At 42.6% G+C, this 144,179-nt stretch overlaps 1 protein-coding gene across 2 annotated transcripts; it reads right to left on the bottom strand.

Annotated features, from left to right (window-relative positions):
- Window positions 1-57,364: 57,364 nt before the first annotated feature.
- Window positions 57,365-125,963, bottom strand: LOC132402099 (uncharacterized). 2 transcript variants are annotated; one of them, XM_059984678.1, is made up of 6 exons: window positions 124,521-125,963; window positions 109,071-109,136; window positions 106,639-106,786; window positions 102,827-102,932; window positions 71,436-74,539; window positions 57,365-62,808 (listed from the first exon to the last, which is right to left on the bottom strand). In XM_059984678.1, exons 5-6 carry the CDS (start codon window positions 72,750-72,752, stop codon window positions 62,794-62,796), a joined length of 1,332 nt encoding a protein of 443 aa, XP_059840661.1. In that variant the 5' UTR covers window positions 72,753-74,539; window positions 102,827-102,932; window positions 106,639-106,786; window positions 109,071-109,136; window positions 124,521-125,963; the 3' UTR covers window positions 57,365-62,793. The 2 variants fall into 2 exon arrangements, with proteins under 2 accessions (XP_059840661.1, XP_059840660.1); XM_059984677.1 differs by lacking the exon at window positions 57,365-62,808 and having other exon boundaries at window positions 70,913-74,539.
- Between the last annotated feature and the right edge of the window lie 18,216 nt (window positions 125,964-144,179).

Here is a 144,179-nt window from a genome sequence, read left to right as displayed (position 1 = left end):
CCGCTTCTCGATAATCGTTAAAAAATCTTCTTTTTCCCTCCTCCAAAAAAATTATCAGCATTGCTGGGTGTCGCATTATGAATTTATAACCCTTTTCCCATAAGACATTTTTCGCTGGGTTAAATTCCTTCTTTCTCTTCAAAAGGTTATAACTTATATCAGGATAAAAAAGAACTGCCGTCCCTGCTATCATCAATGGCCCGTTTTTCTTTTTGGCACATTGGGCAGCCGCCTTCAGGATCTTTTCTTTATCTTGGTATCTTAAGCATCTTATCAAAATTGATCGTGGATTTTGATCAGCTTGAGATCTTGGCCTTAAGGCTCTATGAGCCCTTTCGATCTCAATTAGAGTATCTTCTTCTATTTCCAATTTTTCAGGGATCCATTTTTGTAAAAAAATTATTGGATCTTCTCCTTCTAATCTTCTTTAAGTCCAACAATTTTAATATTGTTTCGTACACTAAAATTTTCAAGCTTATCAATTTTTTCCATAAATTGTTTTCTTTCTGATGTCCAGGCAGTAGTATCATCTTCCATTTTATTCATTCTTTCAACCATGTCTATAATTCCAAATCTATAATTCTCTTTTCCATTTTATCCTATCTTTTTGTCATTTTATCAAACATCATCTCCATATTTGTCATTTTTCTTTTGATTACTTTTAATGTGTTTAATTTTTCTAATTTACGCATTATTTGCCTCAAGGTCTTTTCCATATTTCCAGAAAGACTTTTGCCTCTATCTTCGTCTGATTTTTCCAGAGAATCTGACTCTCTCTCAGATTCACTTTCACTTTCGGTTTCAGTTGTAACTGGGATTTGTAGTTCTGGTTGCTCCCGTTTGCGCATGCTCCTTCCTTCACGCTTGCGCAGTACTCGTTGAAATGGTCGATGTTTCCGCAATTTCCTGTTCTGTATCACCGGCGGTATCATGTACCTGAGCCCACGGTTCTTTGGCAGAAGTGGGCCTTGATTCTGTTCCAACTTGAGTTGCCTTCACAGTAGTAGTTTTCTTCATCTTCTGTTTCTGAGGCATAACTTTAAACAATCCGGAGTAGTTTATAAGTAACTTTTAGAAAGTTTTAACTAACTTTTCTTCATTTAGACATTAATTTATTGATTTTTTACGGGAGAGCTGGGTTCCAGCATCTCGATCCTACATCATCACGTGACGTCCCCCGGACTTTGCTATTCTGAATTCAGCCTTTGCCTCTCTTCTCGCCAAATCTGGTAAGTTTGGTGTCGAGAAGTATTTGTCATCAGCCCTTTCATTCTTGATTTCATCGCGGAGTTGCAAGGGTAAATTGTCTTCCTCGGATGGATGTGATGCAATCGGGCCTCTCTGAGACTCCTCATGAAGTGGGGCGTTATCATATAAGTATGGAGAGGAAGAACGAATCTTCCAGTCTATTTGAGATTGGACATAGTCACTTGTGCGTTCCAATCTGGTCTTTTCTGAAGTAGATTTTACGTCAACCAGATCTTGCATTTATTCAGCATCTTCTATGAACTCTGCTTCCACCTTGGCAGCTTCTGCTTCTCGTTCCAGCGTCAGCACTTCTAACTCTGCCGCTATCCTTGCCCTTTCCAACTGCTTTTCGGCTTCTCTGGCAGCCACTTCCTTCTGGTTTTCGGCTTCTCTGGCAGCCTTTTTCATCTGGGTTTCAGCTTCTCTTGCAGCCGCTTCCATTTTCAATTTTGCTTCTCGTTTGGCGTAGCGCACTCACACCTTGGCGGATTCTGCCTTAGCTCTTGTGTGGGCAGCCTTACTTGATGCTGCCCTACTGCCCCGTCGCTGGATGGCAATGACTTGATGTTGGATCGAGTTGTCATTGTAACAATTGGAACACCTGATAATGCCGCCTTTTCACTGTAGTGTTCTCACTCGGGTGTAATGGTACGCCGAACTAAACACTGAGGTAAACAGTTGTTAATGAAGACAGGGTCGCAGTAAGATTCACCTTTTACTGTTCACTCTTCCACATTAACGTATGGTGAAAGCTGTTGATAAAACAATACAAAATTTGTACAGCATTTGTTTCCTTCTTGATATTACATTTACATCGTAAATACTTGCAAGAGTAAAACTACAACATCTACATTACATTAAAGTGCAGCATACAGTCAGAATCTACCTACGCCATTGACTGCTTTAAATACACTTCAACACAAACTATCCGCAACTCTTTAACTAACGAAAACATAAACCTTATTGACCGTCGTTACTTTTAACAGGATCGGCGTTGACATTTTAATTCAACATATCAATTATCTTATGACTTACGGCGTTGCTCTCACTATTTTCCTAGTGCGTAGAAAGACAACCATTCTTGCGCTGGACTCGCACATATGTGGCCCCCTCCTTCCCGTTTCTCCAAACCGGTATTTTCCCACAGGACGTGGCGAAACCGGATGTGACGTCATCACATGCTGCGATATATCACAGACAATGAATTTACTTTAAACAATCCTAACTTTAACTAAAATGCTAACAAACAAATTACTAAGCGAAAATATTATAAACTAACTAACTGCCATAAAGGCAACACAGGTATTATGGCCAGAACATATTCTGGCAGACTTGGCCAAAAGTGTGGGGATCATCTTGGGACTAATGAAACCAAAGATAAAGATAGGAGTCCACATTTACTCCTTGAATCCTTGAGCTGGGAAACACTGGTGAGATAAGGACAAGGGGAACAACAGTTGAATGCTTTGTAATATCATGTGGAATGTAACATCCATTGTGAATCTGTAAATAGACAGAGCATTAGGTGCACAACACATCTGAGAATTGAAGTATCTGATAACATTGTAAAATGGTGGGAAACTGGTTTATTATTGTTACGTATTGAAGTATAGTGAAAAGCTTTGTGCTACGTTCCTTCCACATAGACCATTTCAATACATCAGTACATTGGGGTAGTACAAGGGAAAAATAGTAACAGAAAACAAAATACAGTGTAACGCTTAAGAAAAAGTGAAGTGTAGGTAGACAATAGGGTGTAAGACTATTACAAGGTAAATTGTGAGGCAAGTCATGAATGTTACAAGAGGAGGCCTCTGACTTGAATTTATACATAGAATTAAGGATGGTCGGAGAAAAGCAATCCTTTGCTTAACCTTACCAAAAGTGGTCATAGTCACATGTTATGGGCTGTCACACAATATCATTACAAACAAAATGCATAAAGCGCAACATATTCATTCTTGGAGAAACTATCCTAGCGGATCTCAAACACGAGAAAATCTGCAGATGCTGGAAATCCAAAGCAACACAGACAAAATGCTGGAGGAACTCACCAGCCTCTATGGAAAATAGAAGAGTCTTGGCTCAAAACGTCAATAGTTTACTCTTTTTCTGCCTGGCCAGCTGAGTTCCTCCAGCATTTTGTCTGTGTTCAAGCACATCTCCCTTGCATTTCTGCTTGTATTAAAGCTAATGCTGGATATTTAAAGTTTGAATAAAAGCTCACTGCATTTATTACTCTGGTTTTGGTGGCCTTTCATTGACAAGTCCCATGCTTGCATAGAACAGAGAACATGGGACAGTACAGCACAGGAACAGCCCCGCCAGCACATGACATGCCAAATTATTTAAGGTAATGATGCTTAATTGCTCTAATTTCTTCTGCCTGTTTGATACTGTGTGCATCTATTTTTTGCATGTTCACATGCCTATCGAAGAGCCTCTTAAACTGTTCCTTCACCACCCCTGGCAGAGTATTCCAGAGATCCATCCCTCCTCTCTGTGGGGAAAAAAATTGCCTGGCTCATCTCCTTTAAAGTTTCACTCTCTCACCTTAACTGCATGCCCTCTATCATTAGGCTCTTGCCCCCGGGAAAAAAATACACCAGATACCTAATCTATCTTGCCTCTCATAAATTTATAAACTTTTATTTAGTACCTCCACCCTCTGCCCCAGCCAAAGAAAACACCCTTGGATATCCCAGCTCTCCTCATAGCATCCACTCTCTAATCCAGGCAGCATCATATACAGTAAACCTTTTCCAAAGCCTTTCCTTTGCTGAAAACCTTTTGGTTTGGAATCATCTCCTACTCCTTTTGTTCCTTTACCTATTATTTTTTCTTTTTTAAAGACATTTATAAAGAACTTGACTGAGCTTTGGGCCAAGTATCTAAACCACTTCCTGCACAGTTTTGTCTAAAATGAGATTCTAATACATAGAGACGTAAGACAAGAATTAGATTAACTTGTCAGTAGCATGTGGGTGTCTCTTGCTTCTGGTGCAGAATTGCCAAGAGCAACACCAACTGTAGGCTCTTGAAGAAACAATGAAGATTTTATCAACATGTTTTCTAGCTTTGCTGAAAGACAGTGAAGCAGTTGAATTCTTGATGTTGACATTTGTAAGAGTCACAATTATTTTACTAGTTCATGCCCTTTGCTCTGATGCCAACTCTGATAACATGATCCCTCATTCATCAAAGTGCTTCAGTAAACTGAGGGGCAGGTTAACTTTAAGTAACTCTTCAATTTGTTAGTTTTTTTAAAAGTTGAGATGTTCAGAGAAAACAACTTAATAATCAGGTATTGGATTATGTGTTTCAAGAAAAACACCCAGTATTCTTAGGTAATTAAAAAATGCTGGAAGAGTGGAATCTTAGGTATATAAAAGACCAACTGGGCTGGAAATTTTGTCATGTGCTAGAATGATTTTAAATTCAAAGTTCAAAGTAAATTTATTATCAAAGTACAGTACTGTGCAAAATTCTTAGGCATGTACCTGTATATATAACAAGGGTGTCTAAGTCTTTTGGCAAAGAGGTTCACTCCTAGATGAGCTTGATGCCTTTTATGCTTCTTTTAGGGAGTACTCTGGAGCTATCCAAGTCTGGCAGATATTAATTCAAGCAAGAACTAGTCCTCAGCAAGCAGTAAATTGAAGTTATAATACTGTGCAAAAGTCTTAGGCACCCTAGCTATATGTATGTGATTAAGACTTTTGCACAGTACTATACGTATATACCACCACATATCACCTTTAGTTTCATTGTCTTGCGGGCCTTCACAATAGTTTCAATGAACGATTACACACAACGATAGACAAACATTGTGCAAATACAAAAATAAATAATAAATAAATAATATTGAGAACATGAGTGCAGAGTCATCGAAAGTGAGTCCATAGTTTGTAGAATCAGTTCGGTGTTGGGGTGATTGTAGTTGTCCACTCTGGTTCAGGAACCTGATGTTTGAAGGGTAATAACTGCACTTGAGCCTGATCATGTGGGATTTAAGGCTTCTGTACCTTTTTCCCGACGGCAACAGTGAGAAGACACTGATGATGGATGCTGCTTTTCTCCGACAGCACTCCATGTAGTTGTACACAACGTTGGGGAAGACTTTACCTGTGATGGACGTGACCATATCCACTACTTGTTCTAGGCTTTTCCGTTCAAGTGTAATGTTGTTTCCACACCAGAGGGTGATGCAACCAGTTAGGATGTTCTTCACAGAGTACCTATAAAAACTGTCAAAGTTTGCAAACTTCTAAGAAATTAGAGGTGCTACCATGCTTTCTTTGAAATGGCACTTACGTGTTGGACCCAAGACAGCCCCTCTGAAATTATAACACCAAAAAATTGAAAGTTACTGACCTTCCCTACCTCTGTTCCACTGATGAGAACAGGCTCATAGATCTCTGGTTTCCTCCCCCTGTTGCCAATAATCAGCTCTTTGATTTTTCTGAAGTTGAGAGAGAAGATTGTTATTTTAGGATCACTTAGCCAGCCAGGTTTTCAATCTCCCTCCTATATGCTGATTTATCACTACCTTTGATTTGATCAATAACAGTGGTGTCATCATAAGACGATAAGACATAAGAGCAGAGTTAGGCCACTTGGCCTCCACCATTTCATCATGGCTGATTCAATTTTCCTCAGCCCCAGTCTCCTGCCTTCTCCTCGTATCCCTTCATGCTCTGACCAATCAAGAATCTATCAATCTCTGGCTTAAATATGCTTACAGACTTGATCACAACTGCCTGAGGCAAAGAATTCCACAGATGCACCACTATCTGGCTAAAGAAATTCCTAATCATCTATGTTCTAAAAGGACACCCCTCTATTCTGAGGCTATGTTCTCTGGTCTTAGACTCTTCCAGCACAGGAAACATCCGCTCCTCATCCACTCCATCAAGGCCTTTCACCATTAGATAGGTTTCAGTGAGGTCACCCCTCATTCTTTTAAGTTCCAGTGAGAAGAGCCCAGAATCATCAAATGCTCCTCATATGATAAGCCTTTCAATCCTGGAATCATTTTCCTGAACTTCCTTCGAATCCTCTCTAATATCAGCAAATCCTTTCTTAGATAAGGAGTCCAAGGCTGCAAAAAAACACTCCATGTGAGGTCTCAGCAGTGCCTTATGAAGCCTTAACATTACATCTTTGCTTTTATATTCTAGTCCTCTTGATATGAATGCTAACATCAGACTCAACCTACAAATTGACCTTAAGGGAATCCTGCACAAGGACTCCCAAGACCCTTTGCACTTCAGTTTTTTTTTGCATCTTCTCTCCATTTAGAAAATAGTCAACCCTTTTATTTCTTCTACCGAAGTGCATGACCATACACTTCCCGACACTATATTCCATCTGCCACTTAATCGCCCATTCTCCTAATCTGTCTGTCCATCTGTATCCTCTTTACTTCCTCAAAACTACCTCCCCCTCTACCTATCTTCAGATCGTCCGCAAGCTTTGCAACAAAACCATCCATTTCATCATCCAAATTATTAACATGTAACATAAAAAGAATTGGTCAACACAGGCACCTGTGGAACACCACTAGTCATGGGCAGCCAACCAGAAAAGGGTCCCTTTGTTCCCACTCTTTGCTCCCTGCCAGTGAGCCATTGCTTTATCCATTCTAGAATCTTTCCTGTAAACCAATGGGCTCGTGGCTTGTTAAGCAGCTTCAAGCAATCCTGACTGAAGTCCCCAGCAAGAATGTGAAACAACAATCTCTCATTTCCCTTCAATCTTGCTCTTGGGGTACTCCAGTGACTGTACATTAGTTAACAATATGCTAGGGAGAGGAAGCACTTTTAAGACTTTCATGCAGTTTTAAAACATGTTTTATTTGAAAACCAATCATTTCAACAGCTCCAGTATATTCCAGAAAAATCATCATCATGGGGTAGATTGTGCTAATGCATGAAGGATGCTTCAGGCACAGTAATGTGCCAATCAGTGTTTATCTCATTGTCACTGAAGCAATATGCCAGCAGGAATGTGGACTTCAGAAAGGATGTACAGCAGCTCCAAATGCACAGGGTGATTTCCACTGCAGTGTGAGGATGCATTCCTTCTTTGGATGGTGTAAGGGAATCTTTGCAATTGGCTTTGATTCCTTATATCTCCAGCATAGGCTCAGAAATAATAACTTGTCCCTGCCACCAGCTGGTATAACTGACTGGTATCAACCCTGTTTCCCAAACATCTCCTGGCCAGATTTGCCCCTGAATGGCCTCATTACTTCCCCCACGGCTGCAAGATTCTACTTCTTTCATTTATGGCATGTGGGATTTTGGCGCATAATTATGCAAATGCATTGCACACTGGGCATTCTAAAATTGCTCCCCACTTTGCCAAGCCCGAAGCGGGCACTGGCAGATCATTACATGTTTTAACTCACACGAATAGAAAATTGTGAGTGAAAATCAGTGATGCTGGGAGATAAAGAGAAAAAGCAGCTGCCCCATGTTTTGCACACGTATGTACGACTGGTTAACTTTCCCCTTTAATTCCTGGCACGGTGTAATGTAAACAAGTCCAGATTCTTTATTCCATTACACATCCAGCAAAATGTTAGAAGATGTATGGCATCTTGCAGAGTAAATGCTTTTGCAGTGGTCAGGGTTATTACCTGAGTAGTTTTTCGTATCTATTGTTACAAAGAGCTCTTGAGTATGAGGCAGTAAAACTAAATGGATGGTAAAATGATGCTCTCTTCAACTTTAATATAATTAGCTTTACATTAAATAGGAGAAAATTTCTCTGGGTGACAAACATGAGCATGCTCAGTATTGAAGCTCAATCCATAAATGGGAGCAGTGGGGAGAGGATGTGATTCATCTTTCACTTTGGTGAATGTCTTGGAGCTGCTCACGATAGGTCAGAATCATAATCGAGTTTATTCACTGATAAATGTTGTGAAATCTGTTGTACTGCAAAAGCAGTATAGTGCAATACTTAAAATACAATAAGTAACTGTAAGAAATACAAAAACATTGATAAGTTGTGCAAAAATGGAGCTAAGTGGTGAGGTAGAGTTCATGGGTTCATGGACCAGTCAGAAATCTGATGGCAGAGGGGAAGAAGCTGTCATAAAAAGTTGAGTGTGTGTGTTAAAGCTTGTTAAAACATGGGTTATTACTTTCAATTTTACCAAAGTAAAAATGGCTGAAGTCCCTTAGCATTTAGTGCAAGAATGTTAATTAGGTGCATCACAGGACTGAACGACTACAGACCTGTCGCACTGACATCTGTGGTCATGAAATCCTTTGAACGCTTGGTGTTGAACCACCTGAAGACCCTCACCAGCAGCCTGCTGGATCCCCTGCAGTTTGCCTACCGGGCAAATAGGTCAGTAGACGATGCAGTCAACCTGGGACTACACTATATCCTGCAACATCTGGATCGTCCTGGGACCTATGCTTGGATGCTGTTTGTGGATTTCAGTTCGGCGTTTAACACCATCGTCCCTCATACCCTCTGCTCCAAATTGTCTCACCTCACTGTGCCACCTGACCTCTGCGAATGGATTTACAGCTTCCTGACCAACAGAAGTCAGCAGGTAAGGATGGGACAGGTCACCTCGGATACTCGAATCACCAACACCGGCGCCCCCAGGGGTGTGTCCTCTCTCCACTGCTGTTCTCCCTCTACACCAATAACTGCACCTCCTCCAACCCCTATGTGAAGCTTTTGAAGTTTGCAGATGACACCACCGTCATCGGAATCATCCAGAACAGTGATGAGTCTGCATATCGACAGCAGGTGGACCAACTGGCGCTCTGGTGCAGTCGGAACAATCTGGAGCTGAACACGCTCAAGACAAAGGAGATGATAGTGGATTTCAGGAGACATCCTCCCATTATGTCCCCCCTCACAGTCCTCAGCAGCCCTGTGTCCACCGTGGAGAACTTCAGGTTCCTGGGAACCACCATCTCTCAGGATCTGAAGTGGGAGCAGAACATCAGCTCCATCCTGAAGAAGGCCCAGCAGCGGATGTACTTCCTGCGGCTCTTGAGGCAATATGGTCTGCCTCAGGAATTGCTGCTGCAGTTCTATACTGCAGTCATTGAGTCTGTCCTGTGCACCTCCATCACTGTGTGGTTTGGAGCCGCCACCAAACAGGATAGAACCAGACTACAGCGCACAGTGAGGACTGCCGAGCGCATCATTGGATCCTCCCTGCCCTCTATTGCGAACCTGTACTCTTCTAGGTTGAAGAAGAGGGCGGGGAACATCATAAAGGATTCCTTCCATCCTGCGCACGGACTGTTTGAACTGCTTCCGTCTGGTAGGCGCTTCAGATCCCTCTAGACTAAGACTAATAGGCACTGGAGAAGTTTTTTCTCTACTGCGGTCACTTTGCTGAACAGTTAACTGCCGGTTATCTGTCGGCTAACTATTACTTGGATTGCACTACTTGTATGTATAATCTATATTTTCATTTATATTTATCATTATTATTGTTATGAGCAGAGAGGTAACATCTGCCGGAAGTAAATTCCTTGTATGTGTACAGGTACTTGGTGATTAAAGTCTGATTCTGATTCTGAAAAATAAAACTCACAAAAATTAGTGAAGATTAGTGGGATACCAATATTTACAAGAAGATATCTACAAGAAACACAATAGTAGCTCTGTATTTATTCTTGTGCAGAATGAGCTCCTGGCAGCTTCGATCTCTCTCTCTTTCTCTCACATACGAGGAAAATGAGCTCCCTTTACTACCCTTAATTACCAATAAAGTTAACTTAAGACTACAAATAAATTAGAATATGATACACCCCACAATGTAATTACAATCATATTACAAAATAGAAGTATCAACTTTAAATGCAGTAAACAAAAACATATACTAATTTACATATCACCATTACTAAAGAAATGGAATATTCCCCCGTGTACGGTGGGAAAGGCACCATAAAGCTGACCCAAGCATAACCTTGGTTTAGGACCCAGCGGATGCCATGGAACTGCCAGGAGATGACAACGTGAAACAGCAGAATGCTCAACACGATCGTACACTTACAGTGAAGTACAAATAAAGAATGAAGTTAAACTTAACTTCGGTGTCTGACTGCATGTTTGTAGCAATGCGGTGGTGGGGGGAACAGGGGGTTCATTTTGAGAAACTACCAGGGAAGACATTGAAGTGCATACTCTCACCACGATGACAGCAGTGACATAGCAATGTTTGTGTGTGAGTGCAGGGAGTGCGTTTACTGACTGCTCTCTGTCACAGGACTCCTTCAGGGTAGTAATGAGAAAAGGGCATGTCCTGAGTGGTGATTGTCCTTAATGATGGATGCTGCCTTCTTGAAGCATCACCTTTTGAATATATCCTTGATCGTGGGGAGGCTAGTATCCATGATGGCTGGCTGAATTTACAATGCCCAGCATGTTTTAACGGATCCTATGCATTGGTGCCTCCACACCAGACAGCGCTGTATCCAGTCAGAATGTTCTCCATGGTACAGCTGTAGAACTTTGGTTGACTACCATACCTCCTCAAACATCAAATGAACATAGCCGCTGGTGTTCTTTCCTTGTAATTGCATCAATGTATTGGTCCCAGGTTGTGATAGCACCCCTTGTCTTGGTTCTCCTCAACCTGTGTTACCTTTCCTCCTGATGTGATTTACCCTGAAGTAACACAATATAAAATGAATACAGAGCCTCAAAAGTACTGTAAGTCTTGAATGCTACTTTAAACTTACTGATCTTATTGATGTTTCAAAAAGCTAAAGCTTGAGAGTGGATTTAGCCACTGCTCTGTTTTGGCTGATCTAAGTACTTGTTATATTGGATATGCAAAGCAGATTTACTTATCCAAATAGAATTACTAACTCAATTAGGGCCCCAAAACAAATAGTTTTGCTCATCAGGTTAAAAGCCGCACTCTCTAATTTTAGAAAGAAAATCAATTTTGTACTTGTACAGGCCGCACCGGATTTTAAGCCGCAGGTGTCCCACGTTGTAATATGAGATATTTACACAGAAAGATATTACACGTGAGGATTTTTTAACTTTTAATTAAATCTGTATGGTAACATAAACAAATACATATTGCAAATGCTTTTTTTCGAACAGTGCCTGTAACACAGCTACTTTTAAATATACATACGTATCGGTAACACACAAATTACATTGCGTATACTTTTTTACTGAACAGTGCATGAACAACATTCCAATATCTCCTAATGACTGGTAAAAAAATATATATACTGCAGCCTACCAGGAAAAGTTATTGATCGCCTTTAACTTAAAAGCTGCATCATATGCTTTTCTTCGAGTGTTTTCCATGTTGATGAGGGTGAGTACAAATGACTGATTTACAATAATTTAATTGTGAAAGTGCGCTTGATTTATCGTACAATTTCATTGGACCTCTGTGAACTACTCATCAATTTTATTGGTCTTGCTATGATCCCAGCCCCCTCCTTTGTGAGAATCGCAAGAGCACCCGTCGAGGGGGGGGCATGGTCAGTAGACCCAGTAGGAGAGAGAGAGAGAGAAACGTGCCGAATTGCACGTCCCCACCTGGGATACAGAATAAGACGACAGCGACTATTGTCTCATGGAGACCACGTGAAAAGCCCTCGGGCAAGGTGGGCTGGTTGAGAGAGAGATTGCATCATCCCAACCTGACTGACTCCTGCGACCCCGTGAGGAAGTATAAAGGAGAGTCTCAGGGGGACAGCCCCCTCAGACGCACCAAGAAGACACGAGAGTGTTCCCGCAGCAGCGGGAAGCCATTCTGAAGGAAGCCACTTGTGTTAGATTTCAGGATTGGAATTTGTGGCTGGAATCACAGAAAACCACTTTTAACTAACATCGGGGCGAGGAAACCAACGCTCCCCCGATTTCACGGAAGATTCATCAAGACTCGGCAAGTTCTTTCTCTTCTCCCCAATCTCTTTCTCTCGGTCGCCCCACGTGAAACCCAGCGATTTTCAAAGGGCTGAGGCCTGCAGACTTTGAGTGACTTTTATATTTCCAACGGACAATCTATTAACCCCTAGACAACAGCAGAGTTCACTTCTTAATGATGATTATTACTAAACCCACGCTTTAGATTGAGTGTTGACGATGTGCGTTATCTGAATGTATGTATTAACCCTACTTTTGTGTCCCTTTATAAATAAAACGTTTGAAAATAGTGACATCAGACTTCAACGGACCTCTCTATCTTTGCTGGTAAGTTCTCCAGTTACGGGATTCATAACAGTCTACTGTTACGAGGCTAAATGTTTTTGGCGGCATGAAAAAAAAAACATGCAATAGCCGCACCATAGTATAGGCCGCAGTGTTGCTGCAGTGTTCAAAGCGTGGGAAAAAAGTAGTGGCTTATAGTCCGGAATTTACGGTATTTAAATAATGGATTCAACTTCACAAACTGCCAAGGTAGGGTTCAAATTCATATCTCCAAATTATTAATTGAGGCTCTCATTTCCAATCCAGCAACAAAGGTGTCTTTCGGCATCATGTGGGGCTCTAAATGACAGAATTATCTGGAGTTGTCTCAGTTCTTCAGATTTTCTTTAACACAGCGATTCCCAATCTGGGGTCCACCATCCCATTCCTTAATAGTATTGGTCCATGGCATAACATAATGAACTTGAATGAATTCTGGATTACATTAAAGTTGCTGCCAAAACCAAGTTGAAAATCCAGAGTCTGTCAGCTTCATTGACACATTTTACATATCTGTTGAATGAGGCAGTATAGCAACAAGTAAGAAAGAAAATAACTGAAATATAAACAGAGTTGCGTATGAAGGAACAGAGTGAGGATGGGAAGGTAAACAGGATTAAGATTGCTTTTGATATTCGGTATGGACATGTTGTGCTAAAGTGTCTATTTCTGTGCTACACCACTCAAGGCCTACAACAGTGTGGTTTGCTCTTACCTGCACATCGTATTTGCTCAGTAAGCCTTTCCATGCAAAGTGGAAAAAATAAATTCTGTCCTCATCAACAAAGTCTAGGCCCCATTAATTTAAAGAACAATTTAACTTGCATTATTAATCCTTGCTATGGTTAATTTTTTCTGTCATGTTAGCCAATTGCTGTGCAACAGTTCAAGTTGGAGTTTCCAGGAAGTCTAAGGAAACGTGGGAGGGACAACAGTTCCTCATTCTTGTAGTATCTACACTGGTGGTGAATCATTTAGTTTCTTATAAACAGGAACACAGTCTATGAAATGGCTGTGGAAATTAACTTAAAAATAAGAACTACTGTCAGTTCAAAGGCATAACACTATGAGTGGACTACTCCACTGGCATGCAATGATTATGTAGGACACAATGTATACAGGGAATTCCATGGCATCTCCATTCACAAAAGCGTTCATTTGAACTGTTAATTCCACACAATATCTTCAATGAAATACACAACAGTTGGCTGAACCCTACCAACCCATAATGATAGGCAGGCATTAAGAGGCCTGCAGTGACAGTTAATAACTATCCAGGCTCCATAGTGGTAAACGTCTCTACATATGCATTTGTGAAATGTGTGAAAAGAAAGAATGCTGTCATTTATACAATAGCTATATCCTGTTCTTGCTGTGGCTAGAATTTTTGGTAACAGAGCCTTTGTGGTCACTGAGAAAAAAAAGCTGTAAAGCTTAAACTGACGCTTGTCTTCGGATGTAAAAAAAGACCTCAGTAGAGTTTGTGAAATGTGTGCAGGATAGTTTTTTGCAACAATACATAGAAGTACCGACCAGAGATGGGGCAGTGTTGGATCTCCTGTTAGGGAATGTGATAGGTCAGCTGACAGACGTATGTGTTGGGGAGCACTTTGGGTCCAGTGATCACAATAGCATTAGCTTCAATATAATTATGGAGAAGGACAGGACTGGACATAGAGTTGAGATTTTTGATTGGAGAAAGGCTAACTTTGAGGGGATGTGAAGGGATTTAGAGAGAGTGGATTGGGTCAAGTTGTTTTATGGGAAGGATGTAATAGAGAAATGGAGGTCATTTAAGGGTGAAATTATGAGGGTACAGAATCTTTATGTTCCTGTTAGGGTGAAAGGAAAGGTTAAAGGTTTGAGAGCACCATGGTTTTCAAGGGATATTAGAAATTTGGTTCAGAAAAAGAGGGATGTCTACAATAGATATAGGCAGCATGGAGTAAAGGAATTGCTCAAGGAATATAAAGAATGTAAAAGGAATCTTAAGAAAGAGATTAGAAAAGCTAAAAGAAGATATGAGGTTGGTTTGGCAAATACGGTGAAAGTAAATCCGAAAGGTTTCTACAGTTATATTAAAAGCAAGAGGATAGTGAGGGATAAAATTGGCCCCTTAGAGAATCAGAGTGGTCAGCTATGTGTGGAACCGAAGGAGATGGGAGAGATTTTGAATGATTTCTTCTCTTCGGTATTCACTAAGGAGAAGGATATTGAATTGTCTAAGGTGTGGGAAACAAGTAAGGAAGTTATGGAACCTATGACAGGTGGAGGTACTGGCGCTTTTAAGAAATTTAAAAGTGGATAAATCTCCGGATCCTGACAGGATATTCCCCAGGACCTTGAGGGAAGTTTGTGTAGAAATAGCAGGAGCTCTGACGGAGATCTTTAATATGTCATTAGAAACGGGGATTGTGCTGGAGGATTGGCGTATTGCTCATGTGGTTCCATTGTTTAAAAAGGGTTCTAGAAGGAAGCCTAGCAATTATAGACCTGTCAGTTTGACATCAGTTGTGGGTAAATTAATGGAAAGTATTCTTAGAGATAGTATTTATAATTATCTGGATAGACGGGATCTGATTAGAAGTAGCCAGCATGGATTTGTGCATGGAAGGTCATGTTTGACAAACCTTATTGAATTTTTTGAAGAAGTTATGAGGAATGTTGACGAGGGTAAGGCAGTGGATGTAGTCTATATGGACTTCAGCAAAGCCTTTGACAAAGTTCCACATGGAAGGTTAGTTAAGAAGGTTCAGTCGTTAGGTATTAATGCTGGAGTAATAAAATGGATTCAACAGTGGCTAGATGGGAGATGCCAGAGAGTAGTGGTGGATAATTGTTTATCGGGATGGAGGCCGGTGACTAGCGGGGTGCCTCAGGGATCTGTTTTGGGCCCAATGTTGTTTGTAATATACATAAATGATCTGGATGATGGGGTGGTAAATTGGATTAGTAAGTATGCCGATGATACTAAGGTAGGAGGTGTTGTGGATAATGAGGTGGATTTTCAAAGCTTGCAGAGAGATTTATGACGGTTAGAAGAATGGGCTGAACGTTGGCAGATGGAGTTTAATGCTGAGAAGTGTGAGGTTCTACATTTTGGCAGAAATAATCCAAATAGAACATACAGAGTAAATGGTAGGGCATTGAGGAATGCAGAGGAACAGAGGGATCTAGGGATAACTGTGCATAGTTCCCTGAAAGTGGAGTCTCATGTAGATAGGGTGGTGAAGAGGGCTTTTGGAACGCTGGCCTTTATAAATCAAAGCATTGAGTACAGAAGTTGGGATGTAATGCTAAAGTTGTACAAGGCATTGGTAAGGCCAAATTTGGAATATTGTGTGCAGTTCTGGTCACGGAATTATAGGAAAGATATCAATAAATTAGAGAGAGTGCAGAGACGATTTACCTGGGTTTCAGCAATTAAGTTACAGAGAAAGGTTGAACAAGTTAGGTCTCTATTCATTGGAGCGTAGAAGGTTGAGGGGGGATTTGATCGAGGTATTTAAAATTTTGAGAGGGATAGATAGAGTTGACGTGAACAGGCTGTTTCCATTGAGAGTAGGGGAGATTCAAACTAGAGGACATGATTTGAGAGTTAGGGGGCAGAAGTTTAAGGGAAACACGAGGGGGTATTTCTTTACTCAAAGAGTGATAGCTGTGTGGAATGAGCTTCCTGTAGAAGTAGTAGAGGCCAGTTCAGTTGTGTCATTTAAGGTAAAATTGGATAGGTATATGGACAGGAAAGGAGTGGAGGGTTATGGGCTGAGTGCGGGTAGGTGGGACTAGGTGAGATTAAGGGTTCAGCACGGACTAGGAGGGCCAAGATGGCCTGTTTCCGTGCTGTGATTGTTATATGGTTATATGTTATATAGTGAATGCAAAGAGCTTCAGATGTGACAGAAGTAGTGGTAATCTAGGTGGCTGTGCACAGCACATTAATTAATTGCACATGTGCCCTAATTGTTTAAAACTGGGCCAAGGACTTTTTGACAAAGTCCTTGAATCGGTTTAGAACAGCAGCAGTTCCCTGACACAGCATGCACACAGGTACAAGGAATACGAGGATCTAGGATTGCAGTGGAAGCAAGTTGTTATTGCTCTTATTGTTATCATCTGCACGCACTGTACATGCAGATAACAGCAGCCCTGTGCCCTCTGCTTATGACACAAACCTATCTGTCATCCTTAAGGCAGCAAAAGTTAATTTATTCATGTATTCATGGAAAAAATTAGTCTGAATGTTTTCTTTTTCCAATCTCAACCCCTCTGGTACTAGCCTCTGCAGTGGCTTCTGCCATTTTGATGATGGGTTATCCCTAGCAATTCAATGGAACATAGGCCGCATGCTGACCCAAAGATCACCATTAATGTTGGTTGGCCAGCTCTGCATTTTCACTGGCAGATTCCCAGCTCAGCTCCATTTCAAATCCCAAGAGGTGAAGTGCAGTTGGCTTGTGCAGTCAGAGTAAGAAGGTAGCAGTGCTGATGACACACTATGACATGCTTTCCCAGTCATGGCTTTACTTGATTAAAACAGCAAATTGGGGGAGAAAGTGGGCATTGAAAATGTTCAAACAACACACACAAAATGCTGGAATGCAGCAGGCCAGGCAGCACCTATAGAAAAGAGTACAGTCAACGTTTCGGGCCGAGATCCTTGAAATTGTTCACTTATTCCGAATTCCAGGTTCCTTTCTTTCTCAGTAATAACAGTTTGTTGTTTATATTTCATTTCAGTTGGCTTTCCACTAGCAGGATCAGTCAAAAACCTCAAATTTCCAACTCAGCAACTGGCTTGCACAAATTAGAAGAGTACTTTAATTTCTTGAGGCTACTTTTTCCCAGTTAAGATTTTGAGAAGATTTTGTGAGAATACTTAGTAAGATGCATATCTTCATTGCACTATTCTTCTTCTGTTATTTGGGCTTTTCCTACATGGAATTCTGAACTTAAAAAGGCTGAGGCTGCATTAAATTCAGGCATTTGAAGAGAATTGTTCCACTCCTGAAAACAAACTAGTCATCAGAAAGAAAACCACATTTGTTTTGTTTCCAAGGATGGTAATGTGAAGACATACACTTACCCAATATGTTATAGTAGGGATAGTATCGCCCTCTGCTGTCCCTGTGCATAATGGCAATTTAATTATTATTGAATAATTATTTATATCGAAGTGCGGATAAGGATTATTTTCTAAATGACAAACTGCCTCCATCCCAGACGGCTACGGAGGCATTTAGTGGAGAGATGGGTAAATGTGCAAAAGATTAGAGAATTGAAGACCATGTGATGTTGGCTCAGAAGAGGAGGCTTGGGGTACACAACAGCAGTGATTAACTTGAATGGTGGAACAGACTTAAGGAGCTAAGTAACCTACTTGTGCTGCTATTTTCTTGTGTACTTTCAAGGTAAAATCTCATTGGCACAAGCAACAGGAATTGCAGCTTTCTCTTTGATCTAGCACTGTGTTCATATATAAGCACTTCCCCAATGTCCTGAATTAAACAGTTTCTCAGCTCTCTTCCCCTTTCCTGGCTAATACAGTATATTAACTGTAATGCTGTGTATTTTTGTATCAGTACTATGTACAGATGTTTGACTCAGTGTAAATGCTACTAATTCCTCTGTTACTTCTCAGATGATCAAATACAACGTTGGCAGTTTACTGCAAAATTATTTCAAGTGCAAGCTGTTTCAGTGGGTTACAAGTTCTCAGTGGGGTACATTTTAGATGCTGAAATTAAAAACTATCAGAGCTCCCAGCTAGTTCAAAGTTGGCATGGGTAAACAAAATATCAGAGTGTTTCACTACTTCTGAAAACCGGACGAAATACAGATATAACGAATAAGATTATTATGTGACAGTATAGCTGGAAGGGGGGGAAACCAACACTACCAACCCCACCCCACCCCACACTAACAGTTCATATATTTAGCACTCTCACTCTCGTTCTTTCTCTCACTTTCCTCACAACCATACAGTTTTTGCAGCTTGTGTATGCATAGGCCATGGTATGTAGTTACACTTTTTTAGCTAATGTCTGAAATGCAGACACAAACTCTACCTTATTTCGTATTGCTTGTACAGCCACCCCCTTTATGCAGGTTACAGTCAGCCATTCCGACTGCTCTACACCATAAACCTGAAAACAACCCAGGCACTTTGTGTTTGCTGGTTCATGCTGGTGCACGTGTGTGTTAACACAATGCTGGCGGAACTCAGCAGGTCCGGCGGCTTGTATGGAAGGAGCTGAACAGTCAGTGTTTTGGGCCATCAAGTCACATCAGTGTGTTTTAACTGCTTGTTACTGAACTGCCTGTCCTGACATGCAAGTCAGCTCAGGCGGCATGGACGGATAAGATCTACAGTGAGATCCAGCTGCCTGGAAGGTGGTACTGCAATGTGAAAGGCATGACAAGGCACAGAAGATGTTTTGGTCGTCCATTGCAATGAAGGAAGACTGCAATTTGTGAGGCTTATTCAGACCACTGGACCCAGACTTCTGAGGTTGAGAGAGTGGATCCCCGCCAGTGCAATGCTTTTCCACTTTAAAAACTCCCCCCACACAGGTTTCCTCTCATTGCCAGGCACAACAGACAACCACCAGTGAACTGCCTCTATTGGCCAAAGAGCAATAGATGATCTTGTTGTGATCTATGGGACTTGAAGTTCAAAGTACAGTTATTATCAAAGTACATTTATATCACCACATACACTGCCTACAAAAAGTATTCAACACCCTTGGAAGTTGTCATGTTCTATTGTTTTACAACATTGAATCACAGAGGCTTTTTTTGGGCTTTTTTGGCCTTTTTGACGCTGATCAACAGAAAAAGACTCTTTCATGTCAAAGTGAAAACAGATCTCTACAAAGTGATCTAAATTAATTACAAATATAAAACACAATTAATTGCATAAATATTGACCCCCTTCAAGTCAGTATTTAGTAAATGAACCTTTGGTAGCAATTACAGCCTTGAGCCCATGTGGATAGGTCTCTACCCGCTTTGCACATCTGGACACTGCAATGTTTCCTCATTCTTCTTTACAAAACTGCTCAAGCTCTGTCAGATTGTATGGGGATCGTGCATGAACAGTCCTTTTCAATTAATAAAACATAATAACTTCTGGGAGGGGTGTTGAGGAATATACGTTATAGGCACTGTACTACCTTGAGATTCATTTTCATGAAAGCATATACATGAAAATAAAAAAATACAATATATCTCTTCCTGCTTTGCACATCTGGACACTACAATTCTTCCTCATTCTTGTTTACAAAACTGCTCGAGTTCTGTCAGATTGCATGGGGATCATGCACCAACAGTCCTTTGCAAGTCCAGCCTCAAATTCTCAATTGGATTACAGTCTGGACTCTGAATTGGCCACTCCAGAGCATTAACTTAGTTGTTTTTAAGCCATCCTATGTAGCTTTGGCTTTATGTTTAGGATCAATGTCTTGCTGGAAAACTAATCTTCTCCCAGGTCGTAGTTCCCTTGCAGACTGCATTAGTTTTTCCCTGTGTTTTGCTGCATTCATTTTACCCTCTCCTTTTACAAATCTTCCAGAGTCTGCTGCAGTGAAACATCCCCATAGCATGATGTGGCCACCACAATGCTTCATGGTAGGGATGGAGTATTTTTGATGATATGTGATGTTTAGCTTACACCAAATGTAGTGTTTAGTCTGATGGCCAAAAAGCTCAATTTTGGTTTCATCAGATCATAGAGCCTTCTTCCAGCTGACTTCAGAGTCTCCCATATGCCTTCCGGCAAACTCTAGCTGAGATTTACAAAAAAGCTGGATGAACTCAGCAGGTTGAGCAGCATCCGTTGAAAGAAGCAGTCAACGTTTCGGGTTGAGACCCTTCGACGACCCGAAACATTGACTGCTTCTTTCATCGGATGCTGCCCGACCTGCTGAGTTCATCCAGCTTTTTTGTAAGTCTTCATTTGACCCCAGCATCCGCAGTGTACTTTGTGTTCTAGCTGAGATTTCATGTGTGGTTTTTTTTCATCAGTGGCTTTCTCTTTGTCACACTCCCATAGAGCTGCGACTGTTGAAGCACCCAGGCAACTGTTGTTGCACAGGCAGTCTCTCCCATCTCTACCACTGAAGATTGAGATGTCCAGAGTCACGGTCACTCAGTTTTTGAGGACAGCCTGCTCTAGGCAGATTTACAGCTGTGCCATATTCTTTCCATTTCTTGATTATTGATTTAACTATATTCCAAGGGATAGTCAGTGACTTGGAAATGTTCTTGCATCCATCTCCTTACTTGTATTTTTCAATAACCTTTTCAAAGAGTTGTCTTCATGGTGTAGTTTTTGCCAGGTTACTGACTCACCAGCAGTTGGACCTTCCAGATACAGCTGTATTTTTACTACAATCAATTGAAACATCTTGACTGCACATGGTGATCTCCATTTAACTAATTATGTGACTTCTAAAACTAGTGCTTTTTTGGTGTGTCATGTTAAAGAGAGTGAATACTAGTGCAATCAACTATTTTGTGTTTTATATTTAAAATTAATTTAGATCACTTTGTAGAGCTCTGTTATCACTTTGACACAAAAAAGTCTTTTTTCTGTTGATCAGTATCAAAAAAAAGCCAAATTAAGCCCACTGTGATTCAATGTTGTAAAACAATAAAACATAATAACTTCTGGGAGTCAGGGGTTGAGGAATGTTTATTATAAGTACTGTACTACCTTGAGATTCATTTTTGTGAAGGCATATACACGAAAATAAAAAAAATACAATAGTATTCATGAAATGCATGTACATAACAAGTACTGACAAACACCAATGTCAAAAGAAGACAAATCATGCAAATAATAAAAATGTAAGCAAATAATACTGAGAAAATGAGTTGTGAGTCCTTCAAAGTGACTCTATAGGTAGAGAGGTCAGTTCAGCATTGGGGTGAGTGAAGTTATCCACACTAGTGCAGGAGCCTGATGACTGTATAATCAACAGATTATTTTCCTCAGTAGGGTCATCTAGAACTAGCAGCATATGCTCAGAATAAATATCACCCACTTTGTTTTGGGGTGAGGGTGAATTTCTTCATTTGGAGGATCGTGACTCTTTGGAATCCTCTATTCTAGAGAGATCTGGAAACAGAGACAGTGAGTATATTTAAGGTAGAGACTGTCAGATGTTAACAGGAACTTCAAGGGGTATGCAGGGACATATGAAGATGGTGATGAGATCACACTTGGATCAGCCTTGAACTTACTGAATGGTGGGATCACGGGATCAGTTTCACGGAATCATCTGGCCAATTCTTGCTCCAGTGATAAGATTCAATGAAACAGATGTTCTTTGGTTTCTGAATTCACCTTGACATCAATGTTATTATTGCTTGGAACTTGTTTTGATTTGTTTGGATAAAAAACACAAAATGCTGGCAGAACTCAGCAGGCCAGACAGCATCTATGGGAGGAGGTAATAATGTCGTTTCAGGCCGAAACCCTTCATCAGGAGTGAAGTAACATGAGATGACGAGGGGGGGATAAGAAGTTGGGGGAGGGATGAAGTAGAGAGCTGGGAAGTGATAGGCTAGAGGGAAATGGGCTGGGGGAAGGTGGAGAAATATGGGAAATCAACGAGAAAGAAAGGTAGGGCTGGGGGGAAAAAAGAGAGAGAAAGAGAACCAGACTAAAATAATAGATAGGGATGGGGGTAGAGGTGGGGGACAGGGGTATCAACAGAGGTCAGTAAGTTGGATGTTCATGCCGGCAGGAAGGAGGCTACCTAGGCGGGAGGTAAGGTATTGCTCCATTGACCTGCGTATGGCCTCATCTTGACGGTAGAGGAGGCCACGGACAGACATGTTGGAGTGGGAGTGGTCTGTGGAATTGAAATGTGTGGCCACAGGGAGATCCCGCCACTGCTGGAGGACTGAGTGCTGGTGTTCGGCGAAACGGTCTCCCAGTCTGCGGCAGGTCTCCCCAATGTATAAATGGCCACATCGGGAGCACCGGATACAGTATATCACCCCAGTTGACTCGCAGGTGAAATGGTACCTCACCTGAAAGGACTGTCTGGGGCCTGGGAGTCCTGTCTGATCCCCTTGTCCATTCAACTCCCCATCCCTTCCCACGGACCTCCCTCCAGGCACTCATCCCTGCAAACAGAAGAAGTGCTACACCTGCCCCCACACTTCTTCCCTCACCACCATCCTAGGCCACAGACAGTCCTTCCAGGTGAGGCACCACTTCACCTGTGAGTCAACTGGGGTGATATACTGTATCCGGTGCTCCCAATGTGGCCATTTATACATTGGGGAGACCCACCGCAATACCTTATCTCCTGCCTAGGTAGCCTCCTACCTGCCGGCATGAACATCCAACTCACAGACCTCCGTTGATACCCCTGCCCCCCCCCATACCCCCATCCCTATCTATTATTTTAGTCTGGTTCTCTTTCTCTCTCTTTTTCCCCACTCACTATAATTTCTCCCCCCCAGCCCTACCTTTCTTTCTCTTTTATTTCCCATAATTTTCCACCTTCCCCCTAGCCCATTTCCCTCCAGCCTATCACTTCCCAGTTCTCTACCTTACCCCTCCCCAAACTTCTTATCCCCCCTCAACCATCCCATGTTACGTCACTCCTGATGAAGGGTTTTGGCCCGAAACGTCGTTATTACCTCCTCCCATAGATGCTGTCTGGCCTGCTGAGTTCTGCCAGCATTTTGTGTTTTTTTATTTATTTCCAGCATCTGCAGATTCACTCGTGTTGCCTTTGATTTGTTTGGATTTGTTTTTAGGTTTAATGAGCAAATTCCAAAATAACTGGCTTAGGTCCAACTTATTGTGTTCCTGTCAGGTCTGATATTACGGTAGCTACATTATTGCACAAATTAACCTTAACTGAGCCAGTCAAACACATACTGTGGTGACAAAGTTAGGAGCTAGGTTTCCTGTGGCAAGTCCCTCCAAAGCTTTAATGAATAGTGAGGGTAGCTCCAGAAACACCAATAAGCGGTTCTGCACGCCAACCACTTCTTTCATTCCTGCAAGAACCAATGTACCAGGGTCTACAAGATACTCTGTGATGGCTTTAGGCAGCGCATCTCAGGTTCTCAAACCCAATTAATAAGGACAAGTGTGTGGAAATACTTCTTCTTCCTCGTACCCCTCAAAGGTGTACTCTGTCTCTGAGTGTGGTTGCGTCAGGGCTTGTGACATGACACTCTAACATACCTCCATGCATTGGGTCAATGGACGTGAGTATGTCTCATTTGCTTTGCTCCAATAATTAGCAGATATCTTTAAGCAGGTATTGAGAGATTATGACTTGTCTTGGTAATTTCCAAAGAGTATTTAAGTGGTAATTTACTGTGATCCTGCTTTGGCATTCCTTCATTCCTGCCTGATTAAAATCCTGGCGCTAGCCGTATGATAGATCTGCTGGAGTCTGTGAGTTGTGCCTTTCAACACCATCATCCCAATCAGTAACGGCTGGGTCACGTATCTTCAGAAAGTTAATGTAAACTGTGTGCCCACACTTTTGAGGCCACATTCTACAGAGCCTGTTCCCCTTAGACGATGGCTCGTCACTTTACAAACTGAGGTGCTCCTGTCAGTTTTGATTCAATGTATTTTCCTAGGTCAAGTCATGTTGCATCTGTTGAAAACATTGGTTCAGCTGCACTTGGAATATTGTGTATGGTTTTGGTCTCCAAACCACAGGAAGGATCTAGAAGCATTGTAAAGCACTCAGGAGTGGTTTATCGGAATGTCGCATGGAATTGAGAGTTGGAATAAGGTGAGTTTTTTCTCATTGGAACGTAGAAGTTTATAATCTCTAATTTCAGGTTTAAAAAAACCTTGGCCTCCTTTCTATGTTTACAAATGCCAGGTGTGAGTTGGCTTTGTTGGCTGCTCTTGTAACCTACAGAATGTTACCCTACTTCTGCATACTTTTGTTTTGCTCCAAAGAGCAGTACACCTGTCTCTTTGTTGGCTAATGGTTTTGCAAAGAAAGGAAGAGAGCCCAGAATAAAGCAATTTACCTCCCATCTGCTCTGCCCATAACCACAGAAAGTGGGTTTGTGTATATAGAACAATTGGCCTCCTTTTTCTGTGCTCAGTGGAGATGACCTACTGCGTGTTACTGCTGCGTTTGAAATCTCTCACCACGTTTTTGTACCTCAGTTCCTGATCAGATATAAGTTGAAGCTTAACAAAGATAAATGTTTGACAAAAGGAAATGCTTTATTTCCACTTGTATTCTGTATGTGTTACTCATGAGGGGCACACAATTGAGAAAAATTATAGGCATCAAGGTGAGACTTGGGAGATGAGGCCAATGTTTTAGTAAATGCAATGTGGAACTGTTGTGCCTGACAACCTACGTTTCCAGAGTGTGACAAGATGGACTTTAGACTACATAATCTACTTTGTTCTAACCTCGTGCCTTATTGTCTACCTGCACAAAACATTTTCTTTGCAACTGTGACACTTTATTCAGTACTCTTATTGTTTTACCTATGCACTGTTGTAATAAATTGATCTGTGTAGTTTGCAAGGCAATTTTTCCATTGTACCTCAATACATGTCACAATAATAAACCAATTTTCCATTTACACTTCACAAAAATTAAGTATTTGTATTTGCTTAAGTACTCAGCCAAGTAATTTCATGTTTTGCCCATTTGACTCACAGAGCAGTCCCATTTCCCCACGGCTGCTCCCGATAACTTATTCTCCCCAGATTTTACATACCAGGGACAAATTGCAATGATCAATTGAATGAGAGCTTTTGCCTCAACTATCCTTTCTATTGATCAGTTGGACAATTCCACACACAAGTTTTCCTTCAGGCAAAACATTGTCCTTTTTGGATTGATGTTACTCGGTTATTTATTCTCAGCTAGAGGAAGGAATTTGTTTCTATACCTCTAATATTTTAACCTAGATGTCCTCAATAGAACAGGGACCACGAGTGTTGAGGCCATGATCATAAAAGCACAACTTTCATGGACAGGACATGTCAAAAATGTGAAGGATTCCTGAATCTGCAAACAGCTATTGTACAACGAGCTTTCACTGAGCAAAAGAAATCAAGAAGGGCCCCGAAAAAGGTTCAAAGACTGTGTGGAGGCTAATACTGGAGCAGAATACGCAAGACATGAGTGAATGGCAAATGTTGGTTAGAATTGCTCACAAAAACCCAGAGTAGAGCCCCAAGCAAAACTAGTTGTTGTCTGTCAAAGAAGGAAAGCTATCACAACAGTTCCACTATCAGATATAGGACAGTTTCCATGTCCTTACTGTGGATGTCCACGTGGTTCCCACTTGGAGTCAACAGCTAACCTTCAAATACACTACGGAAGAACTGTACAAGTCTGTCATCATCGGTTACAACAGACAACCAAACAATCAATTAGCATTTGGTACACTTCCATGCAATTTCCCACAGTTGTTTCTGTTTGACAGAAAACAACTCTAACGTTTTTTTGCAGCTAAACTTTGCCACTAAGGCAATGCACTTATAAACCCCCGTTCATGCTATCACATCTTCCTTGTAGTGAGGTAACCCGGAATGGGCAGACAAATCTAGCTGTGGCCTACATGTTTTTGCACAGTATTAGAATAACTTCCTTGTTCTTGCATTCTCTGCTTTTGTTAGTGTAGGCAATTCTCTTGTGAGCTACCTCAATTGCCTTTTAAGCCTACACTGCAATTTGCAAGGATTTGTGGATGTGCTCCAAGGACTTTTCATTCCTTCTCAGAATCTTCCCTTTATCATATATTCCTTACCTCTCCATCCACACAAGTGTAATGCATTTAAAGATCCAGTGACCACTTTTCTGCCCTTTATCTTCCTGTTGTCAAAAGATGTTATAAACTTTCATCCAACAGTCATTTCTTTTGTTTGTTACAATCTTCCCAAAAAACAAAAAAACAAGCATCAAGTCCTGCAGAACCCCACTGCACACAGCCTTTTAAGCACAAGTCTCAAACTTTCATACAAGCTCACACACTTTTAAAGGATGTGGGCTTTATAGCAAAGCACTTCAGTGATGCTTGTACCAGACTGAAATATGTGAATTGCTTCAAATTCTACCATGCGTTAGGATATTTTTTCTAGTTCGTGCTGTAATGAGGGATTTGAATTACTGGCTATAGTTGCACTTTATAAAAGAAATCTGATTTGTATAAAACCTGATATCACTTAACTCTCCTGGGTCTGAGTTGCTGTTACTTTAAGATAAGGACTGAGGAACTGTGCCTTCACGAAGCCTTCTATGATTGCAACGCTTTCACACGAGCCTTGCAATTGTGAAAATAAAATGCAATCATTTTCCTTTAAAGAAGATATGCTTCTGCCTCATCATTAGCAGGCAGGAAAAGCTTTGATGACAGTTTGAAGTTCTGATGGTGAACGTTCTGTCACATGACTTTGGCAGCTTGCAGAGGAGCTATCCAATAGGATGCACTGTTTCCTTTCCCTGCAGGGTCTTGGGACCATTCTGTCAGAGTTAATTGTCACATGCACAAGAACACGTATGCACAGGTGCAATGTAAAGCTTACTCGCAGCAGTATCACTGGCACACAGCATCATGTAAGCAGCACTCACAAGAAAAACAAAGCTAAGGACAAACATAGATTATACATAATTCATTCAAGAAAAAATACAACTGAAACCAAAAAATGATATATTTTAGTGCAAAATTACCTTAGTGTGGCTATACTGAGGTAGACTAACTGACTTATGGTTGAAGGTGTTTCTCTGCACAACGTATAGTACCGCAATCCAATTGAATGAAATATCTAGCCACATGGCTGGATCCTTCCTTCACCAATCCAGGAACAGGTAGAACGCCCAATGCACGCTGGTTGTATGCTCAAAAATTATACACAGCCTCAAGCAGCCATACAAGGCCAGATCAATCTGTGTACAAGTGCTCTGTTAACTGTCATTGGGACAAAGAAGAAATTGGCAAATTATAAACATGAGAGATTCTCCAGATGCCAGTAATCTTGATCGAGGAGTGCTGGAGGACTCTGCAGGTCGGGTTTTGTTTTGAAACATCAACTATTTAGTTTCCTCCATAGATGCAGCCTGACTTGCTGAGTTTCTCCAGTATTTTGTGTGTGTGTGTTCAAGAATTTGGCACTGTCGTCCATGTACAGGAAGACTTTGACATGAGTATCTCTTCTGCATGAGATTCCTATCCTCCTTTGGGGATGAATACCCACAGTCCAGGGCAGGAGTTCTCATGTTTGCTATGCTTGCTTTCTAAATAGTAGCTGTGATTTGTAAGGCCAAAATCAACTGTAAATAAACTTCCAACTAACAACTTGTTTAGTTTCTGGTCATAAGTGGGAGACAGTCTTCAATTCTCAAAATGTAAATGGAAAGTTGTAATCAGTCTGAAGTTAAAAGAGTACTCTCTATAGAATAGTTTTAAAAATAACTCTTTAGTTTTGCAGACACTCTGTCTGTGAGAAAGCAAATACTAGTTGCTGCACCTGCTTTGCTGCTGAAGAATGCTGTAGAAGGCAATGGATTGTTGCTTTGTGTTGTTGCAAACAAATAAGCTGACTTTTAAATTGCTTAGTTCAAGGAAGCCTGCAGGACAGATGGATTATTTAGCATATCAAATAACCAATGTCTTTATAGTTGAAAGGTTTTTATCTCCTCTAGGAAGTTAATCTTGCAGCATTCACAGCATTGATTGAGAATTATGTCTCCAAAAAATGTTTTTAGACCATTCGAGTGGAAAAGATATCTAAGGCAATTATATGCACCTGAGTGGGATAAAAATATATAAATGTAGTGGGCAGTTTGGGCATATTAAGAATAGGGGGTAAGGAACATCAAGATGAACTCAAAATCTGTTCCTTCTGCATTGATTTCTGTGACAGATGACCTGTCTAGATTGTGGTATGTCTTTTAATTTATAAGAAATATACCTGTGTTTTGGAAATCCTTTTTGCACTTAAGAAGTACTTTGTGCTTTCTGTTTTAAAATGTTTTGAGGTTTGAGTTTAGGAAATAACTTTTAAGATCAAAATCCTCTGAGTTTTAAATGTGTTTTAGGAGTGTTGTTTGGGCTTAAACATGTATTACTGAAAATAAATGAACTGTGTTTTAAACTATTTTGTTTGGGAGGAGGGACCCACCACTCGAATACTGTGTATTGGCAGCTAAGCTCACGATGCAGAATAACCAGGGAGGTAGACTAATCTTTGAAGATTGGGTAATTACACTGATTGGGTTTAATGCCTTTGTTTGAGTTTAGAACTTTGCATCAGCAAACTCAAAAGCATCACACTTCAGCACCAACAGATCTTACAAAAGGTTCCATTCAGCATGCAAGCCAAACAGAGAAGAGGGAGAAGCCTCTTGATCACTCCAGCTTTGATCAGGAGGTTTTCCATTTCCGATCTGGGCCCTGCTACTGACAACTGTGTGGAGCAACTGTCAGTTGAATGGATTTAGAAAGGAGTGCTTTATTAAGTAAAGTAAAACGATTTCAGAACGTGGCTTCCTCAGTGCAGGCAGCTATTCAAAGCATTGAATAAGACCCAGTGCTATCCGAGCATGTGAATGGTGGAGATGGCAATGCACCTGAGATGACACCAGCCTGTAAATGCCACAAAGATGTTCTTGTAATAGTACATGTTCCAATGAAAAGCAATTGACCTGAAACACAGTCTATTCCCCACCCTCCACTGCCATCTCGCCTGTGTTTCCAACATTCCATGTTTTTGTTTTTTGATTATCATATTCTGCCACATTTTGCCCTTGTGCATTTTCAGTCATGGTTTACTTCATCAAATTATGTATAGTGAGGATGTATCCAGTCAGTTCAGGAATCATCCATAAACATTTCAGCTAAATTTTAGAATATCGTATCTAATAGCTTATAATGTCTCTTGAGATTGTATATGACAGCATTGTTTTTAGGTTTATACAAGAGTAACCTCCTAGACACCTGGAAAGAACCTTAAGGTGGAATCGTAATGGCAGCTCAAGTCACAGTTTTTATAGAGAGTGAGAGAGCCTGGAGATACAAGGAAATCTCAGTGTTGACAAGAAGTGCCAATACAGCCTTATTGAGCAAGATGTTGGTGAGAAGGTGGAGTCACAGGTAGACTGGGTGGTGAAGGAGGAGCCAGACATGCTGACCTTCACTATTCAGGGCATCAAGTACAGAAGTTGGGATGTCATGTTGCAGTCGTACAAAATATTGGTTAGGCCACATAGGGAACATTGTGCTCTGTTTTCGTCACCCTACCATAGAAAGATATCACTTAAATTGGAAAGAGTGCAGAAAATTTTACAAGATTAAGGGCAAGGCGTGAAATTTTTGATAGGAGTCTGAAGAGCAACTTTTTCCACAGAATATGGTCAGCGCCCTGAATGGTGAAGGAGAGCAGGCCAAACACCTTCTTCACCACCCAGAGTTGCCGAAGGAAGTGATTAAAGCAGCTATGATAACATATAAAATGCACTTGCACAGGTACAGTCAAAGGACAGGTTTAGTGCAGGAATTCCCAACCCTGGCTGCATGGACCCCTTGTTTAATGGTATTGGTCCATGACATAAAAATGGTTGGGAACCCATGGTTTAGAGGGATGTGGGCCAAATGTAGGCAAATAGAACCAGCTTCCATATGAGTCTTGGTCTACATGAATGAATTGGGCCAAAAGATCTCCCTGCTATATTAATGTAGCACGGTGATTCCATTATTCCATATGGCTGGTGAGTTTGGGGTGGGGCTTCCACTGGGGCCCACCTGTTGTCAAGGGAGTGAATAGCCATTCATGGTTAGACAGGCACTGGAGTCAGCCTCCTCAAGGACTGTGCCGAGGGAATCCCTATAAATGCCATGACTGAATTGCTTATAGCATGAATGTTTGAGAGTTGCTAATGGGTAAATAAAGCTGCAGCAGCCAGTTTTATATCAAAGGTGATTTGGTTAACAACTATTATTTCACACTCTGAAGCAATGTGTCAACTGAAACCATGAAGATCTAGTTCTCTTAATATAAGTATATATGGTAAAGAAATACTATATGTTAACACTGCAAAATATAGCATTTTTAACAGTTTCACAATAAAATATCAAGTTTCCTCTCTTTTTATTACAACAATTTAAGTGTTCCACTTAATACTGGATGATAAGAAACAAGTACTACAATAGAGAATGGTCTCTATTCCATTCATGAGAGCGTTCAAACTTGTATTAAGTGTGATTGGCAAAGCCGATTTGAGTTCAAGAGTACTTCATGTTCATCATTTTACATTCCAGTTATTCTCCATCTATAATTTGTGGCAATCCTATTTCCTGAACTTTTTTATGATTGCTATTCACATTATTTCTACTATTTGATGTTACAAAATCAAATCTGGATAAAGGTAGCTCCATCTTTAATAATGGGCAGTGCAAAATGTAATCATATAGAGCTATTGACTTTAGCTCTACTTAAAAGAAATGGTTAATTAAAGTAATCACAAGTAATACCTGTTATGTCAAGAAGTTAGTTTTCCACTCCTAATGAACAGATTGCTACCTCCATTCATTTAGGAGACATGCCACATCACAGGACTGAAAAACATGAAGCTTCAGACAGAAAGTGGTGTCACAGGTACACTGGTTGGTGAAGAAGGCAATTGGCGTCTTGTCTTCATCACTCAGTGCATTGAACACAGAAGTGGGGAGGTTACTTTACAGTTGAGCAAGGTGTTGGTGAGGTTGTATTTGGAGTATTATGTACAGCTTTGGGCATTCTGCATAGAAAAGATGCCATTGAACTGGAGAGTGCAAAAAGCTTTACCTGGACTTAATGGATCAGATTGGGAGGGCTAGGACTTTATACATTGAAGCATAGGATATGAAGTGTAATTTTAGAGGTGTATATGATCATGAGCAGCATAGAAAGGGTCAATGCACGGAATCTTTCTCCCAGGGCTGATGAATCAAGAATGATATAGATTTATCATGAGAGGGTAAAGATTTAACAAAAACCTGAACTGCAACCTTTTCACGTACAGGGTGATATGTATGGAACAACTGCCAGAGAGAGGTACAATAACAACTTTTAAAATAAGTTGGACATGTAGATGGATAGGGGAGGATTAAAGGGATTATAGATCAAACAGGCAAATGGGACTAGCGTAGATAGTCACATTGGTCAGCAGTGACAAGTTAGGCCAAAGGCCATGGTTCCATGCAGTGTGACTCGAAAAGCCTAAAGTAGCACCTTTCTAGCTATTGGTCAATTTGGTCTGATTAAACATTGTAATTCCTACACATTGGCATGTGCATTAATTGCAGCATATGGATAAAGCCACAAATAGTTCTGACACTGAGCCTCCATTCATTGCACCATCTGTCAAAAATAATGTCAAGTTTACATTTGATGCAATGTGAGTATTTTATGCAAATTAGTTGGTTTCATTTTATGCCTTCTTCCTTCCTCTGAAGCCTCCTATCACCAAGAATGAAAAATATTTTGAGAACGCTGCGATTTACAAGCCAGTTTTTCATTCTGCTTAATCATATTTGTTGGGTCAGAATCCTGGAATTGTCTGTATTGGAACATACACTTCCAGCACAAGGCCTTTGAGCAGGCACATCGCTCCATTTAGCGTTCCATTTGTCTGAACGAACACTTTCTAATTTGTTTCATATGCCCCAACTATCAAACAGCCTCTTGGAGCTCATATCCTCCTTCCCAGTATTTGTCTCTCAAATACTCCTTTCTATTTCATTCTCTCTCTTGTAGAAATACAAGATATCTTGGTACACATTGCTACAGTTCAAATTTAAGCTATTGGATTTTTGTTCTTAATTCAATGTTGCAGCTTGTAAAACATATGACTTTATAATTAATACTAAACCTGTTGTCCCTCTCAGTCTCTATTTCTAGCTTGGGTCATGGAGACAATAATAATCTCCACAGTCACCTAGTCTTTGCAGCACTCACTGGTCAGATTGCTCTAGAACAGGGGTTTCCAGTCTGGGATCCACAGACCAGTTAATGGTAGGAGTCCATGGCAAAAAAAAGGTTGGGAACCCTTGCTTTAGAATTTGACTCCTAACTCTAATATTAATTACAGTCTCCATCCCTATAGTGCTAGGGGAATCCATAATTTTGTTTTAATAAAGTTGGCCAGTTTCCACTAGACCATAAGACATAGGAGCCATTCAGCACATCAAGTCTGCTCCACCATTCCTTCACGGCTGATCGCAGATACCACTCAACACATACATCTGCCTTCTCGCCATACCCTTTGATGCCCTGACTGATCAGGAAACGATCAACTTCCACCTTAAATATATGTACAGACTTGACCTCCACACAATCTGTTGCAGAGCATTCTACAGATTTACTACTCTCTGGCTAAAAAAATTCCTCCTTACCTCTGTTCTAAAGGATCGCCCCTCAATTTTGAGGCTGTCCCCGCTAGTTCTGGATATCCTAACATTTGAAGTATCCTTTCCACATCCACCCTATCCAGTCCTTTCAACATGAGTCCTTAATTTCTAGGGTCGGGACATGTTCAACACAACCTTATGGGCCGAAGGGCCTGTATTGTGCTGTAGGTTTTTTATGTTTCTATGTTTTCTATTCGGTAGGTTTCGATTTGTTCAATATTTTAATACTTTTATCATATTGCATTTTTCCTAAATATGTATATTTTTCCTAATTATTTAAGACATTATATTTTTATCTTGATGTATATTAGGAATCTTAGGAGGCTGTTGTTTTGGGCATGCTATAGAAACAGCATAAAGCTTGTGAGCATTTATTATTGAAAGGTGCCCTGTACTTGCCCTAATTTTGAGCTGACATACTTAGTCCATTTACAAAAAAAAACTGTAAGACTTTTCTAACTAGTCAGACACAATAATGTTTCCCTGACTCCTTGTGAATGACTGCAGGCCAGTTTTCCATGTGAAGAACAAATCTTGCATTGTGTATTGAAGTGAGGACTCCTGCTGGCTGCGCTCCCTGTGTAAGTGTGGCTGTGGACAAAATGTACAACATGATTAGAGATTGCATTCCAGCCTCGGGCTCCTCTCTGCATGCCTCATTTTTCTGGCTTGGGTTTACTGAGTGTCCTGGGCAAATTTACATTAGTGTGCTCAGAGTTCCCAAAACAGATAATGCTTGGAGATCAACTGGGATGGAATCTGATGGGGAAAGAACATCATCTTCCCATGAGGGTTATGTCTCATTTGCCCATATTTAAGGAGTTATTACCCTACAACATCAGGCTCTTGAACCAACATGGAGAGCTTCCCTCGCCTCAAATCCGAACTGATTCCATAACTTACAAACTCACTTTCAGGACTCTACAACACAATTTTATTTAGTTTTTTTATTGTTTGTATAATTTGTCACCTTTTACACATTGGTTGTTGGTCAGTCTTGGTTAATTTAAATATCTTTTAATAAATTCTATAGCATTTCTTTATTTTCCTGTAAACGCCTGCAAGAAAACAAATGAAAGTAGTATATGGTGACATATATGTTGCCGAGAGCTAAGGATTAGAAACCAATATTTTTATAGGAGATAATCAGATGAAATTGCACAGTTTGCCAGTGGTAGTTAACTGCTTGTAACTTGTCTAACTATTCTACGGATGGTGTTCTCTTTCAGCAAAAGCTAGGAGCTTATAAAATGGAAGCATATTCCCTATACATTTGTAATATTCCTCACCCCCTGAACTCCTTAAATGTCACATTTTTGAATAGAAGGTGGGAGTGATGGAGGTAGATGCTAGGAATGAGTTGATACATGGGCAGATGTCTGAGAATAACTCCAATTCCAGCAACAAGTCTGAAAGTGCAAAGCAGATTTGCTCACGTGGGTTGGACTTTGTAGATCTCTGAGCCAGATGAGCTTTGTTTCAGAGCGAATGCTGTTTAAAACAGGAAGTACACACCCTCGCACATGTAGGCTCCCCATAATTAGTGGCGCTGATAAATAATGAAAGGAAAGTAAATGTCACAATACATTGGCTCTTATTTGCTGTTGACTTTTTCCAGCTGACTCTGCACAAAGGGAGGCCAGCAGAACCAAATGGATTGATCACAGGCCACAGACATTTAGATCAATGACTGAGCATCATAATGCAGCCCTTAAAGGACAGTGTTTATCTGATACTTCAATAACTCCTGCATGTTGCTTTTCATGAGTAAAAACTATACCAATGTCATGTTATTGAAAATTGTTCTCATGAACAAATGAGAAATTTCTAAATGTTGGGAGAGTGAAAGCAGACATTTGCATTTGCTGCATGGTGTAAACATATTACTACAGAATCAGGGGCAGAGGATGTAATTTAATCCTTTGACTTGGCCCAGAATTGTTCACTGTTCAGTGAATGCTCTACAGTGGAAAGGAAAACATTTCTGATTTGCAAATGCAAGAAGTGGAACATTGTAGTTCTTTCCTAGGAACAGATTGAAATCACTGGGGTGTCTTGGAATCTCAAATGGACTAGCACCCAGCTCTTCAACATACCTCAAGAATAATTAGTTGTAATACATGTGGTCCTTATTTTTTATTTAGGCATATGACCACAGATGATATAATTAGAAGAGTGTTTGCTCTTCATGAAAACTGCAAAAGACTGAAATGTTTTTGAAGCTTTCTGGAATTTGAACTTATTTAAATCTTACATCTTTGCATTATGACTCTGTCGCAATGTACAGACATGTGAATTTATAAATCTAATGGCTTGTAAAAATGGCCTGCTGTCACTGGCTTTAATGCTGTGGTAATGTTTCCCAGACAAAAGCAGCTGGAACAGTTTATGTTTTGGGTGACTGGTGTCCGCGGTGATCTTCCAGGCCTCCTTTCTGCACCTGCTGCTATAACTGTCCTCAATGGAGGGAAGTTCACATCCTCAGATGTGCTGGGCTGTCCATACCACTCTCTGCAGTGCCCAGCAATCAAGGTTGGTGTGGTTCCTGTACCAGGCGGTGATACAGCCAGTCAGGATGTTCTCAAAGTGCCCCTGTAGAACGTCTTGAGGATCTGGGGGCTCATGCCAAACTTCTTCAATTGCCTGAGGTGGAAGAGACACTGTTGAGCTATTTATGCCACACAGCCGGTCCAGGTGAGATCTTCAGTGAAGTGTATACTCAGGAACTTGAAACTACTTATCCTCTCAACTGCAGGTCCATTGACGTTGACCAGGGCAGCCTGTAATCCCCCTGTAATCCATGATCAGCTCTTTTGTTTTTTGGGCCTTGATGGAGTGGTTGTTATCTTGGCACCACTGTGTCAGAATGTCAACCTCTCCTCTGTATGCTGTTTCAACACCGCTAGAAATCAGGCTGGTCAAAGCCATGTCATCTGCATATTGGATCAGTGGATTAGAGCTGTGAGTGGCAGTACAGTCATGGGTGTAGAGGAGGGGACTCAGGACATGGCCTGGGGGCACCTGTGTTGAGGGTCAGAGGGGTAAAGGCGAGGGAGCCCATTCTTACCACCTGTTGGCAATCTGATAGGAATTCTAGGGTCCAACTGCACAAGTCGAGGTGAGGCTGAGCTTCCTTGGAGGGATTATGGTGTTAATTGCTGAACTATAGTCCAGGAACAGCATTCTAACATATATAACTATATATATATATGTATGCATCCCTCTTCTCCAGGTGAGTGGGGACAGTGTGTAGTGCTGTGGCTATGGCATCATCTGTAGACCAGTTCCATTGGTAGGCGAATTGTAGTGGGTCCAGTGTGGGTAGTAGCATGCTGCAGATGTAGTCTTTAACAAGCCTCTCAAAGCATTTGCTTATAATTGAGGTGAGTGCAACAGGGCACCAATTGTTCAGAGATGCTACCTTGGTTTTCTTAGGTACAGGGACAATTTGAAACAGGAGGGCACTACACACTGGGAGAGGGAGAGATGAAAAATGTCCAATGATCATTCAGTGCTGCAAATTATTGAAACCTGCATTCCATCTACCTTTTGACATGTTTTAATTTAACATCTGAGATTTTAAAAGCTGAGAACAGTTAACAATTAAATTGTTAAACTGATGAACTAGACCTTCAGTTCAATTAATGTTCTTGAAGCAATACATCATTTCCCTTTTCAAAGGGTTGTTTTAAACACACATTTGACTCCAGCTCGTAGCTGACAAAGGGATTATTTTCCTCTAAACACTCCCCTCTAATTCAAACTATACAAAACATATTGCCTTCTGGACATCTATGATTGATGAAAATACATTTTGTTGATATACCTATGTTTTTTAAACCTGCTGAATTACTAAAGCAAGTTAACATTATTCTTTCTCTGAGTTATAAGAGCATAAGACCTAGGAACAGAATTAGGCCGCTTTGCCCATCAAGTCTGCTCCACCATTCTGTCATGGCTGATTTACTATTGACACCCTGTTTAATCAAGAACCAATCAACCTCCACCTTAAATATATACAATGACTTAGCCTACACAGCTGCTTATGGCAAAGAATTCAACTGATACACCAGCTGAAGGAATTTTTTCTCAAATCTGTTTTAAGTGGATATCCCTCAATTCTGAGCCTCTGCCCTCTGGTCTTATACTCCCCCTCTTCTTCACATCCACTCTATCCAGACCTTTCAATATTCGATAGGTTTCAATGAGATTCACCCTACACACTCCGCCCCCCCCCCCCCCATTCTTCTAATCTCCAGTGAGTACAGGTCCAGAGCTGTCAAAAGCTCCTCATATGTTAAACCTTTCATTCCTGCGATCATTTTTGTTAATCTCCTCTGGCCTCTCTCCAATACCAGCATATCTTTTCTTAGATAAGAGATCCAAAACTGTTCACAATACTCCAAGTGTGGTCTGACCAGTGCCTTATAAAACCTCAGCATTACATCCTCGCTACTTCATTCTAGTCTTCTCGAAATGAATGCTAACTTTGCATTTGCCTTCCTTACCAACCTGCAAGTAAACCTTCAGGGAATCCTGCACAAGGATTCCCAGGTCCTCTGCACCTCTGATTTTTGAATTTTTTCCCCACCTTTATTCCTTCTGCCAAAGTGTATGACAAAGCACTTCCCTACACCATATTCCATCTGCCACTTTTGCCCTTTCTCCTAATCTGTCTAAGTCCTTTTGCAGACATCCTCCTTTCTGAACGCTACCTGCCTTTTCACTTATCTTTGTATCCTTCACTATTTGGCCACACAGCCACACAATCCCTTCATCCAAATCATTGACATACAATGTGAAAAGAAGCGGTCCCAACACCAACCCCTGCAGCACACCATTACCTATTATTCTCAGTCTTTGTCCACTGCCAATCAGCCAATCTTTTATGAGCTCTAGTATTACTATGGGCTTTTATTTTGTTAAGTAGCCTCCTGTGCAACACCTTGTCAAAGGCCTTCCGAAAATCCAAACAAACAATTTCCCGTCTGTTAGTTCCTCAAAGAATTCTGTGAGGCAAGACTTACTCTTTAGAAAGCCATGATGATTTTGGCCTATTTTATCATGTACCTCTAAGTACTCTGAAACCTCTTCCTCAATAATAGAGTTCAACATCTTTCCAGCCACTGAATTCAGGCTAACTGACTTATGATTTCCTTTCTTCTGCCTCCCTCCCTTCTTAAAGAGTGCTATTTTCCAGTCCTCATTAACCATTCCAGAATCTAATGATTCTTGAAAGATCATTACTGATGTTATCACCATCTCTTCAACTACCTCTTTAAGAACCATGTCATATTTTCCACCTGGTCCAGGTGACTTATCTAACTTCAGTCTTTCTAGCTTCCCAAGCACCGTCTCCTTAGTATTAGTAATGACACTTACTGCTGCCCCAACACTCCTGCATTTCTGGCACTCGACTAGTATCTTCCACAGTAAAGACTGATGTAAAATGCATATTAAGATCCACAACTATTTACTTGCACTCCATTTCTACCTATGCAATGCCATTTTCCAGTGGTCTGATATCCACTACTTTTTGTATCCTCTTTTATGTTATTGGCTAGCTTGCCTTCACATTTACCTTCTTATGGCTTTTTAGTTGACTTCTGTTGGCTTTTAAAAGCTTCTCAATCCTCTACCTTCCCACTAACTTTTTCTATGTATTATGCACTCTTTTTTGCTGATATGCTGTCTTTGACTTCCCCTGTCAAACATGGCTGCCTCATCCTCCCTTTAGAATACTTCTTCATCATTGAAATGTATCTTTCCTGCACCTTCCGAATTTCCCCTGGAAACACCAGCTATTGCTGTTCTAGTGTCATTCCTGCTGGTGTCCTCTTCCAAGCAATTTGGCCAGCTCCTCTCTCATGCCTCTGAAATTCCCTTTACTCCACTGTAATACTGATGCATCTGATTCTAAAATTGCAGGTTGAATTCTATCATATGGGATATTACTAGGGCTATTCTTCTATTACTAGGGCTATGGGTAACCCTAGTAATTTCTAAGGTAGGGACATGTTTGGCGCAGCTTTCTGGGCTGAAGGGCTTGTATTGCGCTGTAGGTTTTCTATTCTATTCTATTCATTTTATGATCACTATCTCCTAAGGGTTCCTGTACCTTAAACTTCCTAATCAAATCTGAGTCATTACATAACACTCAATTCAGGATTTCCATTTCCCTAGTAGACCCAACCACAAGCTGCTCTAAAAAGCCATCTTGTAGGCATTCTACAAAGTCCCTCGCTTGGGTTCCAGCACCGACCTGATTTTCCTAATCTACATGCATATTGAAATCCCATGTGATCATCGCAGCATTGTCCTTTTCACATGCCTTTTCTATCTCCTGCTGTAATTTGCATCCCAAATCCTGGCTAATGTTTGGAGGCCAGTATATAACTCCCATCAAGGTCTTTTTACCCTTGCAATTTCTAAACTCTATCCAGAAGGATTCCACATCTTCTGATCCTACGTCACCCTTCAATGGATTTGGTTTCATTTTTTACCAACAGAACCACACCACCCCCTCTGCTTACCTGCCTGTCCTTTTGACACAATGTGTATCCTTCGATGTTAAACTCCCAATTGTGATCTTCTTTCAGCCACGACTCAGTGATGCCCACAACATCATACCTGCTAATCTCTAGCTGCGCTACAAAATCATCTATCTTATTCCATGTAGAGTGTACATTCAGATATAGTGCCTTCTTCCGCATTGCATCACCATTTTCAATTTTGCCCCCCCCCCTTGCATTTTAATTTATCCCACTGACGGCAATAGTGTCCTATCATCTGCCTGTCCTTCCTCACGGTCTCACTACACACTGTATCTGCTTCCATATCATCTGTCCCATTCACAGGCCGTTACTTCAGTTCCCATCCCCTGCCAAATTAGTTTAAACCCTCCTATACAGCTCGAGCAAGCCTGCCCACAAGGATATTGGCTCCCTTTGGGTTCAGGTATAACCCATCATTTTTGTAATTTCACCAGAGGAGATTCCAAAGGTCCAGAAATCTGAAATTCTGTCCCTTGCACTAATTTTTCAGCTATGTATTGATCTGACACATCATCTTATTCTTACCCTCACGGGCAAGTGTCAGATGCAGCAATCCTGCGGTTGCTACTCGGGGGGTGGGGAGAGGGTGCGGAGGTTCCTGCTTCTCAGCTTTCTAATTAACTCCCAATATTCTCTCTTCAGGACCTCCTCCCTTTTCCTACCTATGTTGTTAATACCTATGTATACCACAGCCTCCTGCTGTTCACCCTGTCACTTTAGAATGCCGTGGACCACATCCAAGGCATTCCAGCCCTGGCATTAGGGACATAAGACAGCATATTGGTATCTCTTTCATGTCTACAGAATCTGCTTCTGTTCCTCTAATTATGGAATCTCCTCTTCTTTCCCCCATTCCTTCTTAGCTACAGAGCATGACTCAGTGCCAAAGAGCTGGTCGCTGCAGATTCCCTCTGGTAGGTTGTCTCTCCCAACAGTATCCAAAGTGGCATTCTTATTATTGAGGGGAATAGCCACAGGGGTACTCTGCATTGGCTTCCTATTCCCTTTCCCTCTTCTAACAGTCACCCAGCAACCTGCCTCCTGCAACTTGGGGATGAATACCACTCTGTAGATCCTATTTATTACCTCCTCATTCTCCCGTATGAACCAAAGGTCATTGAGCTGCAGCTTTAGTTCCTTAATGCTGCCTCTAAGCAGTTGCAGCTTGATGTACTCCATGCAGATGCAGTTGCCACAGAGACTGGAGTTCTCCCAATCTTCCCACATCTCATGCAAGGAACATGCCATTACATTCAAATCCATTCTCTGTGTGCCAGCTATGTATGAACAGGGAAAAAAACATTCTTGGAAACTTCCTTACGTACTTAGTTAGAGCCTCCACCTGTGCTTACTAAAGCCTGTTCTCCCCTAAACCTGTTGAGGCAAGCCCGACCATTCTAACACTGCCCCCTTCCAACAACAGCCACTTCGCGCACACCATCTTTCTTTTTATTGGCCCCGCAATGACTGCCGCGCACTGAGAAAAAGGCCAAGAAGCACCCAAGCACTGTGTCACCAGCGGATCACCCCTCATGCTGATTGCTGCCCATTGAGTTACGTTATGACAAATTTATCTTAAGTAGATTAACACTTGAACAAAAACAATAAAGGTTTCTTCAGCGACTGCATTCATCTGCCAATATTAGTCGGTCTTCTCTGGACTTGTGGTTTGCTGAGGGAAGAATAGAGTTCCAATTGTAACTGGGCTGGAGGAAGTTCATTATCACGTCACAGATTTTGACATGGAAAACCATGTGACCAATTATAATGAACCCATCTTGTATAATTGCAATGACCTGCATCACAATATTCAATAATCTTTAAAAATAATTGAAAGCCCATTATATTAGGGATTAATGTAAGGATTATTGTTAAGTAGGAAGAAAATCTTTCTAAACAACAGCCTTAAATGAGCAGGGTGCACATTATGTTAAGATTTCACTTGTAATTTCTCTGGATCTACTCTCCCTCAGAGAAACTGTTATTTTTTTTTAACTGCACACTAGTTGCTTTTTTCAAGCATTGTTTTTAAGTTGCCTTCCTCTATCTGAAACGTCTGATCAAGGTTAGTTAAAGGGACAAAAGATGTAGTTGTGAACTATTGGTTACATCAGCTGGGACTGTGTGCAGGCAGGCTGCAGCACTCCCTAGAGTCTCTGCAGCTGAGCACCTGTGCATCAGCTGCTTGCTGTGTGTATAGTGGGTCAGGCACTCAGGAAGATGCAAACTGTTATAGGTGAGGTTGAGCGCACTTACAAGTGCAATATGCACTGATGATTTTATGAAAGAGCAGAATTGCCAAAATTAGATTAGTAGATTGTGCTTGTTTTAAGCAAAAGTCATGCATCAAAGCATTTACAAATGTTTTTAAGTGCTTCTGGCAGAAACCCTACCCATTAAGGAACTGGACCATACACTCCCAGGTAAAATTAATCCCACTGTCGTATTGCTTCCTCATTGTATTTTATCCATTTACACATTCTTGGTTGCGTTGTTGGGAAGATGTTGGAGTCCATTATTAAGGGTGAGGTTTTGGGTACTTGGGGGCAAATGAAGCATTATGCCAAAGTCAACATAGTTTTCTTGAGACAGGGCTTCCCAAACTTTTTTATGCCATGACCCTTGCCATTAACCGAGCGCCCAATGGACTCCATGGACCCCAGGTTGGGAACCCCTGCCTTAAGCAGAAATCTTGCCTGACATATCTGTAGGGATTCTTTGAGGAAATAACAGACAGGATAAACAAGGGAGAAAGTGGATGTTGTTTACTTGGATTTTCAGCAGGCCTTTGACAAGGCACCACAAATGAGGCTGCTTAACAAGAGCACATGGTACAACAGGAAAAGTACTAGCATGCACAGGAGATTAGCTAGCCGGCAGGAGACAAAGAGTGGGAATAAATTAAACCTATTCTGGTTGGCTGCTGGTGACTAGTGGTGTCCTGCAAGGGTCAGTTTTGGGACGACTTCTTTTCATGTTTTATATCAATGATTGGATGATGAAATTGATGGTCTTGAGGCCAAGTTTGTGGACTAGGTAGGTGGAGGGGCAGGTAGTGTTGAGGAAGCAGGGAGTCTGCAGAAGAACATAGACAGAATAGGAAAATGGGCAAAGAAGTGGTAACTGGAATATAGTGTCAGGAAGTGTATTGCTATGCACTTTACTAGAAGGAATAAAGGCATAGACTATTTTCTAAACATGGAGAAAATTCAAAATTCAGAGGTGAATAGGGACTTGGGAGTCCTTTTGCAGGATTCCCTAAATGTTAACTTGCAGGTTGAATTGGTGGTAAGGAAGACAAATGCAATGTTAGCATTCATTTCAAGGGGAATATAGTAAAAGCAAAGATTCAATGGTGAAGCTTTAAAAAGGATTGGTAAAACTACACGGTGTATTCCTTCTCCCCATGTCCCTTCATGCCTTGATTAATCAAGAATCTATCAATCACTGCCTTAAATATACATACTGACTTGGCACCACAGCAACAGATGGCAGTGAATTCCACAGATTCACCACTCTGTGGGTAAAGAAATTCCCTCCTCATCTCCGTTCTAAAAGGTCATCCCTCTATTCTGAGGCTGTGTCCTCTGGTCTAGGACTCTCCCACCACAGGAAACATCCTCTCCACATCAATTCTATCAAGGCCTTTCACCATTTGATAGGTTTCACCCCTTATGCTTCCAAATTCCAGTGAGTAGAGGCCCAGAGCCATCAAATGCTCCTATGACAAGCCTTTTAATCCTGAAATAGTTTTCCTGAACTGCCTTTAAATCATTTCTAATGTCAGCCCAGCCTTTCTTAGATAAGGAGCCCAAAACTGCTCACAATTCTCCAAGTGAGGTCTCACTATTGTCTTAAAAAGCCTCAACATTACATTCTTGCTTTTATATTCTAGTCCTCATGAAAGAAATGTTAACATCACATTTGCCTTCATTACCACCAACCCAACCAACAAATTAACCTTTAAGAAATCCTGTACAAGGACTCCCAATTCCCTTTACACTTCAGATTTTTGTATTAGAAAATAGTCTACCCTTTTCGTTCTTTCTTCTATCTTTCTTCTACCATACACTTCTAGCAAAGTGTATGACCATACACTTTCCAACACTGTAATTCATCTGCCACTTCTTTGCCCAATCAAATCTGTATAAATACTTCTGTAGCCTCTCTATTTCCTCAAAACTACCTGCCTCTCCACTACCTTCACACTGTCCACAAAATTTGCCACAAAGCCAACAATTCAATCATCCAAGTCATTGACATATAATGTAAAAAGAAGCAGCTCCAACACAGACCCCTGTGGAACAGCACTAGTCATTGGCAGACAAGCAAAAAAAAGGCTCCCTTTATTCTCATTCTTTGCTTCCTGATAATCAGCCACTGTTTTATCCATGTTAGTATCTTTCCTGTAATACCATGGGATTTTAACTTTTTAAGCAGCCTCGTGTGTGGGACCTTGTCAAAGGCCTCTGAAAATCCAAAAACACAACATCTACTGATTCTCCTTTGTCTATCTTTGTTATTTCTTCAAAGAATTCCAACAGATTTGTCAGGCAAGATTTTCCCTTGAGGAAACCATGCTGACTACAACCCATTTTGTCATGTGCCTCCAAATACCCCAAAAACATATTCTCAACAATTGGCTCCAACACCTTCCCAGCCACTGAGTCTAACTGGCCTATAATTTCCTTCCTTCTGCCTCTCTTTCTTCTTGAAGAGTGGAGCAACATTTGCAATTTTCCATTCCTCTTGAACCATGCCAAAATCAACTGATTCTTGGAAGATCATTACTAATGCTTCCACAATCTCTCAACCACCTCTTTCAATGCCCTGGGATGTAGTACATCTGGTCTAGGTGACTTGTCTACCTTTAGTCCTTTCAATTTCCCAAGAATCTTCTCACTAGTAATGGCAACTTCACACATTTCTGCTCCCCGATGCTCTCAAACTTCCAGCATATTGCTAGTGTCTTCCACAGAGAAGACTGATGCAAAATACTTATTCAGCTCTTCTGCCATTTCCATTGCTCCCTCTGCAATATCACTTTCCAGCAATCCGATATGAACTCTCACCTCTTTTTTACATTTTATGAATCTGAAAAAACTTTTGGTATCCTCTTTATTACTATTGGCTAGCTTACCTTCCTTTACAATCTTTTCCTTCTTATTGACTTTTTTAGTTGCCTTCTGTTGGTTTTTAAAAACTTCCCAATCCTCTAACTTCGCACTTAACTTTGCTCTATTATATGCCCACTCTTTGACTTTTATGTTGGCTTTGACTTCTCTTGTTAGCCACAGTTGTGTCATCTTGCCTTTAGAATGCTTATTCCTCTTTGGGACGTATATATCCTATGCCTTCCGAATTATTTCCAGAAATGCACATCATTGCTATTCTGTTTTCATCCCTGCCAGTATTCTTTTCCAATCATTTCTGGCCAACTCTCTCATGCCTCTGTAATTCCTTTTACTTATTGTAATACTAATACATTTATTTTTAGTTTCTCCTTCTCAAATTGCAGGTTCCTAAGGGTTCCTTTACCTTAAGCTCTCTAATTAATTCCAGTTCATTGTACAACTCCCAATCTAGAATAGCTGATCCCCTAATTGGCTTATCCAAGAGCTGCTCTAAAAAGTCATCCCATAGGCCTTCTAGAAACCTTCCCCTCCACCGCTTCTTGGGACCCAGCACCAGCCTGATTTTCCCAATTTACTTACATGTTGAAATTCCCATGACTATTGTAACATTGACCTTTTGGTATGCATTTTCTATCTCCCATTGTAATTTGTAGACCACATCCTTACTACTGTTTGGGGGTCTGTATACAATTCCCTTCCAGTTCCTTAGCTCTACTCAGAACAATTCAACACCTTACGACCTTATGTCACCTCTTTCTAATGATTTGATTTCTTTTTTTACCACCAGAACCACACATCGCCCTCCGCCTACCTGCCTGTACTTTCAATTAGAGATAAGCTTTAGGCAGGCCCTTAATAAATAGGGGCATCAACTGTTCTGGCCTTTCCTCAATGATCCTTTGCTGTGGCTCTTCCAGCTCTCATACCTCTCCACCTGGAATGTGCCAGCTTGTAGCATTCAGGTGGAGGCAACGCACTGTGTTAGTAGACCCAGATGATTTGAGCAGATGATTATTTTCCAGAAGAATTCCATATTTCTCTCCGTGCACATCCCTGGTGGCAGCATGTAGAGCAAAGAACCCTGCATTCAGAGCGATCCTCAAAGACTACTTGATCCTCCTCCAGAGCGTTATGGTGAAAAGCACAGTCCAGTTTGAAGTGCCGTCTCAAAACAACATGTGATGATGCTGAGAATTGCACTGTGTATGAACGATCTGCCAGGAAAGGCTTGTCTCAACATCAGCCCAGTAAGGTCTTGCTGCTTGTTTGAGAGTTCTCATCAGGAATAATTCCCCAGATGTCTTTGACCATCTGCTCAGGAGAATGCACTGTAGACTGTTGCTGTCTGATCAGCTGAGCATCTCCAGAATTTTCTATTTGCTTTCCTTAATTTGTTTCTCTTTTCTCTCTAACTTCTCTCATTAGCAGAAAATCGCCACAACAGTAACCCTGGACTTGACATATCAGAGATTTTATCCGATGCAACCCCACCCCTAACCCTTATCTGCAACTTGTAAATACAATGTTTTCTCTCTTGGGTTTAATGAAGACCCATATGAAACATATCAATTCCCACTTGAGAACATTTTGCATAAGCTCCTATTTGCCCACTGACACAACATTTCCACAGTAGCTGTCATTTCATTGGCTCTTCACTCAACGCTGGAACATCAATACTGCAAAGATGCATACATCAGGATGCTATTTATCAACTGCAGCTCAGCAATAACACTTACATCCCCACAAAACTTATCATTAAGATTCAAGACCTTGGCCTCAATACCTCCTTGTGCAATTGGATCCTCTATTTCTTCACTTGCAGACACCAGTAAATTTGAATTGGCAACAATATTTCCTCCACAATCTCAATCAGAACAGACTATGTGCTTAGTCCCCTGTCACCTATCGCATCCCAGCTTCTTTGTTCCTACACCTCCCCCACCCACCTACGTTTCCCCTCACCAAGCTTCACCCGTGACTTGTCAGCTTGTACTCTTTCCCCTCCCCTCATCGTCATATTCTGCTATCTTTCCCCTTCCTTTTCAGTCCTAATGGAGATTCGTAGCCCAAAACGTTGACAGTTTATTCATTGACATTGCCTGACCTGCTGAGTTCCTCCGGTATTTTGTGTGTACAGTTCACTGTATTGAAAAGAACTTGACACATCCACAGTTCCTGACTGCTGCGCTTTCCCGCTAGACAAAAGGGAAACGACATTTCCAAGTCACACTGTACATCTATTACAAGTCTTTGGCCAGCAGCCGAACATTATCAATGACAGAGATCTCAAGTTAAGTCTTCTGGCTAATATCTCAGCCGGCCTCACTGTGTGAGACAAATAAATCTAGAAGAAAGGAGTGGAAAATAAGAATGCAATCACACATCTCATCATTACAACGTTACACTTTCAGGCAGCAATGGATTCTTGGATTCACAGTACCATCTCCCAATGTACATGGCCTATTGGTGATCCCAGGTCAACCTGTATGGGGGAATGGATTCTGCTAGTTGATCCATGGCAATGCCAGGCACCTTGTAATTCTTGACTCACTAACTGAAGGTAACTGGTATAGATGCTAATAGAATTCCAGTGAAATACTTTTGAAGCACAGTGCACAAATGAATCTTAAACAGAGTAAAATTGTTCAACACCAACCTCCGTGGTGTACATTGTCAGTTATTGGATGATTTCATTATCAGACTATGGTAATTACATTCCTCTTTCATTTTCTATAAGAAGCTTCTATTTTTAAAAATAAAATCTGGAGGCATTTTCATCTGTGATAAAGCAAATCTTTATCCTTCAGCCAACATCTTCGAAGACACATTATCTGATCAATTATCTTTGGTCTTTACAAGACCTCCCCATTGTGTCAAACTCTCTGTCTCATCTTCCTTCATGATAAAACCAACATTATCTGAATATTCTGAAATTATCTTTTGTCTTTGCAATGCTATATTTAAAATAATTCTAACTCAGGCCAAGCAAATATCCTGAGATGGTTTAACTGCCTTGCAAAGATGTCAACAGCATATAAAAGCTGTGAAGATGCACTTCAGCATACCAGTTTCTTTGCGGTAGGGCCAATTTAAATGAAATGCTTAGAATAACTGCACATGTTACCACATTTGCTGAGAGAACAATGTAATAAGCACAGTCTGATGTTGGAGTTGTCAGCTACCCAAGAGCAGAAAAATTAATTTAATCTGCATGATTTATCCACAGATATGTCAGTTAGGAGGCAAGTGAGCCTGATTCTGTCAGCAGAATGCAATGTTTGTGCAATTCTTGTAATGACACTTTTCCCAAGAGGCCAGCAACCCTTTGGGGATCATAAAACAATTGGGCAGCCTATACTGAAGCATTGTGTGTGTCAATGATCAAACAAAGTGATGAATTAAGCTGAAAATTAAATTTTAGAGATGTAACATATTTTGCTTGGGGAGAGAGGAGGAATCTGTTTAAAGGGCATCTTGGGTTATGTTAATATTTAGAAACAAAACTGTTGTGATTTAAGAATGGAGAAGCTTCTTAATGCAAGTTAAATGTAAAATTGAATTGCCTGTGGAATGAGACTGCCAGTCTGAAACTTCAACGTTGTTAATATTCACAAGAACTGTTAATGTGAGGCAGATTAATTTCAAAAAGGTATTTGACCATTTTCCGATAAGACGGCATAGCACTCGGAAACAGTGGCCATTCCAGTGTAATTGTTCATCTTGAATGTCTTTTTTACGATCACAAGTCACTGCTGGATACGAAGAATATCAAGTACTGCAGAACTGTCCCATCAGCAAGTTGCTCAATAGCAATGAAGCTGGACTTATTGCAAACCGTTGTTGACTGGACTTGTCACATACCAATGGACAGTACGCAGTGCATGTGATTGCCTTGGGCATTTTTACTCTGATCGCAAGACTCTGTTGGACATTGGCAAGACTGACAGTGCGGGAATTGTATTGCCTCAGTTGTGGCAAGGCTTAGGTCACCTGTTGCAACTGACTAGAAGCAGAGACGCTGAGACATTGTGGAAGAACTGGACTAGCCTCTCCTGTCAGTGCTCTTCTAGTGTTTGCCCCCAGCTACCCGCCAGACACCTCTACAGTCATGATAGTCAGAGGCTTGGGCTATATTTCTTTTTCTTTGTGACTGTATGTTTTTCTGAATTCATAAACATATGTGCTAATTGTGCCATGTGCAGTGTGCTGTTAGCAATGTGTTTTGCACCTTGGCCCCAGAGGAACGCTGCTTCGTTTGGCTATATTCATGTAAGGTTGAATTATAATCAAATGAATGAACTTGATTCAAGGATGATAAACATGGAATTTTTACTCCACTCTCCTCAGCTCTGAGGCTGAGGCTGTTTCCTGCCCTGGGCTTTGTGTCTGTGAGCTTTGCGATGGTTTGCCCCACCGTGTGATGAACTGAGGGTGAAGCTATGGGCCTTCTTCGGCTGCTCCGGGCTTTGAGCCAATGGACTCACTTTCGTTCTGAATGCTGTTGCTTGCTTTTATTGTTTGCACGATTTGTGTTTTTTTTCTTTCTCTGCACATTGGGTGTTGGTCTTTTTTTATTTGGCTTCTTTCAGATTTCTTGTTCTGTGGCTGCCAGTAAGCAGACAAATCTAAAGGTTGTATAATTTCTACATACTTTAACAATAAAAGTACTTTTAACATTGAACATGTGCTCATGAGCCTAAGACCAGTTCTACTTTTGAAGTGGAGGTAATCAAATCAGAAGACACTAATGTAATTCATTTGTAAATTAAAGCTGTACATTTGGCCTTTATTTCTTAATTCCATATTAAATTGCATATATGTATATTTTTATTAGAAACAGTGCAATAGAAATTTGTTCATGTCTGCATGTTGACCATTAAAACCAATAGAACTAGGCTTTGGAAGTAAAGTCAACATGCATACGTGAACTTAGCGCAAGCATACAATAACAGCCTTTTGCCCTTGTCCATGACTATATGTTAATGTCATGTTGGAAAGGTCAATGACAGCACTGCAGGAATCCCAATGATGGAAGAGTAGAATAGCAGTACTGCAAATGTACATAGCTGCCAATGTAAATAATTACCAGAAAAATAAGATTATGGATAAAGGTGATATCAAACGTATGCTGATACATCTAGCATATCCAAACTGGACGGATTGGATGCAGTCTCAGTTAGCCTCCCACCTCCTGTCCTGCAGTAACATTTAAGCTCACTCTCAGCCTAATTTCCCGAATTCATTTACCCATTCCTCTGCGTTTGCTGACTGGCTTTGCTTCCTCATTGAGCAATGTCAAGATTTGAAAATGCTTATTCTTGTTTTCAAAACAGAATGTGCTGTGAATATCATTTGGATTTCTGCTGCTCCACTTCAACTACCAGCTTTCTGTGTAACTTGTGTCAAAACTTACAGCGAATTATTATTAATTTCCATTTATAGGTGCATCCCAAGGTAACTTGCAGGCGTTTAATGTAGGCACTAGAATACACTGAAGGGAGTTTGATGGTGAAATTAAATCTCAGACTTACTGATTGGTTATGGTATGAAAGGACGATATTCAGCTCATCAAATCTGTACTAGCATCATTCTAGTGCCTAGAGCACTAGAGCAAACTAGCTCATCACTATTCTCATTATCCAGTTCGACAACCATGCTGAACTTTACAATTGAATCTACCCTCAGTACTACCACTATAGTGCATTTCAAAACCCGACTACTTGCTATATTCTAAAAAAACCTTTTCCTCACATCATTTTGATTTGTTTTTGCCAATTATCTTAGTCCTCTGGTCTTGACTGTGCTACCAAAATAAATGGTTTCGCTCGTTCTTCCCTGGCAGTACCATTTGCCCTTTTAAATAACCCTATCAGATCTGCTTGCTACTTCCTTTATCTTCATTAATGTATCCACATCACTAAGGTTCCTTGTTCCTGGATTAATCCCTTCGGCACACTCTCTGATGCTTTCACATATTTGTGATGTAATAGTCCAATTCTGGCAGAACTTGAATTTCAAGGAAGTTCATTGTTGCTCCTTTAGGTTTTATGGCTTTACAAATGAACCCCAGGATCCTAAATGTGTTTTTTAAACAACCTTCCCAACTTTGCCTGATACTATCAATGATCAAATCAGATGTATCACAAGATCGCTCCATTTATGCACACATTATGGAGTTATTCTCTTTTGTTTACAATGTCCTTTAATGCTCTTCCTACCAAAATGTAACTCCTCCGTTTCTGTCCATTCCACTTGCCTGCACATGTCTCCTTACAGTCCACCATTATCGTCCCCACAATTCACTACACTTCAAAAGATTTATGTTAGTTACAGATTGGGAAATTGTGCCCTTGATGTACAAGTTCAAATCATCACTGTATATCAAGAAAAGCAAAGTGCAAGTGTCAATGCATGGGGAATTCCTCTGTGCCTTTGATTCCAGTCCAATAAACCAACTTTTAAATAACACAATCCATTAACACCTTTTAAGTAACACAATGTACTTGGCTACAGTAAAACTCTGATAACCTGCTACCCACTAGTTCAAAATTCTGATGGTTCAGTGTCTAGCCCACTGGGTAATGTTTCCTGCACTCCCTTTAAAAACACCAAGTTTGGGTTCACATGTTCTCTTTAAACTTGCTGAGGTCCTATTTCCCACATTCCCCTTAAACTTACTAGAGCAATGGTAAAATTTATTTTATCACTGTGTGAAATCTTAGAAGTGAATCAAGTGTTCTGCTGTACTAGAGGCGCTGAATAAACAAGAGACTGTGTGCACATTGAAGTTGTTCCCTTAGTCTGCGTAATCTCTGGACTGGAAAGCCCACAGTGATAAACATGTCTGCATTATTGAGGTCTTGGAACCATACTCAGTGAACAATTAACTTTTAACATGGTGATACCAAAGTTTATCAGTCAAATCAAAACCTGCCTGGGTTCCTATTGCCTGAGTCAGGAGCTCCCTCTGGTGGAAGTAACCAAATCTGTACGCTTTTGATGCTTATGCAACTGACAAGCAGATTGCCTCACTGGCCCAGGGCTTCTCAATGTTCACAGTTTGAAAATGATTCTACTTCAGGAGTTATTGTCCCAACAAGACTGTCCACTCCTCATGACTATTTCAAGGCTGGATTCCTCAATGTTTCTGTGTTTGCAGAGGAGCTATTTTTCATATATTTTGCTGTTATATTTCTGGTCTGTGACAATAGACTAAGATGTAAATATAAAACAAAATGCTCTATAATGCTGGAAATCAGAGAGCAAAAAGTGAAAATTTTGTATCTAAAATTCTAGAAGGCAAGATCAGTGATGGAAGAACAGGTTTAATGATCTAAACGAGAAATAACTGCAGGTGCTGAACAGAAATAAACAATGAAGAATGCTGAAGATACTCAGCAGGTCAGTCAGCATCTGTGAAAAAGAGTAGTCAGCATTTTTGGTCTAGGACTTCTCAGAACTGACCATAACATTTTTGAAAAAGAGCCCCACACCTGGAATGATTACTGTTACTCTGTGAACTGGCCTGTTTCCAACAATTTAATCTTTCCATTCGATGGGTTTAGTAGCCAGAAGGGACTCTCTACTGTGGCTTATTGTGAACCTTGGGCTGCTACCCTTCCAGCATCTATTTACATCTGTCTGCAATGCTTTCGAGCAAGACTGGATGATCAGGTGGGAGACATGGAAATATAAGAAAATGATCTCATGTCAGAAGGCCACCTTAGGAGAGTAGGATTATAAGGAGCTGCCAGTGATGGAAATGTGGAAAGGAAGTTTGCCTCTGCTGAAGCTCATCAATATCATGCTGAGCTTGAAGAATTAATAACCTTGCTTCCAGCCTATGAGAAGTACAAGCTCGGGTATTCAAAGTTGCTTCTCTACTGGAGGAGTTACACCACCTCATATTCCATCTGGGTAGCCTCCAACCTGATGGCATAAACCAGTGATTTCTCCCTCCTCCCTTTTCTCTCTACTTCAATTTCCTGTTCTGATCCCACTTTCACCCCTTCTCTCCTCACCTGCCCAAAACCTCCCTCTGATTGCCCCTCCTCCTTCCTTTTTTCCCATGTTCCATTCTCCTATCAAAGTTCTTAGGAATCCGTTGTACAGAGCTGCACTGTGGATTTAATCTTCAATGCATATTCCAATCTGAAGAATGGTCACGGAAGTCAATATTTGCTTTAGGTCCTAACCCCAAAAATGCCCTGAAAGTCCCTTTCCTTGGACCTCCTGGACAAAATAAGTTTGTACCAGGAAAAGGCCAACATTAAGGAAGATCTATGCAAATAGGGCAGCAGAAATGCCCTGCTTTGGAACTCTTCCATATACACGTACCTACATCTACCTTATCATCCCTACTGGCTACCCTCAAAATGTTAAGCAGAGAGGTTGTTCCAGAAACTTGAACAGTCTTCAGAAATGCAGCTTTATTGGTACTCCTGATGAAGGGTTTCGGCCCAAAGCGTCGTCACTACCTCTTCCCATAGATGCTGATGGCCTGCTGAGTTCTGCCAGCATTTTGTGTTTTTATTTGTTGGTACTCCTGTTGGCTCTTTCCTTGCTGGCTGATTGCAATTCCTTGTCTTCACCCCTTCATTTTCTGGTAAATAAAACTCTCTCTTTCTAGGGGCACCCACAAAGTAAATGTATCAGGCTCTCAGGCCCTCGTATTGATGCACATGAAAGGGGTTGGGGTGGTCTCTATTTGAATGACTGCAAGGACCTCTCTCTCTGGTGGCACCCCCTTCTGAACTGGCCAGCTGATCACTGGCCTGACTGCCGAAAGCACCCAGCTCATTTGTACTCACTCTCCATTCAGGCTGGGGGTGACTGCCTGCAGGTGCCGTGTGTATGCCATTGAAGTTGTAGAACCTGATACCTCTGCTTTAATGTAAATCCCTGCCCATCTATTTTCCTCAATATCTTTTCTATTCTATGCTATTCAGCTAATCAGTGACCTTCGGCAACCAGCCTTCATGACAGAGTACCATTATCAATACACTTTAGCATGCTATTCACAGGTTTCTGTCGTGCTCCCTGTGTCTTCTGCCTCTGAGTCTGCTGTGCGTGTGTTTCCATCAACTATGGTCAGGGCTGGTGTGGCCTTCTGTCCATCTCTCAGGTTCTCTGTAATTACACAGTTACTGGGTACACTTGATCTCCCACTCTGCCTGTGGGGGCAACAGGAAGGTTCAACCTGAGTCCAGTGTTTCCACTGACTGTCTCACCGAGTCTGCACACAGACAGGAGTGTCATTTGCTACTGTGGCCCCATCCATCTGGGAGTGAACACTGCGCTTTCAGGCAGCACCCTCACCATGACTTGTTCACTCAGCTGCGGGAGGACTATCTCCTTCCCTTCTGGCTCTCTCTGATTAACAGTAAGCTGCTCTTGTTTTGCTTGGTCCTTCAACGCTTTAAGTTGGTTACAAAGGTCTTTCACTTACTGTGTCATTCTATCCCTGTAAGCCCCAGGATCCCCACAACCCCTAACTACCCCATAAGGGAGTCACATTGTTCTCCCCATCAATAATCTGTAGGGGCGGAAACCCAATGTGCAGTTTGTGGTTGCTTGCAATTTCATCAGGATTCCCGGTGATACTTCAACCTGTGTCTTTCCCGTCTCAGCTATGGCTTTGGCTAAGACATCCTTGATTGTGTGGTTCACTCTTTCTGCCATTGCTGAACTCTGGGGGTGATAGGATATGTGGAACCGTTGTCGAATTCCTCACAGTCGGCACATTGCCCCGTGAAATGTGCTCCCTGATCCGAGTCCACCTGGACTGGGGTTCCCCACCTTGGGAGGAATTTCTGAACTGAAATCCGTGCAGCGGTGCTGGTGGTGCAGACCCTTGTTGGGAAAGCCTCTACTCACTGGGTGAAGTGATCCATAATTACTAGACAGTTGCTTTCCTCCATACTTGTTGGCAGGGGCTCCATGAAGTCCATCTGGATGTTTCTCAGGGTCCCCTCGGCCGTGGCTGATGGTTCATGCCCTGACCAGGGATGTACTGGGCACAAATGATACAACAGTGTCAGAATTTCTCAACATCCCTGCCCATCCCTGGCCACCACCAGTCCTGCTGGAGGGTCATGATCATGTTCTGTCTTCCCTGATGTATCACCCCATGATATAACTTCAGTAACAATCTGCCTGATACATGGTGGGAACACCACAACCCCTTCCTCCCTGTGTGTCCAGCACCCATCTGGTCCCTCCTTTGCCCTTTTCTCCTCCATTTCTCCTTTCCTTCTGCCTCCAGCTCTTCATGTAATTTTCAACTGGCTTCTGTCGTTTCTTCCTGCACAGTTGCAATTTCAATTGCCTCCTGTGCTCCTGCTGCCCTCCCCGCACTGATGTCTACCCACTCACTTCCCTTCTGCTCCTTGGCCTCCCCTTGCTGGCGAGCTTTTACTTCCATCACTGCCACCTCTGCTGGCAGACTCACTGCTTCCAGCAGTTGTATTAGGTGCCTGGGCTGAATACCTGCCCTTGCTGAGGTTTCAAATCCTTGTCATGCCCACATCATGTACCACCCCAAAGGCCTACCGGCTGTCTGTATATGGATTTGCCTGTCTGCCTTTACTGCAACTCAGTGCTTCTATCAGGGCCACAGTTCCGCTACCTGACAGTGATCCTGAGGCTAATTCTTCACCTGTTTCCTTCACCGTGGCCCACTCAGTCCGTGGCTTTCCATCTATATACCTCCAAGACCCATCTTTAAACACTTCCTCTGCTTCCCTTTCCAGAAGTGTTTCCTTCACACCGATATATTCTTCCTGCTCTATTTCCATTTGGCACTCGTGTGCGTCCCTCTCTGTTAGGATGGTGCTGGCGGGGTTCATTCCAGTGTCCCTAACTATCGTTACTGATGCCTTTGGGGATGAGAACTGCCTCCCAGGCTGCCCTTCTGCTGTCGGTGACTGGTCTCAGCCCCCCTGTGTTTAGGAGCTCCACAGTGGTATGGGGTGTGTGTAGTATGAGTTCTCCCATCACCATAACAACTGGTTCGCTTACTCCCACTGCCCATGCTACACAGTCTAAAGCTGGTACACAGGGGGGATGCCCTGCTGCAATGGAAATGTGCTTCGTTGAATAACATGCCACTGGTCTTTTTGTGTCCCCGTGGTCCTGCACCACTACTGCACTGTGATATACTCCCTTATTGCCGCAGTATAGGGGAAAGGGGCAAGCTGCATCCAACAATCCTAGAGATCAGGGCTTTCATGATATCTGTAAGAGCCTTTTCCTCATCTGGCCCCATCTTACTTCCGCCAGAGACGGGGGCTTCCCTCCTTTAATTAAGGCCTGTATCGGGGCCACTAGTGCCGAGAACCCTGGTATGAAATTATGGCAGCAATTAAATAGACACATTAACTTCCTCACTCCCCTTATGTTTACTGGGTGGATCATGAAGCTGATTGCCGAACATCTGACGTGTCCTTGGAAGTGGTGCAGCCTAGATACTACACAGACTGATTTCCTATCTGAGCCCAGTGTGGACAGATTTTATGTTGCAGTATCTCTAGAACACTGGCTATTGCCCCTAAATGACCAGCTTCATCTTCTGAAGCAAATTGGTCGACCAGTAGGGCATTAGATAGAGCTTTTGCAAAGTCTGCGCTATGACCTGGCTGGGCTATTATGGAATCCCTAGTGGAGTCTGGTCCACGTATACTGCTGCCCACCCAGGATGAAGGCAAATCGGTCTTGGGACTCAGGTGCTGAGGGGAGCCCCCAGAATCCACTAGCGATATCCAGGACTGATAAAACATTATGTTCTGGAGACAGGCCACCATGTGATGCAACCTCGGCATGGCCTTATGAAGAGTGGTATGGTCTATTGTTGAATCTATTGCTCTCCTCCTTTTTAACTGGGTTTATCTTTATTCGCCCACACTGCTGGGAACTGCTGACAAAGTAACTGATAGACACCACCCTGGCTCTAGTGTCTGATGATCTGGGCAGTTTTTGCTATGTTGGCTAGGTTGTGTACTCGATTGGTTGTATGTGTTTGCTGCCCCTGACTTACTCATATTATCTCTCCCTTTCCTAAATCTATGATGGCCCCTGCTTCCCTTAGGATGCATATTCCAGGGATATCACCCTCTTTATTTGGACAGATCCAGCAATTTGCTGGAAGCTGCACTCTGCCGATTTCAAGTATTTGCAACTCACGTCTGTCTGCTTTCACTGCTTCCCCACCCTGCACACATACATAATATAAATAGCATGCCTGGTTGTTAGCGAAGGAAGGTCAGTTATCTATACTGACACACGGCACTGCTGATCCCCAACAATGCTTTGTGTACATCCGTGGGTCTCCAGCGCTGGCAGCGGAGGCCGCTGGTATTGCTTTTTTTTTGCAGGGCAGACATGGTTCCTGTCAAACCATCAGAGTTATGACTGAACACAATGTCCAGAACATGCTAAGCAAAGTGAACGTGTGCAGTGGTGCTATTTTTCTGCACATGTTGCAACCATTAGTGCAATTGGCTTCAAAATGCTTTGAGCACTCGTTGGAATACTGATCTCATTTCAAGAGCCTATTGCTTCAAATGTAACAGTGCCCTAACAAAATGCCACACACTTTAAAAGTGCTATGAAAGGCAATGCGAATAAACTCTGTCACCAATTATTTCTGTGCTATACACTTTAAAATGTCATCCATGTTCAGCTCTCCAGTGAGAAATGGGGAATACTGGTTTGAAAGGCACTATTTTGTGTACAGTGCATCAAAAAAGACGCTGACATTTAAGTTTTTTTTAATCTTGTTTATTTGTTTCAAGTAACAACATTACTTGTGCTGAAGTAGTGCATCCATATCTCAGAACTCTTAACTCGGCAGAGATTTACTAGAAACACAGCCCACCAGGCTTATTGCTTAGGTTCTGTGTGGCCCAGATTTTCCCAGCTTAACCTTGGCATTTCTGAAGCCCAGTGTAATCCTGCTCAATGCTCACTGTCAATCCCACCCAACATAATAAAGAAAGTTTTATATTTTATTGAGCCAAAAAAGGGAGTTAGAACTATAAAAGGAAACATTATTTGTCTGAATTGGTATATGGTCCAAAATATTACAAGCGATGTCATTCATGGTGCCTCACAGTTCTCCCTTGTCTTGCACACTGAAACCGCTGGCCAGATGCAGCTGTTATTTGGTGACATAGTGAGCCCTCTCTCTCTCTTTCCTAACACAGACTGTGTGCATCTTTGCCTATTCACTAGGCACAGGTGATGGGTACAACACAGCAATGAGAAGTACAGTATGTGGATAATTTCCCTTTGCAATGTTTAGAATGAGCAGCAAGTCAGAGTACATTTTCCTTTGCTGCAATATATTGCAACGATCATAACTAAAGTGTTCCTTTATCCATTCATTCCCATGAAAAGATATATTCTATGGGGACAATCATAACTAAAATGCTCCCTTTATTCATTCATTCCTATGAAAAGATGAAAGTTTTCCATAGGTCACTACCTTCAGTGCCGTGGGCTAACCCATTAATGTGCTTAATTGCATGCTTTATCAAAAACACTTTGCTCTCAACTAAAACTGAAGTACACAGTGACTGGTTACTTCGCTATCTAGGGGAACATTGGATGCTGATGATATTGAATGTGTGCCATTGTATCTCCTTTTTGATCGCCTGAATTTTCCCACACTGGGATGAAATAATATTACTCCTGATGTTTGAGATATCAACGTACAGTATTTTAAAAGATTAGGTGAGTATATTGAATTGTGCCTACTCTTCCTTCTTTGGCAATTGGTGTTGTCATTTTGCCTCTCTGTATGGGCTGCGGATTTAAATAGGGATCGCCTACTGTACTTTATCAATGTGAAACTTGGATGATTTTCTAACCTCACTTGAAGAGCTCACCTTAAAACTCTTCTGCATTGAGCATATTTTGGAGCATATTCCAGTTGAGACAAATAATGGTTCCCTTTTTAGTTTTAATTTCCTGTCGCATGAAATATTATTATACTAGGTAGGATTGATACAACGCATTGGACTACATACTCTGAGAATAAAATCACCAATTACTCAAGGGTTGAGAAGTGCTAAGCTTGGCTAAATCGTGAAGTTTTGGGGTATGTGGATCCCTAGTAATGGACTCTGCTCCCAATGAAACATTTTAATGAATACATTTTTTAAACAATGTTATCCCTCCAGCAGTTTTGTTTGACTTCAGCAATGTAAATTGCTGCCCAACCTATTGCTATTAATAATGACCTCTGTGGCATCAATTCTGTTGAATTACACTTGGCGGAAAAAGCCTGACTCAGGTTTTCAGCTCTGAGATCAGGTTTGGTAAAGGATTTAATGGCAGTAAAGGAAGTGCAACAGCAGCACTATTTTTCTTTTGCACAATATGCATAAAATTTAATCCCCCTTCTCCAATATACGTTAGGTATTTTATGTCCTGTTTATGGCCTTGACTATATTACCTGTCTTTTCTGCTCTCTATTGGACACCAATGCTAAAATCCTGCTGTTCCTCTACACTACCTTGTAGTCAAGTGAAGCAGTTTTCTTTTATTGCATATTGGCTTGTCAACTTTACCCTCCTAATGCATCACCTCACACATCTCTGGATGGAATTCCATCTGTCATTTTTATGTACACTTAATTAATTTATTTATTTATTGAAATACAGTGAGGAATAGGCCTTTCGAATTGCACCTCCTAGCAAACCTTCAATTTAATCCTAGCCGAATCATGGGACAATTTACAATGACCAAATAACCTACCAACTGGTACGTGGGAGGAAACCGGAGCACCCGGAGATAACCCATGCAGCCATGGGAGGAACGATAAAACCCCCTACTGGCAGTGGTGAGAATTGAACACAGTCGCTCGTACTGTAAAGCGTTATGCTAACGATTACGCTACTGTGCATCCATAGGCTTTATCCCTATGACAAAATGGTCTTCTGCACAATCAATAATGTTGCCAATTTTGGTAAAGTGGACATACTCCCCAAACATGACACCTCTGTTTAAGCTCATGCTATCGATATGCACTCAGTGACCACTTTATTAGGTACAAGAGTACAACACCACCACTGTTGTAACATGTGCTTTCTGAGTTACTGTTGTCTTTCTGTCTGATTGAACCAATCTGGCCATTCTTCTTTAACTTCTTACCTCTGTCATTAACAAGGTATTATTGCTGACAGAAATGACACTCACTGGATTTCCATGTCATTTAATTGCCATTTTATTTTAACTTTTGCATCTTCTGTGTTCTTCAGGCTTTTTGCAGCATTGTTTTCTCAGTATTTAATATAAAGCTCATTGAACTGACACTCACTGAATACTTTTATTTGCTTTCCACACCATCCTCTGTGAACTCTAGACACTGCTGTGTGTGAACATCCCAAGAGATCAGCAGTTTCTAAAATACTTAAACCACTCTGGTTGCCACCAACAATCACACTACAGTTAAAAACACTTTCCCATTCCTTCCCCCGTTCTGATATTTGGTCTGAACAACAACTGAAACTTTGACCATGTCTGCACTGAGTGCCTGCCACCTGATTGGCTGATTAGATATTTCCTTTACTGAGTAGGTGTACAGATATACTAAACAAAGGGACAATGTGTATAAACCACAAAAGGCAAGGGACCTAATAACAAGTTCAGTAGACTCCACTGCACACCTCCTTGAGACATTAAAATTCCTACCAACTGTTAACCTTATTGTTTTCTCATAAAGCCCATTTTTAATCCAACTGGACACTTTTCATGGAATTTCCAAAATTTTTACTTTCCTGATCAATACCTGGAACTTCAATATAACACTTTTACTAGAATCCATCAAATGATCAAAAGACATTGCCTCCTTTTTACCTAAACTGTTGAAAAAGAAGTTCAACCAGGTTTATGAGACATGGTTTTCTTTAACAAATCCATGCTGATTGCTATTGATCAATCTCAAAACGCTGAGATCTGCTAACTCATTGAATTTCTTCCAGTGATTTGTCGACTATCAATGTAGGGTAGTCAGGCTATCTCCTTCCCCTTTTTTCAAACAATGTTATCACTTCAGCAGTCTTGTCCTTCAGCATCATGTGAACAAGGATTAGAAAATAGAAATCGGAGCCAATACTATTTCTTCCTTTTCCCTTGCCTCTTAATGGTCTAAGCTCCACTTAATCCGAACCTGGTGATTTTCTCAATTTTTCTAAAAATGCTGATCCCTTTTAATGCTTTTCTATGTGTGTTTTTCATTTACAGTGCTTTGCGTTTTTCCTTCTCAATGGCAAACACTTTGAATTATTTATATCTTTTTTTGCACTCTGGCTAATAGATTTCTTTATTCTTTTCGTTAAGGATTTCGGGACTTCCCTTAATTTTACCTGCTTGTATTTTCTCATTCCTCATCTTTAGGTTCATAATTTCCATTTTGTTTTAACCTTTGCAGCTTCTTGGGCTTTTTGCAGAGGTGTCCGCTCAGTATTTAAAATATGCTTCTCTTGCTTTCTGTTATTTATTTATTGACATGCAGCACAAAATAGGCCTTTTCACCCTTCAAGCCAATCCGCGCAGCAATTCCCCAATTTAACCAAGCCTAATCACAGGACAATTTACAATGAACGATTAACTTACTAACCGGTCTGTCCTTGGACTGTGGGAGAAAACTGGAACACCCGGAGGGATCCCATGCAGTCATAAGAAGAACATGTGAACTCCTTACAGGTAAAGGTGGGGATTGAACCCACATTGCTGGTACTTGTGAAGTGTTGCACTAACCACTGTGTTACCATGCCACACTAGATTAACCTTATATTTTCCTCAACATCCAAGGGGTCTAGATTTATGAAGGATAATAGTCTATATTTATGCATAATTCAGTTGCATTCAGTTATATTCTATTGATATACCTTCAAGTAACTTATTTCTGGACCAGTTTTCATAGGTGTCATTAAATTTTCCTTCAAACCCACCCGAGAATTTTGACTCCTGCTCCATCCTTGCCCCTTTCCATAACTATGGAACTTGTAATTTAACTATGCTCAGTTACTCAAATACTCTCCCTCTGCAACCATTCGCCCCACAGATGGAGAGCGTCCAAGGGAGCCGGCTAGATTCAAACTCAGGACCTCTCACCCCAAAGTCCAGCGCTGATGCCACTGCGCCACCAGCCAGCCCACAATAAATATAAATCGATAAGATAGTTTATATACACGGCTTGAATGTATGTCCATAAAGTGACACTGGGCACAGGAGTGCTTGTACATAAAGTGACTAACATAATGTAGGCGAATTAAGCCCCGGCCACCATCTTCTTATCCCTCTTTGGTGGATTCACACTTAGAAATGTCTGAGCTTCAGACACTGAATTGTGCTCTGTGCATCCACATTCTGCTTGAGCCTGGGATTGGGAGGCCTGGGCCAGATAAAGGAAACCTCTATGTCTACTTGAAATCCTACAGTCTTTGTGGACAACACAAGGTAGATCTTAACCTTGAATTGAAGAATGGTTGATAATTACATTTCATACAATCTGTGAATGTGAGGAATTGAAAAACAATACTGTACATGCAGAATGTATAAGCACATTAAGCTTGGTATTCAGAACACAAAGGTAGACTTACTTTATCACATTAAGGACATTACTGTGAAATACAATACAGAAACAGTCAAGGTTAAAAATTTTTAAAAATTCAGTCTGATGGTAATGATAACTTTGAAATTTGTATGATAATGCTTGACAATGACACTCATTTTAAATTAACAATACTTGGTTTCAATTATTGTCCGCAGGTAAAACTTGAAGCACGGGATCAACTTTACTGTTGCCAATGGACAGTGTGCATAAATTATAGAAGTAACAGTATGTCTTCCCCTTTGCTGGAGGCTGCAAGAGTTCCACGGGCTAGTTCACAAACCCAGCTTGATTGTAAGGGTTTTCCGAAGGGCTTTCAGTATGTGTTTACACTTTCTTGAGACACATATCCAGATAGCTTCTTATATTCAGCTACCTCTCATACTGATCGAGCAGAAACCATGTGGCTTTGGCACCCTGCTAGGAGAACTAATGCTCAGTGTTACAACTAATGTGATAACCTGCCTCAACGATTATCATCCAGCAGCACTGACATCCACAGAGGTGAAGTGTTGTGAGAGGCTGGTGACGAAACTCCTGCCTGAGAAGTAACTTGGATCTGCTCCATTTTTGCCTACGGCACAACAGGTCCACAGCAGATGCCACCTCAGTTGCTGCTCACTTAAGTCTGGAACACCTGGACAGCAAAGATACATAACATCAGGGTGCTCTTTATCGACAAACATGAGAAAATCCGCAGATGCTGGAAATCCAAGCAACACACACAAAATGCTGAAGGAACTCAACAGGCCTAGCGACATCTATGGAAAAGAGTGAACTGTGGACATTTTGGGCCGAGACACTTCGTCAGGACTGGGAAACATAGAAACACAGAAAACCTACAGGACAATACAGGCCCTTCAGCCCACAAAGCTGTGCTGAACATGGCCCTACCTTAGAACTACCTCGACTTTACCCATTGTCCTCTATTTTTCTAAACTCCATGTATCCATCCAGGAGTCTTTTATAAAAAAGACCCTATCGTTTCTGCCTCCACCACCGCTGTCCGCAGCCCATTCCGCTCCTTCATCACTCTCTGTGTAAAAAACTTACCCCTGACATCTCCTCTGTACCTACTTCCAAGCACCTTAAAACTATGCCCTCTTCTGGCAGCCATTTCAGCCCTGGGAAAAAGCCCCTGATTATCCACACAATCAATGCCTCTCGTTACCTTGTACACCTCTATCAGGTCACCTCTCATCCTCCATTGCTTCAAGGAGAAAGGGCTGAGTTCACTCAACCTATTCTCATAAGGCATGCTTCCCAATCCAGGCAACATCCTTATAAATCTCCTCAGCACCCTTTCTATGGCTTCCACATCCCTCCTGAAGTGAGGCACCAGAATTGAGCACAGTACTCCAAGTGGGGTCTGACCAGGGTCCTATATAGCTGCAACATCACCTCTCGGCTCTTAAAGTCAATCCCACGATTGATGAAGGCCAATACACCGTACACCTTCTGAACCACAGAGTCAACCTGCACAGCTGCTTTGAGTGTCCTATGGACTCAGACTCCAAGATCCCTCTGATCCTCCACACTGCCAAGACAGAAGAAAGAGGAGAATTCAGAGTAAAAAGGGGAGGGAAGGAAGACGTACAAGGGGGTAGGTGATAGGTGAAACCGGGAGAGGGGAAGGGTGAAGTACAGAGTTGGGAAGTTGATTGGTGAAAGAGATCAACGACTGAAGAAGGGGGAATCTGATAGGAGAGGATAAAGACCATGGAAGAAAGGGAAGGGGGAGGAGCACCAAAGGAGGTGATGAGCAGGTAAGGAGATAAGGAGAGAGAGGGAAACAGGAATCAGGAGTGGTGAATGTGGGGTCGATTACTGGAAGTCTGAAAGATTGATGTTCATGCCATCAGGAGGCTACCCAGACGGAATATAAGGTGTTGCTCCTCCAACCTGAGTGTGGCTTCATCACGGCAGCAGAGGAGGCCATTGACTGATATGTTGAAATGGGAACGGGAAGTGGAATTTAAATGGGTGACTACCGGGAGATCCCGCTCTTCCTGGTGGATGGAGAGTAGGTGCTCAGTGAAGCGGCCACCCAATCTACATCGGGTCTCACTGATACACAGCGGGAGCACCGGATTCAGTAGATGACCCCAACAGACTGGCAAGCAAAGTGTCGCCTCACCTGGAAAGACTGTTTGGGGCCCTGCACGGTGGTGAGGGAGGAGGTGTAGGGGCAGGTGTGGCACGTATTCTGCTTGCAAGGGTAACTACCAGGAGAGAGATCAGTGGGGAGGAATGAGTGGACAGGGAGCCATCCCTGTGGAAAGCAGAAAGTTGGGGTGGGGATGAGTGTAAGATGGACTTGGTGGTGGGATCCCACTGGAGATTATGAAAGTTAAGGAGAATTATGTATTGGATACAGAGGCTATTGGGGACAGGGGGGGTGTTAGGTGAGGACAAGAGGAACGCTATCCTTGTTGTGGCAGCAGGAGGATGGGGCGAGGGCAGACGTGCGTGAAATTGAAGAGATGCAGGTGAGGACAGTGTTGATGCTGGAAGAAGGGAAGCCCTTTGAAAAAGGAGGACATCTGAGTAGTTTTGAAATGAAAAGCCTTGTCCTGAGAGCAGATGCAGCAGAGACAGAGAGAAGGGGATGGCATTTTTACAAGTGACAGCATGGGAAGAGGTATAGTTCAGGTGGCTGTGAGAGTCAGTGGGTTTTTTAAAGATGCATCGTTTTATCTCTTTATTGACTACAGCTAACATTCGATACCATCGTTCCCTCAAAGCCTGGGCCTCAACTTCTGCAACTGGATCCTTGATTTCCTTTCATTGCAGACCACAGTCATTTTGGATTGGCAACAACATCTCTTCAACAATCTTCATCAGCACAGGTGCCCCACAAAGCCTTGTGCTTAGTCCCCTGCTCTACTCGCTTTACACTTAGACTATGTGGCTAAACACAGCTCCGATGCCGTACTCAAATTTGTTGATGACACCACTGTCATTGGTTGAATCAAAGATGGTGACAAATCAGCATATAGGAGGGATATTGAAAATCTGGCAGAGTGCTGCCGCAACAACAACCTCTTACTCGATGTCAAGAAACTGATTATTATTGACTTCTGGAAAAGGAAGCCAACCGTCCTTCAGCCAGGAGAATCAGAGGTGGAGAGGGTCAGCAACTTCAAATTTTTTGGTGTTATCATTTTGGATGAACTGTCCTGGACCCAGGTTTTAAGTGTAATTACAAAAAAAAAACACTTAGTTTGCAAAGATTTGGCATGACATATAAAACCATGACAATCTTCCATCGATGTGTGGGGGAGAATAAATTGACTGTCTGCATCAAGACTGGTATGGAAACATCAATGCCCTTGAATGAAAAATCCTACAGAAAGTAGTGGATATGGCCCAGTCCAACCAGGGGTATATTCCTCCCTGCCACTCACATCTACAGGGAGGGTTGTCAGAGGAAAGCAGCATCTTTAATTAGAGACCCTCAAAACCCAGGTCACACTCGCTTTTCACTGTCACCATCAGGAAGAAGGTACAGGAGACTCAGAGCTCACACTACCAGGTTCAGGAACCATTATTGTCCCTGAACCACCAGGCTCTTGAAGCAAGGGGGTAACTTCACACAACATCACTTGTCCCATCACTGAAATGTTCGCACAATCTATGGACTCACTTTCAAGGACTCCTAATCTCATGTTCTTGATATTTACTATTTATTTATATATTATTATTTATTTTTGTATTTGCACAATTTGTTGCCTTTGGTACACTGGTTGAATGCTCAAGTTGGTGCAGTCTTCCATTGATTCTATTATGGTTATTATTCTATTATGGATTTATTGGGTATGCCCACAAAAAAGTGAAGCTCAAGTTTGTATATGGTGACATATATGTACTTTGATAATAAATTTACTTTGAACTTTGACCAACACTAACTTCTTATTTCTTATCCTTACACCTGCCTACAAGACTACATTCCTTGCAGGGTGGACTGAAATTATCTCTTCTGTTCTCTCTAAGGATAATGTTGCATTTCATTACTCAATTTCATTCTAGCCATGCACCTTCAAGTTGTTCATCTCAAATCAATTGAAACCGAATTATAAAATAACTTAGCACCCATTCTGACATTAATTCTCTGTGCTTCACCAGAGTCCTTCCCATTTTCTGCCAACCATCCCAGCAAGCCGTAATGTGCTAATATCAGTTTGCCCTGTACCACTGGCAGGCTGCTTTTATGTTTTGTAGTAATTGTGCAAAGCAAAAATGTTGGAAACCATCATGGAAAGCATCAACAGCCACCAACTCTGTTGTCAGGAATGCACAAGAAGCAGAAATGGAGTAAAATGGCGTAAGTTTGGAGGGGTTCCAGAGAAGGGAAGGCCAACAGCCTAGACAAGATTGAATCAATGTCAAAATTACTTTTGTCTATATATGGAAGTTTCATTCTAAATGACAATGCCAGAGGGCCTGCCAAGCTGTTTTATCTAGTCACTGATTTAGCGTTAATCTTCGCCACTTTTCTTGCCTGTAATAGCTCTGCAGAGTCTGACAGCTTCAGGATGGAGCCAATGTGAGAAAATAATCCATGGAGAGATGTTTAAAATTAGTAGTAAGTTGTGTCAGTCAGCAATTGGCATCCAGTGGGAAAAGGCACCCTGGCAAAGGAATCGAGAGACAACAGGGGGGTGAGCTCCTGGCATCATGAGCCAGTACGATTGACGACTGCATATTAACACATCACTACAACCAAAGTCAAGAATAATTGAACAGTTATTTTTAAAGTATGAAATGTGCAATGACAGGACAAATAGAGCTGCCGCTGCCAACTCCAACAATTTGGATTCAAACCTGAGCTCAGGTGCTGTCTGTGTGGAGTTTGCGTGCTCTGCCTGTGACCGCAGGTGGTCCTTACCACATCTAAATACGTATGGGTTGGTAGGTTAATTAGCTTCTGTTGATGCTCCTGCAGAGTAGGTGGGTGGTAAAATCTGGGGACGTGGGGAGAATAAAATGAGATTGGTGTAAATGAGTGTTTAATGGCTTACTTGAAAAACTGATTGCACACTGTACGGCTCTATGACATGAACTTTGAATTTATTTTTCACTTTACTTTACGCGGCCTTGCCTATTCATTCTCTGAGCACACTAGTGTCGATGTCATATGCAATGCTGACCTCCAGAGGGCACTGGAGTGAAAAACCATACCCAAAGACATAAGTCACTAACTATTATTTACAAAAGGGGACATTTGAAACATTGGGTCCCATGGTAGTCCAACAGTTAGCACAATGCCATTACAGCTCGAAGCGTCAGAGTTCAGAGTTCAATTCTGCCATCCTCTGTACTAAGCTTAAATGTCCCTTCCTGTGTGCGCATGGATTTCCTCTGGTTGCTCTGGTTACCTAAAGATGTATGTACCGGTTGGTAGATTAATTTTGAAAATGTTCCTGTGATTAGGCCAGGGTGAAATTGGTGGGTTGGTAAGCGGCATGGCTCGGAAGGTTGGAAGGGCCTGTTCTGCACTGAATCTCTAAGTAAATAAAATCTGAGGGAGAAGAGAGTTTGAGGGGATGACAACTAAACAGAAAACCTGAACACCAGAAGTACCTTGAACATCAGGCCAAAAAGCTTTGTCTGAGGGTGCGGGAGTAACGCTCAGTTTAAAAGAGGCAAATAATCATGGGTTTCCTGATGTTTGGTGTCAACACTGAAGTCAGTTGTGGTGATGCTTGGAGATCAAAACATCTAATATGAATGTCTCAGAGGCTTACTTCTGTTCTGTATTTTGACCAGGGACAAGGGGGCAAATCAGGAGAAGACACAGAGTGAAAAGTCGGTGAAGTGGGGTGGTGATTACGGGTGACCAAAAGAGAGGGTCATGTTCACAGGACGCACCATCTGTCAAATGGCATCCACAAAGGCTCAGACCAGGTGCAGTGGTGCAGGAAGCTGGGATCACCGGTTTGGATGATTTGGAGAATACCTGCTCTCTACATAACTTGCTAGCTGCTCATTAGCAGGATTGGTGGGGGTGCTCTCTGTCCCCAGTCTTTGTTTCCAGCTCACTCTGGGCACAACCAAAACCTGATCTTCCAGTCAGCTCACACACTTGCAAAGAATGAGTTTGTTTGTCACTGCTGCACTACTGTCACGACTGTGAAGCAGTCCTGACGAAGGGTCTCGGCCCGAAACGTCGACAGTGCTTCTCCTTACAGATGCTGCCTGGCCTGCTGTGGTCCACCAGCGTTTTTTGTGTGTGTTGTTTGAATTTCCAGCATCTGCAGATTTCCTCGTGTTTGTTTGTCAGGGTAGATTTCCCAATTCTGATCGTGAATCTACGGATACTGGGACACAAACCTGTAGCTGTTTTTCCACAGCTACAAATGCCATCGCTGTTGCCAACAAATTTCCATAAGGGGCACTGAACAACCCACAGTGAAGTTTCAGATAGATAAGGTGCAGATTCCCTGGGAGCTGGCATGGTGTTTTCGCCTTGTAGTGGTACACCACTGCCCTATTGTGCATGTGACAATGAGACACGTTATCAAACAAAGCAGAAAGCATCTGTGAGAAGCATTTCAAGTGCCTGAAGTGTTTGAAGGCCTCCCCCAGCTAGAGAGTCTACAACAACCAAGGTGAAGCATATGACAGAGGAGAAATCTCAAAGAGGACAAAACACTTGCACCAATTCTTCCACCAATGAGGTTTCCAATCAAAATGAGGAGAAGGTGAAGGGCATCACCACCCAGCCAAATACAGACTAAGTCATCTGGCAAGCATGTTATTGAAGCCTCAAATTTGCGTGAGACAGTTCACAAGACTGTGATTTGACCTGCCCCATTACAACCTCACTGATGTTAGGTAGCCAAAAATCACAATTCATCACTGCATGTGCAAGAAATGGCTTCATTCCATTTATGATCTTTTCATTTACGATTAAATATTAAACAGTAAAACAAATCATCAGTTGTCAAGAATGGTGATTATAAATTAAAACATTTTCTGTGATTTAATAACAAAATGAAACTTTCTAACAACAAAGAAGCATGCATTTCTTCAGTAGGCTGTGCGGCCCTTTGAGAACATAAACACAAGAGATTCTGCAGATAGCCTTGCAGAACGTCCCAAGTGCATCCCTTGTTGTAATGTAGGAAATGCATCAGCCTATTTGAGCACAGTAATCTCCTAAGCATTAATGTGATAATGACTCGTGGACTTGTGATGCTGGTGACTATCAGAAACAGTCTGCCCTGCTCTCTTAGTCATTTTGCAGACTCCAAGCTGATGATACCATCACAGATTTCCTATCCTAAATAGCTCCAGGGGAGGTGATGGTGAGCCACTTTCTGAAACGCTGGTCTTGATTAAGCTTAAGCTAAGGCAGTAAAGGAGCCAGCACTACAGGCAGACCCCTCAGGGTAAGGTCTTGGGGCAATGAACTTGCAGGGCAGTCACCCAACAGCGAACTCAATCAGGCACTGAGCCGGACCGCACAAGTGAAGGAGCTGCTCAATGGAGACGTTGTAGCGGTGTGCTACATGCAGCGCTGAAATAACGACACGGAGTCGGTAAACTGCAGTTAAAGAAGATCTTATTCGAACTTCGCGGCTTCGCTTTAAAGCCTCCCTGATCCCGCCCTCCCCGGGCGCGGATGCTGTAGGGGGCACATACTCACAGTCCTCTCCCGTGAGCGGGTGCTGTAGGGGGCACATACTGACAGTCCTCTCCCGTGAGCGGATGCTGTAGGGGGCACATACTGACAGTCCTCTCCCGTGAGCGGGTGCTGTAGGGGGCACATACTCACAGTCCTCTCCCGTGAGCGGGTGCTGTAGGGGGCACATACTCACAGTCCTCTCCCGTGAGCGGGTGCTGTAGGGGGCACATACTGACAGTCCTCTCCCGTGAGCGGGTGCTGTAGGGGGCACATACTCACAGTCCTCTCCCGTGAGCGGGTGCTGTAGGGGACACATACTGACAGTCCTCTCCCGTGAGCGGGTGCTGTAGGGGGCACATACTCACAGTCCTCTCCCGTGAGCGGATGCTGTAGGGGGCACATACTCACAGTCCTCTCCCGTGAGCGGGTGCTGTAGGGGGCACATACTCACAGTCCTCTCCCGTGAGCGGATGCTGTAGGGGGCACATACTCACAGTCCTCTCCCGTGAGCGGGTGCTGTAGGGGGCACATACTGACAGTCCTCTCCCGTGAGCGGATGCTGTAGGGGGCACATACTGACAGTCCTCTCCCGTGAGCGGGTGCTGTAGGGGGCACATACTCACAGTCCTCTCCCATGAGCGGGTGCTGTAGGGGGCACATACTCACAGTCCTCTCCCGTGAGCGGGTGCTGTAGGGGGCACATACTGACAGTCCTCTCCCGTGAGCGGATGCTGTAGGGGGCACATACTGACAGTCCTCTCCCGTGAGCGGATGCTGTAGGGGGCACATACTCACAGTCCTCTCCCGTGAGCGGGTGCTGTAGGGGGCACATACTCACAGTCCTCTCCCGTGAGCGGGTGCTGTAGGGGGCACATACTGACAGTCCTCTCCCGTGAGCGGGTGCTGTAGGGGGCACATACTGACAGTCCTCTCCTGTGAGCGGATGCTGTAGGGGGCACATACTGACAGTCCTCTCCCGTGAGCGGGTGCTGTAGGGGGCACATACTGACAGTCCTCTCCCGTGAGCGGATGCTGTAGTGGGCACATACTGACAGTCCTCTCCCGTGAGCGGGTGCTGTAGGGGGCACATACTCACAGTCCTCTCCCGTGAGCGGGTGCTGTAGGGGGCACATACTGACAGTCCTCTCCCGTGAGCGGGTGCTGTAGGGGGCACATACTCACAGTCCTCTCCCGTGAGCGGGTGCTGTAGGGGGCACATACTCACAGTCCCGCGCGAGCTTTTCCCTTTGTTGGGGAAGCAGACCTGGCGCCCTTTTGGGACTGGCCTTTATGCCGGCGCGCTGGCTACTTGTGAGCCGGTTCGAGTGCGCTAGGAAGTGGGTCGCCACATAAACCCCCCCCCCCCCAAGAACCGGCGATACACCCCCCAATGTCCACAGTCTGGGCCGGACCCTGTTTGGGAGGTCGGCCTCTGCGCCGCGGTGCTGGAAACTCGACCGGTTGCGCCAAGTCCACATGGGCCGGTTTGAGTTGGTCCACTGTGAAAACCTCCTCTCTTCCCCCAAAGTCCAGCACGAACATGGACCTGTTGTTCCTGAGCAAAGTAAACGGCCCCTCGTACAGCCGTTGCAGCGGTGGCCGATGCCCGCCCCTTCGTACAAACACAAACTTACAGTTCTGCAGGTCTTTGGGTACGCAGGTCGGGTTCTGCCCATGCTGCGAAGTGGGTATGGGGGCCAGGTTGCTGAGCCTCTCGCGTAGTCTGCCCAGGACTGCTGTGGGTTCTTCGTCGTGCCCCCGTGGGGCTGGTATGAACTCCCCGGGGACGACCAGGGGTGCGCCATACACCAACTCAGCCGACGGGGTGTGCGGATCGTCTTTGGGTGCCCACCCAGTTGGCTCCTCTCAGGCGGGCCATGAGAGCCGACTTCAGGTGACGGTGGAAACGCTCCACCAGGCCGTTTGACTGTGGGTGGTAGGCAGTTGTGTGGTGCAGTTGTGTCCCCAAAAGGCTGGCCATAGCTGAACTGGGAAGTGAACAGGGCGCCTCTGTCGGAGGTAATGTGGGCCGGTACACCAAAGCGGGACACCCAGGTGGCGATCAGTGCCCGGGCGCAAGATTTGGAGGTGGTGTCGGTGAGCGGGACCGCCTCTGGCCATCTTGTGAACCGGTCCACGATAGTGAGGAGGTACCGCGCTCCGCGCGACACTGGCAGGGGGCCCACGATATCCACATGAATGTGGTCAAAATGCTGGTGGGTGGGGTAGCGGTCCGGTGTGGTAGCCTCGTTCAGCCTGCGGTAGTCGCCGCACGGTCTCCAGCCTCCCGTCGCTTTGGGCACCATGTGCAGGGGGGAAGCCCAGGGGCTGTCGGACCGCAGGATGATCCCCAATTCCTCCATCCTCTGGAACTCCTCCTTCGCCAGTCGGAGCTTGTCCGGGGGAAGCCGCCGAGCGCGGGCGTGGAGGGGTGGCCCCTGGGTCGGGATGTGGTGCTGTACGCCGGGTCGGGGCATGGCTGCTGTGAACTGCGGTGCCAGAACCGATGGGAAATCCGCCAGGACCCTGGTGAAGTCGTTGTCGGACAGCGTGATGGAGCCGTGGTGAGGGGCTGGCAACTGCGCTGCACCCAGGGAGAACGTCTGAAAGGTCTCGGCGTGTACCAGTCTCTTCCTGGGCAGGGCGACCAGTAGGCTGTGAGCCCGCAAAAACTCCACACCCAGAAGCAGTTGGGCTACAGCGGCCAGTGTGAAGTCCCATGTGAACTGGCTGGAGCCGAACTGTAGCTGCACCTGACGGGTGCCATAGGTCCTTACGGTGCTGCCGTTCACGGCCCTCAGGGGGGGGGGGGACCCGGTGCCCTGCTGCGGGTGTCGTAACTCGTCGGAGTTAAGACGCTGATCTCGGCACCGGTGTCGACTAAAAAACAGCATCCCGACCACTTGTCCCACACACAGGAGGCTTTCCCGATGGCCAGCCGCCGTAGCCATCAGCGGCAGCTGGCCCTGGCGTTTCCCAGGAACTTGCAGGGCGGGCTACAGCGGCGGGCTATCAGAGTTGCTGCTCAGAGAAACAGAGAACTATCGACCTGTCAGCCTAACATCAGTAGTGGGGAAGATGCTAGAGTCCATTATTAAAGATGAAATAGTGGCATATCTAGGTAGCAGTGATAGGATTGGGCCGAGCCAGCATGGATTTACCAAGGGTACAGCAGGCTTGACTAATCTATTGGAGTTTTTTGAGGATGTAACCAGGAAGTTAGACAAGGGAGATCCAGTGGATGTAGTGTACCTCGATTTTCAGAAGGCATTTGATAAGGTCCCACATAGGAGATTGGTGGGTAAAATCAAAGCTCATGGCATTGGGGCGAAGACATTGACACGGATAGAAAACTGGTTGGCAGATAGAAAGCAAAGGGTAGCGGTGAATGGGTGTTTCTCAGAATGGTAGGTGGTGACTAGTGGGGTGCCACAGGGCTCGGTATTGGGACCACAGCTGTTTACGATTTACGTCAACGATTTAGATGATGGCATTGAGAATAACATCAGCAAGTTTGCTGATGATACTAAGCTGGGTGGCAGTGTGACATGTGATGAGGATGTTAGGAGAATTCAGGGTGACTTGGATAGGCTGAGTGAGTGGGCAGATACTTGGCAGATGACGTTTAATGTGAATAAGTGTGAGGTTATCCACTTTAGGAGTAAGAACAGGAAGGCAGATTATTATCTGAATGGTGTAGAGTTAGGTAAGGGAGAACTACAAAGTCTAGAAGTCCTTGTTCATCAGTCACTGAAGGTGAATGAGCAAGTGCAGCAGGCAGTGAAGAAGGCTAATGGAATGTTGGCCTTTATTACAAAGGGAATTGAGTACAAGAGCAAGGAAATCCTCTTGCATTTGTACAGGGCCCTGGTGAGACCACACCTGGAGTATTGTGTACAGTTTTGGTCTCCAGGGTTAAGGAAGGATATCCTGGCTGTAGAGGAAGTGCAGCATAGATTCACAAGGTTAATTCCTGGGATGTCTGGACTGTCTTACGCAGAGAGGTTAGAGAGACTGGGCTTGTACACGCTGGAATTAAGGAGATTGAGAGGGGATCTGATTGCAACAAATAAGATTATTAAGGGATTGGACAAGATAGAGGCAGGAAATATGTTCCAGATGCTGGGAGAGTCCAGTACCAGAGGGCATGGTTTGAGAATAAGGGGTAGGTCATTTAGGACAGAGTTAAGGAAAAACTTCTTCTCCCAGAGAGTTGTGGGGGTCTGGAATGCACTGCCTCGGAAGGCAGTGGAGGCCAATTCTCTGGATGCTTTCAAGAAGGAGCTAGATAGGTATCTTATGGATAGGGGAATCAAGGGATATGGGGACAAGGCAGGAACCGGGTATTGATAGTAGATGATCAGCCATGATCTCAAAATGGCGGTGCAGGCTCGAAGGGCCGAATGGTCTACTTCTGCATCTATTGTCTATTGTCTATTATTTGAGTTCCTCTGACTCGGAGCCAACAGATTCTCACTCACTATCAAAAGGGAGAGAGAGACAGCTGTGCCTACTCTCTCAGTGTTTCCATCCCCTGCGACGCTTCAGTCAGTGACATCAGCGAGGAATTGATTTGTTCACAGAACTGCACCCCGAAGACGCACATCTTCCAACCCACTCCTGGAGATATAGAAGCGCAGGCCACCTGGTGAATTCTGAAGAGCGAGAACCGACTGCCCGTGACAAACGTAGTTTGAGTGCAGCTGTAGATCATGGACTCTGACAAGATCCCAGGCATCTTGAAAAAGAAAAAAAACACAGGAGATTTAAGCTGTTTTGCAGGTGAACTGGAAGAAGTCACCCAGGTCCAAAAACCTCTGGTGCCAACTTTTATTTAAAGTGGCTTCATTAACAAGTATGGGAGGTATCTAATAAAGCAGCCACTGAGTGCTAGGCTGTACATTGTTGGATGATTATCCCTTTAAGAATTGCAACATGTGATCAACTGCTCCCTGTGTGTTGCTACAAACATTTCTGTCTGGAAGTGGGCAGAACCAGCCTGCCTGTGTGGAAGTCAGTCACAGCAAGAATGAGGTTCACACTTTTAGCTAATTAATCTAGTTGGTTGTCTATTTTCCAGAATCATGGAGAGCGAGATTAAAACAGAGGTCTCTTCTGCAGTGGGGTTCTTTCTTTCAGAGACTGTGCTGACCGTTACTTGCAACAACACAGCAGTTTCTGGTGTTGGTACCATCGTCTTTGTACATGCACAATGGGACACTGCAGGGCAAACAGCTAATGATTGATTCATTATATCAGCCACTCTATTCATACCAATTTCCCATTCTCTGTGTGCACAGAGGCTCTGTCCTGTGTTTTATCTTGGCATATTTCTGTATTAAAATAAAGAATTAGTGTCTTTTCCCAACTTCAGAACATTCCACAGTCCCACGAACAGCTATGACTAGGAGCAGCTGCTCCAACCTCTGGGTTAATACATTGCATCAAATGTTTACTCTTTGATACGTCTCCGCAAAAGAAAGGGAATTAATTGTGTGTATTGGCCAGTTCATTAGGGATCTACTCAGGGAAAAGACTGGTTATCTCTGAGAATTAACAATTTAGACTGAAAATGTTTATCCTGAGGCATATCCTCACAAATCACTCATTCAAAAATGACAGAGTCACAGCAGAGGCTACCTTTCTCCTATCTGTCTGCAGGGACTAACATCAGCACTGGCCCTGCTGGGAGGGAACAGATCGAAGGATGTGAGAATATATTGGGGCAGGAACCAGATCATCCAGGTTTGCCCGGACTGCCACATTCTCACCTCATAGCCACGATATTAAAAGTCAGACTTGAAAAGGTGTCAGCTGACATGAAGTCTTCGAAGGGCTTATTTTCCACATTCTGGTGCTAATTATCTCAGATAGAGAAACCACAGTATTTAGTGTTTAAACTTAAGCTGTTGCATTATTGCTTTTGTGTGAGTTTCTGATTCTAAGTTTGGCTGAGTTTCTCACCTGAGTTCTGAGGACCAGCACAGGGGGATGGGGACAAGTGCAGAGAGACAGAAGGGTGTAAAATGAGGTTAGAAGCAAAAAGTAGTAAGGTGAAAAGTAAAAGTGGCAGGCAGGCAAATCCAGGGCAAAAGTCAGAAAGGGCCACTTTTCAACATAATTGTATAAGGGCTAAGAGTGTTGTAAAAACAAGCCTGAAGGCTTTGTGTGTCAATGCGAGGAACATTCGTAACAAGGTGGATGAATTGAATGTGCAGATAGTTATTAATGAATATGATATAGTTGGGATCACAGAGACGTGGCTCCAGGGTGACCAAGGATGGGAGCTCAACATCCAGGGATATTCAATATTCAGGAGGGATAGACAGGAAAGAAAAGGAGGTGGGGTAGCATTGCTGGTTAGAGAGGAGATTAACGCAATAGAAAGGAAGGACATTAGCCTGGAGGATGTGGAATCGATATGGGCAGAGCTGCATAACACTAAAGGGCAGAAAACGCTGGTGGGAGTTGTGTACAGGCCACCTAACAGTAGTACTGAGGTTGGGGATGGCATTAAACAGGAAATTAGAAATGCGTGCAATAAAGGAACAGTAGTTATAATGGGTGACTTCAATCTACATATAGATTGGGTGAACCAAATTGGTAAGGGTGCTGAGAAAGAGGATTCCTTGGAATGTATGCGGGATGGTTTTCTGAACCAGCATGTCGAGGAACCAACTAGAGAGCAGGCTATTCTAGATTGGGTATTGAGCAATGAGGAAGGGTTAGTTAGCAATCTTGTCATGAGAGGCCCCTTGGGTAAGAGTGACAATAATATGGTGGAATTCTTCATTAAGATGGAGAGTGACATAGTTAATTCAGAAACAAAGGTTGTGAACTTAAAGAAGGGTAACTTTGAAGGTATGAGATGTGAATTAGCTAAGATAGACTGGCAAATGATACTTAAAGGGTTGATGGTGGATATTCAGTGGCAAGCATTTAAAGATTGCATGGATGAACTACAACAAGTGTTCATCCCAGTTTGGCAAAAGAATAAACCAGGGATGGTAGTGCACCTATGGCTGACAAGAGAAATTAGGGATAGTATCAATTCCAAAGAAGAAACATACAAGTTAGCCAGAAAAAGCGGTACACCAGAGTCCAGCAGAGGAGGACAAAGAGCTTAATTAGGAAAGGGAAAAAAGTTTATGAGAGAAAGCTGGCAGGGAACATAAAAACTGACTGTAAAAGCTTTTATAGATATATGAAAAGAAAAAGATTGGTTAAGACAAATATAGGCCCCTTACAGTCAGAAATGGGTAAATTGATCATGGGGAACAAGGACATGGCAGACCAATTGAATAACTACTTTGGTTCTGTCTTCACTAAGGAGGACATGAATAATCTTCTGGAAATAGTAGGGGACCGAGGGTCTGGTGAGATGGAGGAACTGAGGGAAATACATGTTAGTAGGGAAGTGGTGTTAGGTAAATTGAAGGGATTAAAGGCAGATAAATCCCCAGGGCCAGATGGTCTGCATCCCAGAGTGCTTAAGGAAGTAGCCCAAGAAATAGTGGATGCATTAGGGATAATTTTTCAAAACTCTTTAGATTCTGGTTTATTTCCTGAGGATTGGAGGATGGCTAATGTAACCCCACTTTTTAATAAAGGAGTGAGAGAGAAACAGGGGAATTATAGACCGGTTAGCTTGACATCGGTGGTGGGGAAAATGCTAGAGTTGTTTATCAAAGGTGTGATACATTTGGAAAGGTGAAATCATTGGACAAATTCAGCATGGATTAGTGAAAGGAGAATCATGTCTGACGAATCTTATAGAATTTTTTGAAGATGTAACTAGTAGAGTGGATAGGAGAGAACCAGTGGATGTGGTATATTTGGATTTTCAAAAGGCTTTTGACAAGGTCCCACATAGGAGATTAGTGTGCAAACTTAAAGCACACAGTATTGGGGGTATGGTATTGATGTGGATAGAGAACTGGTTGGCAAACAGGAAGCAAAGAGCGGATATAAACGGGACCTTTTTAGAATGGCAGGCGAGTTGTTTACAATATATATTAATGATTTAGACGAGGGAATTAAATGCAGCATCTCCAAGTTTGCAGAGACACAAAGCTGGGCAGCGGTGTTAGCTGAGAGGAGGATGCTAAGAGGATGCAGGGTGACTTGGATAAGTTAGGTGAGTGGGCAAATTCATGGCAGATGCAATTTAATGTGGATAAATGTGAGGTTATCCATTTTGGTTGCAAGAACAGGAAAACAGATTAGTATCTGAATGGTGGCCAATTAGGAAAAGAGGAGGTGCAACGAGACCTGGGTGTCATTGTACACCAGTCATTGAAGGTGGGCATGCAGGTACAGCAGGCGGTGAAAAAGGCAAATGGTATGTTGGCATTCATAGCAAGAGGATTCAAGTACAGGAACAAGGAGGTTCTACTGCAGTTGTACAAGGCCTTGGTGAGACCACAGCTGGAGTATTGTGTGCAGTTTTGGTCCCCTAATCTGAGGAAAGACATTCTTGCCATAGAAGGAGTACAGAGAAGGTTCACCAGATTGATTCTTGGATGGCAGGACTTTCATATGAAGAAAGACTGGATCAACTAGACTTACACTCGCTGGAATTTAGAAGATTGGGGGGGGGGGAACCTTATTGAAACATATAAAATTCTAAAGGGATTGGACAGGCTAGCTGCAGGAAGATTGTTTCCGATGTTGGGGGAGTCCAGAATGAGGGTCACAGCTTAAGGATAAAGGGGAAGCTTCTTAGGACCGAGATGAGGAAAAACTTCACACAGAGAGTGGTGAATCGGTGGAATTCTCTGCTACAGGAAAAAATTGAGGCCGTTTCATTGGCTATATTTAAGATGGAGTTAGATATGGCCCTTGTGGCTAAAGGGATCAGGGGGTATGGAGAGAAAGCAGGTACAGGGTTCTGAGTTGGACAATCAGCCATGATCATACTGAATGGCGGTGCAGGCTCGAAGGGCCAAATGGCCTACTCCTGCACCTATTTTCTATATTTCTATGTGCCTGATTGCTGACTGTGTGGATTCACTATGGAATATAACAATAGATGTTAACTCATCTTGCAAAAGAGCATGGCTCTAAAGTTCAGATAATTGTTGGGGGGTGGAGGCTGGGTTGGTGGCAAGGGAGAAGAACACGAAGATGTGGTAGAGTACAAAACATTGGTAACTACCTTACAAAGGATTTTCTAAGCTATCTGTCTAATTTCAATTGAACCAGATAACCAACATCAACTTTGATGTTGGTTTGGCACAGCCAAGAAGGGCCAAAGGGCTTGTTTCTGCGCTGTAATGTTCTATGGTTCCATGGTTCTAAATACATCGTTTAAAATAAACAAAATATTGCATTGAAATTGTTCTAGTAACGCTAAATATTTTACAGTGGCCAGTGCCTTGCTTGAATGGTAATTTTTCTCACATATTATTCATTATTTATAGGTTATTGAATTGCCAAGGAGTTTGATCTTTCAGCAGAATTGCCCTGGCATTGATGGAGGCTGCAGGTGGTATTAGAAGGCAGGTTTGGTCTGTCTTCAATTGGGTTGAGATGGTTCTTCTGTTTTAGAATCAGGGATGGTGATTTACCTCTGTTTCTATGACAGGTCTGCCAGACCGACTCATCTTAGGCTATTATAGAACAGAGAACGAACGGTACAGCACAGGAAAAGGTCCTTCAGCTCACAATATTATGCTGAACTTATTACATTAGTAATCAAATACAATACCCAACTAATCCCTTTTGGCTACAAAATGTCCATATCATTCCATTTCCTGCACATTCATGTGCCTATCTTAGAGCTCCTAAACACCAGTATTGTATTCTCCGCCACAATCACCCCAGGGAGCGCATTCCAGGCATCCACAACTCTGTGCATATATAAAAAACTACTTGCCCTGCACATCTCTGTTAAGCTTACTCCCTCTCCTTAAATGTAAGCCTTTTCTTATTAGTGTTCAAATCTGGGTAAATAATAATGGCTGTCTATTTTACCTCCATCAGGAAGGAGGTACAGAAGCCTGAAGCCACACACTCAACGATTCAGGAACAGCTTCTTCCCCTCTGCCATCTGATTCCTAAATGGACGTTGAATCTTTGAACACTATCTAACCTTTTTAAAAAATCTACTGTATTTCTGATTTTGCATGTTTTTAAAAAAAAATCTATTCAATATACATAATTGATTTACTTGTTTATTTATTATTATTATTAAGTTTTTTTTTCTTTCTGCTAGATTATGTATTACACTGAACTGCTCCTGCTAAGTTAACAAATTTCACATCACATGCCGGTGATAATAAACCTGATTCTGATTCCGATAAAGCTAATGTTTCATAAAGCTGCAAAAGAACTTCTCAACTCTTGAACTCAGTTTGTTGACTGATAAAGCCAAGCATGCCAAAAACCCTGTTTACCACCCTATCATCCTGTGTAGCCACCTTCAGGGAGCTATGGACTTGGATCCCAAAATCCCTCTGTATATCAACATTGTTAAAGGTTTTGCCATTTGCTTTGATTTCCCAAAGTCCAACACTTCACGTTTGACCAGGTTAAACTCCATGCATATCTAAAAACAATCCTAACGGGATATCCCACTGTATTCTTTGCCAGTCGTCTATGCTGTTCTCAATACTACCAATCTTCATATCGTTTGCAAATTTACTAGCTCATGCATTTATGTTTTCATTCATGCCATTTATAAATATCATAAACAGCAGAGGCCCCAGTACATATCCCTCCAGAACACTGCTAGTCACAGACTTCCAGCTGGAGTCAGTCCCTTCAACCACTACCCTTTGTCTTCTATGGACAAGCCAATCCTGAGTTCAAACGGCCAATTCACCATGGATCCCATGCATCTTCATCTTCTGGATGGGTCTCCCATGAGGGCCATCGTCAAACAGCATATAAAATCCATGTAGACAACATTCACAGCTCTATCCTCATTAGTCACCTTTGTCAGCCCCACGAAAGCCCCATCAAGTTAGTAAGATACATTTTGCTATGCACAAAGCTACGTTGACAATCCCTAATTAGTCCATGTGTTCTAAATGGTCATAAATCCTATGGCTAAGGATCATCCTCTGTAACTTCCCTACCACTGAAATGAGACTCACTAGTCCATAGTTTCTATAATTATTCTTGGTCTCCTTCCTGAACCATGGAACAACATTAGTTGCATACCAGACATCTAGGACCTTACCTGTGATTAGAAAGAGCACAAAGGTATTGGTCAAGGCCCTAGCAATCTCACCTCTTGCTTCTCTCTGTAATCTGGGCACATCCATCAGACCCTGGAGACTTATGCACTTCTCAAGATACTTCTGTATCTTGAAATGGCTTAGAAAATTATTATGCTTCGCAATCATCCCCCCACCCCCACCATTCTTCGTCTTGGTGAACACTGATGCAAAGTACTCAGTTATTACCTCATTCAGATCCTCCACCTCCTTCCTTAACTCGTCCTACCCTCTCTCTATTTATCCTCTTGCTTTTGATGCAAGAATAGAATGTATGGGATTCTCTTTAATCCAACTTCCCAAGGACTTTCATGGCCCCTGCTGGCTGTCCTAATTCTCTTCGTGAGCTTTTTTTCTGACTTCTTTATAATCCTGAAGGGCTCTTTTTGATTTTACCTTCCTCAATCTTACATGTGTTTCCTTCTCCTTCTTGATTAAATTCACCAACCCTTTCCATCGTCTTTCCTTCCTTACTGGAACGTAGCCATCCTGTACTCTATGCATTTGGTTTTTAAACACCTTTCATCTGTCAGATGTAGAATTGTCCAAATCACATGATCGCAATTAACTCTCCCTAGTTCCTGTTTAATATCCTTCGAATTTGCCCTGCTCTAATGTAATATTCTCCCGCAAGGTCCATACTTATCCTTACATACAGCTATCTTAAAACTTAAGGAATTGTGATCACTGTTCCCCAATTGTTCTCGTACTTAAAGGCCAGTCATCTGGCCAGACTTTTTACCCATCACCAGGTCTTTAAGAAATCCTTGTAATGAATTCTGTTCTATCTAAATCTTTTGCTCTAAGGAGGTTCAAAGGAAGTCTATATGAGAGAAATTGAAGTCACTGACGACCAGAAGCCTATTGTTTTTACACCTTTCCCTAATCTGCATGCATATCTATTCCTCAATGTACTGGTGGCCTTTTGGGGATCTGTAGTATAATCCCATCAGAGTGATTGCACTCTTAATTTTTACTCAGTAGAAGCTTCTTCCATTATGTCTCCTCTGAGTGCAGAGTCCAGTGTCCATCTCTGCATCTGGTTTTGATGCTGCCTGCCTTTGGGAAGCTCCTGTTCCCTTTGCTATCAAGAATAATTATCTGCCTCTGTGACTGTGTACTCAAAACATCCAGCCAGCTTCAGCTAGTACTGGATAATCTGGATCCCACACCTCAAGGAGTGGACCCCTCGTGAGTGCATTGTCATTAGTGGAGCAATCCTTGAACATTATGTTGAGGGGCTAAGTGCTGATCCAGGGTCTCCGTCTAATTTCTCCAGGTCAGCCCAAACTGGCAGCTGCAGAAGAGTCCTGGAGCCATCACCACTGTGGAATTGAAGCTGAATGGGTGCTCTGACAAGGTGTTACTGAACATCTGGTGAGGCAGCCTGCCAAACAAAAAGCTGGCACTGAAGATCCAGCATTCATTCCTAACAGCAATGTTTATCCTCTGGGAAAGGTGGTTGTCAAACTGTTTGACATTTTCCAGTTACTTACTGTCAATGTCAATCTTCTTTGCTAGATCTGAGGGCTGACTGGGAGCAGGCTGATAGAGAACTACTTCACCTGGTGATCAGGGCAATACTTGGGCTAATGCCAGCTTCAGAGAAGTAGTTACGAGCTATTATGTCCCTTTTTAAGTGTGCTATTCCAGCACAATCATATGTCTACTTAAGTCTGATTATCTTTATCATAGTTACTGTGCTTCTATGATGTGGGAAGATGGGGCGCCTCATACAACACTGATGCACAGGTAATACACTGTAAAACACTAATAACTCTCCATATCTTGCAAGTCTCCTCTCAGTGTGGACAGACATCAATGAGGAAAATTACAATCATCTTCTGTATGCCAGCACCCCATGAAAACATGAGGAAAAGATGGTATGATAACTAAAGCATAAAGCTCACTGTCTATAGCCAGCTCTGATCCTTCTGCTTCGAAAACTTTGTCTATTGCAGCAGATATCTCCAAATGCTGAAAAAATGCCACCAGTATACTTACTGAAAAATCATCCAAATTCCCTAGAAGGATAAGTGAACCAATATCAGTGTCCTCACCCTGGCAACAGTGCCAATACTGTTGCATTCCATTTCCTTCAAGAGGCAGGCCTTGTCATTCACAAGCTGACACCAAACTGCACAACTTCTTTTCAAGCTTGAACATGGTCATAAATTGTCGGGTGCACTAGGGAATATTTGAGAATATTTTTACAGCTCCAGTGCCTCATTTGGATATTTTCCTATAATTGCTTATGCTGAAAGTGGAGTGCTTGGAATGCCTGGAGCCCTTGCAAAAGGAGCCTGCAAAATACTGGCATAAATGGTAAAAGGAGTACTCCCTTTCAAACACCTCCTGTACATCTCTGGCAAAATTTGTGGCTCTCATGGTCTGAGCAGCTACTTCAGAGTCCACAGAACTGGAGTGGAAGGAAATCAAAAGGCAAAAGGCAAAAGGGTAGGCAAAAGGCTAAAGGCCAGGCATAAGGGAAAATGCAAAAGGGAAAAGGCAAAAGGCAAGGCTAAAGGCAAATGGCTAGGTAAAAGGCAAGAGGCAAAAGGCTGGCAAAAGACAAAATGGGAATAGAAGAAGGAAGACATGCAAGTTAATGAAGTAATTGATAATGCCACCTCGCAGCACCTTATTCAATTGGATGGCTGAAAATTGCTGCTAGTGTTTGTGTGCTGGTCAGATGGCAGGTTACAATCCTTTGTGTTGAGAGATTGACATGCACTTTATAACTACATTCATTAACTGTTCAAACCAGAATGAACCAAAACTTGATGCCCGTCTGTCCTATTGTCTAGCTGTGGTCTGACTTTGCTTTCGAAACAGTGATTCTCCCTGATAGTTTTAGCACAAGGGTGGGCCAAATGTTTCAAATATTTTTAAAGCCAGACAAAATTATTTTGCCATCACTGACCCTGTTGTGTATCAGTCAGTAATTTCAAAATTTGCATACCTGAGGCTTATGAATGCTACCATTCGAGAAAAATTGCTTTATGAATCTGCATTCCTGTCAAATAAATCCAATCAAGCCACTGTTACAGTGAAGACCGAGGTCAGCTCAGGTAGTCCATAGACCAGTTCCTTCTTCACAATGGGTAAGGCAAGATCGTATTTTGTGCAGTACCTGAGGTAACCCCGAATCATATTTCTAGCTCTAACTAATGCAACTGAACATTTGTTATGGTCATCAACTTTAAATTCCTCAGTGTTATTATTTTGGAGGACCTATCCTGGGCCCAGCACCTAAGTGCAATTAGGAAGAAAGTGCAGCAGTCCTCTACTTCCTTTGGAGTTGGCAAATATTTTGCATGAGGCATGATATCTAAAACTTTGACAAACTTCTATAGATGTGTAGTGGAGAGTATATTGACTGTCTGCATTACAGCCTGGTATTGAGACGCAAATGCCCTTGATTGGAAACTCCTACAAAAGGTAATGGACACGGCCTTGTCCATCACGGGTAAAGTCTCCCCACCATTAAGCGCATCTACATTGAACATTGTCGCAGGAAAGCAGCATTCAACATCAGGGATCTCCACCACAGAGGACATGCTCTCTTCTTGGTACTGTCATCGGGAAGAAGCCATAGGAGCCTCAGGACTCACACCACCAAGTTCAGGAGCAGTTATTACCCCTCAACCACCAGGCACTTGAACCAAAGGGGGATAACTTCACTCAGCTTCACATGCCCATCTTTGAAATGTTCCCACAACTTATGGACTCACTTTCAAGGACTCTTCATCTCATGTTTCTAATATTTATTGCTTATTTATTTATTATTATTGTTTTTTTTTTGTCTTTGCACCATTTGTTGTCTTTTCCACATTGGTTGAATGCCCAAGTTGTTACTGTCTCTCATTGATTCTATTAATACTCTATTATGGGCTTATGGAGATTGCCTGTAAGAAACATTTATATACTTTGCCAATGAATTGACTTTGAACTTTATTTTGTAGTACTGACGAAAACACATCAGAGTCAATGACGTGTAAGTATTTATGACTGCCTTCAAAATTATTTGAAGCATTTTGTATGTCCCTGATCTAAATATTCTGCATTGAATCACTATGTTCTTAATATTAAGTGAGTCAGGATTTTCTCTGTTTTATTTTTAAATATAACTAGGACTATCTGTAAATATGCCAACCTTGTTCTCGATTCAGCAGCCACTGCAACTAACCTACTTTACCTCTGGAGCTGCCAGTACTTCTGCTTTGGAATCAAAGTTCCAAGCTGTGACTGTAGCTCATCGGGAACTCTGAACAGCATGCAATTATTGTATCTTAGAGCAAAAATAGAACATTTGCATGTTAATGAAATTATTGGAATACTGAGATTTATTTAATTTCAAAAATCTTTAATGCATACCATAAGATCTTATTATAAAATTGCTTCACTTAAGAAAATTTCCATTTTTATTTGGCAACCAAGATGTGTAAGTACCAAGCAGTACTATGATTAAAGTGACAAACTCTGTGTGAGTGGTAGAATAGTGGAGGGGGTGGTGATGGGAATGTGGGAAGTTTTGGCATGGATTGAGTGCAAATGGGTGCCCGATGGTTGGCATAGACTTTGATGAACTGCAGGGCCTGTTTTTGCACTATATTTGTGAAAAGTGAACATTTTGTCCAATAGAGGAGTTAAATTAATTTGTTCAATTAAGGAAATAATTTAATGCAATATGCTCCTGAGGAAAGAGGTTGGTGCCATCTCTACTGCTGGTAAACTACACTTAACTATACTTACTAACTGTATAAATTCAGTGCAGCCACTGCATAAGTCCATTGTGGATAATACTTTCATTCAGTATAAATAAATGTCGATTCTCTATGGATTTACTCTCACTATTAACTTCTCATGTTTGTCAAGTTTAGTCAGTAGTGGAGGGCTTCAGCTAATTGCATTGTCAGATGGCCAACTCACCTCAGTTAGAAGTTCCTAGTACCGATGCTGAATTGTGATGTGAAATTGTGTAAAAGCTTTTGTTCTCCTGTGGTTGGGCTATAAGTTTGTGTGCAGGTTTGTCAGAACTTCAGAGCAGGCTATATACAAGTGCACAAGGCAATGTCACCACTGGCCCAAGACAGCCATTTATTGTTTTCTACTAAAGTTGCAGGCCAGAATCTTTGTGATGTAAATGAGTGCAGTTCCTTTTGTCTACAAACCCCCATCCACTGGTCCCTTATGCCCCTTGCGACTCTGCTCCTCAATCATGCCCCAGTGCTGATCTCTTCTGTTGTCAAGTTTAGGTAGGTTGCTCCTTGCTGCCTGATGCACCATCAATAACTTTCGGAGACGGGAGGCGAATGATAGGCTTTTATTAGCAGCAAAAGAGACCACAACATCTTGGAGACTGAGGGATGAGCAGTGCCTCCTATTGCCTTTATATAGGGGTCTGTGGGAGGAGCCACAGGAACAGTCAGCAGAGGGGCGTGTCCAGACGGGTATACATAGTTTACCACACTGCCTACAACTGACACTGGGCAGCGAAGCTCAGCAAGGATAATAATTCTTAAATTGTGACATTCCTGCTTGTTTGCCAAGATGTTTCATGATGCTGTGGTGAGGCATCTGCAAGTAGTTAAGTGGAGAATTCACACAAAGTACGTACATGTGTTTTCTAGGTGTGCAGGAAGGGACTCTGTCAACCATTTTGGGTATGTGCATTGATTAGGTTGGAGATCCACTTTTAATCTGACATTGCCCTAACCTAAGGTGGTTTTGTTAAATCCGAGGAGGTGATCTGATATAAATCATCAGTGTTCAGACAGAGTGAGACTGTAAAGCTTCCAGCATGAAGTTACCAAGTTAAGGTTGCTATTATGGGATGTAGCAGATGATTGTGTTTGCATTAATAATTAGTGCAGCGGATTGACTTTTAGTTTGCAAGGTAAATCAGGCCCAGAAATTCAATGGCACTCGGAAGGGTATATTAAATGGGCAGAATGTGGCATCACAATGAATGTTTTATTCAAGGGCCAGTTACTGTACTGGAGGATTCTCCAGTGCACAAGGCACAATGTATTGCAGAAGAACGTTTGCACTCTTTGTGCTTAAGGGCTTTTCCTTCATGTATTAAGCTCTAATCAACCCTTATAGTTCCCTCTGCTTGGACCTAAACTTCCAATTTGAGACTAAACAAAAGCACTTTCAAGGTTAATGCAAGGTTCTGAAGTATGGTGGTCATTGTATTCTAGGAGCCCCTTTACAACAACATGAAAGGTTGTATCCAGGTTAGGCAGATTTTCATTCCTTTGAACTGTAAGTAACCTAGACAGAAATCCTGGACATGTTCTCAGATGGCAGAAGGTAACTGTAGCCCTGCAGCAGCCAGCAAATCCGTCCCTCCAGTCTCCTGAAAGCTCATTTTTATGTTTGTGCTGTACACAGGTTGGGCATTTGTAACATGCAGCCAACTTGCAGGTTCAGGATCCTTTCATGTTGCACAATACTAAATCTAAAATTGCCTGCTTCCCAGTCAGTTCTTCAATATACCAGAAATCTATCTTGCGTATGTTCCAGTAACTTATTCGCTGTACCTTGGGTACTAAATTAATTGCTCAGCCTATATGTAGATTGAAATGACCATAATTACTGTTTTGTCATTGTTACTTGTGTAATGGGTGAAAATCAGAGATTAGAGCAGTAGATGGTGAGAGCCTCTGTTCAGTCACAGTACTTTCAGAGGAGATCAGCAGGGAGAATTTTGCCAAGGAGTAATAAGATACTTTGCACTATATATTTTGGATACAATGATAACATCTGACATGTGATTGACAGCTCATTGGATGTAATTATGGCCATTCCTTGTCTGGCTTGATGGACAGCAATCCATGGTGAATCCTTATACCTCTTGGAGATCCATGTTAAAATAGTGCTGGCCACTGACTTCACAAATGAACCCCTACTGTGCTGTCCAGTCATACTTTATTTGCTTCCTACTGATAGCTTTTCTCGGTGATCTAATAAACTTCACATCCCTTTATACTATATTAATCCATCATTTCTCTTCTCCATTATCACAACACTGTCTTGAAGCTTCAATGTATCTATCAATGGAGTAATGTGGATTCCTGCTAACTTGATCCTTTATCCTGTCTGTTTCAACATAGCCTTCTATGTTCACTGTACCTTTGGTCAAATATACCAGACTGCCTGATTCCATCTGTTGTCTATCCCAGCACTATAGAAAAAAGTATCCATGCGCATATTCCTATTCAAGATCAGGATTTCTGTCACATGTATTTCATTCTTAATGTGTACACTGTGAACCAATGATGTCAAGTGGTTGCTGTCTGGGTAAACACTATGCACCTCCATTTTAATCAACAATGATCTTTGATCACACAGGTGTATCCTGGGGATTTCAATGGCTATTAGTTCTTGCAATATTACCAAAAACAATACTTCGTGATATCAACATAGGATACAGTAGAAATGGGTTAAAGGCTGGAGCTTGCTAAATATCAATGGTTCCTATTAACACAAACTTTGAGCATGTCTCCTTCTCTTATCCATATCAAAACAAATCTTAGATTTCCTCATTTTTACCTCCTACATCATAACTTCTAATCAGAGTTTGGGAGACACTTTTATTTTTGGTCACTTTTTCCTAATTAGGTCCATCGAAATTGATTCTAGATCTCATAACAATCTGCCAAGCGAAGATTTTTCTAACAGTTTTGACACCATCCCTTTGTTTTAGCACTTCCACATTTCCTTTTCGTTTTTACCCATTCTTTCTAAATGTCATATTCCCTGGAGTTATTGTTCCCCAACTTCTCCCATGTTTTAATCATGACAATATGTTCATACACATATATATGACAATCTATGCCCTTAATTATAGAACATAGAACACTGCAGCACAGTGCATGCCCTTTGTGTGGTCTTCCTCCCTCCAGTTTTTCTATGATCCACGTGCCTATCTCAGAGTTTTTCAAAACCCTTAACGTATCTGTCTTTACCATCATCCTTGTCAGGTCATTCCACGCAACTATCACTCTCAATGGAAAAAAAAACTTATCTCTGACATTTGCCCTATACTTTCCTCAATCACCTTGAAATTTCATGCTCTTTCGTTAGCCAGTTCTGTTCTGCAAAAGTCTTTGGCTATCTATTCGATCTATTATCATGTACACCACTATCAAGTGACCTCTTCTCCTCCTTTTCTCCGAACAGAAAAACCCTAACTTAGTCAACCTATCCTCATAAGTCTTTCAAGCAGTGTGGTCATAAATATCCTCTACATTCTCTCTAAAGCTTCCACATCCTTCCAAAAATGAGCCAACAGGAACTGGACATAAAATTCTAAATATGGCCTAACCAGGATTTTATAGAGCTGAAACATTACCTTGCATCTCTTAAATTCAATCCCACAACAAATGAAGGCCAGCACATCATAAGCCTTCTTACAACCATATCAACTTGTGCATCAACTTTGAGGGATCTATGGACGTAGACCCAGAGATCTCTCTCTTCCTCCACACTGTCAATAATCCTGCTATTAACCCTGTAATTCAACCTTCCAAAGTGAATCATTCACACTTTTTCAGACTGAACACCATCTGCCACTTCTCAGTCCAGCTCTGCATTCTGTTGTAACCTTCAACAACCTTCTATAACTGCAGCAACCTTCCTGTCATCTGCAAACTTACTAACCCACCCTTCCACTTCCTCATCCAAGTCATTTTAACAAAGAGCAGTGTCCCTGAACAGATTCCTAAGGAAAAACACTGGACACTGACCTCTGAGCAGAATATGCTCCATCTACTCCCACCTTCAATCTTCTACGGGCAAGCCAATTCTGTATCCACACTGCCAAGTTTCCTTGATCACACACCCACTGAATTTCTGAATGGGCCCACCACAAGGAACCTTACCAAATACATTACTAAAATCCATATATACCACATCTATTGCTCTGTCCTTGTCAATGTGCTTTGTCATTATTCAGAGAATTCAATCAGGCTCGTGAGGTATGACATGCCTATCACAAAACCGTGCTGACTATCCCTAATCAGACTATGTTTCTCCAAATGCTTGCAAGTACGCTATCTAAGAATCCCCTCCAATATTTTGCCCACCAAAGTAAGACTCACTGATCTATAATTCCCACAATTATCTCTACACCTTTTCTTGAACAAAGGAATTACATTTTCCATGCTCCAGTCATCTGGTACTACTTCTGTGGCCAGTGAGGACATGAAGATCATTCCCAAAGGTACAGGAAGCTCTTCCCTTGTTTCCTGTAGTAACTTGAGATATATCCCATCTGGCCCCAGGGATTTTCTAAGTTTTTCAAAAATTCCAGCATATCCTCTACCTTAATTTCAACATGCTCCAACATATTAACCTATTCTATGCTGACCTCATATTCATCAAGACTCCTCTCAGTGCTGAATACTGAAGCAAAGTATTCAATGAGGACCACCACTACCTCCTTCAACTCCACGCAAGTTTCCTCTTCAATTTCTAATTGGTCCTACCCTCACATTAATTATCCTTCTATTTTTCACTAAGTGTAGAACTCTTTGGGGTTTTCCACAATCCTACTTGCCAAGGCCTTCACATGCCCTCTTCTAGCTCTCCTAAATCCATTCCTCAGCTACCTTGTACCACTCAGGAGCCCTATCTGATCCTTGCTTCTTAAACTTTAAGTAATTTCAATTATCATTCAATCATACATGAATATAGCCAAAAGAAACAGCATTCCTCCCGGGCCAAGGCGCAAAACACATTCCTAACAGCACACAGCAATCTGCACAAAAGCAGAAATGGTTACAATAGCAGAAAGAGATACAGTCACAAGGAATAAAAAGTATTATAGTCCAAGTCCCTGAGTGGCATGGCCTGGAGACTGAATGTAAGTTGTGCTGGTCCAGCTTGTTCTTCTACCGAAAACACCAAGTGAACATGAGGACAGCACTGACAGGAGAGGCAGCTCCCAACCTGGTACAGATTCCACACCCCCCACATCCGCTCTCTCCCACACTGCTTCCGCCCCGTGGCTTGTGTGCCTAATCCTTGCCACAACCGAGGAAATGCAGCACCCCCACTATCAATCTCGCCTCCGAACGAGTGAACCGGATTTGCAGTATACTACATTACCAATGTCCAACGGGGTCCTGCAGTCACAATAAAACTGTCCAAGACAATCACTATGCACCGCCTCGGCATAACTACACCTACGATTGGATCCGAAGTAGCCGTTGCGTCCAAGCAAGCCAGCATCCTACCAGCAAGCTTCTTTCTTCCTCTTCACTAGATGTTCCACATTTTTTATCAACCGTGTTTCCATTACCCTGCTATTCTTTCCCTTCCTCAACGGGGCATAATTATCCAGAGCCCCATGCAAGGGCTCCCTGAACCACTTCCATATTTCTTCATCCTTATTGTGGATTCAATGTGCATTCAGACATGGTGCCTTTCAATTTCATCTTTTACCATTTTCGCCACTCTGACTGTTTTTGCGCATGCCCTTATTTCCACTACCTGTTTACATTTCTTATTACATTTCTGACTCCCACTTCTAGGATTGTTTCTCTCCCTCTTGGTTCTCCTCTCAGTTTCACATCACCCTTCCCAATTACCAGGGAACACACTATTGTAAGGATAGTCCCAGTTTTGTTGAGTATAACCCATTGATATGTACAGGTCACAACTATCTCCAAAGTTTAAAGTTTTCCCTCATGCACTATTTCTCAACTCATGCATTCATTTATTCTGTCTTCTTTCTGTTTTTGTTAGCACTGGGAGTAACCCTAAGATTATTTCCTTTCAGATATGTATGTGTGTGTGTGTGTGTATATATGTCTTTTCACCTCCCCATCACCTTCCTCTGTTATTGATAATAATGCCTGTTGGTCAGAATTCTTTATTTTTTTAATCCTCTCAGCAGCAGTTCAGTGAGCTTCTTGATCCTAGGACCTAGAAGGTAACATACAATTAAACAGGGACTCTTCAGAGACAGATGCACCTAGCTTCTCCCCAAGTCAAATTTCCTTTAACTTTAGCAGCTCTCTCTTTTTCATCCTCACCTGTATGGCTGCCACACTCCCAGTTCTGGTTGCGCTCCCCAGAGGACCATTCCCCTCACCACAATCCAAATCTGTACATGAGACAGGCAGACTCATGGGGACTCCTGGATGACCTATCTGCTCCTTTCCAATCTACCTGCTGGTCTGTACACTCTCTTATAGCTCTATCAGTAGCTGATGATGAGGTCACGCCATTGAAGTGAAGATATTTAACATAATTCCCTGTTCTTTTGTTTAAAAAGTTATAAAATAAATATGGGGAAACAGCAGCACTGCAGAGTTGGAAGGTTGGAACTGATTTCAGTATTTACTTAAATGCATGTCCAGATTTGGACTAAGTTGAGGGAACAGTATTTTGTCATGTAATGGGTTTTAGAATCAATCATATAGGACTTGGGCTTACCGAATAGACATCAGCCATCAAGGAACCATTCACACTAAGCCTGCACTTTTTTTCCCTCATCAGCTCCTCATTCCCATCAACTCTACCCCACCCCTTCTAATTTCTACAACAATGTTTTACTAACCAAATACATACTAGGTGCTCTTCATAGTGGGCAATTAACCTACCAACCCACACATCTTTTGGATATGGGAGAAAACTGGAGCACCTGAAAGACACCTGTGAAGTCACATGGAGAAGAGGCAAACTCCAGGCGGAGAGCAGGTCAGGGTTGAAGCCAGGTCAATAAGCTGAGGCAGCAGCTGTACTAACTATGGCGCTCTGCCATCTTGTGCTGGCAAATTACTTCGTATGAATTATACAACAACGGTCAAACCAAACGTGTTTATGGTTTTCCGAAATGCCTGCATCAAAAATTAATTGATGGTTCTCACACCTTTTGGTGAGATCTGCCAAAATTCTCTAATCAACCCTTTAGGCAATAACTGGACACAATTTTGTGCAGATGTTAATTGTTTCTTCAGGTTTGCCCTTGCCTTGTGGTTATTTTCAATTTTTTGTGGTATTTTGCCTAAATAGTGAGCTGATAAAAGTACCTAATGTAAGGTGATATTCCCCCAAAGGTGCCTGGCATCTGAATGATCAGGGGCAAGTTACTATTCAGATCCTCAGTGTCTTTGATACAAGGCCAATTTTATTTCACACAATTTCTCATGACTTATGTATGTTGGTATTCTACTGTGGGTAGGGTTGAGGCTATAGGGGGAAAAAAGTGGGCCCTACTTTCCCTCCACCTGTTGTGCCTGCTTTGAGATGCAGACCCTTTTCTTGGCCCTGAACAAATAATTGGAGTGTTTAACCATATTCATTTTTCACATAATGAAAATTAGATTAAAAATTACTCTTGGCAGTAACAGCAAGCCAACACTTCACTAGTTCACCTGACTTTCAGAAAGTCAAAATAAATCAATTAACGCCATCTGTTATTCTGAATGTTGGAATCAGACCATTTAATTTGACATTTAAATATACTTAACTGTTCCAGGGGAGCTTTACTTTCAAGCTTGAAGACAAAGTTGCAAGAGCTTTTAATCTGGTGGAGAATCAGGCACAGAGTGAGAGAGAAAGACAGAAATAAAGTCATTGGCTCAATTAACATGTTCTGGGAGCAAGAACTACTTCCTGCTGGAAAGTAAATTTCTGTTCTTCAGCCTTTCCCTCCTTGAGATCCTCAAACTGGTGCAATGGATAGGACTACATCAAAAACTAATGCCGTTCAAACCAGCTTAGACAAAGAAAACAGGATTCAACACGGTCAAAGCCAGAAATTAGAGGTGGCTCATTAGATTATCCTGGAATCTCTTGGCATTTCTTTATTAAAGGCCTGAGAATTCGAGGAGCATTTTATTGCCTCATTATCAGAAATACCTACAGAAAGGTGAAGCAATTAACATCAGCAGGGCCCAATGAGACTTAATTTCTTACACAAAATACACATCCCAGCTTGGTTGCTAGAACAAGTGAGATTTCTAATCCAGATGATGGTTAGCACAAGTCTTACTTCAGATATTTGAGTACATAATTAGGATATTCATATACAATACTGAGGGGGTGCAGCTTTGTTGGCAAGTTACATATTAATTTCTGATCAACCTGAAACATTAATCAAATATCTCATTATGCAGATGCTGCCTACTTTTCTAATTGTTTCTAGAATTTTCTGCTTTGTTTATTTTGATAAGATGCCAAATGAAGCGCAGTGTCCCTCCTTAAAAAATTCAGTGGCACAACTTCAGGGTGATTAAGTGGAGCTGCCAGCCTGGCTAATCTTTGTCAGTCTACATCACTTAAAACTGTAGGTCATCTTGTCTTAATCATTGCTGTTTGTGAAAATTTAATACACACAGATTGGCTGGTCCATTACCCTTCACTGAAATAGTACTTCATTGAATGGAAAGTTCTACAGGACATCCCAAAGCATGAAATATTTTCCATAAATATAAAAATGTTTTGTATTGGAAATTCAATTATAGGAATAAATACAATACTGGGGGGGGAATAGCAATCGTACAGAAAGGAATCGAGCAATATGTGGACCAAGTATTAATCCACTCTTTACTTGCATTGCACTGACTATGGCATATTGACCATGTTTATTAATTTGTTTTATGAGTAAGATGATATGCAACTTCATTTGTTAATTCATGATATATTCAATAATATCAAAAAATCATCAAATAGAAGTTGACAATATTGTGTACCTGTGTCTGCCTTTGTGTGCCTGTGTGTCTCTCCACTGGTGTCCTTCAGCACCTCCATATTTTTGTCTCTCTCTCTCTCTCTCCCCCTGCCCCCCCCCCCCCCCGTGATGGTTCCTGCCTTTGACTTTTGTCAGTGCCTTTCTACGTGTATTTTTGTGTCTGTGTCAGGTTTTGTAGATGAACCCATGTATGTACCTGAGCATATTTCTGGCCTGTGCGTGTACATGTATTTCTATAATTTTGTATTTCTCTGTGTGTTTCTGTTTCAGTATGTGTCTGAGAGTCTGTATCTGTGTTGCTGTTATTACATATTCCTGTTTCATGTATTTCTGCATCTGAGCTTTTGCATGTTGCTTTGTCTGTATGTTACTCTGACTGTTTCTTATGTGTGTGAATATCCGTGTGTGTCTCTGTGTATGTGGTTCTGCATCTTGTTGCTTTCTCTCTGCATTTCTATGCCTCTGAGTTGGTGCGTGGTTCTGTGTTGTATGTGTGGTTTTGTATGAATGTCTCTATATGCATCTCTGTTTGCTGTAAACACGATTGTTTCTGAATTTGTGTGATTCTGTAACTGGTTTTCTCTTTCTGTGTGTTTCTGCCTCTGTACTTGTTTCTGTGTTTTTGAGTTTCTCTGTCCCTGTACATCTGTGCTTGTCTGTGCACATCTTTGACTCTTTGTTTCCATGACTGTGTCTACGTCTGTGCATTTTTAAGGTTTTACGTTTCTGCGTCTCTATATTTCTGTCTCTCAGCTTGTATCTTTGTCTTGGTGGGTATTTATGCACAGAAACAAGTACAACAGCAGAAACCACTGGACACTCCTCTAACTCACTCAGTCAGGGCCACAAATGTGGGCAACCAATTAAAACTCTGCCATTCCCCATTTTCCCATACACCCCAGCTCACACCTGTCAATAACAGTAGATCAAAGGTTATGTTCATTCCATGTGCTTCCCAGTCAGTTTCAGTACTCTTTAGCTCTTGCCCTACAACCTGCCCAATTTGGAAATGAGGAGAATATCTGTTTCACACTCACTGTTGGTGATGTTGCCTCGTCCTGCAACTTCTCTGCAGCAATTTGGCACTGATTGTTGTGACGTAATATTTGGTATTACACAGAAATAAGATGAACCAAATATGACATTCAACGAAATGGGAAGAAAAACACCTCCCCGAAATCACTGCTGAATGCCACATGCAACACACACAAAATGCCGGTGGAACGCAGCTGGCCAGGCAGCATTTATAGGAAGAAGTACAGTTGACATTTCGGGCCGAGACCCTTAGTCAGGACTAACTGAAGGAAAAGACAGTAACAGATTTGAAAGTGGGAGGGGAGGGGGAGATCCGAAATGATAGGAGAAGACAGGAGGGGAGAAGCTAAGAGCTGTAAAGTTGATTGGCAAAAGGGATACAAAGCTGGAGAAGGGAGAGGATCATGGGATGGGAGGCCTAGGGAGAAAGAAAGGGGGAGGGGAGCACCAGAGGGAGATGGAGAGCAGGCAAGGAGTAATTGTGGGAGGGGCAGAGGGAGAAAAAAGTGAGAGAGAAAAGAAAGAAATAAAAGGGGAAAAATAATAAATGTGTGAATGAATGAATAAGGGATGGGGTAAGAAGGGGAGGAGGGGCATTAATGTAAGTTTGAGAAATCAATGCTCATGCCATCAGGTTGGAGACTACCCAGACGGAATATAAAGTGTTGTTGCTCCAAGCTGAGTGTGGATTCATCTTGACAGTAGAGGAGGCCATGGATAGACATATCAGAATGGGAATGGGATGTGGAATTAAAATGTGTGGCCACTGGGAGATCCTGCTTTCTCTGGTGGACCGAGCGTAGGTGTTCAGCGAAACGGTCTCCCAGTCTGCGTCGGGTCTCACCAATATATAAAAGGCCACACCGGGAGCACCGGACGCAGTATACCACACCAGCCGACTCACAGGTGAAGTATCGCCTCACCTCGAAGGACTGTCTGGGGTCCTGAATGGTGGTGAGGGAGGAAGTGTAAGGGCAGGTGTAGCACTTGTTCCGTTTACAAGGATAAGTGCCAGGAGGGAGATTGGAGGGAAGGGATGGGGGGGGGACGAGTGGGCAAGGGAGTCACGTAGGGAGCGATCCCTGCAGAAAGCAGAGGGGGGGGAGGGAAAGATGTGCTTGGTAGTGGGAACCCATTGGAGGTGGTGGAAGTTACGGAGAATTATATGTTGGACCCAGAGACTGGTGGGGTGGTAGGTGAGGACAAGGGGAACCCTAACCCTAGTGGGGTGGTGGAAGGATGGGGTGAGAGCAGATGTGCAGGAAATGGGAGAGATACATTTGAGAGCAGAGTTGATAGTGGAAGAAGGGCAGCCCCTTTCTTTAAAAAAGGAAGACATCTCCTTCGTCCTGGAATGAAAAGCCTCATCCTGAGAGCAGATGCGGCGGAGACAGAGGAATTGCAAGAAGGGGATGGCATTTTTGCAAGAGACAGGGTGGGAAGAGGAATAGTCCATGTAGCTGTGAGAGTTTGTAGGCTTATAGTAGATATCAGTAGGTAGGCTGTCTCCAGAGATGGAGACAGAAAGGTCAAGAAAGGGGAGGGAGGTGTCAAAAATGGACCAGGTAAATTTGAGGGCAGGGTGAATGTTGGAGGCAAAGTTAATGAAGTCAACGAGCTCAGCGTACATGCAGGAAAACATGCCAATGCAGTCGTTGATGTAGCGAAGGAAAAGTGGGGGACGGATACCAGTATAGACTTGGAACACGGACTGTTCCACAAAACCAACAGGAAGGCAGGCATAGCTGGGACCCATATGGGTGCTCATGGCTACCCCTTTGGTTTGGAGGAAGTGGGAAGGGCTGAAGGAGAAACTATTAAGAGTAAGAACTAATTCCGCTAGACAGAGGAGAGTGGTGGTAGAAGGGAACTGGTTAGGTCTGGAATCCAAAAAGAAGCAGAGAGCTTTGAGACCTTCCTGGTGGGGGATGGAGGTATATAGGGACTGGACATGCAGGGTGAAAATAAGGCGGTGGGGGCCAGGGACCTTAAAATCATTGAAAAAATTAAAAGTGTGAGAAGTGTCACAAACGTAGATGGGAAGGGATTGAACGGGGGGGGGGGGCTTCATGTTGGAATGAATTATTTGCAGTTGGCTTGATATGCTGTAATAACAAACAAATACCACAAGACTAAAAGACATAGTAGAATTAGTCCACTTGGCCCATTGAGTCGACTCCACCGTTTCATCATGGCTGCAGCTCAATGCACTTCATGGATATGTGGTTATCAGGAAGACAGGGCATCTCCCAAAGATCCCAGATCTCTCACAAGAAACATACCACGACCTCTCAATCCATTCTCAACACACTAGCTATGTACTAACTGAAAAAAAACACTTACTATAAACTTCCTTTCTTATTTACTTAGAACTTCCACCTGTCTTTGCCCAAGCCTGTTCTCACCTAAGCCTGTGGAACTAAAGCCAAACCACCCTAATATTGCCCCACTCCAACAATGGTCACTCTGCTTCTGTACTCTGTGGATATAATGACCATATTTCTGTATTTCCTTATGATATGAAGGAAGCTATTCAGTCCATTGAATCTCACAGAGCAATCCCACTGCTGACTAATTTTCCTTGTAACTTATTTTCCCCACATCCACTTATTATCAGGGCAAATTACAGTGGCCAATCTTCATGATGGGTCAGGAACTAAAACACCTGGTAGACACCCACATGGTCGCAGGGTAAGTGTGCAAACTCCACGTTCATAACCAGAGGTGAGACTTGTATACTGGTCACTAGGACTGTGAGTTAGCAGCTCTACCTAGAGAGCCACTGTGCAACACAATATAGGTACCAAATGAAGGGAGCTAAACTCTCGGGAATGCATCTTGGCAGAGGGAAGAGGCTAATTTTCATAACCAGCATTAATTGGGTATCCTCTCTGCCCTAAATCACAGAGGTTTTCTCAAAGAGACCAACATAATAAGAGCAGTCTGTGCTACTCTGTGTACCTAAAGGTGAAATCCATTAGCATCATGCAGAGTTTAGATTGCCAGCTATGAAAATTAGTCAGCAGGAGGCTATTTTAACAGCTGGTTACCTCCTCTTGTCAGATAAAGTTAAAATTATGCCCCCTGTCGACCTTAACAATGCATCTTTTGACCAACACAGGGGATTCATAAACATTCAGGCTGGATTTTTAAATTCATTTTAGAGGATCTCAGCATCACAAGCAGGCCAGCATTTATTGCCTGTCCCTAATTGCCCTTGGGACAGTGGTTGCGAGCCATTAGTTTGACCTGCTCCAGCCCATCAGGTGAAAATGCCAGAATACTATGCTGTCGTACAAGCAGTTCCTAGGCTTGGAGTGAGGGAAGATGAAGAATCAGTGTTCTATTTATAAACTGGGGCGACGTGTGATTTGGAGGAGATTGTGAAGCTGGAGATTGACCATGCATCCATTCCCTTTGCCCTTGCTGATGATGGACACATGCAGTCAGAATAATTTGGGTGAATAATTGTGGCTGTGCATGATAAACACAATGGTCACAGCAGTCTGCCGGAAGAGGGAATGACTGTTAAAGGTGGGCGCTGGAGTGCCAGCTTGCTTTGTCAGTGACTTCAAGAGTATTGTTACAGCTGCACTAGGGTAAGCTTGGGTGTTGTGTCACATTTCTGTACCATGCCATGTAGATGGTGGAAAGGCCCTGCGGTGTAGGGAAGCAAATCATTCACTGAAGGATAGTCAGTATCTGATTGCCTCTCATAGTCACAGGATTTATGTGATAGTCCATTTGAATTGCTGGCCAGTGGGGACACCCAGTTAATGTGGGCACTCGACGATGGTAAATCCATTTGATGCTTGTTCTAAAAGAGGAATAACATGAATGTGTTTTGTATTAACAATAACACAAAATGTTCCATGTGCTCGCAGCCAAACCAGTATGAATTCAATGTTTGGCTTTCGGTTCGGGACCACCTCTAAGTGTTTGTCATCCACAGCTTAAGCTTTGCTCTTGCCGTGGCCCATAAAAGAAAGCACATGCTTTAAAATCTTCAAATGAACTGCTAAGCAGTCCTGGCAATTTGAAGTGCATTTATGAAATGAGAGGCAGTTTACAGACAGGCATTCCAGTTAGGCATTTGGAAAGTGGGAACTTGAGTTCAGACAACATATCCAAAACACTTTGTATCCTAAGTATTAGATTTTAAAGACAGTGATTGTTATGTGCAGAAAGTCATCCAATGTACACACAAGCCCCACAACGATCAAATGAGGTGAATAGTTGGTTTGAGGTGGCGCTGGCGCACTGAGAAGTGCTGGCCACAGCATGAGGTTTCCTTGCTCTGATGCAAATGTTCAGATCTTGCCATAAAAAACACGGGCTTAACCTCTCAGCCAAAAGACAACCACTTCAACAATGCACCATTCCTTTGCTATTGCACTGATAACCAAAGGAGTTGCTGTAGTCCTTAGTAGAAAATCAGATTTTCAGCAGCATTATTTCAATTGAGATGTTCAACTTATCAGTGTAATGGATTCTATGGCATTAGTTCGATGGAGGGCAAGTGGGCTGCTCTTCTAGCCCAACAAAAAATCACAGTAGCTCATACTCTGGGGGTGTAAGAGATGGAACAGTACAGCACAATATGGGTCCTTTGGCCAGAGGTGTTGTACCAACCCGTATAAACCTAACCCACAATCAATCTAACCCTTCCTTCCTACACAGCCTGTAATCCTTAACTTTTCTGACTGTACAGTCACTTTAAATGTCCATATTGTATCAACCCTACCATCCCTGGCAGTTCATTCCAGGCACACACCACTCTCTATGTTAAAAATAAATCTACCTCTGACTTCTCCCTTAAACATTAAACAAATATTTTCAGAGAGGACATTGTCTCTCTGGGAAAAGGGTACTGGCTGTCCACTTTATCTACGCCTCTCATCATCTTATTCACCTCTCATCCTTCGTTGTTCTAAAGTGAAAAGCCTTAGCTCACTCAACCTATCCTCATAAGGCATGCTCACTTATCCAGACAACATCCTGGTAAATCTCCTCTGCACCATCTCCAAAGGTTCCCCATCCTGCCTACAAAGAGGGAACCAAAAATGAACACAATTCTGTAAATGTGGTCTAACCATTGAAAGGAAATCTGTACCACAACATAAGGATTTTGAAATCTCAGCTAGCTAGTTAAATCTACTGGACAACTAACAGTTCGGCTAGATCATCTGTAATTGAACGAGACCTTTTGTTTCTCTCATTAGACAGTGGTCAGTAATAAGCCTCCTTCAACACTGTACTTGCAGTACAAGTGAAGCTTGAAGTGTATGAAAGTCCCAAGGTGAAGTTTCAGATGCAATTGACTTAGTTGGGAAATAAATCAAATTAACCGGGGTAAACACGAGGAAATCTGCAGATGCTGGAAAATTCAAACAACAACACACACGAAATGCTGGTGGAACACAGCAGGCCAGGCAGCATCCGGGGCATTACCCGGGGTATTGTTATTTCATGTATTTTGGAAACTGACGAATAATTTTGAAATGCTCTAACCAATTTTGCTTTTCTGTGTTTGCTATTGTTCATTTGAATGGTGTTGCTGTGGCCCACTGGTGACAGGCTTCCCTCTGAGACAGAGAATGACTTCAACCATTCGGCCAACCGAGTATTCAAACCAGAATGGCAATTCCATCGTAAATATTGTGTTGCCGGAAGTGCTGGTAGTAACTGAATTGCACAAAGCCTTGTTTTCACACGCAGTGAGATTCGATTTCCAATGCAAAATTAGTCACTGAGGAATATTGCGGACTTAATGTAGGCTTTGTGAAGCTCTGTGATTTAGGTGTTGTGATTTGCTAACATGTAGGGGATAAGTTGTACAATCCTGAACACTTTTGGTTGAGAAAGGAGCCACTCAGTCTATCATGGAACATGCAAAGCAAAAGCGGCCCATTTTGTTTTACTTCCAATCTCTTGGCGCAGTGACACGGTATCTTGCTGTGGATATGTGCTTGATGGTTGATGCAGACTCATTTTCAGTACTGTATGAATCTCTGACATGTACCCTGGTATCTGACTTTATATAAAGCACTGCTAGAAGCATCTACTTGATGTTGGTACATAATCTCTCGCCCCCTCGGGCCACACATACAAAATGTTTTTCCAATGTGTGCAGTTTGCTCTGTCATGACTTGTGGGGTCCCACATAGAAGTCCGGCACTGACAAACTCCCCTCGGGTAGGTTCTAGCTAAAGTGCAAATCAGTCACAGTACTCAAAAGTGTTCATCATCACTTTTCTATGAAGGGCAGGTTGTGTGACCCAGTCCAGCTAAATGGAGTACCCCCAGCAACGAGGTTGGGCCCATCCGAAGCATCAGTGGGGACAAAGAGAACTTCAGCATGTAATCCAAGGCCACCTCATTATTGCACACTGAGGGATTAGAGCTTGAGTTAAATAAAAGCCTGAAAATCTTTGTTCAAGGAGTGTATGAAAACTGATGCCACGTTGATGTGACATAAATGAAAATATGTTGTGCTCACACATAAATGTACTTTTTCATATATTCAGACTTTAGAGAGTAAATAAACCTTCCCTAGCTAAGTTGGCTGTTACTATGACCATAGGATATGGAAGTCGGACTAGTTCATTCAACCATTGAGCATTGGAGCTGTGCCCAGCCACAGAGTCGTAAGTGTAAAGCGAGTAGAGCAGACAACTGAACAACAGTCATGTGGTGGACCTGTGCTGATGGTAATTATGGAGGAGGCATTGTTGCCAATCCTAATGATGTGGGGACTACAAGTGAGGAAATCAACAATCCAATTGCACAAAGAGGTATTGAGGCCAAAGTCTTGGAGTTTATTGATTAGCTTTTAGGGGATGATGGTATTGAATGTTGAGCTATAGCTGTCAGTATGTTCATATACGGCCCAAGTGCGGAGAGAGAGACATTGAAGTGTGTCAGTAGATCACAGGGTTTTAAGGGAAAGGAAAACAATAAATGCTAGGCTAAACAGCATCATTAACTAAAACTTTGAAACAGAAAAGTAGGTACCAACACCGCGGCCAAAAGGAATTTGTAAATATAAAACAAATACCACAAGTCTTCAGTGTCAGTCAACTTGATGGTCCACTTTCTCAGGCAAGGCTGAATGCAGGCAGGTGGCGTAACATTGCTGTGCTTTGCCCAAGTCTTAACAAGTGCTATAACGAAAAGAAGGGAGTTAAATACTGCCAAAATGAAATAATAATTAGCTGATGTGCATATTCACAAGCACAATTGCTGAATCTGCTGCACAGCCGACTCTGTAGTTGTGACAGGGCCCATTTCCCTAGGTGCAGCTCCTAAGGTGTCAGCCCTATGCCCACTGGAAGTCCAGGGTGAGTGACTTGGCCAAGATGTATTTTTCCAGGATCCAAGAATGTTCTTCAGGACAGCACCCTTCAGATACACAAGTTACTGGACCTTACCATGTACCGAGTGAGAGGCCAGGAGGTGCTGCATCATCTACCAAGTGGGGAGGAGAGAGAGGTGGGAAGACTGGGGCCAGGGGAGAGGTAGCAATCAGCTTGAGCTGGGAAACTTGGAACATTGGGTGGATTTTCATTGATGCTGGTAGACACAATCTATACAAGACCTTGTTAACATAGTCTTTTCCACTACAATGGTCCCATGTAGCACAGAGCCAGTTTACAACTTCTGACTTTCAGGGGAAGATCCCTTGATGCCAACCAGATCTCCCCTTCTGACTTGAATTGCCTTACCTGTCAGTGGAACCGATCAGTTTACCAGGCATGTTGTTTCTGGGTGCAAAGCAGAGAATCCCTAGCACATCTCCAGGTGTGCTTGTAGCACTGGGTCAACTGTTCATCAGCAGGAACTCCTACATCGATCACCTGGTCAAGGAAAAGCAGCGGCTGGAATCCTTTTTTGCATTCAAGGGGGGGATATTCCCATGGAGGCCAACTGGAGGTTATTGTGGGCAATCTCTGCACAAACCATTTGGGAGCTCCAGGACATGGGGTTGGAAGAGGCAAGACAGCACAGGGCTGTCTCCAACTCTTGGTTCACTCTCGTAGTCTGGCCATTGGATTGTGGGTGGAAACCAGAGGAGAGGCAGACCATGGCTCCTACAAGAGAGCAGAAAGCCTACCAAAAGCAGGAAGTAAACTGAACTGTGGTCCACGATCAGACACTATGTCTTGACGGAAGCCATGGAGCCTGAACACATGTTGAACCTTGAGTATGACGGTCTCATAAACCAACGGGAGCTTAGGGAGGATAACGAAGTGGGCAGCTGTGGAAAATTGATCCACACTGACCAAAATGGTTGTGTTTCCATTAGACGGAGGCAGCCCAGTGGTGAAATGAGAGGTGGGGCCAGGTGTAGCAGACATAGCAGACCGGCAGGATGCTGGCACAACATCTTGTTCTGAGTGCAGATGGGACAGGCAGATACAAAGTTGTTGACACCCTGGGACATAGATGGCCACGAAAACGGTCTCTTTATAAACTCCTCAGTCCATTGAATTCCCTGATATCTAGCCACACAGGAGGAGCGACCTCTTTCCAACACTTTGGAGTGCACCACAAAAGGCACAAACAGGAGGTCTCCCACCTTGGCCAAGGTCTGACTGTTGGGCAGCCCTCACCTCTGCATTTATTCCCCAGATCACCAATACATGAGTGAGGAAGGATGGGCTCTGCGGATGTTTGCTTTGCGGATGCAGCGTGTGGTGTAAATCTCTGTAACAGCGGGAAGAGAGACCCCGATGATCTTCTCAGCTGACCTCACTATCTGCTGCAGGGTCTTGCGATCTGAGAATGTGCAATTCCCGAACCAGGCAGTGATGCAGCTGCTCAGGATGCTCTCAATACAACCCCTGTAGAATGTGACGAGGATGGGGGGGAGATGGACTTTAATCAGCCTTCGCAGGAAGTAGAGATGCTGCTGGGCTTTTTTGGCTATGGAGGTGGTGTTGAGGGACCCGGGTGAGAATCTCCGCCAAGTGATCACCAAGAAATTTGACGCTCTTAACGATCTCTACCGAGGAGCCGTCGATGTTCAGTGGAGAGTGGTCACTCCGTGCTCTCCTGAAGTCAACAACCATCTCTTTTGTTTTGTTCACATTCAGAGACAGGTTGTTGGCTCTGCGCCAGTCCGTTAGCTGCTGCACCTCCTCTCTGTAAGCTGACTCGTCGTTCTTGCTGACGAGACCTATCACGGTCATGTCATCAGCGAACTTGATGATGTGATTTGAGCTGTGTATTGCTGCACAGTCGTGGGTCAGCAGAGTGAACAGCAGTGGACTGAGCACACAGCCCTGGGGAGCCCCCGTGCTCAGTGTGATGGTGTTGGAGATGCTGCTCCCGATCCAGACTGACTGAGGTCTCCCAATCAGGAAGTCTAGGATCCAGATGCAGAGGGAGGTGTTCAGGCCCAGTAGGCTCAGCTTTCCAATCAGTTTCTGAGGAATGATTGTGTTGAATGCTGAACTGAAGTCTATGAACAACATTCAAACGTATTCAGACAAATCAACCAGACAGATGGAGAGTTCTTCACTATGGTTGCCTTCAAGCATAAGTTGGAGGGGTTGGGTTTAAACGTGGATTTGGCCGGTGCCCAGAGATTGACCTTGATATTGACCTTTTCTCTTTATTCCTGAGTTGGAACTCCCCATCAGTGAGTTAAAGATGCTCATGAGATTCCTAGCTGCACCGGAGTCGATAAATGCCTTAAGTTCATTGGTCCGAGCCCCTACAACCAGTAAGTCAATAAGGAGCATTGCACAGTTAGAAGAAGCTGACTGCAGAGAGAACCAGTCCATCTTTTACTGGACTATTAGAACATGTCACTCAGAAATGTCCTGGATCACCACAATCGAGGCAGGAACCTGTTCTCCTGCACCACTCTTGTTCCTCCTCAGACAGGCACTTGCGTAGGATCCTCCACGGACTGGGTGTAGGGTGAAGAAGAGGAGGGTAAGGAGAGACAGTGGAAGCTCGAGATATTTTTTCCCTGCACTACTTAGTTACCCGGTCATCAACTCGAATAGCCTGATTAATCCAGACTATCCTACTCATCACAGACAGCGATCTTGTGCTGGACCTCTGTGGTCAGTCAACTCGAGAAGGCAGTGACTGAGAGAGCTCTCATTTCATCCTGTCTCTACTGCAAGTTTGTGGAATTTGTCTGCATAGACCCTTGACACAGGTCCAAGGATCGCTGGGCAGCCTCTTGACCCCATACTGGAAGATCACAAACCTTTCTTAACACTGCAAAAAAACATCAGAACGACTGGGGTATCCTGACTCCCATAAAGTGTTGAATAGGCTGAGTGGAGCTTCATCTAGGAGATTGACCATGTACACCAGTTTTCAGGTATCATCACCAAAATGACCAGGCTGGGCTTGGAAAGTCAGCTCGTACTGGGTAACATGACTTCTGCAGCCATCAGGATCGCCAGGGTATCTGCCCAGTAGTGGCATACTTGGTTCTTAACAGCATGCAGGAGGCTGTGATGGCCCGAAAGAGGGAGTCAGTTCTGAACCAGGCGCGGGAGTGGGAGAGGTAGTGGCAGAGGTTGTCAGGGCAGCAGAAAAGGAGGGCCTGCGAGATGCTGGGATTGGGACTGACGTGGCCAGAGGCTGCTGAATTGTGCTGGCAAGAACCCTAATGGCTGTCAACTGATGTTGTCTGTCCACAGTGAGTTCAAGGACGGCAGCTCCGAGAGTGGAAATCGTAGACATCTGACTCCGATTGTCTGCAGTGAGCTGTTGGAACAGTTGTGACAAGGGATGAAACCTGTTCCTCCAGATGAGGTTGGGCTTGTCAGCACGAGACTATCTGCCTTATTGCTTCAGTAACTTCACCCAGAACAGATTCAATTGCTGTAGCTTGTATCTTACCTGACCATTGAATCTCAGGGTTAGCTGCTCTCTCTCTCTCTGCTGGGTCCATCTTCGTGTTGTCAAGACTTGCTGTCTGTACATTCGTGTATGGTCCAAGAGTGGAGGGAGAAACACCAACATGGGTCGATAGTTCACAGTCTTTCATCTGGACAGGATTTTAAGGGAAAAGGAAACAATAAACATTAGGCCAAGCAGCATCATTAACTAAAACTCTCAAATAGAAAACTAGATGGCAACACCGCGGCTGAAAGAAATCGCTAATGCAAAATGAATAACACCCATCTACAGCTTTGCTCAAGTCTCGACAAGCGCTACAATGAAAAGAAAGGAGTTAAAAACACGTGTCCGAGTTCACGGTTGTGATAGTAGTCAATAAAGAGCATTTTATGTTTTGACTGTCCATGTTTTGAAAATCAGAGCAAGCACAGGCTTTGAGCTCATCTGGAAGCAAAGCTCTGCTGTCTCCTATAACTTTATAAGGGGTGATAGTATTCAAGCCCTGCGACAACTTTTGTTAATTCAAGTTTGGTCCGGAATTGCCACTTTGCCTGTGAGATGGCTTTCTGGAGATTGTACCTGGACCTCTTGTTGCTTTCTTGGTCACCAGACTTGAATGCCTCTGACCTGCCTGTCAGCAGATTTCGGATCTCATTGTTCATCCAGGGCTTCTGATTGGGGAAGACTCTGAATGACTTAGTGGGGATGCACTCATTTACAGCTGTTTATTTTTATAAAAACCATTACAGCTATGGTGTATTCATTCAGATGCCTAGATGAGTCTTTGAATCAAAACAATCCTGTAGGCACTCCTTTGCTTCCTGTGACCACCTCTTTGTTGTCCTAATCTCTGGAGCTTTTCTCTTTAGCTTTTACCTGTACACAGGCAGGAGAAGGCTGATTTATTTTCCCTGCTCAACCCTATTCTCATGCTTTTTCCTCATAATCTTTGATGCCCTTACTAATCAAAAACTTATCAAACTCCATTTTAAACAAACCCAATAATACTTCGATACTGGTGCCAAAAACTTTCTCGCCTCGCCTCCTCAGGCTCTGACTTGCACCTTCCCCAAAATGAGCAGCAATCTAATACCCTTTCACCAGCATTGCCCCATCCATCCATTTCCAGCTCCCACCCTCCCAACAACCTACTATCCCAGTCACTTTAATTAACCATCACAATATCCAACTTAGCTATGTTAACTACACTCCCCCCCCCCCCCCCCGCACTCCAGGCCTATCTCGGCCATGAACCCAACTCCCCCAGGTCCCAAATCCCATGAAAAAATGTGGTTCTTTCCTGAGCAATCAATCAAGGAAAAACAGACTCCTTTTGCCAAAAAAAGTTTTTGACGTTAATATACTTGGATGTAGAGAATATTAAATGAGTGATAGCTAACCACAGATCCTAAAGTTTAAACTTCGCTCTCAGTTATGTTTTACCCTACTTGACATCAGACCCACTTATAATGTTATCATATTTTTGACCTGTATCTTTTGGTTTTCAGATGCTGAGTATGTAAGTACAACTTTGTGCTTTTACACAGTCTCACTCACTGAAGCTTTGGATTCAGGAGGGCAAGGTTCCATTTCCTCTATGGTATTCTGTCCACTTCTTTTTCACCTGAACTTTGGTTAGCCTTTTTCTCATCTCTAGATGATCTCATCAATGTGCCAGGGTTATGGCAAGTTCAAATGGGCAAAAACAACCAATTGAATATCCACAAATAATGTTTGTCTTGTTGTTAATGGTTAACATGCAGCAGCATTTAAGACCACTAGCTAGTGATTATGGAGAGTGGGTTATTTCAGGCAAGCCTACTCTGTGTTTACCGGAGCCTGAAATTATAAGTTGTATTTATTGTAGCTTTACATTTTTAAAGTTTTGAATAAGGATTTTACATCTGTTTTGTTTCAAGAAAACCATCCATGTAGCCTACATAGTTCCCATTTTTCAGATGTTATACTTGTCTACTAAGTCCTAATATGGTAGTTAAGAAACCATACACAGTTTTGACTTAAAATGCCTGAACTATCCAGAATTAAAATAAAATGCCTCCGTTACTCAGACAAGAGGGAACACTGGCCCTTTGAATACACAGATAATAGGCTGAACAATCGGTGAAGAAGCGGACAATCAGCTGGAAGAACTCAGCAGGTCAAGCAACATCTGTGGGAGAAAAGGAATTGTCGATGTTTCCGGTATAATGACTGCATCAGGACTGAGAGTGGAGAGGTGAGATGGTCAGCACAAAGAGAAGAGGAGTGGCAAGAAAGGATTAAGAGGCAATTGGCAGAGCTGGAGAAAAATATTATTGAAACCATGCCATGGGTCCTGATCTCCAAGTCTGCACTTATTCAATCTTGATGCCTGATATCAGATACAGTTCTCAGAGCCACTGACATATGTACCATTGTGACAATGTAAATACCTTGAACTTGCACTCCACATGACTGTTGAATTACAACCAGGCCCAATATCTGCAGGAGCTTCAATGCTGTAAAGAAAGATATGTATATTAAACATTTGAATATTGAACGTTATACTTCTCATGCAGTGTAAATGCACATTCTCCATTCCTGGATCTCAGTGTTCAGCATTCTGCATGTTCTGCTGAAGTATTTCCCCAGAAAGGAAGGTGCTTAGAGAATTATCAAGTACATCTTGCATCTTGCACGTAGCATTGAAGCAGATCTTCCCATCAAGATGGTGCTCTGGTCTCTGGTGAGGTTGTGGCTCAGATTTAGTTGATTTTAGATTCTGTAGGGATGGATTTGGGGACAGGTAGAGAGCTAGGGTTGAGGGTAGGATTCAGGGATAGGGCTGTGTGAAGTTAGAGGTCAGGACGGAGTCTATATCAAAGCACCCTGTAGCTGAAGAGTTGGATGGATATTGGGTTGGCAAGTGCCGTGGATGAAGACCAGTGGGTAAAAAGACTGGTGACCACATCCCCAAAAAAGAAGTGAGCTCCCCCAACTTGGCAGGTCCAAGGACTAATGGTCCATTTGACCAGGAGGTATAAGGGCCAATGACCCCTCTGGGTCAGCTAGTTGGCAAGTCCGGAGTTGGAGGCCTGGAGTTCACGGTTCTGCCATTGGCGCTTCCTGGGGTCGATACTGAAGATCGAACCCCGAGGTTGAAGCCTGCTGTCGGCGAGTCCGGGTGTCGAATCCTAATGTCTGAAGCCCCTGGTATGCAAGTCCACTGGAGAAGTTGACCTGGTGTCTGAGAGTCCACTGGAGAGCTGGAGGCACCCTATCCTGGAATTGGAGGGCTATGTGTGTAAGTGGGTGGGTGAGAGAGAGGAAAGAGGCTTGCTTTGCTTTTGTTATTTCATTGCTGTTGCCGTGTTGCTCTTGTTGGTGCTTGTGCTTCTCTGCTGAACATTATGGACATGCTGTAAGAGCACAGGATCGATTCCCACAGCTGTTGGCACCAGAGTGTGTACCAGCACTTGCGCTTATCTTGTGTATTGAGGGTGTGTCGTTCGTTATCTCAAATGACACATTTTACTGCATGTTTTGATGTGCATGTGATAAATAAATCTGAACCTGAATGAGATGCTGTTGTGCAATTGTAGCCTTCTGCAGTGCCATGTTAGTAATAATATTAATGATGACAGATTGTGGGACCTTCTGCTATCCATTTCAAATCCCTGTAGCTCATTGAAGAAAGACCACTAGTCTTGACTGGTAGTTCAAAACAGTAAACAGTAAATAGGGATCTAACACCAACCACATTGGTATATTTCACCTATTTACCCTCCTCACGTCCCAGTTATAATTTCAGTGTTACCTCATGGTACAGTGAAATGTTGAAGTTAGAGGGACTTGTTTATGACAGGACTTGACAGGATGTTGAGGCAGAACAAACTGAAACTGCTGGCTTCAAAATCATGACAATTACAAGATGGCAGAGCAAAAAATTCATCTGTTGTCTCCACGAGAGTTAATAAAACCCAAACACCTAAGTGTGTGCTCAAGGACCAGCATGTTTAAAGTGTATAACTCAGGATTACTTTGATTGAAGATACTGTCAGACTGCTTCAACTGTAGGTGACCATAACATGGGTTTTGGAATGCGATAAAAATCAGCAAGATAATACTTCCTTGATTGCAACTGAGTGTGAACTGTAGAACAGGAGAAGATTCAAATATTACCGTGAAATTCTTCTAGCCCCTGTTATCTTCCACTTCCTTTTTCATATGAGGTGTCAGTGGGTTCTTGGTATATATAGAACCACTATGCTGAAGTGGTTTTCCTGCTGAAGGTCTAAATCTTAACAAAGGGGAATTTTGGACACAATTTCATCAGCTAACCTGCCCATCTGGAAAGAGGAGATGTACTGGGCACCAAAAATATACCATAATCATGACCATTTTCAGGACAAATCTAATGGGAGGAGGTCTTCTACAGGGCAAGTCATCAGGAAAGATCTTCATCACCTCGTCTTAGTGATCTGTTCAGAACTGTGGTGTCTATTCTGTGCATCCAAACAAAATTAATCTGATTTTCGTCGAGCAACGACTCCAAGTGAAATGCAGAGTTCAGCTGGAATGACAATACATGAGTCACTTCAGATCTTTAAAAGATGCATCTGAATCCTTCAGTCAAGAGGGACTGTGATTAACTTTCTCAAATTCAGCAGGTCTATCAACATCTGCTACATGCAAGCAGGGATTCCAACCAATAGGCTTAGCCATGGACAAAATCCTTTGCAGAATGATATTCAGCTTCAATCTTCTTCACAAGCTTTTTTTCACTCTCAGTGAGATCCCTGCAGGAATTGAAATAATCTACAGGATAGTTGGGAAATCCACTGAGCCATTTTTACCTTTCAGTACAAGACCAAGGTCACTCTCATCTCAATAAAACATCTGAAGTGCACTGAAGCCACTAATGGCTGGGAAGGTTTGGAGACCAGGGACCAAGTTACTGCAAGGGTCTTAACTTCTGCAAAGCAACGTTCTATCAACATTCTCCCAGCATACAATGCTGCGCTCCAGTTATAAAAGTCCACAGCAAAAAGCTAGAAATTATTGGCCATTTCAATATTTCAGAAGACAGCCCTCCCTAGGCAGAGATTAAGGAATAAATTTTCCCATCACTTCTAGTTGCCTGAAGAAACTGAATGATCAAGGCCTCAAACAGAATACGAAACTCTGGGTAATAGAAACTTATAAAGATGTACTGCGGAGAGCATTCTAACTGGTTGCATCACCATCTGGTATAGAAAGGCCACTGCACAGGATCGAAAAACAAAACTGCTGGAAGTTGTAAACTCAGCCAGCTACATCATGAGACAGCATCGATGACACTTTCAAAAGGCAATGCCTCAAAAAGATGACATCCATCATTAAGGACCCCAACACCCAGAACATGCCATCTTCTCATTGTCATCATCAAGGAGGAGATATAGGAGCCTGAAGAGACACACTCAGCATTTCAGGATTCCTGAACGGACAGTGAAGCCACGTACACTAGCTCACTTCTTTTTCCTTTTTTGCTCTATTTTTTGCACTAATTTAATTTAATTTTTATATGTGTATGTTTTATTGTAATTTATATTTTTCTTTATTAGCATGTTTTGCAATGTACCACTGCTGCAAAACAACAAACTTCACACCACATCCTAGTGATGTTTCAAGGGGGATATTAGAGGAAGATTTTTCACTCAGAGTGGTTGGTGTATGGAATGCACCGCCTGAGTCAGTGGTGGAGGCAGATACACTAGTGAAGTTTAAGAGACCACTAGACAGGTATATGGAGGAATTTAAGGTGGGGGGTTATATGGGAGGGTCGGCACAACATTGTGGGCCGAAGGGCCTGTAATGTTCTGTTCTATCTTCTGATTTTCGTTCTGACCACAATGACTCTTGTCCTCCTGTATGGCTGTGGTTACTTGCAATACAATAGAGAGATGCTACTAAAACCATCTCTGCAAAATTCTCCACAGGCATTGTAGGAAAACCAATGTCAGTGTTGTCTCCTCTGCGAATGCCCCTAACACTGATGTCCTGGTTCCAATCAACCTGTTTCTGGGGTAGAACTCTAGGATATCAGACCCCTGAGGTAGATGCCCTATTCTGAGTTTCCTCAAAACAAGGGATTACTAAGAGGAAAGAAGAAAGAGTTCAAAGATGTTCACAAAGCCTCCTTGAAAACCTGACCTGAATGCCTGACCTATGGCCTCTGGAAATGTACAAGTATTATGTGGATTTCACTGAGCTTGTCTCTAAAAGCTTGTGAAGCAAAGAGGAATGAAGCTTGACACTATCCTGCACAATAATCTGAACTGTGAGTGGACCCATTGACACAGTAAAAATGGCCGAAGAAGTGCACTATCACCCACTACCTCCATTTCCTGTCGGGTCTTTGCCTTTCCTGTCGGGCATTGCCTTTCCTGCCCCACTTGGGGCAGTAAGCGGGCCACACACTGCATTTACTATCTACCTCAGAACTCCCACCCTGGAGTGGAAACAAGTTGCCCGTGACTCCAAAGGGCTGCTTAAGGAGAAGGCAGCCTGATCTTCAGAGGCGGACAGGAGAGGATTGCATGTCTCTGAATTAATCTGGGCATGAATTGCGTGCAGCTGGGGCAGCATCTTAAGAATGCCATCTCTGCAATAAAACTCATCACAATCGCAGCCCTTGTTTTATGGCTACAAAAGAGAGTTTTATGGAGAGGTGCTTTCTCAGTATTGCACAGCATTGTGAATGGGTCATGGTTTGTGCTCTGTGCCAGTTTCATTGAGTTTCAGCTGAATTCATGTGAAGCTGCACTACTGTTAATTTAATCTTGCACAAATGAGTTGGTGGTTTAAAGAGTTTCTCTTTAAAAGAGCAGAATTGGTTTGATTTTGGAATTACACTGTTATGGTCAGTCAATTTAGTCTTTTACCTCATTAAAAAAAAACTGTTGATGCCAATTCTAATTATTTTTTCAGCACAGAACCAGTCAGACAATTGCTTTGAGATTTAAAGAAGCCCTTCCGGGTGACTTACACCTGAGACTCAGCTTTATTTTAAAGTTTTAGTAATCAAAACTCTTGTTTATAATTCTTTTTCACTTCATATGAATTCAAGGCCAGAACAAGCAAGATGAAACGATGTTATGCTATGGACTAAAAACAAAGTTATCGAACAGAAGGTTAAAGATTTAGAACTGATGGCAGAATGAAATGGGACTAATGGCGTTGTTTTCTCTCTAGTCCTTTCCTCAGATTAATGGATGGAAAGTGAAACCATGTTATGTATCTCTGCAATTTCTCTCTCATTTAACATCAGGTTTTTTTAAAAATATAAAGGAACAGTCCTTTTGGGTGTATTGTTGAGAATGTGTTCTTGTGGAGCATTGCCTATTGTGAGAACTTAAGTTCTCTGGGCGAATGACTGACTATTAATGAAGTGGGCTAAATCATGCCTATGCCATGAATCATGCCATGAATATCATCAAGTTTGCCAATGACACGACCGTGGTGAGTCTCATCAGCAAGAACGACGAGTCAGCTTACAGAGAGGAGGCGCAGTGGCTAACAGACTGGTGCAGAGCCAACAACCCGTCTCTTAATGTGAACAAAACAAAAGAGGTGGTTGTTGACTTCAGGAGGGTATGGAGCAACCACTCCCCGCTGAACATCGACGGCTCCTCGGTAGAGATTGTAAAGAGCACCAAATTTCTTGGTGTTCACTTGACAGAGAATCTCACCTGGTCCCTCAACACTAGCTCCATAGCAAAGAAAGCCCAGCAGCCTCTCTACTTTCTGCAAAGGCTGAGGAAAGTCCATCTCCCACCACCCCCCTATCCTACAGGGGTTGTATTGAGAGCATCCTGAGCAGCTGCATCACTGCCTGGTTTGGAAATTGCACCATCTCGGATCGCAAGACCCTGCAGCGGATAGTGAGGTCAGCTGAGAAGATCATCGGGGTCTCTCTTCCTGCCATCACAGACGTTTACACTACACACTGCATCCGCAAAGGAAACAGCATTATGAAGGACCCCATGCACCCCTCATACAATCTCTTCTCCCTCCTGCCATCTGGGAAAAGGCTCTGAAGCATTCGGGCTCTCACGACCAGACTATGTAATAGTTTCTTCCCCAAGCTATCAGACTCCTCAATACCCGAAGCCTGGACTGACACCTTGCCCTACTGTCCTGTTTATTATTTATTATAATGCCTGCACTGTTTTTGTGCACTTTATGCAGTCCAGTGTAGGTGTGTAGTCTAGTGTAGCTTTCTCTGTGTTTTTTTTTATTATGTAGTTCAGTCTAGTTTTTGTACTGTGTCATGTAACACCATGGTCCTGAAAAACATCGTCTCATTTTTACTATGCACTGTACCAGCAGTTATGGTCGAAATGACAATAAAAGTTGACTTGACTTGAATTCAACCCATCCTTTTGCAGTGGCCGTTTACTGGTGTTGTAAGTGTTGTAGGAACAGGTGAGGTCAGGTGAGGGCATCAAAATGAACCGCATCTTTCTTTCAGACAACATGAAAATCCTCAAAATAGGATAAAACATCAATCAATACACTCAGTAAACCCCTGATGAACAGTGAACGAGTTGCCAACAGATTTTAATGTGTAAGTTTTTGTAATGTGTTGAACAGCTAGTAACTAAAGGATACATTGGCACTTTGGGTCAATAACTCAGCAATTTCCGCTGGTTCTTGGAGTAACTATGCTTCTTGCATGGATTCTGTTAAACTATGATTCCTCGAAACCAAGCGTCAGAAGAGTGCAGAGGCCCTTTGTAGACTGCAGAAGGAGTGTACCTCCCAATTTGTAGAAAACTCTACATTATCCATTTCCAGATCAACAAAGCTGGAGTGGAAAGAAGATGTCCTCAACTTCTGATGGATTATTGCCCAAGAGGAAGATTCCTTACTTTTAATTTTTACCTGAAAGAATTTCACAACTTTCCATGCTGACAGACAAGTGAGAGGATTCTGATCCACATGGCAAAGGGCTGGATTTTAGCATAATGATAATTTTACAATTGTAAACATTGTACACAGATCACTTCAAACAAAAAGATACTTCAAAATATGGAATAAGTCTGAAAGCATTTAATCTATTTAAAACACAGCTCCTTGTCATTGCAAATAATTATGTTTGCTCATGATGGAGGGGGAAAAGCCATCATATTTTTCCAATGATTCCCACAAGTTAATTGGAAATTGCTTTCTTGGTTTAATATATTTATGCAGCTGGGTTGCTGAGCTTTGAAGTAAGGCATACAGGAACTGCAGTAAGGTTTGAAATACCCCATGAGGCTTGTGCTATGACCACCAGGCTACACCATGCTGTTTTAAAATGTTGCCCACTCAAGCAGCCGGGAAACTAGTGCAGGACTTATGTGAATCAGCTGGATAAAATCGGAGTGCATCGGAATGAAGAAGTGCATTGCTATGCTCTGCACTTGACAGCCAGGTTGAGGGAGAACAACAGATTATGAGGATGTTACATTCTTGAGGACAGCAAGCAAATGGTTAATCTAGTCCAGTAGGAGATTCTGCTAATCTATACTTAACTCCACTTCATGTAGGACACATTACGACTGGCAGTTAAACCCCTCGGTTTAATGAACAGCAGGGAAAAGAGTGGGAAAGGAGAATTTTTTTTTGTAATTCTTTGGCTTCAAGATGCATAGCAATAATGCTTGCATGATATTTTATGTGACAGAGGGATAATTCTGAAACATTGGAAAGACACCCAAATTGAAATAAAGCTTTTGTAATGATGTGTTTCGTTAGAGACTGACTTGACATAATTTTTACAAATCTATTGTCTCCAACTCTACAGTCCCGAGAAATACTCTCAGAATGACTCAACTGGCAGCAAAGTGAAATAACATCAGAAATTTTATTGCAAAACATAACTTCAAAGATTAATTCATAAACACAAGCAATGAGGTAATAAATAAAGATTAAGATTGATTTTACTTTTAACTCTTGCGAAGCATACACTGAAAGACAACTGTATTCAAGTCTCCATTAGTAATGAATAAAAATCTGGCCAAAGAACCAAGCTAGTTGTAACTTGGCTTGGTGACATGGGAGTGGAATAAATGTTTGTTTAAAAAACTCTTTTCGGGCCCTCAGTTGAATTGATGATTCAAATAGACCTTTGTGTATATGGAATAGTGATGACCTAATTACCCATGGTTAAAAGTCACTGAGTTCATTCTCATGAGGAGATGTATGTCATTTCTCATTGCTCAGCATGTAGTAATTTGTATCATAAAGCCGCTTATTGCTCTGGTTACTTTGTGATCATTGAACTGGACTGGAATACATGATACAGCTTGCTTTCTGTGCAGTATTAGTGCAAATTCCTGCAAACATCACTCATTGAGCCCATGAATCTCATGCTGCTGTGCTGTATGTAAAGATGGCACTGACATGGACACAATTTACTGATGAATATTTCATTTCATTTAGATAAACAAAATTCCACAAGGGTTTCCAATTGGAACAAAATGATGGTCTAAATAAACTCAAATATAATTATTGGCTGCCAGTGCATAGCTTTCAAAAGTCCACTGGCAAACAAAATGAGCATCATTGGAAAAATTAGGGACACCAGGAGTTTAAAAATGTGCAGCCAGTCTATTCCTAGCCAGTAGTCCTGAAGCAGTTTACTGTAAGAAGTCGGGAGCATTGACAGTTTAACCGAATTTGGAAGTCTGAAATTGTAGCCATAGGGGCAGTCTAGAGAAGCCGGAACACAGGAAGCCTATAGCATCAATTATGGGGAAATTTGAGAGTTTGTCTGGGATTTTACAACAGCCATTACTAAAAGATGGTTGCAATTACGCTGAGAAGCTTGGAGCAACCGTCACAGGGAGATGCACTCAGTCTCTCCACAAAGTCAGGGCCTCACTTTCAAGAATGTAATATCCTTTGATGGACAACATTGGAAGCCCCCTTAGCTACAGACTATTAGAGCAGGATGGAGCCAGAAATCCTCAACTAAAGAATCATAAACACTGTTTTTTCCCCTCTTTTGAGAAAAAGGGAGAAATTTTCTTTGGTAGTTGATGATTTGCATATTTGGAGAAGACACATGTTCAGAGTCTGACTCACTGCAGTGCAGGCAGGAAGACAGCCCAGGCTGTAACTAAGTATTTCCTGCAAACTGCCCGCAGCTCTCGAGGTGGGGACCTCCCCCACTCTATCTCTGAGGATCTACTTGAGAGCCTCAAGAACCCTAATGGGTCAGTGACCAGTGTTCCAAAGAGTGGCTGTCAAGCTACATGGACCAGGAATTAACTTCATAATGAGTCTTGCCAAAAATAAATTGGAACTCACTATTACCAGTGAGACGATTTCTTCCTTGTTGCCAGAACAGTTGGTGTGAGCACTTTCCACATCTGTGATACAGTGAGGCAACGAGGAGGCATAGAGAGGTTGGTTGGTTGAGAAGTCTCACAACAACCTTGCATTCAACATTAACAAGAACAAGGAGTTGACTATGGGCTTCATAGAATAGTACTACTTGGTTCCAGCCCTTCGTCCCACAACATTGTTACAAACTTTTAACCTAGAGCTTGATCAATCTAACTTAGCTCCAACATAGCCCTTTATTTTTCATATATCCATGTGCCTAGCTAAGTCTCTTAAATGTCCCTGTTGTATTAGCCTCTATCACCATCCCCAGTAGAGCATTCCAGTCTCTCACCAATTTCTGTGTAACAAAAAAATCTCCATGAAACTGTCCTCCACTCATCTTAAACGGATATTATCAGGTGTTGGCCATTACTGCCTTGGGAAAAAATGTGCTTAGTGTCCACTCTGTCTATGCCTCTCATTATCTTGATGTTAACTTTGTACTCTGCTTCAGGTTCAACCTTTACTTCACACTTTACAGACTGAGTACGATCTCCCACTTCTCAGCCCAGCTCTGTGTCCTACCAAGGTCCCATTGTAACCTACAACAACCTTTTATGCTATCCACAACACCACAAGCCTTCCCGTCATTGCAGGCTATGATCCCACCCTTGCTCTTCTTCATACAAGTCATTTATAAACATCACAAGGAGCAAGTCTCCCAGAATAGATGTCTACTGAACATCACTAGTCACAGATTTCCAAGCATAATATGCTCCATCTACAACCTCCCTCTGCCTTCTGTGGGCAAGCCAATTCAGAATCCATGCAGCCAAATTTCAATAGATCCCATGCCTCATATTATTATAAATGAGCTTAAAATAGAAACTTTGTTGAACGCCTTTCTAAAATCCATATGCAGCACATCGACTGTTCTACCTTGAAGAACTCAAAATGGCCTGTAAGGCATGATCTGTCCCTCTCAGTGTCATCCTAAATATCCCTAATTAGAATTCTCTCCAATAATTTGCCTAACATTTGTTGTAAGACCCACTGGTCTATAACTCCAAGATTATCCCTATTATTTTTCTTGAACAAAGGAATAATATTTGCCATCCTCTAATTGCTACGCTACTCCTGAAACTAGTGAGGACACAAAGATCATCGCCAAAGGCGCAGGGATCTTTTTTCTCACTTCCGTTATTAACCAGAAGCATATCCCATCCAATTGAAAGACTTTACTTACTCTAAAGTTTTTCAAAAGTTGCAGCACATCCTCTTACTTATCATGGACATGTTCCAGCAAATTAGCATGTTCTAAGTGTCCTCTGTCAAAGTCCTTCTCACTGGTGAACACTGAAGTAAAGTATTCATTAAGGACCTCCCTTACTTTCACCAAATTCAGGAATCCACCAAATCTTTTATCCCTGATCATCCCTACCTTCACTCTCGTCATCCTACTGTTCTTCACATACGTGTAGAATACCTTGGGATTTTCCTTCATCCTATTTGCCAAGGCCTTATCATGCCGGTTTTTGGCTCTCTAAGTCCCTTCTTAAGCTCCTGCTTGGCTACTTTATAACTCTCAAGAGCCCTGTTTGATCCTTGCTTCTTAAGTCCTAAGTATGCTTCCTTCTTCCTCTTGACTGGATATTCCACTTCTCTTGTCAATCATGGCTGCTTCGCCCTATCATCCTTTCCCTTCCTCAATGGGACAAACCTACCGGAAGCCCGTGCATGTGCTCCTTAAACAAGCTCCAGATATCTGTTGAGCATTTCCCCAAGTACGTCTGTTCCCAACTTACTACATCATCATAATTCATCCTCCCCTAATTAAATGCTTTCCCATACCATCTGTTCTTATCCCTGTCTAAGGCTATGACAGAGGTCAGGGAGTTGTGGTCACTGTTTCTGAAATGCTCACCCACTGAGAGATTTGTCATCTGACTAAGTTTAATGCCTTGTACTAGATCCAGTATGACCTCCCCTTTAGTCAGCCTGTCTACATAGTGTGCCAGGAATCCTTCCTGGACACATCTAAAAATCTCGGGGGGGGGGGGGGGGTGAAAGCATACTCCCAATGGAATGATTGCTCCCATCTTTACCCACACTGACAGACCCTCTATGATGTCCTTCCTTTTTGCAGCTGTGATACTATACTTGATTAGCAGTGTCCCTGCCTCACCCCATTTATTATCCTCCCTGTCCCTTTTGACACATCTAAATCCTGGAATATCCTGTAGTCGTTCCTGCCCAAGTCTTTATAATGGCCACAACATCCTAGCTCCAACTACTGACCATTCTCATCATGTTCATCACTCTTTTTCCTAATACCTTTCACATTAAATTTGACATATTTCAACCCATACAATTAACTTCATAGATGATCTATCGACTGTCCATTCTACTTCACAGTCTCTTTATTCATTTCATTTAACTGTACAACTGCTCCATCACCTGATTGGTCACTCTGGTTCCCATCATCCTGTCAAACTGGTTTAACCTCCCCCCTACCCCACTGTCCCTAACAGCTATCCCTCCCCAACCTAGTTTTAAACCCTCCCCAACAGCTCTAGTAAGCCTGCCCACGAAGACACTGGACCTTCTTGAGTTCAGGCGTAAACTGAACCTTTTGTACAGGTCCTACTTTCCCCAGAAGAGTTCCTAATAATCCACAAATCTGAACCTTTGCCCCTGCACTAATTCTTCAGCCATACATGCACCTGCCAAATCATCCCACTCTTACCCTCACTGGCATGTGACAAAAGTAGTAATTCAAAGACTACTACCCTTGAAATCCCGCATTTTAGCATCCTACCTAGTTCCCTATATTCACTCTTCAGAACCTAATCCCTTTTCCTACCTATTTCAATGGTATCAATGTGTACCATGACCTCTACCTGCTTTCTGCCCCTAAAGAATGCTCTGAGATGTCCCTGACCCTACCATTTTGGAGGCAACATACTATCTGTCTCTTTGACATATACAGTAATCTCCAGTCTGTTCCCTAACTTTTAAATCTCTACCACTCTCTTGTCCCTCCATCTCCCTCCCCACTTCCTCTGTAAGCCACAGAACCAGATGCCAGAGACATGGTAGCTGTGGAAGGGGGAGCTGGAGATCACACTACAGTCCTCGTTCAGGGGTCAGCAGTGGAAAGGATGACCAGCTTCAAGTTCTTCTGTGTCAACATCTCAGAGGATCTACCCTGGGCATAGTCAGTAGCTCTAGTTCATTAGGATTTGAGAAGATCTGGTTTGCCATCAAAAAATCTTGCAAGTTTCTATTGATGCATTGTTCCATCATGGCCTAGTAGGGGTTTCCAATATGTATCATCACAAAATGCTGCAGAGGGCTGTAGATTTAATTGGCTCCATCACAGGCACAACCCAACCTGGCATGGAGGACATCTTCAAAATGGGGTGCCTCAAGAAAGTGGCATTTATCAGTGAAGACCCTTACTGTCTGGGGCAAACCCCATTCTCATTAATCCTCGGGTATAGACGCCTGGAAACTGCACATTCAACAACAACTTAGGAACAGATTCTTCCCCTCTGATATCACTCCATAAACCCATGAACACTGCCTCGTTATTTGTCTTATTCACTATTTAGTTATGTCACTTATAGTAATTTTTAAGTTTTGCACTGTACTTCTGGCTGCACAGTGACATCAGCGCTGGACTCCGGAGCGAAGATTCCTGGCTTTGAATCCAGTCGGACCATTCCCGGACACACTTTCCATCCATGCCGGGTTGAGTGTCGAGCTCATAACTCAGCCTTGTAAAAAAAACACTGCGCTGTGAGGAGGACGTGGGGGACCACTCACAGGATCTTTCCTCCAAGACAACCACTTGAAAAAAAATGGTCGCCGAGGCTCTGGCAGAGTATGGCACACAAAAAAAAAACTGTACTTCTGCAAAACAGCAATTTTCTCAGCATAAGCACAAGAGATTCTGCAGAAGCGGAAAATCTGGAGCAACCCACACAAAGTGTTGGAAGAATTCAGCTAATCAGTATCTATAGAGTGGAGTAAACAGTTGATGCTTTGAGACAAGATCCTTCATCAGGACTGGAAATGAAGAGGAAAGAAGCCAGAATAAGAAGGTGGGGGAGGGAAAGAACAAACTGGTAGGTGTTAGGTGTGACTAGGTGAAGGGGAAGGTGGGTGAGTGGGGAGGGGATGAAGTAAAAAAAAAGGACATCTCAGATGTTCTAGAATGGAAAGCCTCATCCTAAGAACAGATGTAGTACAGTTGGAGGAGCTGAGAAAAGGGAATAGCACTTTCACAAGTCACAGGGTAGGAAGTGGTATAGTCAAGATAGTTGTGAGAGTCAGTAGGTTGATAAAAGATATCAGTAGAGAATCTGTCGCCAGAGATGGAAACAGTGGGATCGAGAAAGGGGAGAGATGTGTCAGAAAAGAATCAAGTAAATTAGAGGTAGGGTGGAAGTAGGAGACAAAGTTGATGAAATTAATGAGCTTTGCATGGGTTCAGGAAGCAGTACCAATGTAATGTAGAAAGGGCTAGGGAGCATTTACCAGTGTAGGCTTGGAACATGGACTATTCCACATAGCCAATGAAACGGCAGTCGGAACTACAGGCCCTGCTGGTGGCCATGGCTACACTTCGATTTAGAGAAAGTGGGAAGAGCTGAAAGAGAAATTGTTGAGGCTGAGAACCAGTTTCACCATATAGAGGAGGATGGTGATGGAGGGGAACTGATTAGGTCTGTTGTCTAGAACTTTAATGCCTTCCTGATGAGGGATAGAAGTATATTGGGACTGGACATCAATAGTGAAAACGCAGCAATCAGGGGCAGGGAACTTTGAATGACTGAAGCCATTGAAAGCGTGTTAAGTGTCATGGATTCGGTTGGAACAGACTGAACCAAGAGGGACAAAATGGAGTTGAGATATGTGGACATGAGTTCAGTGGGGCAGGAGCAGGCAGAAATAATGGGTTTACCTGGACAGTCAATTTTGTGGATCTTAGGTAAGAAATGAGCAGTGCGGGGTATGGAAACTATGAGTCCGTGATAACAACCCTGATCCTGAGTTACAGCTGACATCCTGTGCACACTGTATCTACCATCGATCTACCATCCAGATGGGTATTTTTACTGCCCAAGATTGGAGGTGTGAAAGTTGCAGTGGTCCAGATGGTGAGATAAGTACAGCAAGCTACTGAAGCCAGATCCAGGACCTTTGTTGGCCCACTATTGCTGATATTGGCACTGAAAATTGACCCAATGTTTGTAAGATATACATTGAGTATATCATACAATATTTGCACTTGACTGCTTTTAAAATCCAACAGTAAAGACTCAGTGAAAGAGTATGCGAATATAACAAACTCATGTATAATACTTTCTTTCACACAGTACACATGCATGTTGTATGAAAATCTCTGTCAGTTTTTGTTAACAATCAATCAAGTCTATAAGGTCAGGGCTGGCCTTTTAACTGGTGAGACACTGTTCATGTCGCAAAGGGCATCCTTGGCCCTGTGTGTCAGCTCCACTCCAGGACAATTAGAAAGTCTACAAGTCCATTTAATAGAACATAGAACATTACAGGCAGTACAGGGTTTTCAGTCCATGATGTTGTGCCAACTTTTAAACTACTCTAAGACCAATCTAACCCTTCGCTCTTACATAGCTTTCCATTTTTCTATCTGCTGAATCACTTGTATGTGCAATGTGCGAAGAATACCATTTTAACACATAAGCCATCACTGTGGACGCCGAATTTTCCTGTAAGAGAACACAAGAGATCTAAAAATGGAGAGTTTCAAATTATCTTTGAGAGGACTATTCGGCTGTTGGTTCAGGAGGCTTCTATTGCCAGTCCTCCAGCTATGGTAGCTTGGCAGAGATGGGTGGGAGAACAGTTCTGTAGCAAGCTCTTTAGCCACGAGGTTGTGAAGGAGGGGGAGTGTGTGCTGTTTCTTTTGCATCACTTTGGCCACTGACCCACTCAACCTCAGGGGGCATTCTCCATCCACTTCAGATTCCAGAGGCTACTTCAAATCTACTCCTTAGTGTTCAAGTTTTGCATGAGCAGGAAAACCTAGGCTAATTTTTCAGTGTCAAGTTGAGGGCTGCTATGCTGCTGAAGGTGCCTATTAAACCAAGGCTGGAGTCTTCTCTCAAATTGACTTAGCTTCATTTTTTTACTAAAGAGGAATGTGGTAGCAGGGTGCAGGAGGGGCTGGGTGTTACCTGGGGTCCTACCCAATATTTATACTGCAATCAACATAACAGGAACAGATTTCCTAGCTATCCTAGTTCTATTACATTGCTGATTACGGGAGCTTTTGGTGCAGAAACTTATTGGCACTTTTCTAGCTACTTTGTTATGACCTTGCACTTTATCGTTTATTTGCACTACTCTTTTTCCATAGCTTTTATATTTTATTCTGCATTGTTATTGTTTTACCTCAATGCACTGTGCAATGATTTGATCTGTAAGAACAGTATACAAAACAAATGTTTCACTATACCTTGTTACATATGAAAATAATACAATACAGTACCAATACCTACCTTACAATAGTGAATATAAGTGAAAGTACTTCGTTGTTTGTAGTGTTCTGGGATGAGTCAAGGCTGTGAGGAGTGATAGACCTCAGTCTTTTAATTTTTCAGCTCAGTTGTAAAATTATTAAAATATGCAAGAATTTGTTGATTTTTAGGATAGAGCCAGAGAAACTCCCATTTTAGTGTTCCAACAGAGTTTAAATCATCGATTGAATTTCATCACTAAATGTTTGATCCACGGTCCACACAAGCAGCCCAAAGCAGAGGGCTGTGGTCTCTGGAAGTGTAACCCGTTCCATAGAATTCCTCACGTGTGGCTTTAACGCTTCCCTGTCAGATTATGAATGTGTTCCGATCGTGGAATCAATTGCTGGAATGGCATTGTCCCTCTGCATTGCCATTGGTGGATGCCACTAAATTAACTAAATAACTTCATCATTTTGCTTTATATATAAATCGATAGAGGGTGACTACCTCACAGATTTGGGAAGTGTTCTCTCAATGTGCCCAGAGAGGGGGTGACGTGTCGCTTTAAACCTCCTTTGCTCGGTGTGCTGGACGAGATGGCTGGTGTGCAGGTGCAGAGCACTTCCTGACCGTTAATTCTTTGCAGCACAGTCCTGACCGCCAACCCCCACTCCCACCCCCAAGGTAGCTGCAGGCCAGCTGTGCACGGTTTTTAGAGCTGGTAAACCCAACGATTGCAGAAAGAGAGAGAGGGAGGGCAACATTGGTAACCGACAGCAAAGTGGAAAGAGGTACATCTGTTTGGCGCTGCTGTATTATTTCAGCGCTGAAGCGCCTCAGAAGGTGTAGTCAGACCCCAATTGATTCCCCAGCTGCACTGACTGGGCGCCATTGTAAGTTATGAGCAGCGCTGTGCTCTGTGAGAGCGGTTCATAGCTGCGCCGCCTTCTGTAATTGTGGATTCTGTCGTCTGCGAGGAGCGACATTCCTCAGAGGCAGACGCGTGCAAAAGTTCAAACCATCAAGTGCGCGACGGTGAAACGTGACTCCCCGCCGCCTTGTCTGGAGGGCTTGTGTGGGAGTTGGGGTTGCATTCCAGCACAAGAGTGCAACAACAAGGCCAGGGCATTCAGGGGCTTCACGGCTGCATTCCTCCTGTAGGTGTAAAGCCCTTTACAAGGGGGTCATCGAAACACTATTTGCTTTGTTCCAATATGACAATCCACCCGTAATTCAGTCGTTGAATAGTTTAAAGAAATAAAGAGGTCCTGGCCGTTCTGAGGCCGAGCGCCAGAGGATTCCATTGCCTGATCGTGTTTTCAGAAGGACCGGCCGAGGAGAGTGATTCGAAGCCAGTAGCTGAGTTCAAAATATTCGACTTCCCAGAAGTTCAGGTCTTGCACTTGAACTTGAGCCTGTTTTGTCTGGGCTCAGACCAGTGCCTCCGGATCGAATAACTCACTCACACAAGTAACTGCTCCATTTAAAGTGGGGGGAGGGGAGGAAGAGTAATTACAGCCTGTCTGTCTACTTTAGGTTTGAATTATTGTTCCTGCTAGCTCACCCTTAATGGCCACGAGAAGCCCAGTAGTTGAAATAGCAGGGCGCCTGAAACAAGATGACTGACTCTTAACAGGGCCATAAAGTGGGGGGAAACAGAAATAAGCAGAGTTAATCTTCATCACATCTCCAATTTAAATTCCAGTCGGAATAGTTGTATTCTTGATTCACTTTTTTTTCCCTTAACCCTTCGAGCTCCATATTGTTCTGAAGTGACTTTTTGCTGTTCAGATTTGCTTGTCAAATAGGATCTGGTTTGCTCTTGTTACTCTTTGCAGCTCGATGAGTTGGTAATTTCCATGCATGAAAGGTCTTTTTTTTAAAGTGCCCGGTTCTCTGCCACCCCTCCCTCTATGCCTATGAAGGGCCAAATTCTGTGGCTCACAAGGGCAACGTTCTGACTGCAAGACAATGGTGAAACTAGTCTTCCCCAGCAGGAATTTCTGGTCATTACCCATGTTCTATTTTCTAAGCAACTCACATCGTGGTTTCCATACTCAGTGGCAGGGCCACTGCAGCAGGTCAATGGCAAGGATCCAGGTTGGAGATCACCAAAAGCCATTTTGTATTAGCATGAAGTCTCCCAGCATAGGGTTGAATTAATTGGACATCGGTGGTTTATGCTTTGGGAGCTCTTGGACTTCACAGCAAATGCAGTGAGATGCAGAATCCCAAAAGATGCAAGAGTCAGAAACAGGAGGCCATTCAGTCCTTTGTATCGGCTCCATCATTTGGTAAGTCCATGGCTGATATTTTACTTCAGCACTACTTTTCTGAACTAACTTCATGATTCCTTTAACATAGAATAGTACAGCACAGTACAGGCCCTTCAGCCCACAATGTTATGCCAACCATTAAATCCTGCCTCCCATATAACCCCCCCCCACCTTAAATTCCTCCATATACCTCTTGTAGTCTCTTAAATTTCACTAGTGTATCTGCCTCCACCACTGACTCAGGCAGTGCATTCCATACACCAACCACTGAGTAAAAAACCTTCCTCTAATATCCCCTTTGAACTTCCCACCCCTTACCTTAAAGCCATGTCCTTTTGTATTGAGCAGTGGTGCCCTGGGGGAGAGGCACTGACTGTCCACTCTGTCTATTCCTCTTAATATCTTGTACAGCACTATCATGTCTCCTCTCATCCTCCTTCTCTCCAAAGAGTAAAGCCCTAGCTCCCCTAATCTCTGATCGTAATCCATACTCTCTAAACCAGGCAGCATCCTGGTAAATCTCCTCTGTACCCTTTCCAATGCTTCCACATCCTTCCCATAGTGAAGAGACCAGAACTGGATGCAGTACTCCGAGTGTGGCCTAACCAGAGTTTTATAGAGCCGCATCATTACCTCGCGACTCTTAAACTCTATCCCTCAATTTATTAAATGTACAAAAATGTAAACCCACCTGTTGAGTAGAGAATTCCAAAGACTGACCACCTTGTGGATGAAGAACTTCTTTTTTCTTCTCAGTTCTGAATGGCTGGCCCCTGAATTTGAAGAGTTGACACCTGGCCTGGACACTAAAGTCAGTGCAAACATCATCCCAACATCTAGCCTTTTGAGGCTCCATTATAATCTTTCCATCTAACCTCAAGAGAACGTAGGCCCAGGCTGCTTAATCTCACCTCATAGGACAAACCCCTGTCTGATGAATCTTTGCGGTGTTATCTTTATCCTTGGATAGGGAGATAAAACCTGATGCAATCTCTATATTCCAGGTTTAATCTCACCAGAGCTGATTAAAGTCCAAATACATCAAATCAACTCACTCTCCTTAATCATTCAGCTAGTCTGACATATCCTTAATGTCAGATGGTTCCTACCAGATTGTGTGCTGCCTGAAGAGAAGACTTCAGATATGTCTTTAGCATTGTGACAGGGAGGGATAATGTAGGAATAGCAAACTCATTCATTTGAATAGGTTTCCTGTTCGATCTGAGTAGTCTTTGGATACCACAAAGGACCATTAAACACAGGCACAGCTCAAGGATGTGTGCTTTACTATTCCTACACTCATAACTACATGGCTAGGCATAACAAAAGCACCATTTGCACATGATGGTGATAATGACGCCTACAGAAGTGATTGGTTGAGTGATATCGTAACGATAACCTTGCACTGAGTGTCAGCAAGACCAAAGAATTAATTGCGGGCTTCAGGAAGGGGAAGTCAGCATAATCTGCTTCAATCCTCATTGCGGTGTCAGTGGTGGAAAGGGTGAGCCGATTCAAATTTCACAATGTTAGCATTTTGTTAGGTCTATCCTGAGCCCAACATATAGATGAAACCAGGAAGAAGGTTTGTTAGTGGCTCTATTTTGTTCTAAGTTTGAGATTTGGTATGTCACCAAAAATTCTTACGAAAGAGCATTCTGATTGGTTACATCGCCATCCAGTAGGGAGCTTCCAATGCACAAGTTCACAACAGGCTTTAGAGCAGTGGTCCCCAACCTCTGGGCCGTGGACCGATACCGGGCCGCGAAGCATGCAGGGGTGTGGCAGTAGCCAGAGCGCACCCAGCACATCTTTAAGAAAAAAGCCGAAATAAACAAACTAATTATTTAGGTGCAGCCTGGCATGTAAATGTCGGCCCAGATCAGAGGTGAATTGTGCCGGATGACTCCTAATTAATCAGCTTGTTTATTTTGGCTTTTCTCTTAAAGATGTGCTGGGTGCATTACAGTAGCCGCTGCACCCCTGCAAGGTTCACAGCCCAATATCGGTCCGCAGCCTGGAGGTTGGGGACCACTGCTTTCGACCAGTGATTCCCAGCCGTTTTTATGCCATGGACCCCTACCATTAACTGAGGAGTCCAAGGACTCCAGGTTGGAAAACTTGCTTAAGAAGGTTGGCCAGCACCATCATGGGCCCAACTTTTCCCCACCATCGAAGATGACATCAGGAGGCAGTGCCTCAAGAAGGCAGTGTCCATCACTAAGGGCCTTTACCATCTGGGACGTACCCTCTTCTCATTACAACCATCAGGGAGAAGGTGAAGGAGCCTGAGGATCCGCTCTAGCTGTAGCATTTTCTCCTCTGCCATCAGACTTATGATTTTTATTTCACTATTAATTTTGTAATTCATAGTAATTTTATGTCTTTGCACTGTGTTGCTGCCACAAAAAATAACATTTCACATAATATATGACAGTCATAATAAATCTGATTCTGATGTTGACCTGCTGAAAAACCTTGTGTAGTCTGTAATAGCAGGGACATACCAGTGGGTGCTGGGATTACAAGGTCACGGGCTACACAACCTGAAGCTGGACTGCAGCATGGAGACTAGCTGGATGCTGCTTGGTTGTGGAGGGTCAGCTCAACTACCCTATATCTCACGGGAAGATTGGTGTAGGTGGGTGGATTTTGGGCAGGGATCTATGTGTTAAGATAGTTCAACCTGTAGAAAATTGCCCCAAATTTATGCACAGCAAAATTTTTCATCCCACTTTCCTTCTTCCTCTATTCCTCATTCTGACCTTTTACCTCTTCTCACCTGCCTATCACTTCCTCCTGGGTATCCTCCTTCTTCCCTTTCTCCTATGGTCCACTCTCCTCTCTGATTAGATTCCTTCTTCTCCAGCCCTTGACCTTTCCCACCCACCTGGCTTCAGCTATCACTTTCCAGCTAGCCTCCTTCCTTTCTCCCCACCTTTTTATTCTGGTGTCTTCCACCTTCTCAATCCTGAAGGAGGGTCTCAGCCTGAAACGGCAACTGTTTATTCATTTCCATAGATGCTGCCTGACCTGCTGAGTTCCCTCAGCAGGTGTGTTTTGCACGGAGGGGCTAGATACCGTGGATCCCACGTAGAAAAGAAAGCTCAACAACAAAAATGCCCCAGGAAGGAAAGGACCAGCATTTTGATAATTGTTCAAAAACTCAGGATGTCCTTTAGCCCTTGTTCATTGATGAAGTATCTATAAAATGTGGTTGTGGTCATGATGTAAAAAGCCCAAATGACATTTTGCCATGCATCAGCAGTGATGGTGACTAGATGATCTGCTTTTAGAGATGTTGATCTTGGATGACTAAGATGTTCTGACTAGAATGCTGTCAAAGATAGGTCAGTGAGTATGTGCTCTGTATTCTGTAGATAGTGATTTTGTAGTCAAATATGATAGTGATGGAAAGGTCACCATTGAGTCCATTGGCACTGATGTTGAATAAGTACATTAGGAGCTAACTTTGATTACCCAGAAAAAAAATGTGCATGGATTTTGGGACATGACTATCCCACACCATCAGTAGCTATGCATAGAAAACAAAAGTAGTAGAGAGCCAAGACCCTGAGTGGCCAGATCCAGTTGGAGATGCCTGCATATTTTAAGATTGACTAGAGTGAGGACTATGAACCATGGCAAAAGTGAATCTGACCTGGAAAATAGCGAAAGCATAACATGGCAGAAAATGGGCCGAGTGATTCCTCTTCATTCATGTGCACTGGCTCCTTATCCCTTGAAAGGGTGGTGGTGAACTCTCTGTGCTTTAAGTTTCCCCACGATGCTGTTAGGGAGCTCCTGAAATTTGCGTTGTAGATTGTAATGTTACTATTCACTGCAGTCCCTGTCTCTCAGGGTGACAGTGGACACAGGAATATACGATGCTTTTAAAGAAACCTTTCCAAGTCACCATCGTGTTTCTATATTTATACCCATTGCAGGCACCTTGCTTAACTACTTCAAAAAAAAAGATTGCTTTAGGTGATAAATTGGGTGCCAATCAAGTAGGCAGTGTTGTTCTGGGGAACTGGCTGAATCCTCTCAGAAAATGTTGGAGGAGTTAAAAGATAGTTACTTACTTCAGAATAGTTGTCATCTAACTTGCTCCTGTAGCTAGGTACAGTATCTATAAAAAGTATTCTCTCCCCTTGGAAGTTTTCATGTTTTATTGATTTACAAAATGGAATCACAGTGGATTTAATTTGGCTTTTTTTTTGACACTGACCAACAGAACAAGACTCTTGGTCTACATTAATTACAAATATAAAACAAAATTAATTGATTGCATAAGTATTTACCCTAATTAATATGACACACCAAATCATCACTGGTGTAGCCAATTGGTTTTAGAAGTTACATCATGAAGACCCTCTAGAGGCTGGTCCTGGCTCACCTCCAACCCCTGGTCAGATCAGCCTTCGACCCTCTACAGTTTGCTTACCAGGAACACATTGCAGTTGATGATGCTGTCATCTACCTGCTGGGCAGGGCCTACTCCAATATGAATAAGCAGAGCAGCACTCTTAGGATCATGTTTTTTGATTTCTCAAGTGCTTTCAATACCGTACAGCCCTCACTGCTGGGGGAAAAGCTCCATTCAGTGCAGTTTGGCACTTATATTTTATCCTGGATAATGGACTACCTGACTGGCAGACCACAGTTTGTGTGGCTTCAGAGCTGTGTGTCAGACATGACGATAAGCAGCACTGAGGTCCTGCAGTAGACTATATTGGCTTTCGTCCTGTTTATCCTTGATACCTCAGACTGTAGATACAACGCTGAGTAATCTCATCTGCAGAAATTCTCTGATGACTCAGCAATAGTTGGGTATATAAAAGGAGGGCAGGATGATGAATACAGGGCCCTGATGGAGGACATTGTCAAATGGTTCAAGCTGAATCATCTGCAGATCAACATTAGTAAGACAACGGAGATGGTGATGGACTTTAGGAAGACTAAGTCTGTACTGCTCCCTGTTACTAATGATGGTGAGGAGTAGATGTGTGAGGACCTACAAGTACCAGGGGGTGCACCTGAATGACAGACTCGAGTGCAGCACCAACACAGAAGTTTTAATTAATAGGTTTCAATAGGTACATTTAATGTCAGAGAAATGTATACAATATACATTCTGAAATTCTTTTTCTTCGCAAACATCAATGAAAAGAGAGGAGTGCCCCAAAGAATGAATGTCAATTAACTGTTAGAACTCCAAAGCACCCCCAGCTCCCCCTCCCATGCACAAGCAGCAGCAAAGCAACGACCCCCCCCCACCAGCAAAAAAGCATTGGTACCCTCCACCGAGCACTCAAGTGTGCAGCAAAGCATCAATAAAGACACAGACTTGCAGTGCCCCAAAGACTAGTAGTTTACCTGGTAATTCAACATACCACAGACTCTCCTGTCCTGTCCTGTCCATACTGCACCAACCGCCGCCACTGGGCTATAAACGTGCAGGAGCAGTGTGTGGTTAAGTGCCTTGCTCAAGGGTACACACGCTGCCTCAGCTGAGGCTCAAACTAACGACCTTCAGATCGCCAGCCCAAAGCCTTAACCACTTGGCCATGCTCTCCCTAATAAGGGAAAAAGAGGTGTCCCTGTTTCACAGCAAGAAGGGAGACTTAACGAACAGCTCACAGATTTACGATGTTAAAAGTCTGTTGTGTCACTTTTTCCGTCCTCTGCACCTAGAGAGTCGGCCCCAGAAAGGCGCAGCTCTTCGGACACACACCCACAGCAGCTAACCTGCTGCTCCTATTGTTCTGTGTTCTCTCACAACACTTCAGTCAGGGGCACCAGCCTAGAATCAGCTCAGCTCCAGAGCCATGAAAATCCGGAACCCTGAAGGCACGGTAGTCTTCCAGGCTGCATCCTTGGGATATCAAAAAACGGCTGGTTGTGAGGCCCTGGGAGCGGGTCCAATTCCTGCAACGGACCAAAGTCAGAGTGTAACTCCAGGTCAGGGTCCTCAAAAGAACTTTGAAAAGGTGAAAAAAGAGATACCAAAGCTAGAAATAGAGCTGTTTCCAAAGATGCAAGCAAAGGAGTCACCATTTATCGTGTGCAGTCCAGGTGTTTCAATTGATTGTAGTAAAAATACACCTGCAACTGGAAAGTCCAACGGCTGATGTGTCAGTATCCTGGCAATAACTACACCATGAAGACAAAGGAACACTTCAAGCAGCTCCGCGAAAAGGCTCTCGAAAAGCACAAGTCAGTAAATGGGTATGAGAAACTTTGCAAGTCGTTGAATATCCCTTGCAGTACAGTTAAGTCAATCATCAAGAAATGGAAAGAATATGCCTAGAACAGGCCGTCCTCAAAAACTGAGTGACCATGCAAGACAGACAATGGTGAGGAAAGCCATCACACAAATCTGGAGGAGTTACGAGCTTCAGTGGCTGAGATGGGAGATACTGCGCATACAACAACTGTTGCCAGGTGCTTCACTAGTCACAGCTTTATGAGAGAGTGGCAAAGAGGAAGCCACTATTGAAAAAAACTCACATGAAATCTCGGCTAGAGTTTGCCAGAAAGTATATGGGAGACTCTGAAGTCAGCTGGAAGAAGGTTCTATGGTCTGATGAAACTAAAATTGAGGTTTTTGCCCTTCAGACTAAATGCTATGTTTGGCGTAAGTAAAAAACAGCACATCATCAAAAACACATCATCTCTACCGTGTAGAATGGTGGTGACTGCATCACACTGTGGGGATGCTTCACTGTAGCAGGCCCTGGAAGACTTGTGAAGGTAGAGGGTAAAATGAATACATCAAAGTACAGGGAAATCCTGGAGGAAAACCTGATGCAGACTGAAAGGGAACTGCGACTTGGGAGAAGATTCGTTTTCCAGCAAGATAATGACTCCAACCATAAAGCCAAAGCTCCACAGTAATGGCTTAAAAACAACAAAGTTAATGTCCTGGAGTGGCCAAGTAAAAGTCCAGACCTAAATCCAATTGAGAAATTATGCCTAGACTTGAAAAGGGCCATTCACTCACGATCTCCTGCAACCTGACAGAGCAGTTTGGTAAAGAAGAGTGGGGAAAAATTGCCGTGCCCATATGTGCAAAGCTGATAGAGACCTAGCCACACAGACCCAAGGCGGTAATTGCTGCCAAAACAGCATCTACTAAATACTGACTTGAATGAGGTGAATACTTATGCAATAAATTATTTTGTGTTTTACATTTGTAATTAATTTAGATCACTTTGTAAAGATCCATTTTTACGTTGCCTTGAAAGAGTCTGTTTCTGTTGATCAGTGTCAAAAGACACATTACATCCAACGTGGTTCAATGTTGTAAAACAATAAAACATGAAAACTTACGGGGGGGGGGGTGAATACTTTTTATAGGCATTGTTTGCATCACTTGTCAAGTCAGGTCTCTGATCGGTGTGATTTGATGACCAGGATAGAGCTAAGTTTTTAAAAAAAAATAAAATGCTTTAGACTTTCTCTTGTTCAAGATGATTATAGCTGGCATTTATATGACTGTTGTCTAGCACTAAGCAGTCATGCCAGAATCCTGTCCTTGTTGCATGTGGAAGTGGGTAGTTTAATTATCGGAGGAGTTTCAAGTGGAACTGACCTTATGACGGAGGTTTGCTCACTGATGAAGATGGATGGGGCTAGCAAATTGTCCAGGAGTACAATGTTGGGGGACTGAGATGATTGGTTTCCCATAATCACTATCTTCTTCCTTTGTGAAAGTGGAGACAAGTGGCTTAATCTTTTGCCCCAGGACCTGTAGCAGAGAACTGTTTTTTCACACTAGCAATGTTAGCATTCATTTTGAGAGGACTAGAATATAAAAGCAGGGATGTATATGGTGAAGCTTTATAATGTACCTGTCAGACCACATTTGGAGTATTGTGAGCATTTTTGGACCCCATATCTAAGAAGGGATGTGCTGGCATTGGAGACGATCCTGAGGAGGTTTATGAGAGTGATCCTGAGAATGAAATGGTTAATGTGTGTGTTGCATTTGATGGCTCTGGGCCTGTAGTCAATGCAGTTTAGAAGAATGGGGATGGGTATCTCTTTAAAACCTATCGAATATTGAAAGGCCTAGTCAGAGTGGGTATGTTGACTAGGTTTCCATTAGTGGGAGAATCTAGAACCAGATCACACAGCCTCAGAATACGAGGATGTTCCTTCAGAGCAGAGTTGAGGAGGAATTTCTCCTGCAAAAGGGTGGTGAATCTGTGGAATTCATTGCCATAGGCAGCTGTGGAGGCCAAGTCATTGGGCTACTTAAAGTGGAGGTTTATAGGTTCTTGATTAGTATGGACAGACTGACAGACATAATTTATTGATCCCGAGGGAAATTGGGTTTTGTTACAGCCGCGCCAACCAAGAATAGTGTAGAAATATAGCAATATAAAACCATAAATAATTAAATAATAATAAGTTAATCATGCCAAGTGGAAATAAGTCCTGGACCAGCCTATTGGCTCAGGGTGTCTGACACTCCAAGGGAAGAGTTGTAAACTTTGATGGCCACAGGTATTAATGACTTCCTATGACTCTCAGTGTTACATCTCAGTAGAATGAGTCTCTGGCTGAATGTACTCCTGTGCCTAACCAGTACATTATGGAGTGGATGGGAGTCATTGTCCAAGATGGCATGCAACTTGGACAGCATCCTCTTTTCAGACACCACCGTCAGAGAGTCCAGTTCCACCCCACATCACATTGATGGGCAACAAAGGTTATGAGGACATGGCAGGAGTACAGGGTTGAGACAGGATTCAATGGTGGAGCAGACTCAATGGGCCAAGTGGCCTAATTCTGTTCCAATGTTTTATGGTCTAATCTAGAGACTATGATCAAATTTAAGTCCATTAATCTGGAATAACAATTTGTTATCAGTAACAGTGATGATTGAACTAGTAAATAAACAGAATTCTGTTGTTGAGCTTGTCTTTAACATCTGAGGGTCTTGAGACAAAATTGGAAGAACTGTTCCATGGTTGTGTTTATGGGTGTTACACTGGAAATCTTGGAGGAGAGAGTTCCTATAGTCTGCACGAGGTTCTCAAACGGTGTCAGAAGGCAGTGCAAGCAGGTCATTCATTCTCTTCAAAACTGGTCACAATGCCGCAAGAATGCAGCTGAGCTCACAAATGAGGTCAAGGCATATCATTCAATGTCATATATGATCAACAGTAGCCTCATTAACTGCTCAATCACCACAGCCCCATCAGAATGTCCTTGTATGTCTTACCCTCACACCTCAACACTGCTGCAGGCTTTACTTGTACTTGTGTAACTACTGGCTAGTCAGCCACGACCACGTCCTTTAACAACCACTCAGGAAATGCTAGTGGCCACACCCTGCCATTTGCCAGTTATTCGTCTGCTTTCTCCTTTTCGGATGCCTTAAGAACTGCAAACGGGCTGGACAGTCGTAGATCAAAATAAAGAGCCAGCTAGGCCCAGGGTGATTTGAGGGTATCCATTACAGAGTCCTAGGACATGGACCTAGGTCCTCTGGCCTGCTATCCACACTGACCCTCCAGCACCCATTACACTAATCCCATTTTATACCCCCACATTCCCCAGCTTCTACCTCTTGCAATATCTATTGAGGCCAGTTAGCCGAAAGGCAGCACCTCTTTGGAACGTGGAGGGAAACTGGAACACATAGGGGGAGGGGGTGCTCACAGAGTCAAAATGAGAACATGCAGACTCCACACAGAGAACAACGAGGTCAGGATTGAACCCCAGGCATCTCGGGCTATGAGGCAACAGCTTTACTCGATGTGCCACTGTGCCACCCTCTTTTCTATTTGTGACTCAGTAGATTCGGATCCTCTTTGCCAGTCACAGGATACCACTGTGCTGGGGGAACTAGAATAGGTAAGGGCATTAAAATACGAGGGGTGATTGATAAGTTTATGGCCTAAGGTAGAAGGAGTCAATTTTAGAAAACCTAGCACATTTATTTTTCAACGTAGTCCCCTCCTACATTTACATACTTAGTCCAGCGGTCGTGGAGCATATGGATCTTGGACCTCCAGAAAGTGTCCAGAGCAGGGGTGATTGATAAGTTCGTGACCTAAGGTAGAAGGAGATGAGTTATTAACTTCAAACTTTCTGCATAATCACTCAAAGAGTTGCACTGCATGCTCCACGACCACTGTAGTGTGTAAATGTAGGAGGGGACTACGTTGAAAAATAAATGTACTAGGTTTTCTAAAACTGACTCCTTCTACCTTAGGGCACGAACTTATCAATCACCTCTGCTGTGGACACTTTCTGGAGGTCCAAGATCCGTATGCTCCACGACCGCTGGACTAAGTGTGTAAATGTAGGAGGGGACTATGTTGAAAAATAAATGTGCTAGGTTTTCTAAAATTGACTCCTACCATAAGCCACAAACTTACCAATCACCCCTCATATATACATGTTCTGTACAATGAGTTGATATCTACAAACATGTGGTATGATTGGATTAGTAACATGAATTGTCTATGTTTATTTTTCTGTTTGCTCTGTGGTCAGATGCGGCAGTGACCAAGTGAAGATGTGAACATCTGTTGGACAGGGAATTAAAGATGTGAACATCGGTTGGATAGGGAATTAAAGATGTGAACATCTGTAGTCATTGATTTCACACAAGAACAGCATTTGTGAACGCTATGTACTTATCATGGTTTCCCCCTCCCTGTGACTATCAGCATTGATGGCACGAACTGCCCGTCCTTGGTCTCCTTGTTTGGAGCACGTGGTGGACCACCATGTTCCTCTGGGCTTTATAGCACTTCTTCTCTATGATAGTGGCCACTTATCTCAAGTACTTCATTATGGAGCACTGTAGGAACATCCTGAGATTGGGAAAGGTGCTCTATAAATCTAAATTTGATTGTCGAAAGAAATGTTATTGCAGCATGCCAATAATCTGCTCCATCAGATGTCATTGCATTTGTTATGTGCCTGTTGTTCATGTATATGCTGGAGTACTCATTGTCGGCATCTGTATGTCTTGAGAGATGATGGTGTGACACTGATTGTTCTTGGGGCTGTAGACAGGGCTACCTACACTTTCTAGAGTGGCTGTACAGCCCTACTCCACAGTAATTCATGTCATCCTGGCAAGTTGGTCCTTGCCTTGCTCTAGAGCTGGAAGTTGTGGCTGCAACAATTGACACATTCCAGCAAGGATGTCCTTGCGATTGGGTTTGAAGAAATGATCCAGAATACCCTCGGTGGATAAAGCAGCCTGGCAGTGAGTCCACTTGCCCTCCTCTGCCTCACGCTCTAATAGCTAATGCCTCTTATTCTTGAAATCATATTGTATTCAAAGAAGAATTCCCCCTCTTCCCTACGTCTGGAAGCATGTAGATTGTGCAGAAAACTTGGCTTCATTGGTTCTGCAGTACATAACACATCTCTTCTTCTCGGCTCCTGCAATTTGAACTAACTTATAAAACACCAGATGTGTGTAGATTCATAGCAACAGCAAAACAAAACCACAAACTGATCTTGATCAATTCTTTTAAAGAGGAGTGTGTGGGCCTAAGTGGGATGCATCCTTCCTGCTGCTGAATGGGGTTTAACTAGGCTAGGACAAGAACAGGCATTGTCTGGAGCACAATGTCCCAAAATAACAGTGCAGGCGTTGAATCAGCATTGTATGTGGACAAACCGCCTGATTGTTTGTTGTTACTGGAGACAAATGTTGATTCTGTGGTGGGGTGAGGAGATTTGTTTGTATCAGCACACTCCATAAATGTGCCCCCCGATGTAGCCACGCTTTGGAGCTCAGAGCTTATTCACAACATCCAACAGATAGCAACGATCGCCAAGTATTTCTAGCTTATTCCTAGCCTGTAAACATTACTGCCACTGTTGTAGTCCATATTCTTCATTATTTCTGTATGTATTATGTATTACTTGGCAAATGCACATTGGAAACTTCAGGTTTTACACACAAAAAAATTCAGATATAATTTGCACTAAATTTACATAATTCTGTTGGCATTTGAATAAATATCCTCCTGGAATTGTGTGCGGTAAAATTATTTAAATATTCTACTGCTTGGAAGATTGCACTGTTGTTATTGTAGTGCCATTGTAAATTACAATAAACAGCATTCACTGAATTATCTATCAGCTCATCAAAGCATTTAGAAACTACATTCCATGTATCAAAACCCTTGGAGCATGCAATCACTGCTCTACTGGTTACTCCACTTTTGATCTTTGTAATGATAGGTTACATGCCCAAAAAGATCTACATGTTTCTGGTTAGATGTAGAATAAATAATCCAATAAGTTATTATAACATGCCTTCTTTAAGATGATACTTTTTGGAGAATGACAATTTTCTAGATTTGTGACAAGTTGGTTGGGCTGCCTCTTATGGTTTACTACACCTTCAAATCAGAAAAAATACACATAATGAAACTGGTGCAGTGAATACTTGGATTTGATGCAAGGCTGACAATACAAAATGCTGAAGGAGGTAAGGAGGTCAGCAGGTCAGGCAGCATCTATGGAGAGGAATAAACAGTCAATGTTTTGGGCTGAGGCACTTCATCGGGACTTGAAATTTTGCACCTTATCAGCAGAAACAAGGCACGCTCCTTATTCACTGGGTACTTGCACAGCCATCCACAGTACAGAACTCCATCACTCATTCTGGTTGTTCCTAAAAAATTTGATTTTGCATGTGACATGAAATAAACTTACTGATTTCCAAGAAAAGGATGTTGGGTTCCATCAATAACTGTACATTTGCTGTTAGTCACTGTGGAGACAAACTCTACAATATTGTCATTTAACAGTGGGTAAGGATCAATAATCCTGGCAGTAATTAGACCTGACACTCAAGTGTTCTGACAAACTGCAAATTATAACTATTCAACATGTTTTATAGAACGTTTTTAAAAGAAAAATTAATTAGCAGATATTCTATTCAATTACACACAATAATTTGAATGACATGCTCCTTAAGTAAGCTGCTAATTGAGCTTTTTTAAGGTAGGCTGTCTCCATAGGACCGCAAAACGCAGCTTAATGTAGTCTAAAACCAATTCAGTTACTGTTGTTCAAGGAGTATGCAGATAGGAAAATGCCTGTAGAGCAGGAAATTTTCAAAAAGAATACCCCCAAGTGATGGATTCATTTCTTTTGATATTATTTCACATTAAACCATGATGTCCAAAGTGTTAACTGCTATTATTTTCAGAAGGTTTTTTTTAGATAAAAATTACACTTGCTGTCTTCATAAGAAATTCAGAGATACTCTAATTAATATGTCACGTTTTCTCCTGCTGCTTTTTGAATTCACTGTGAAGACTCTCTCTAATTAAACATGTCTACTCCTGGGGCAAATGATGCTGCTGCATTTGAACTAAATCAACAACACTGGGTTGGTGTTGCCTTGTGCTGATTTCTCAATTACTTCCGTTGTACTGGAAAATGGGATGTTTAAGTAATTAATATTTCACATCTACAAGCTGGCCATGCTTCAATGTAGTGTGGTGAAAATAGGCTGCCAGTCCAAATATTTAACAGGGCAAATATAAATTAGATCTAACCAGTTTGTATCTCTGGACCACATCAGCATGTTAGTGTAGTGATCATTGATCAGGGTTCAATTTCCACTTCCTTGTGTAAGGAGTTTGAGTATTCTCCCAGTGACTGTGTGGGTATCTTCCAGATGCTCTGGCTTTCTGACATATCCTAAAGAGCACCAGTTATGGTTTATGAGTCATGGACATGCTGCTTTGACACTGGAAGTGTGGCAAACTTGTGGGCTGCCTATCGTAATCCTCGCTGATTTGATTTGATGTAAATAACATATTTCACTGTAGGTTTAGATATATATGTGACAAATAAAAACCAATCTAATATTTTTTTCAGGGATTCTGGTGTAATCAATTCTATCATCAAGTCATGGAAAATTCCCAAGTAATACCAAAGTACCCCTGCTGCTAATTTTCAAACTTCACTGAACTGTAGACATTGTCTTGCTTTAGGATAATTCAAAGTAGAGATAGAAAATTATGCTGGTTTGAGTTTAATGGCAGCATCTAAGATGGGTATGCCTGTCTCAAATGTTCTGGGTTACTTTTCTGTAATACCAAAGGCAAGTAATTACATCCCAGTGATTGCTTTCAGTGGCAAGTTGTTAAACTGTTAGTAGAGAACAATGTAAGTAAACAAATATATTCATCAGCTGTTGAAAAATATACATTTCAAACAAATGGAAATTATAATTAAAACCTTTCAGATGAAGTAAGTCTACATAAAGGACAGTGAGCAAATAATCTTATTTTCCTAAAAAATAAAATTAAGACAGTATTGATTTTCTGTAACATTTAAAATGTTGTCATGTCTAATGGTGTACTTTTTACCAATGCAATGCAGTGGAATAAATCCTAAATATTATCATTGTTAGCCAAACTAAAACCAGCAAGTGTAACATGATTTAAAATATCACTGACGTTGTATTACTTTGTTGCATATAAGGGATCTGAGCATGGTCCCCAAGTCTGGAATGGAAGTGTTAAACAGGATGGTAGTTAATAAATGAGTTTAAAGTTGGTCAGCATTCCTATTCCCCAACAGAAATAAGAATCCGGCCATTAGGACAAGATGAGGCAAACTAACGAGATGATCTATAATTTGAAAGGATGCTGAGCATCAGGCTTGGATTTACTAAGTGCATTCTATTTTAAACTTTTTACTTTTGCTATGAAGAATAAAACATCAGTCTTAAAGTCATACTTTCATGACATGAACCAAAATCAGTAATTTATTCCAGATTTTGACTGATTATTCAAAATCTTTTAAAAGAAAATTCAAGTTGGCATTAAAATAGGAGATAGGCAGTTCATGTGCTGTTTAGCATTCCTTCATACCTGCTTTATAAGAATTGTGATTCTGAAAACAATTTTTGTAAAGGGAATTATATGCAAAATAAGGTCAGGAAGAACAAATACATCCTTCCTCAATCTCTCCCCTCTTTATTTAACACATAAAATCCTTAGGGTCTATACATTTCTTGCAGGTGAAGTGAGATTTTTTAATGGAAGCTCATACTTTAGCAAGGTCTTGCATGGAAGGTTGGTAAAGAATGTTCAGTCACTTGGGATTCAAGATAAGATAGAAAAATGGATTAGATGCCAGAGAGTGGTAGTAGATGGTTGCGTCTGACTTGAGGCTTGTGACTAGTGGTGTGCCTCAGGGATCGTTGCTGAGTCTGGTGTTGTTTGTCATCTATATCAACGAACTGGATGATAATGTAATAAAATTGATTAGCAAATCTGCGGATGACACCAAGATTGGGGTGTAGTGGACAACAAGGAAGACTATCAAAACTTACAGTGGGAACTGGACCAGCTGGAAAAATGGGCTGAAAAATAGCAGATGGAATTTAATGCAGACGAGTGAGATGTTACACATCAGTAGGACCAACCAGGGTAGGATTTACATGTGAGCAGTAGGGCACTGAGGAGTGGGGTAGAAAAGAGGGATCTGGGAATACAGATCCCGTATTTCTTGAAACTGGCATCTCAAGTAGATAGGGTCATAAAAAGGCTTTTGGCACATTCGCCTTCATAAATCAAAGTATTGCGTATAGGAGGTGGGATGTTATGTTGAAGTTGTATGCTAATGAGGCCTAATTTGAAGTATTGTGTGCAGTTTCGGTCACCTACCTACAGGAAAAATGTCAATAAGATCGAAAGAGTGCAGAGAAGATTTCCAGGGATGTTGCCAAGACTTGAGAACCTGAGTTATAGAGAGAGGAAGGTTGACTAGGCTAGGATTTTATTCTCTAGAGCATAGGAGAATGAGGGAAGGTTTGATACAGGTATAGCAAATTATGAGGAATCTTGATAGGGTAAATTGGCCGGCTGGTGGCGTAGTGGCACCAGCGCTGGACTTTGGAGTGAAGGCTCCTGAGTTCGAATCCAGCTGCCTCCTTTGCACGCTTTCCATCCATGCTGGGTTGAGCGTTGAGCTAGCAACTTGGCCTCGTAAATATAAGAAAGCCTGCTAAAAAAAATCGCCCGACACGACGGCGTCCCAATGACTCCACTCGGCGTTAAGGGCTTTCTTCTTCTTGTTAGGGTAAATGCAAGCAAACCTTTTCCACTGAGGTTGGGTGAGATTACAACTAGAGGTTATGGGTTAAGGTGAAATGTTTGAGGGGAACATGTGGGGGAACTTCTTCACTCAGATTGTGGTGAGAGTGTGGAGCAAGCTGCCAGTGGAAGTGGTGGATGCATGTTTGACTTCAACACTTGAGAGAAATTTGGATAGGCAAATGGATGAGAGGGGTCTAGAGGGCTATGGTCCAGATGCAGGTCAATAGGACAGGTCAGCGTGGACTAGATGGGTGCATGGCCTTTTTCTATGCTGTAGTGTTCTATGATTTATCTTAAGTACCTGATGCTTGGAACAATTTTTTTGGGGCATTAAATGAATTTAAGATTGTTTCATGACCTCAAACAGTGGGGAGGTAATAAAATGAACACTACTGGCCTGAGAGACTATAAAAACAGTCTATATAAAGCACTTTTCATGTCTTGGCATATTACAAAGTGCTTTTAAGCCAACAGCAAATGTTGCAGTACTGTGTTAGGGGCTGAACAAAAGAAAATCAATTGTAGGCAATTTTGTGCAGAATTTGGTTGTCATTAACGAAAAACTAAATGAATAGATTTTGGATTTAGAGAGATTATATCTCCAGCAAAAATTGTGCAGAATACGCTCTAATGAATGACCACAAGTACAATGTGACACTTTAAATATTAGTTTTGGCAGGCAGCCCCTAAAATTATTCCAGTTAATTTCTTTATCAGTTTACTTACTCAAAGAAGTTTATGGCAAGATACTTTATCTACCCCGTTAACATGTACCATTTTGTACAGTATAAAGAGCCTTAAAACAGAGACACCACCTTCTCCCTTATTAGGGGGAGAGACAGCCTGTGCTATGTCAAATGCCAGGTGAACAATGGGGTAACTGCAAGCCTGAGCCTTTGCTATTGCTTTGCTCATGCTTGAGTGCTCGGTGGTGGGTGCCAATGTTTTTTTTGCCGGTGGGGGTAAGGGGGATTGTTGCATGCTACTGCTTACGCATGGGAGGGAGGGAGAGCTAGGCGGGACTTCGGGGTTCTAACATTTAACTGTTCTTCATTCTTTGGGGCACACCTCGGTTTTTGTGGATGGTTGTGAAGCAAAAGCATTTCAGGATGTATATTGTATACATTTCTCTGACATTAAATTGGACCTTTGAAATACTTTTCAACCAAGGCAGATTCAAACTTCATTTTCTGTTACATTTTTATCATCCATAAATATACAGTGGAGTGAAAGAAAGCATCTGGTGAAAGATATGGTGTTATACTTTGCAAAGTGAGCTGGGACTCAGAGATACTGGTGATGGTTGTTTG

The sequence above is a fragment of the Hypanus sabinus genome, chromosome 11 (assembly GCF_030144855.1).
Source record: "Hypanus sabinus isolate sHypSab1 chromosome 11, sHypSab1.hap1, whole genome shotgun sequence".
Taxonomy (NCBI): Eukaryota; Metazoa; Chordata; class Chondrichthyes; order Myliobatiformes; family Dasyatidae; genus Hypanus; species Hypanus sabinus.
Note: the sequence above shows the minus strand (reverse complement) of the source record. Positions and strands in the feature narration are given on the sequence as shown.

Excerpts from the sequence above, each read along its gene's own strand:
- LOC132402099 (XM_059984677.1), bottom strand. The coding sequence starts at position 72,752 with ATGGCTACGGCGGCTGGCCATCGGGAAAGCCTCCTGTGTGTGGGACAA.